This window comes from Caloenas nicobarica, chromosome 4, assembly GCF_036013445.1.
Source record: "Caloenas nicobarica isolate bCalNic1 chromosome 4, bCalNic1.hap1, whole genome shotgun sequence".
NCBI lineage: Eukaryota > Metazoa > Chordata > Aves > Columbiformes > Columbidae > Caloenas > Caloenas nicobarica.
Genome location: NC_088248.1, coordinates 25,806,769 through 25,950,947, shown reverse-complemented (window position 1 = coordinate 25,950,947; position 144,179 = coordinate 25,806,769). Strand labels below are relative to the sequence as shown.

General features: G+C 41.9%; 2 protein-coding genes across 6 annotated transcripts in view; both read left to right on the top strand.

Moving 5' to 3' along the window:
* Window positions 1-52,441: 52,441 nt before the first annotated feature.
* RASGEF1B (RasGEF domain family member 1B) lies at window positions 52,442-111,395 on the top strand. Of its 5 annotated transcripts, XM_065634270.1 has the most exons (15): window positions 79,880-79,962; window positions 84,116-84,243; window positions 93,283-93,465; window positions 94,058-94,180; window positions 95,165-95,302; window positions 100,213-100,425; window positions 100,526-100,600; window positions 101,723-101,818; window positions 102,400-102,502; window positions 103,258-103,337; window positions 104,608-104,703; window positions 106,694-106,789; window positions 108,008-108,131; window positions 108,794-108,866; window positions 109,933-111,395. In XM_065634270.1, exons 2-15 carry the CDS (start codon window positions 84,199-84,201, stop codon window positions 109,955-109,957), a joined length of 1,470 nt encoding a protein of 489 aa, XP_065490342.1. In that variant the 5' UTR covers window positions 79,880-79,962; window positions 84,116-84,198; the 3' UTR covers window positions 109,958-111,395. The 5 variants fall into 5 exon arrangements, with proteins under 5 accessions (XP_065490343.1, XP_065490340.1, XP_065490345.1 ...); XM_065634271.1 differs by lacking the exons at window positions 79,880-79,962; window positions 84,116-84,243 and adding an exon at window positions 52,442-52,575; XM_065634268.1 differs by lacking the exon at window positions 84,116-84,243 and having other exon boundaries at window positions 79,790-79,962; window positions 93,288-93,465.
* A 13,524-nt stretch (window positions 111,396-124,919) lies between these two features.
* PRKG2 (protein kinase cGMP-dependent 2) overlaps window positions 124,920-144,179 on the top strand; it is a 37,092-nt gene continuing 17,832 nt past the window's right edge. Inside the window, exons 1-4 of the mRNA XM_065633570.1 lie at window positions 124,920-125,009; window positions 132,635-133,156; window positions 141,333-141,499; window positions 143,194-143,307. Coding sequence (XP_065489642.1) covers window positions 132,648-133,156; window positions 141,333-141,499; window positions 143,194-143,307 — 790 coding nt within the window. The 5' untranslated portion in view covers window positions 124,920-125,009; window positions 132,635-132,647. The remainder of the gene's footprint in view (window positions 125,010-132,634; window positions 133,157-141,332; window positions 141,500-143,193; window positions 143,308-144,179) is intronic.

Below are 144,179 nucleotides of genomic sequence, written 5' to 3'. Positions count from 1 at the left end.
GGCCACTTGGAGCTTTCCACTTTGTAACTGCTGTTAAAAGAGGATCTCATTGAAGAGGTGATTGAAATTGCTTTCCCATACCTCTTTACAGAAATGAGTTTTATATAAAGTATGTGCTACCTATTAAACTGTCTCACTATGAAGACACTAGAGAGGCATTTTCTCCCTGAATAAGAGGGTCCATTATATAAACCTAACTTATTACCTGAAATGTAGAAGGGTTTTCATTTTTTTAAGAAAAAAATTATTAAATCTTTGCCTCAAATGACAAAACAGGCTCTGCTTGATTACTTATTAGTTTACAGTAGGGTGTTGCACAGTATCAGTATTCCCACAAATCATCTGTTGAAAAACCGCTGCCAGGCTAAAGGGAAATTTGGCATGGTTTCTGTGTTCCTGACAAACATGGCTCTCCTCAAACTTGTGTATTCTTCCTGCCAAAGTAATTATCTCTAGGAGACAGTGAATTAGATTTGGATGTTGCTTATTTTTACTTCTTACATGTCCTGAACTGTGAGTGGCTTCTTCCTTGAACCACAGGTGTGTAGTCTGCTTCCAAGATAAGTACAAAGCATATAGCTGATTTCACTGTGTGGTGGCTGTTGTCTCACATAAAAGTACTTGTTTTTAAGTGTTCAGTGAAAATACAGGCACCTGATAGAAAGGTCTGACTCTGAAGAATCTGATTGCAAGTGCTGCTGTTTGCAGAGCATTGGAAGCACCTGTGGAGTGAGTTGCTGCTCTGTGTAAGGGGAAGGTATATAGCAGCCTGGATGAGAAGGGCTGGGAGAGGCAAGTAGGAGTGTGCAGATACCTTGCTTCCTCTGATTAACCTGTTCATGCTTCTTTCCCTTGTCCCCAGTGATGCTTTTGAACCACAGATGAGCAGGAATGGTACTTTTTTTTTTTTTTTTTTTTTTTGTAAGCAACTTCTATTGCTCTGTCCTCTGTTCCTGGTTGTCCTGTGTTTGTGGTTTGTTTTTTTTTTTCCCCAGTTGTAATTTATCTCTCTGATTTCCTCCACCCCACCTTCCCCAAAGTGGCGGAGTGCAGCGTCACTGACTGGATCAGCTAGGCGGCATTTCGGGTAGCAGAACTTGTGTACCTAAACACTTCATTAAAGTTGAACATCAAGATCTGTTCCCAGGTTCAGGCAAGATCCATGTATTAAGTGGCTTATTTTAGCCCCTGGGTGGAGAGCAATTTACATTATCTTGTTCCAGACACCTCATATTTGTCCACTTTTGTAAACAGGTGTAGAAACACAGAGTTGGAGTCTGAGTAGAGATAATGGGGCATCTAAAGGAGGAGTCTGGTCAGCCTCCTTGATAAAAGGGAGATTGTGACTGTGCTCAGAGCTACAGCCTCTCTCTGACCTTCAAGTGTATGGTCTTCTTACAGTTCAGCATAGAATTTGTTTTCTGAAACAACACCTATGAATGTTAGAAAGTGAGTTGTGTCTTCGGTCTTCTGAGCTTTCTGTTACAGTGCTGCATCCTAGTTTTATTGCTGAAGAAGGCTCTGACTCCTGGGACTGGCCGTTCCCCCAGATGTGTGCATCCCTGGATTCATACGTGTTTCAGTGGTTGATGTTGATTCTTACCAACAGTCTCTTGGACAACTTTTCGATGCCAGCAGTAGACAATGGAAAGGCTTAAGTATTTTTGCTATTATTTGATATTCCTTTGAAAGACCACTTATGGCAGGAGTCCTCTTCGCCCCATTCTTCTCTAAAACCCTGCTTTTACTACTGCTCATCAGAGCATTGAAAATAGGGCAGGAGTTGCTATCTTGAGTAATGTTTCTCACTGAAGAGTCAACTCAAGCAGCTTTTTTTATTCTTTTTTTTATGAAAGAGCTTAAAGCTGTGAGGTCTTATAGACAATAGCAGCCTCTTGAATGGTGTTGACAAAATACAACTATTAAGTACAGTTCTGAAAACTCCAGCTTCTCATGTGATTATTGCTTAAAAAATCCTGAAATAATAATCTTGCCTAGAAATCCTGCAGGTTCAAAAGTGAAAAGAGTGGGACTGGGATCCTGTACTTGTAAACACATTCAAATCTGAGCAGTTCTAAGGATCACATAAATTGTGTGGAGGAGGTAACTTGTTAGAATGAGTGAGCTCGGGTTTTAATTGTCAGATCTTTTTCAGTATGCACTATAAATCCACTTAGATCTCTCTAGTGTAAAAAGACAGGGTAAGAGGCTGGTGACATGCTTCGTCAGAAGACAGCACTGTTACTGAAGTTCATGGGCTAATGCTTCCCTAAAAAAAAAAAGATAGAAAGCATTTATAGTTGGCTTGACGTAGATGTCTGGTTGTGGGAGAGCTGCTGATGCTAGGGTGTGGGGGTTTCCTACTTTTTTTTCTTGAAGGAAGTGGAGCTAGTCTTTTGATGTCAGAGTATCATATAAACAAAGGGAAGGATGTGAAATGGTGCAAGAGATGGGAAAACCCTGGACAATTCTGCTATTTTCTGGGCAAGCCTATATCTGCTTGTTGGCTCCAATTCAGAAGGAAGGGATCTGGGAACTCTGTAATATGATCTAATGCTCAAGAGTAAAAGCTTGAGGCTTTGATTTTTGTCTCTCTTGTGGTTAAAATGGTTTAGGAGGCTTTGGCCCTGATTCAGCAAAGCACTTTATGCAGAGCACTATATGCTACCTTTTTGTTATTAGTCTCAGTGGAACTATTCATGTGAATTAGACTAAGTCAGAGCTTACTGACCTTTGTGGACCCCAGAGGCCTTGTGATAGGTGGGGAGCATGAAATCATCAATCCTAAAAAGGTTGTTGATGTAATAGTGGTATTGAAGTGGAAAACTGAAGCATAAGCACCACTGAAAGCCTGGAGAGAGGAGATGGTTTGGTCTTTCTTGTGTATCACCCTAGTCTAGCTTTAGAAGCTTCTGACAAGTGTATGTCTTGAGTTCTTAATGCTCTCTATGGAGGAGTGTGTGCTACGTTCCCTCTAAGGTGGTGAAAAGTCAATGCTCTAGTATTGAACATGTTTATAAACAAATGAAGCTATACTGTGTGAATGAAGATCAAGTTCTCAGCTGGAGATACTGTCCGGGTTGCTATTATGCATTTCTGGAAATAGTGTTGCCAACTTTACTACCAGGAGTTGCTGAATATTAGATAATTGAAAGCAGTTACGACCTAACAGTGTTTGGTTGCATTGGGTGGTCATGTGCTTGCAGACAGCACTATTTCAGTCCTTAGGAACTGAATGTGCTTCTCCCAATTGTCCTGGACAGTCTGCATTGAGGCTGGTGGGGTTTTCAGGAGCCTCACCAAGCTCAAGGTGAATAAGGTACTGTCTTATGTGCCAAAGGGCAGCAAAAGCAGCTCCCATTGTCCCCTTGAGGAAATGGGTAACTGAATTCATCAATTTGGTATTTGCTTGTCATCTTCTACCTGTGTTTCTTCTGATGGGGTATCTGGGAAAATCATAAAAAGACCTATTTAAAATGGCAAACGACAAAACTTTTTTTTTTTTAAATAATTTGTGGTACTGATAGTGTCAGAGCAACAAATGAAGAGCATCTTACCAGTTCATTAAATGAGTGCTTTTGTCAAGAGAAACAGTATATAGTTCTTAAAAGCAGTTACTTGCCAGCTTTCAGTTTAATAACAGGTATCTTCATTGAGCCTTTCCAGCCTGTCAAATGGGAACTTCCAACTGCTCTTGCTTGCCAGCTCCCTTACTGGGGTGCTCTGAGACAGCATTTTCTGTTGCAAGTTCCCTGTGGCGAGTGTCTGTCCCCATGGACAGCAGCATGTGTCTGAGGGCAGAAATGCTGCCTTTCTTCAGTCCTTTCACTTAAAATCCTGTGCCTTGGATTCCTGAATTTGAAGGTCTCTGTGGTCCCAGCTCTATTTAAGCAGTTTATTTAAGGCATAGGGCATCTAGTTCTGGATTTGGATTGGGAAAAATGTGCTGTTCTGTTTTTTTCCAGGTGTATAAGGAAACTAAGGAAAGCAAAAGGGTTGCAGCTCTATCCTTTTCTATTCCAGCATCTTTTTCCTTGTCTTTGTAGCTGATGAGCAACAATTACTGCTCTATTTCTCAACCAAGCATATCTGTCTCCAAATGCAAATGTGTTACAAGCTGTTTAAAAGCACTGGCAGGGTAATTGAAAACTCCATTATGTAGAAGAGCAAAGCAAGTGTTAGACTTGACATGCCCAAATAAGTGTTTTAGACCAAAGTTAGTCAAATAAACCCAGTTAACACTTAGTCTTATTTATTGTGTGTTCAAGAATAGGGTAAAAATTACTTCATCGATTTATACTGAAAAGTAAATATGTGATATGAAAGTGACTTCATAAAAAGGGAATAAACATTTTGGAGGGGAAAGTAGCAGCATAAGATACTACAACAGTTACTTGTTTTGTTGGTGTTCTGCTGATGTCTGGCTTGGACTGGCAGCTTTACAGCAGCCTGATTCATTGCCAAAGGATGTTATACTGCTGTAAAAGTGAGGTACAGCAGTGGTGAGTTAAGACAGCTGTGTTTCTTTAATGGCCATGGCAAGGACATTTTATTGCATTTGAGTTGACAAATGGCCTGGTTTGAAGCAATCTAAGCTTGCATCCCTGCTTTCTTTCTGAGATCCTAATTTATTACTTGCTTTGACACACACTCATTGTAGATGTAATTTGATTTCTATAAATAAATTGTAAATTGGAGGTCCTGATTTTGCAGGGTACTGTTGTCTCTGCTTGGAGACCCCATAGGATGAAGCATCTGCCCACCTGAACTGCTTTTTAGGGTCTTGGCTGTGTGGCATGGCCCTAAAGTTAGGTTTGAAAAATGCATCTGTGACTGCAGCATGTCATCAGACCTGTACCTCCCTCACAGTAACATTGAGGCCTAGAGCACAGTAACAATTACCAGATCTGTCTGGATCTTCCGTATGTCCTGGGGTTGCTGATATGTTCCTAAGCCTGAACTAGTTCATATATTCCTCTGTGCAAGGAAGGAAGGGAGACAGGAAGATGTTGGCCCATGCTTTTTGAGTGCCAGAGGTGCAGTGTCAAGCGTGTGACTAATCCTGATATGGGAAAAGGAAAGAAATAGGTAGTACTCAACTTCCAAGCTCAGACTGAACTTGCAGTTCTGAGTACTGGACTGCAAGTCTGCTTTTTGACTGAGAAACTATGTGAACGTGACCTGGAAACTGAAGAGATCAATAAGGAACTCCAGGATACCTGTATCCCGTTTTTTATCTTGATAGAAATGCACTGTGCCTTCTGAGTGCCAAGGGCAAGATAAGTCAGACCAAATAGGCTTTTAAAAGGTGGAGGCATGGCACACCAGAAGAGCGTGAAAAGTGGAAACATCTTCCTCTTTGCCTCCACGGATTAATGCTATTCCTTGTATCTAAATACAGTGCCACATGCAGCACTTAGCTCTGTTTTTATAAGTCAGCATAACTGCTGTGTGTTTTATAAATGGTTTGAAAAGGTGTGCCGTTTGACAGGATATTCGTATATCCCAAGTGAAGGACCAGTGTTATCCCTGGTTTTGTGTTTGTTTTTTTTGTTTGGGGTGTTGTTGGGTTGGGTTGGGTTGGGGGTGGGGGGAGTGTTTGGTGTGGTGGTTTGTTAGTTTTTGGTTTTGTCTTGTTTTTTAGTATGGTAGCTTTCCTGGCTTGTGTACTGCCTTCTGCTTATGGAAGGCCTGAAAGGAACCTGCCCTGAAGGCATAGCTGGGCTTACAGCTTCCTGGGAGCTAGGAAGACCATACTGACTGATGTAGTAGTTTATGTAGTAATCCAAAGTACCTATTTTATGTACTGGATGCTAATGGAAATAGTTAATACAGCAAAACCAACAAAATCTTTGGTGTAAAATAGTAATAAGAGAAAGTAAACTTGACTCAGGCATATCTTCCCAGTGATATTTGTAATATATCAGGTCTTAAGTCTTGGAGCTAGCTTTGAGTTCAGACTACTTAGCATGGAGGAGAAGACTAGCTGTAATGAGACAGCAGTGTGGGTGTTGTTAATACTTTCAGGTTTGGGAAGTACATGGAAAGGACCCTATAGATATAGAAAATCCAGCAGAAATTCTTAGCCCTTTTTATTGAGATGACTGTCTGTTCTGAGTGCCTGTCAATCTCGTGTGGCAATGTTTGGAGAGGGGTGCTCCATAGGCATGAGGTGGAAAAGGACAGAAACTGCTCAGCCTAGCATTAATAATTCTCTAATAAAAGTGTTCAGGCCTACTTTTCTTCTCTCTTTGGATAGTGAAAGATTACACTTCCAGTCCTACTTCTCCTCCAGTAGAATTTCATCAAAAAGGAATCCATTGAGTGTTATTGAACACATGAAACCCCTGTCTAACTTGATAAAACTCTGTATGTGCACTCTAAGGTCCCAAATGCCTTACTGGGAAGGCTTTCAGATAGATTTGCCTCAATTGTCTGCTAAGTATCTGCATATTAACAGTCCTGGAGACCAAGTAAAGATCTGCACAGAGCCCTGGTGTCATCAGTACAACCTGCTTATTGTTTTTCCTATTGGCTGACTGAAGGGGCGTATTCTGAGAGTCCTGAGCACCTGCCATAGGACAGTTTTCTGCCCTTATGTTCGAGGCAAAATTACCTTATTTCAGTTTATCAGAAAACTTATGTAGGGCTAAAAGTATCACAGCCAAACTAGTAAAGGCAGCAGTACTTCTAGTGGGTTGTAATCACATCAAAACCAACAATATTCTTTAAACAACAGAATACCAAAACCCGAACTGGAAACAATGAAGAGAGGCTAAAGCAGCGAATTCTTAAGCATGACCAAGGGTCCACGCAGAAGAACTGTAACACAGGGTAATAGGAGATCGTTGTAGCCCTTTTTGATTATCTTTTTGGGGCGTATGAAACGAATAAGACAACTGGAGAGAGAGCTTAATTTGCTGGGGAGAGGAAAACAACTGACAAATTATGTAGATGGATGGGAAACCACGTAGAATGGTCTCCACAAATTGCTGGAACAGTTAAGATACTTGCTGTTGGACACTGAATTAAAATGAAGATGAGCAAGCAGAGAAAGATATATTCATGGGGCAGAGAAAAAAAACCCTGTAATGGTGAGAACGAAGTGTGAAATTTCTCAAGGGAAGTAGTGGAAGCCCCAGTGTTTTGAGTCATTTAAATCCACATTGGCCAAAACTCCAAAACATACTGTAAATAACAACCCTGTACATCAGAGGAGTGGATGTTTGGTCATTTTTCTGGCAGGCACTTTACTAGGAAGCACTGACTCTTAAGTTTTCTGGAACAGAAAGACAGCTTAGTTGGATCTTGGCTGGGGAGAAGGGAGGTTCCAATGGCTTTGTTTTTCTTAAATATATTAGCAGCTGAAGATCAGCTGTGTTAAAATTCAGCTCCAGGAATAAAAGAATCAGAGTATATATATTAACACATTTGAAAAATTATATAGGAATATTTTTTCCCCTTCAGGAGGAATTACATTATCAGAATCTGAGGATTTTACATGCTTCCTTCATGCCAACAGGAATTTTGCAGCTAGTGTCTTTGAGGCTTATTCAGATGGTTAAAAGGAAATAACTGACCTGCATCTACACTTTGAAAGCTCAGTTACATCCTCTTGAAATAAATTTTGTGAACTGAGTTCATTATCTTCTTAAATCTGCAGTGTAACTGTTCATGGATGGGAATTAACAGTGAACCTCCAAACCTTACCTTTTTGGGAAAATGTTTAAGAAAAACGTTGCTTAATTTATGCAATCTTAGTTAACTAATAGTTAAATTGTACTTTAAAATTTTATTATACTACATTTTGAGTTAATGAAAGGATTTGATTAAACCTGTTAAGGTTTCACTAATGTCCAGGCAGGGATGGTTCAAGATTGTCTTCTCATGCTAGCTAGAAAAATGTTCAAAATTTGTTTCCTAGATAATATCCAACTTATCTGTCACTCTCAGAATTCATAAACTGATGTGACAGTAATGGGTGTAAGGGATTCCTTGCATTAGTGCAATGAATATTAAAAAGCATAAGCAGTTAACTTGAGGCAGGATTTCAAGGCTGCAAAGCTTCCTTGGGGGCAAATTATCCTCTAAGTGCTTGGTCGTGCGAGATAGTAAAACTAGAATGAGCGTTGGTCTAATGCAGGGATATTTCTGAGGGACCTCAGGCTCACTGGGCTCAGAACAAACCAAACCACATCCATTTACAGTGAAGCTTATCATCACATCGAAGTAGCATCAATAATTACATAGCAGCCTGTGAAAAGAGCATCCTGGATCCCTCTGCCTTCAGACCTGCAAATGTGAGTGATTTTGCCGCTTGACAGGTAAGAAGTGGAGAGGGAAGAGGGAGAATCTTTATCTCCTGATGAAAATGAAAGCTTGTGTCATAAGCAGAAGGTGAGGCCTGAAATATGGCTGTGTCACTGGAAATCAGGGGCAATTTGCCTCTGAAGAGGAGCTTTTCCATTCCACATATAACTCCTGGACTAACTGCATCTCCTTGGACTGCTCAGGTGTTCTGGGTGGCAGAGGCAAAATTCTGACAGGGGTCATCAGTGTGTTGCCTTCGTTTCCAAGCACAGCACAAGGAATGTGACGTTTGTGTAAATGTGAACCCCTGGAAAAGCTTTTGTGATGTGCCTGCAAGGATTGTAACAGAAAAGCATCTGTTTTTTGTAGGCTGTTACTCGTCTGTAGTATGCGAATTGTGGAGTTGTGATAAATACAAGGAATTTGTTCATTAAAGTCCCTTTGTTGAAATGTTTTGTTATTTGTTGTACTTGATGAGCAGTTTGGAAAGTTGTTTTAAAACTAAGGGTGGTGGGTTGTTTGGCGGGAGAGGCGTGTCAAGGTTATTGCAAAGTCACAACCACGACCACCTAGCAACAGAAGACACATGCGCAGGAGGGACGGCTGGAGGATATAAAAACTGAAAGAACCCGCCATGTGTTGCACGCCACTGCCCAGCGCTGTCTTTGCTTATTGCAGCCTGCTTCTATTTGGCAATAAAACCTTAATTGTTTAAGTTAATTGGAGTCGAAATTTATTACAATTTGGTGCCGTGACTCGGATAAAGGAATTTCTAGTGGCAACTCCTCTGAGGGGGGCGCCCCGCTTTTCCTTCTAAGCGGCCCTTGCAGGAGCCTTCCACTGAATCCTTTACCGACGAACACTTCAAATTTGCAATAAGCAAAGTAAAGACCGGTAATTTCATTAACGAGCGGTAGTCTCATTAATGAAGGACGTCCTGTAAACTTTGTGCACGAAGACCCGAGTGAAGACGCAGGAAGCGTGAGTATAGGCCGGTTATCCACTCGGTTGGGGCTGGGATTCCTGAGATACAGAGACTGAGACGTCCAATTGCGGACGAAGCGAGTGCGGACCCTCCAGTAGTGCAGTTCTCGTAGCCCGCGAGGGAGCGAGTCACGAACGAGAGGAGCGTTTGTGTGTGTGTGTGAGGGTATCTCAGAAGATGGAAGAGAAGAAGAGCAGGCCTTCTGTTTCCATGGTGGGGGGAGCCACAGGGAAAGCTGCCCTCAATTCCCCCAGATAGTCTGTTAGGATTAATGATTAAGCATTGGGAAGATTACCCTTCTAGGCAGGGTAAGAACAAAACAAAAGTGATATATTATTGTATGGAAGTTTGGGGTGGTAAGGAGATTCGCAGAGATCATCTTTATTGGCCAGTTTTTGGGTCATTTGAAGACTGGGTTTGTCAGGCCCTGAACATTTATGTTAATTCAAAAGAACCATTCAGTCAGGAAGAAAGCGAATATGCACTACTATGGATGAGATCAGAAACTAGGACTAACTTATATCCGTTAAAAGGGGGGTGAAGTGTATGACCGCCAAAAAGAGAAAAAGAAAGAAAGGCGGCAAGTGGAGATTCCAATAACACCTCCACCTTATGTGCCACCATCACCACCCCCCGTACCAGTTCCCGATATACCCCCTTCAGCACCGATCCCAGAAAGTTCAGGAGATAATCAACCCCCAGGACCAATCACCCGTAGTAAAGTAAAACAATCACAAAGCCAGCTTTACCCGCTGCGAGAAATCGCAATGGGAGGACCACAGGCTGGAATGGGATACGTGGCAGTTCCCCTTAATTCCGGAGATGTCAGAGACTTTAAAAAAGAAATGGGAAGCTTGTTAGAAGACCCATTAGGGGTAGCAGAGCGAGTTGACCAATTCTTGGGGCCCAATATCTATACGTGGGATGAACTGCAGTCAATAATAGGAATACTATTTACTGTAGAAGACAGGGGGATGATTCGAAGGGCCGGTATGCAAATTTGGGACGCACAGCACCAGCAAGGTCCTGCAGCCGATATCAAATGGCCGCTGCAAAGACCTGATTGGAACAATCAAGATCCAATACATAGGGGTCATATGGAGGATTTGCGAACTATAGTGATCCAAGGTATTAGAGAGTCTGTTCCAAGAGGTCAAAATATTGGTAAAGTGTTTAGTGAATACCAAAAGAAAGAAGAAACACCCACGGAATGGTTAGAGAGGCTCAGGAAAAGCTTACAATTGTATTCAGGAGTAGATCCTAGTACCCCCGTGGGGGAAGCGTTATTAAAAACACAATTTGTAGCTAAGTCTTGGACAGATATTAGAAAAAAGCTAGAAAGATTGGAAGATTGGCAAAATCGGGGTTTAGATGAGCTACTGAGAGAAGCTCAGAAAGCGTACGTTAGAAGGGAAGATGAGAGCGAAGAACCGCACGAATGATGGTTGTGGCAGTTAGAGAGGGTACAGCTCAGCAGGGGTGGAAACCTGCAAGATGGGGAGCACCCCTGAGGAAAGAGTTTAATCCAAAACCAGGAAATCCTAGTGATAGGGTTATAGTAAAACGAGGTGAACCAGTAGAATGTTTCTATTGTGGGAAGAAGGGACATATAAAGCGAGATTGCAGGAAAAAGAAAGTAGATGAGAGAATGTTCAAAGCAGAATAGGGGTGTCAGAGGGTCTTCTTGCTGGGGACCCAAAAAGGAACAGAGCCCTTGATAAAATTAAAAGTGGGACCCCAGCAACAAGAAATTGAATTGTAATTGGGGCAAAAGGGGAGCCATTTCGGGTCCCTGTTATAAAAGACGTAATCATTGAAATAGACATTAAGATGGGAGTGGGAGATTTGCTTTTAGTTCCTGAGGCCAAAAATAATATTTTGGGGACATTTAATAATTAAATTAGGCATTAATTTAGAAGTAATAGGAGGAAAAATTCGAATAAAACTATGCCCTCTCAGAATAGAGGATGAGGATAAAATCAATCCTGAAGTGTGGCACCCTTTAAGGTAGAAATCTCTAGTCCAGATGTACCTATTCGCGTAAAGCAATATCCAACATCTGAGGAAGGCTGAAGGGGACTAAAACCAGAAATAGAAAGATTATTTTAAAAAAAGGGTTACTTGAATCATGTATGTCTTCCTTTAATACCCCCATTTTACCTGTAAGGAAAAGATGGGAAATGGAGGTTAGTACACGATCTAAGAGAGACAAATAAGAAGACAGTTAGCCGATTCCCTGTGGTGGCAAACCCACATATTCTTCTAAATCGATTAGGTCCGAATGATCAGTGGTATAGTGGTTAGCATAGCTGCCTTAGAAGAACTAAAAACAAAAGATGTCCTAGCCACGGATATGCAAGCCTGCACGTATGCAATAACACAGAAAAGGAAAGATTAATAAAATTGGGAGCAAAGCAACGGGGTGAGCAATGGAAACTAAAAGATGGAAGAGAAATAATGCCAAAAGTAACTGCAGCCAATACAATGAACAAGCTGCACAGTATTACACATAGGGGAACACAGGCACTAGCTGATCAATTTGCATACAAAGTATGCTTGTATAGGGACATATAATATAGCTAAAACTATTGTTGAAGGATGTCTAATATGTCAGAAAGTGAATAAACAGCAGTTAAAAACACGGATTCCTGACGATAGAGAGCTAGCACACCGTCCTTTTTGTCAAAAATGCAAATTGATTTTACAAAGCTACCAAAAATCAGATGATATCGTCATTTGTTAGTATTAATAGAGACAGATTTTGGGCCATTTGATTTAGAAATGCCTCACGATCACCCAAAAATAAGTGATCCTAAGATGCAAAATTATTTAGTACAGTTATTAAAACAGAGAAAATATCTCTGGGAGAAAGGACTAGTAACACAACACTCGCCCTTAGATATGAAAATACATGATCTAGAGCCAGGAGATAAAGTGCTTATAAAAACATAGAAGGAAACATCACTAACCCCTCGATGGGAGGGACCTTACGTTTTCTTACTTGCTACAGAACCGCCGAAGGGGATGGACACACGCCAGCCGAGTTAAAGGCCTGGTCAAGACTGGTGCATGGACCGCGGAACCTACAGAAGATCCCTTAAAAATTAAATTACAAAGGCAGTAGATGGACTTATCAAATTGTATCGTGCAAGTATAAAATAACAATAATCAGCCTGTTATCTGTGCATATCCCCCTTTTGCGAAGACTTTAGGGTCAAATGCGTAAATACGAATTGTAATTGTTATCCTTTGTATGTTTCAAATGTATATTGTGCCATAAAGATTGACGGTTGCATTGTGCAGGAGGTATTTCCCCTAGAGGAAAATGTAATTGACGTTATGATAAGGAACAAAAGATCACAGACCAAATACTAAAACTTGAAATACACATGCTGCAGAACCACTATAAGGGGAGTACCGTATCACTCTCCGACAATCAAAAACCATAACTGGGAAGCATATAAACAGAGGTGTAAAAAAAAGTAAAAACACTCAGGGTCTCTTGAAGACTATTCTTGCTGTCGAGAAGATGGTTTACCCCGTGGCTCGAAGCAACCGAGTCGACGGCCGAGGCAGAAGAATAAAAAGCAGTAGAGACAAAAACCTGAGGGGGATTACACCAAAGTGCTGGCCGAGCTACCACAATGTTAAGCAGCAAGCCCAAAAATTGACAGACATAGGAATAAGGGAAAGCCAAAAACAATGCAACCCAATCTGGTACACTTCTTTAACGTTACTATTGTTGTTAGGTTATGGAGAAACTGCACATAGACCATATAGATGGAGCTTAATAAGGTTTGAAGATCAGCAAATTATAGCCCAAGAAACTGTAGTGGGGAACCCCAGCTTTAAGGCAACACTGTGCCAACTGGTACCCATAAACCCATGTTTAGACTACATAGATTTTTACTTTTGCCCTAGTTCAAACCCAGGAAAAGGGTACTGTAACCATCCTAGCTCATATTACTGTGCTTATTGGGGATGCGAAACGATAGCGTCAGGGTGGTCCCCAGGGGGAGGAAAAGATAAGTTTCTGTCTGTAGAAAGGGGACCCTATAAATGTGTTCCTCCTAAAAAGGATTGGAGCGGCGGGTATAGTCCTGCGACGCTTGGAAATTGCCAATATATATATATTAATGTATCTAATCCTACAGATCCCGCCTGGTTATTAGGAAAAATGTGGGCAATAAGATACTGGGAACCTGGGAAAGATAGGGAAGGTCTTATTTTTATAAAGAAAGAAATAGCAGAACAAACTCCTCAGGCAATAGGCCCCAATGTAGTGATTACAGGGGATTTGAAAGCAAGAGAAACATCTGAGACCCTCAATACAACCGAAAGTCAAATAATTGCCAATAACTCTAATATAGACGCATTTACTCAGGTAGAGGAAGTTAATTCCAACTCTTTATGGACTTTATTAGATATGAGTCACCGGGTAATTAATAAAACATCCCCGAATCTAACAACAGAATGTTGGTTATGCTTTAATGCCAAACCACCATATTTTGAAGCTATCGGAATTGTTAACAGACCACAATTTGCCAATGGGTTAAACCCTGAAGCCTGTAAATGGGAAAACAACACTCAAGGGATATCGCTGCAACAAGTACCAGGGCAGGGAAGATGTGTAGGTCGAATACCCCCTGAAAAACAGCATTTGTGTGTAAATAATGAGACTTTTAGATCTAAGAAACTTAGAGGATGGGTGATACCAGTTGACAATGCTAAATGGATATGTTTAAAAACAGGACTTACCTCCTGTGTGTCTATGAATTATCTAGAGACTGTAAAAGAATTTTGTATACAAGTAGTAATAATTCCCAAAATCACGTACCATCCAAAGGAATATGGATATCAATTAGAGACTATCCTTTCACATCGACTAATAAAAAGAGAACCCATAACTGCCTTGACTTTAGGAGCCATAATAGCTCTCAGCACAGCAGGTGCAGGAGTCGGAATTGCTTCTTTGGTAAGACAAAATCAAGAATTTACTGCATTAAGACTAGCTGTTGATGAGGACCGTTTAAAGATAAAACAATCCATTACCGCCTTAGAGAAATCGGTCAGATCATTGTCAGAAGTGGTATTGCAAAATCGACGGGGATTAGACTTATTATTCCTTAAAGAAGGGGGCCTTTGTGCAGCTTTAAAAGAAGAGTGTCGTGTATATGCAGATCATACGGGCTTAGTAAGAAACACCATGAGTAAATTGCGGGAAAATATAGAAAAATGAAAGAAAGAGATATGAGTCTTATCAAAATTGGTATGAAGCCTGGTTCAAACAATCACCTTGGCTCACAACTCTTCTTTCTACCATAGCAGGACCATTAATTCTTTTAACATTAGTTTTAATGTTTGGACTGTGTATTTTTAATAAAGTTATAGCCGTTGTTAAGAGCAGGTTAGAGGCGGCACATTTATTACTGATTAAAGCAAAATGTGAACAATTGACGGGTCAAGATAATACTGAGTTACTTGTTCTGAGTAGCCAAGAATTACAATGCTTTAATGAACAAATTAAGTAAGAAAAAGAAAAAGGGGGGAGTTGTGATAAATACAAGGAATTTGTTCATTAAAGTCCCTATGTTGAAATGTTTTGTTATTTGTTGTACTTGATGAGCAGTTTGGAAAGTTGTTTTAAAACTAAGGGTGGTGGGTCGTTTGGCGGGAGAGGCGTGTCAAGGTTATTGCAAAGTCACAACGAGGACCACCTAGCAACAGAAGACACATGCGCAGGAGGGATGGCTGGAGGATATAAAAACTGAAAGAACCCGCCACGTGTTGCGCACCACTGCCACTATTAAGGGGGGCGGCCCAGCGCTGTCTTTCTTATTGCAGCCTGCTTCTATTTGGCAATAAAACCTTAATTGTTTAAGTTGATTGGAGTCGAAATTTATTACACTGTGATGTATTAAATGGACTTCTAAAGCAGTCTGTCCATAGGACAAGTATTTAAAAGATTTAAAAATACATTATTAAAAGCTTTTTTACAGTATAAATAATTTGTTAAAAGATTTTGAAATTCTGAGTGTATATGATGATCTTTTTTCACACACAAAAAAGTTTGTGTGGAGTTCTTGGTTTGAAAAAAGTATGAGGATGCACCCCTGAACTACTGTTACCTGTGCTGGTGTGCATTATATTATCAGCTTTATTGCATATAGGATTTGTCACATTACATTTGTCTTGCATAACAGAAAGAAACCTATTCTAAGGGACAGATTGGTATACCAGAGATCTGTGAGTCAGGAGAATTGTAAGCCTTGAAAGTAAAGACCCTTAAAAATGAAGACCTTAATCTTGTGAACTGAACAATAAATACATGTTGTAGCAGATATGGAAATGCTACTTGATTTTGAATTGGCTGAAGTGATATAAAAGACTACTGTCAAAAGCTGAGGCTGGGTTTCATTTTGTTTTTCAAACTTGGGAGCCAGTTCTCTAGCAATTTCTATATACCTCAGTCAGTGTAGCAAAAGCACAGATGCCTTGACAGGTCTAGACTTGTGAATTCATATCCAGCACAGTAATTTGCTCATTAAAAACTCATCACCTGACTCCTCGCCATGCCCTTACAGTTTATATATGCATCCTGTTTGGATCACATTTAGAGGAAGCATTGACATCTGGCTGAAGAGTTATATATAGCGCTGTACAGCAGGGTACATATTTTCAGTTCTGAGTAACTTTTATCAGGGATGACCAAAGCCACCACAAACAAAATGTACGTGGGTCTCTATAGAAGGAAGAAGAGGCTAAATTGTCCTTTTTATGGACTCTACCAGCAGACAGGCAAGAAAAAGTATCTAAAAATGTAGCATGAAAAAGCAATCATAGCAGAAATCATGGGTGATACTGGAGCATGAGAGACACTTAAATTAACTACTATTGGTGTGTATGGAATAGAAAGAATTTTTTTTTCCCTGTGTACAGCAGGTAGTCCTGCCTTTGTGGCTAATGAGCAGGATGTACACTTGGGTTAGGAAGGCACAAAGTGGGTATAATGCTACCTGAAGTTTTTAGATAGACTTTCCATGTTTCTTTTGTAAATGTCTAGTTGTGGTCACTGCTAGACTGCTCTCTTGAAAGTGCTTATTATCCAGTAGATATCTTGTTTGGCTTGAGGCTGTGAGTGCTAGGTGTGATATTTTAGTTTCTTTTGGCTTTGTGTGGTGTTGACAAAGGAGACTGCAAATTTCAGCTGAGTGTTTTTGTGGTGACCACCAGGTACAGGAGGGACCATTGCAGCCTGAAACTGGAGGACTCCAGGAGGATATAGAGACTATAATGAAGGCATACCTGTCACACTCCTCCAAGTAGCAGAGCTGCTGTTTCCCTCATAGCACCATGCAGAACTGGAAACACGAAAGGGAGGAAGTGTGAATGTCTGCAAACAAAAAATGCTACTTGTTCTGGCTGAGCTGTTGCAAAACCATAGTTAGGGCTCCTACAGAACTTACATCTTCGCACGGGATAAAACAGTTGTTTATTTTATGAAGTTTTTCAATAAGTACTTGAGAGAGCGCGTAGTATGGAAGGCCCAACCAAGGTAATCTGATAGTGAAAAAGATATCACATCTTGCTATCTTCTTAAACATGGTTTGTTTCCTGGGTGGACTATGTGACATATGTGATGCCATTGTCTTCAGGTTAAAATGGATGCTAATTGCTAATGAGGCGTCCTAGCTGCACAGCTTTCAGTGGGAGCCATCAGCTAATTAGGGCTGGAGTGTGCATCCTCCCCATGGATGTACCAGAGCTGAAGGGAATACACTCAGAGCTGCACTAGGTAGTCAGTCCCTCCCCTGTGGCAGAGAGGATCCAATGCGACTGACTTGAGCATGTTATCCTTAGAATAATATTTCTGGTGATTTCTAAAAGCCATTGTAGCATGCTTTGATGTGATTGCTTTCTCCATTCCTCGAGAATGGCTGCTCTTAACAACTGTAGTGCTACAGCAACATGAGTAGTACCACTGAGACACATTCATAGGTAAATACCTTCTGAGCCAGTGTGAATCCTTGGCCCACTGACTTTCGACACAAAATAGAGAAGGTTCCAATATAATTGCTTAGTGGTAGATAACTGCATCTCTGCTGAAAGCCTCAGCTTTAAATGGCTGTCAGAGAATGCACTTAAATTTCAGAGGTCTCGTGAGATTTCGTAAGCTGTCTCTGCTGCTTTAAAGTAATTTTTCTTTATGCTTGTCTCTTAGGCTTTAACAGGCCTTAACAGCTACCACAGCTCATCCCAGCATGTAGTAAGATCCCAGGATCTAGTATATGAGAAATAAGGATAACCTTGTCAAACTAAGATATTGTTGTAAAGTTGTGGATAGGGGAAGTTTATTCTTTGGAACAGTATTCAGGCAAATACCTTCTTGTGAATATTATTTCTGAAAACACCACCACAGCAGACTTTAATAAAGATCCTACTTGCGCTGAGTTTTTCCCTAGTTTTAGCCATTAAGGTATCCTCCAAAGCTAAATTTCTGTCTTTCTAGCCAACAAGGAATACAAAAAGCTGCTACAGTCTCGAGGGAGTTTCTGCCACTCTTTCTGTGTAGTTTTGGGGTCTGTGTATACTGCACTCATAGAATAAAACTGAAGAACTCAAATGGTCTCCTTTTCTTGCTGGTTTATGCTGGAGGCTTGCTAACTACCATTTTTAAATTACATATTTTAGAGAATAATTATTGGGTGAGTAATAAGGAAAAAATAAAACTGTAGGATTCTGACTGCTCACCTTGAGAAAATAATGGGAGGGTCCTGCTCTGAAAACACCGACACTAATTTGTTTCTAGATTACACTCATGAAGTTTTGAGAGTTACCTATGGGAATTACCTGAGATCCCTGGCTTAGTTTTGACAAGGTCAGTGCCATACACAAAAGTCAGGATTTAAGCTTTCCTTAAACATAAGATAAGCAAAGAACACTACTAAAGTTACTTGAAAGTAAGCCACTAAAAAAATTTTTTAAATATTTTTCCTTGATTAATCTCGCATGTTCCCGGGTGAAAGTATATTGCCTACTTTTTTTTTTTTTTTTAACCAGAGAAGACAGTTCTAAGTAGTTATTGGTTTCATGCTTATAAGCAGTGCCTTTTGCATGTCTGGTTTGTCTTTCCACATGTCACAGATTTCCTGCTTATCTTGTGTTCTGCTGTTGCACTGAGAAGGAAATCTGAATTCTTAGTATTTTTCCTTTGACGTGAGCTATCAAGATTAGGACTACAAGTCAAACCAAAAAAAACTTCTCTTCATCTGCTAATGTATTGATTAACAGAATGAGTCAACAGCAAGGAGGCAGGATTTGCAAATTACACACAATTATATGTTAGCAAAAACTAGAAGAGAGTTTGAAGTGCATTGGCAGGACCTCACAGAGCTGCAAAGATTTGAAGAGTTGTAGCAGATGAGATTGAATCGGGTAGTGCATGTTGGAAGTAAGAATTATGGCACTGATGTGGTCAACTTGATTGTGAGCAGCTAGGAAGAAGAGCAGTGTTTTAAATTTGTCGGTTCCATGAAAACAGATGTTCACTGCATAGCAGGAGTTAGAGAATTACATATTTATACAGTTAATGAGATGGTCCCTAATTCCAATGCGTTAGGTACTACAGAAATGAGTAAAGGAGTTGTGCATTTAATGTTTCTGGTGACAGAGAGATCCTGCTAGGGATCCAGGTGTGCTTTATCAGGTGAGGCAGATTATTCCTCTGACACATGTGATGAGTACAGGGTCATCTGATTGGGGGCATCATCAGTATGACACTGCTGGCAAACTCTTGCTTCTTCATCAAAATAGTGCAGTGTGCTCCCTTCAGTGGTTATGACAGCATCCCAAATTGTTGCAATAACAACTTGGGTTTTTGAATAAAGTGATGAAGACAAGTTTAGTGTCAAAATTTTCCTTGAAGTGTAGAGCAGCAACATGCAGAGAAGCTGAGCTCTGGACATGGCTGAGATGAAGGAAAGAGAGAAGGGAATCCTAAACTTTGCAACTGGCCTGGTTTGTGTATATTTTTTTAAAAAAGCTCCTCATCCTAACAGTGACAGTATAATGCTGTCCATGTGTTAGGCACTTCGGTAACTTAGACTGACTTTTGCAATACTTGGTTTCTCTTTTGGTATACAGTACTGTCTGTATAGATTGAGATTGTGGCTAGGGCTGATTTCTGGAGGATCAGCGTATGTAATTTCTGTGGCAGAGGACATTGATATCCATCTGTTGGCAAACCAGTAGACAAGTGTTAGGTAGGCAATACATGCCTGTTACACTACCCAACTTCATGTCTTGCTTCACTGATTGGCTATTTCCAGCTAACTCTTAAGTAGCAAATCAGTTCTCATGCTCCTGCTGCTTTGGATTCATAATAACAACTCTTCTAAAATTTCTGCATCTTGTCTTGGAAATTTTCTGTGTGGAGTGAAATTTTTATTGAACTTGTCAAGAGGAGGTAGCCTTGGAATGTAGGTCAGAGCTTCAAATTAACTGAGTTTTTAGTGTGTGTTTTAGCATTAGCTACTGTTTTGTAAACAGTGAAATTGCTCCTTGCTCCCAAAGATTAACTAATCATACTCTTCCACATGCGTGGCTCGGCAGCATGTGTTTAATGGCATAAAATCCTAGTTTTTACACCCAGCCTATTAAGAAAGGGGGATAAGGGAGAGGGAAGAGGATTGATGGAGTTCCGAGGGGTTGTTTGTGTTAAAAGTTTAGCAGACTGGAGCGGGGGAGACAGGGAGAGAGGCAGCTGGCTTAGGACAGAGAGGGAAGATGTGTAAGAGTGACATATAAGGAATGTGAAATGTAAAAGAGTTAGGAATGTGGCAAATACTTGATGTGAGTTTATATTCTTATCTAGAGAGTACTGTGGTGATCCTCTTCATGAGAGAGACAAACAAAGGTGAATGCTTGGGGCATTCCCACCTGCAGTGAGGGCTGGGGGGAAGTAGAACATGTCCCAGCTCCCTGTCCAGTCAGGTTCTTTACCCTGGACCTCCTTGTCTCCACCACCACCTTCCTCAGCCCTGCTCTCACAGTAGCCGAGCTCCAGGTGCTCTCTCTTTTCCCTCTCAGCACACTTGCCTTCACTAGCCATGTGCACACCTGTCTGATCTGGCCTGCTCTGTGTCACCAGTGTATGTCCTCATCCAGTCCCTTCTCTTGTGGCATTCTCCTGCTGCTTTGTTTGATCCTAAAGTGCATCTCCCAGTCAATATGTGGTCCTTTGGCTCCAGCCTTGACTTGAGCATGAATCTGCTCTTTCCACTCTTCCTCCAGCTCTTTTTTCTTTTTTTTCACGTATCTTTTCCTTTCTAAGCATATTTTCACTTTATTGACTCTGCCCCCTTTAGTCTTTGAAGGTAGCTTCTGAAAAATCAGTCTGTATCTAGACCATATCAGAGCTAGTGACCAATAAAATGCAAGATGATGCACATTAATGATGCTAATCTAGCTGAGATATGAGATACATTACAGGAAAAAGAAGAATCCCTTCAATACAACTTTCAGGTTGCTGTTAGTAAGCGGCATGTTTCCTAGCTTCAGCTGTGTCCTGGGCTGCCATTCATCTCCTGGTTTTATGAACTGGCAGATTCCCAAAGAGACAGACAGTCTTGATGACTAAAACAGATTTTCTGATCTCCCACACTTAAGTGGTGGGTGTTCACTGATTTATCTTTCTGTTCTGATATATCTTCCCCACCCGGAAGGCAGGTTGTTAAAAGAACAGTCCCAGCTTGCTCGGAAATCATCTTTTCTGCTGTATTACTGGTACTGTGCTTTTTTGATGGTGTCTGCTGTGCTTCTCTTGAACAGCTGCAGATTGCTGCAGCACAGCTCTGCTTGGCCTGCAGCTACCCCAGAGTTCAGGCAGCTTCTGTGAGGGTGCAGAGGTAAGGGGCTGTTGAGTGGCAATTTGATTTTTTTTTTTCCTTTTTTTTTTTTCCTTTCCCCTCTCTCTCCACCAACTCTTTTCAAACAAGGACTTTTAAGACCAAGTCCAAGCAAGGGTGCCATGCTCTCTGGCAAATGGTTAGTAGAGCTTTGATGTAGACATGGTTGTGTGCTTCTGAGGAGCTGGCTGTTCTGTGCATGAAGTATAAAGCTCTGAATTCAGAGGTATACCTAATAATGGAAACTGGCAAATGGTTAGTACAGAAGCCCAGGGTTCAGGTCCACTTATTTAACACAAAATGCTGCCCACTTTCACTTCAGCTATTCTTTACCACGTACCATAGTTTTATGCCTCTAGCTGTTATGGTAATTTATATTTATTCCTGTTATGTTCATTTCAGCTGATGCATCAATTTAATGCCAGGATTAACTGTTAGGTTTCAAAGCAAAATATTCAGTATTTATGTTCAGATTTGTACTGGTGTAGTAGAGGTTTTTACTATCACTCTTTGCATCCTGAAGTTATGAGCTCCCTCCTGGCATGTAGCTGCATCAGCAGGAGCTGCAGGAGCTATAGTCTGATTGCCACCTTGGATATTATCTTTATAGCAGTTTGAGTGCCTAGGCAGAGGGAGTGAATATAGCTTAAAGGTTAAATGTTCAACTCATAGCCTTTTTGTGGCATTACTTGGGCTACAATTCTTATTTTGTAATTTCTGGTTGACTTTGTAGATCCATGTAAACACAGCTGATTTACAAAGGTACGGTTTGAGTTCTGTGGCTGCTAATACTCCATGTCCTTCACTCTTTCATGCATGGAATTTGCATTCCCTAATTGGCCCTATTTTTCCCCCCAGATGTCCTGAGGCTATATTATTGCACATAGATATTTGTGTGATTATATTAAATGCACTGTAAAGCATTCCTGCTATTTAAGTCAAGGCAAACTACTTCCAACTTGGTTACATGCTAATTCTATGGCAGTGAGGTCTGTTGATTTCTCCTTCTTGCTGTATGTGGGCTGTGAAAAGAAAGGGAATGCTTCCTTTCACTAGCTAATTTCTGAATGGTTTTCAGTAGCAAAGCTATTGCATCCTACACACTTTCCATGTGAGCAAAATAAGAGTTGTCCTGATCGAGGGCATGCTAAAGCCAGCCCACCAGGGAATGCATGAACCATGAAAATTGCCTTTCAAGATGCTATCTGTCTATGTTTGCAGGAATGCCAGGAAAATGTGCACTGAAGTTTGGGTTTATTATGTTTGCACAACCCATTACTTAGCAACATGTAAATGTGGCCTTTCTCTTATTTCAAGTTACTATATGTTTGTGTGGTGACATGGGAAGCCTTGCCACAGCCCTTTTCTTCTATGAGTTGTTTGAGGTGTTTGCATGTGTCCAAAACAGTCTTTTGTTTTATGTGAATCTTCATTGATTGTAAGGAAACATAGGAAAGAATTGTATGGGCTGACAAAAACAGCTGTGAAGAGCAGAACGCATATTATGGGTATAGAGTATGGGCAAGTGCAAAAAAAGAATCAAAATTATCTTTATCCGTACAGGATAAGACCCAAGAGGGCTGTAGTCTGCCAATTTAGTGGTCAATATATAAACACCTAGAAAGTGGTGAAAATATGGTATCCTTATCTGAGACTGGCCCCGACTACTTTTGAGTCTTTGAAGTATTTTCAGTATCTGGCTTTTTCTCAGCTAGAGAACTCTTTCTCTTCCATGAAATTGCTCAGTCTCCGTTTGAACTCAAATCAGCTTTTAGCACCTATGGTATTCTTCTGTGTCATGCCCTCCTGTTGATTTTTTTGACCTGGCTCCTGGTAGTTTGATTAACAGTCTGCTAGTTCTTTGTTATGAGCAGTCACACTCTAACTAGCTATGATTTTGTACATCTGCTGTCTCACATAGCAGTAATCTTTCAGGTTCCTGCATGGAAAACCTGTAGAGGCGGTTGCTTAAGACTAAGGACAAACGTAGTGACTTGGAGCATACAATGCTGGAAGGGTCCAGTCAGCTGTGTGGATTGGTAGGAGCAGCCTTTAAAAACATCCTTTAAAGACATTTCTGGCTCTCTGGCTTACTTCAAACTACTCTTTTTATTCCATATGAGCATTTCTGGGTTTTGGGGTTTTTTTGGTTTTTTTGTTTGTTTGTGTTTTTTTTTTCCTAAAAATCTCATTTGAATACATAATCTTTTCCTATTCTGCACATCTGGCAATGATGTGAAGTTTCTTCTGAAAACATCTCTGTAAAGTTGTAGCTTTTTACTCCTCTGATAATGTCATTGTATATTCAGGTGTAGTACTCAGTGTTGGCTTGACAGAACTTGGCCTTTGTACTTTCTGATGGTTGTTAACTAAAAGCCCAATTCAAACTCACTGAAATTGAATGTGTTGCTTTTGGATCCGATCTGTGGTTCCTGACTTCATGCATAACCTCTTCACTGTACCCAAGAGATAACATCCAATCTCATCAATCTTAGTGTGGATCTTAGTCACAGAAACCTTCCACTTAACAGAGGGAGGAGGAAGGTGGAACAGCACTGAGTTTGTGTGAACCACTTGAAGAAATAACCTCTTGGAGGATTCAGTTCTTTTAACCCCTCGTTGTGATCAACATAATGAAATTCATAGTTATGTGGTGAAAGCAAAGTACTTTAGTTGCTCAAATATCAAGTTGTGTGCTACGGTACTACAGTCATATTGTGTCTCTTATTTTAGTCTCAGTAATACCAGACAAATCAATTTGGCTTTTTATTTCATGGCGAATAGTTTTGTAATGTAAGAGTTCCTACTAAAAATCTGAATAGTCGCTCAGCTGTGGAACTCCCTTTCTGAAATGACAATTTTTAACTGAACAGGCCACTTGGGAAGATCACCAGAGGTCAAAGCATCACAAGCACTTTGTTTTCAGAGGTGTGGTGCATCTGACAGCTGCTGTTGACATCAAAGGAAGCTTCCTGGTGCTCAGATCTCTCTAATAGGTTGTGTAAACATCACCCCTCTTGGGAAAATAACTTCTTAATGTTGCTTCAAATGCATAATATCTCTCAGTTCCCAGAAACAGCTGCACCTCTCAAGAGGCTGTATTTGCTTTCTTAATTTCTATGCAATTATTGCTAGTTTTTAACACCTGCATATGCCTTGAATTTCATTTGAACATCTCAAGACCTCTGAACTAAGACAGTAAGGAAGACAAAGTTGGAGGTTTTTTGGTTTCTCCTATGGGGTCAGTGAATTAATGATGTTTTTGAATGGACTTCAGTGGAATTCTGTCCTTTTATTGAGTTGAAGATTGATGGGGATATTTAATTCAAGAAGTTTCCTGGAAACTGAAGGCTCTGAAATACAGAATAATAGGCTGTTATCCAAACTCATAAATATGCACATGTTGGGTTTTTTTGAGTCATAGGCTTATGTTTGTTGGGTTCAACCAAGAATTATCAGGATGTTGTTGGGGTTGTGTGGGAAGGGGAGAAAATGGTTTATCTGGCCAGGAAAAAAAGAGGGATGGATAGACTTAAGACAACTGAAAAACGTGTAGGAATTGCTGTCAAGTAAATGTTCTTTGGAATGCTCAGTAGCAGGGTGAGAGGCACCTGTTTGGGGATGGTGTGGTTTCCTCTGTTCTGAGTTTTCCCACAGACATGTAGGCCTGAGGCAGCAGTAGGCAAGGTTCAGATTCCCCCAAACCTTTTAACTGTGCAGAATGCAGATAAGGAAGTTCATACTTTGCCTTCATGTCTGCAGCTTGAAATGGCTCCTATTGAGACAAAAAAAAAAAAAAAAGAAGACTGTTTCTGGGACCCACCATCAGTTTCATGGAGAAATCATGGCTCCTCAGGAGCTTGTCAGAATTGAGCCCTGTGTGTTTCTCAAATGGCTTTTCACATTTACTCTGCTTTATTGGTCAAAAGCCCCGTTTTTCACATCTGCATGATACCCCGGGCACTTAGGGAAAGGTCCTTTCTCTTTTAGCCTAATTTTGCAGTGGTTAGAAAGGAAGTGAACAAAAATCTCATCCTCTCTTCCTCTGTTGGTCTGTTTATCCCTTCCCTACTGCGTTCCTGACTCGCTCAAGTAGATTGTAGGCACAGGAGCAGTCATGCTATTTTTTTTTAATTGAGGGGTGGAAAGGAATCATAAATACACACCTTGTGACATACTCGATGTTAATGTCACATTGGAGAAGTGTAGTGGGAAAAAAAATGCACAAGGAATACCATGAAGCCACGTGAATATATTTATAGCTTTTAGATTCTCTGAGCTAAACTTTTTTCTCAAACTCTTCCATATGAGCTCCATTTATTGGCTCTTTAGAAAGTCTCCTGCTGGCTCTCCAATTGATGAAAGTACTTATAATGTTTCTACATGATCTTTTTTTCTAAACATGTTAAAAGACCACAGACAGACATTAAGCAGAAAAGTGTGAATGAAGGAAGGTCTGCTAATTTTTCATTTACTTCATCTGAGTACCTGCCTTAATTCCCAATTCTAGCCCCATCTTCCTCTGGAGAATGCACATGCTTGTATTTTCTGCCAAGTTTTTGGAGCTCTATGAATATGATTAATCCTCTCCATATTAGGTTTTAACTTTTGTGCTTCCCAGAAATTTCAGCAATTGAATTCACAAACAGAAGTTTCTAATCTGATTTTAGGTTACTGTCTTCCAAACAATGCCAAAGGTTTTCTTTACCTGTGTATTTTGAGTGATTATTTGTTCAATTTGGTCTGAACAGAGCCCTTCAAGCAAGTTATCACACTTTGATTGTTTCAAACCAAGGTGAAAGTCCGAAATTTTCCAAGTCAGATGGCCTTTGGCCTGTCAAGCATGTATTTCTGACACCTAACTATTTTCAAGTCTGCAGTAGTTTTTACCGGGTAAGAACCTGCTGCTGATCTTTGTTACTGCTTTGAACTGCAACTTCAAGTGTAAGACTTAGGAAAGACATCTTTGCATTGGGGGATTTTATCTGTCTTGTTTCTTCTTATATGCCCTTGTCTGACAGAGTTTTGCATAGTATTAAAGATGGTTATCCTCAGAAGGTCACTTGGAAATGGTTTCCGTTAAACTATGTTGGCACATCCCATGGACACAGCAGCTATGACATAGGCCAAGCTGAGGCAATGCGAGCATTCTTTCCAACATTGAGATGCCTTAATGAAACCAGTTAAACCATCTCACACTCTTCATGGTTGGTTTTGGTTTGGTGTGTAGAACATTCTTTTTAACCTCTAATGAGGAAAACAATAGGTTTTTAATCAGCAGTGTTATAGAAGTTTATGAATGTAACTTAAAATGTAAAATGGAACTGTATTTCTGTGTACAATAAATACAGTGAATATTGAAATTCTTTTATTAGACTCAAGAGCAAGTCTAATTTCAGTAGAAGAGTTCAGCAGACAATTTAATTTTGTAACTTTTCACTTAACACTGATGCAAAAGTTTCCCTGGTGACTGTACCATGTTCGTGTCCTCACCACACCCTGATGAGTTCTGCACATCAGGGCTCAGCGGGGCTCAGTTTCCTGGCTGGTCCCAGGCAGGAAGGTGGCCCTGCAGCTGCGGAGGGCACTGGAGACCCAACACAGCCTGAGTTCCATCTGCTCCTTTGCCTCTGTTTCTGTCTCTCTCCGCTTAATAGGCTAGACTGCTTCTCCATGCTTAATAACCTACTAACTCACCCCGATAGTTAATTTATGCTGTAATTGATATGCTACTGCTTAAATGAGAGTGAGTGGGAGGGCTGGGTCATCTGGAAGGAGTCTTGGATTTCCTCTGTCATAGTTGGCTGCTGCTGGAGCTTTTTTGTTTTTCTCTGAGGTTCTTAAATAAACTAAATGATAGTTCACAGATTTCTGGGCTGTGGGACACATGTCACTGTGTGGTGTACAGTCAAGGCTGAGTGGTTGAAAGGTGGTGGTTGAGTTGGTTTGTTGGAACCTCCCTTGTAATAAGATAAAAGGCAAGAGGAGTTGATCTGTTTTCTCAAGTGCACTGCCTGGTCATGTTTTCCTGTTCACAGGGGCCCTCGGGAGAGAGGTCAAGTCCTGTGTATGTCTGCAGTCTAAAAGAGGGATGGCTTTGAAGGGGATTTGCGTAACAACGGGATCTGAGAGAATATTCTGTCTTTGATAGGACTGAGGTTGTAATTGAGGTGGAAGAGCATGTGCATTTTAAGTGCCAAAAGGGCAAAACACACAGTTTGTCATCAGTAGGTGACGTGCAATCTTAGCCAGACAGCGTAATGTTTTGATTATGTAAGAGGAGAAAAAAGTCTGTGTTACTTGATTTTTAGCTTGTTTCCTCCATTTTTTCAGATGATATGGGATCTCTCTCTGGTCATCCAAATCACACTGCATTGAGCGGAAAGCCTCCTGTTGACTATGGTGGACCAGCAATCTGAAGGTGAACTCTCCCTTTGTTAGCCCAGGTCATAGCTGAAGCTGGTTCAGTACAGTTTAACATGGCAATTAAGCTATAGCATTCACAAATGCTCCTAAGGATAGGGATGGGAGCCTGACTATTTGCAAAAGCTGTTGCATAAAGCTATTTCTGTTATCTTTGATCTATGGAATTGCTTTCATAGGGTAAAAATGCATAGAAAGATGACATAGTGTGTGAGAATCTAAGGAGAATCTCCATCCCCTGATGGATGCAGAGGGAAACATAGTGACAGAGGATGAGGGAAAGGCTGAGGTCTTCTTCACCTCAGTCAGAACAGTTGTGCTCCAGGTACCTAGCCTCCTAAGCCAGAAGACAGAGATGGGGAGCAGTATGAAGCCCCAATAGTCCAAGGGGAAATGGTTAGTGACCTGCTACACCACTTGGACACTCACAGGTCTATGGGGCCACATGGGATATACCCAAGGGTGCTGAGGGAGCTGGCGGAGGTCATCACTGAGCCACTTTCCACTATCTGCCAGCAATCTTGGCTAACTGGGGAGGTCCCAGCTGACTGGAAGTTGGCTAACGTGACGCCCATCTACAAGAAGGGCCGGAAGGACGATCGGGGGAACTACAGACCCATCAGTCTAACCTCTGTGCTGGGCAAGGTCATGGAGCAGATGATCTTGAGTAACATCACACAGCACTTACAAGAGAACCATATGATCAGGCCCAGTCAACATGGGTTTATGAAAGGCAGGTCCTGTTTGGCCAATCTGATCTCCTATGACAAGGTGACCCAACTAGCAGATGAGGGAAAGGCTGTGGATGTTGTGTACTTAGACTTCAGTAAGGCCTTTGACACCGTAACCCACAGCATTCTCCTGGAGAAGCTGGCAGCTCACAGCCTGGATGGGTGTACTCTGCGATGTATAAAGAAGTGACTGGAGGGCTGGGCCCAAAGAGTTGTGGGGAACAGAGCCAAATCCAGTTGGCAGCTGGTCACAAGTGATGTTCCCTAGGATTCAGTATTGGGGCCAGTTCTGTTTAATCTCTTTATCAATGATCTGCATGAGGGGATTGAGTGCACCATTAGTAAATTTGCAGATTATACTAAATTGGGTGGGAGTGTTGATCTGCTGGAGGGTAGGATGGCTGTACAGAGGGATCTGGACCGGCTGGATCGTTGGGCTGAGGCCAATTGTATGAGGTTTAACAAGGCCAAGTGTCGGGTCCTGCACTTGGGTCATAACCACCCCAGGCAGCACTACAGGCTCGGGGAAGAGTGGCTGGAAAGCTGCCTGGCTGAGAGGGATCTGGGGGCGTTGATGACAGCTGGTTGAATATGAGCCAGCAGTGTGCCCAGGTGGCCAAAAAGGCCAACAGCATCCTGGCTTGTATCAGGAATAGTGTGGCCAGCAGGACTAGGGAAGTGATTGTGCCACTGTACTCGGTGCTGGTGAGGCTGCACCTTGAATACTGTGTTCAGTTTTGGGCCCCTCATCATAAGAAGGACATTGAAATACTAGAGAGAGTGCAGAGGAGGGTGACAAAGCTGGTGAGGGGTCTGGAGCACAAGTCTGATGAGGAGCGGTTGAGGGAACTGGGGCTGTTTAGCCTGGAGAAAAGGAGGCTGAGGGGAGACCTTCTTGCTGTCTGCAACCACCTGAAAGGAGGTTGTAGCATGTAAGGTGGTGTTCTCTTCTCCCAAGTAGCAAGTGATAGGACAAGAGGAAATGGCCTCAAGTTGCACCAGGGGAGGTTTAGATTGGATATTAGGAAAAAATTCTTCACGGAAAGGGTTGTCAGGCATTGGAACAGGCTGCGCAGGGAAGTGGTGGAGTCACCATCCCTGGAGGTGTTTAAAATGTGTTTAGACGAGGTTCTTAGAGACATGGTTTAGTGATAGAGTTTAGGTCATGGTTGAACTCGATGATCCTGAGGGTCTCTTCCAACCAAAATGATTATATGATTTTATGATTCTGTGATTCTATTTCATCTACGCACTTTACTCTTCAGCCTAGAAAAAGCAGCAGCTGCACAGAACATTATTTCCTTCTTGAATCTCATCCTGAGGTCAAGTCATGAAAGACTTAGTACTGTCAATCTACGGTGTATCACCTACTATGGTCTTCAACGATACGCCATAGCAGATCAGCTGAGAGATACCAAGTTATTTGCATTCCACACACGGAACAGGCCCTGCAAGAGATAATATGAGCTTGATGGGGTCAACACTGCAGCAGCTGACTCGGGCACAGAGACTAATGCTGACCTTTGCCAGCTGAAGAACTTGTTTTATTTTCCAGATGATGAAGTCCACTTGAATAGATCATTTCCCTTAGAAAAGGTCACTTATGACACAACTCCTTTTTCTAACAGGAGGCATGTTTTGTTAGAAGTTAAAAATGAACAAACAAAAAACCCACCCCAAACCTTTACTTTTTAGCATTGTTAGGCTTATCCTTATGAAAAGCATTGCTAGCATGAAAGATAGAAAGTTTCTCTGCTAATGAGGATTCAAAAATAGAGTTTAGCTCAGAGCTAAATCCTGAAAGCTGACAAGCATCTGAGTCTTGTGCTAAATTGAACAGAAGGTGCTCAGCAGGTCTTAGTTTCTGGCCTTTACTGAACAGCAGGAGACAGGCCTAACGGACATAAGGTAGGCTGTGCATGCTCTAACGGACCTTGTTCTGTGTCTTATGGGTTTGTAAAGCTCTCACGTTGGTCACTGGCAGCACTATTCAGAGATCATTCATTTAAATGATGTAGTGAAACAGTGTAGATGTTGAAAGGTAATGATTTAGCAATAGTGAAAAGGAACTTTCCTGCATCCACTGCCCTAGAAAAGTATTGATTGACGCTTTCTTCATAATTAAAGAGTAAGCTACATTGTGTGGTACGTATTCAATCCCTGCTTTTACCCAAACTTCATACCTGCAAGTCAGTTATGATGCTGTACTAGGACTACAAAGCAGTATGTTCACTACTCTGTGTATGATCCCTTGCTCCAAAACAAACAAGAAACCCCACCACAATCTCTTGGGACAGATGCTCACAGATGAGGAGAACTTGTCAGCTTCCTCTGAAGTTGAAGTGGTAGTTGTGTGTTGCACTGTCTGAGCATTTGGCCTAATAAAACTGCATTTGTAGTGGAATCTAATACCTCCTGGTATTGAGTCTCTTTTAAGAGTTTACAGGCTGATCTGGCCAACAGCCTCAGGAGCTATTCTTTAACTGGTTAAGGCCTTTTTCACCTCAATTCTGCTGACATTAAACCCCAGTTCCTGGAAGAACAATTGCAGACAGCTTCAGAAATGCTAGTTGCAACTCTGAATACATGCTTTTGTATCAGAAGGACAATCTATACTGAGAGGAAATAGACTTTCTCAATTCACATGGATCTGCATTTGCTTTTCATTTTTTTGTTATTTCCTATACTAATTAAAATTAGTGCCTAGTTAATCTACAGCTGTTGACTCATAGCTTTGACCCTGCAGTTCTAGTACTAGTTCACTACTTTAGGGAAAGAATATTGTCTAGATTAGTGCAGATGAAGTTACCTCTCTATATCAAATCTTATCTGTAGGCATAAAATTGTGGATACCATATGCAGTATTATTATTTCCTCTGCCTGTGGTTGCTTTTCCTGTGGTTACGCCCATGCTCTGTGCTGTATTGGCTTTGGAAAGTCCACAAGTTGTTACAGAAAATGTGTGAACTGTGTTACGAGATTAACTGTGGAAATTACAGATTTTGATGGCAAGGCTCTCCAGGCAAGAATGAGAGTTTTACAAAGATGGTCTGGAAATGCTTATTCGTACAGAATTGGTCTTGGCAGTGGCCTCACACTGGTGGCATTGATTAATTCCCTTGGACTTGGATGTTAGGTCACAGCTCTCTGTTTCTAAAAGCACCACCTCTGTTCACAGTGGATGTGTTAGCTTGGTGACAGCCCTGAATGGCATAGGTTGTCTTCCAGCTTGTCAAATGAACGGACAGGTGTCTTAGAGTTGCTGTTATCTGACATATGTGATTGCACCTGATTTACATGTGGTTGGTTATGGCATAGTGGTGGGTGTGGTGGTGGCTTATAAAGGCTTAAATTAAAATCAAATTTCAGTTGCACAGACACAAGAGACAGTAGTAGTTGGCAGGTTCTGGTGCTTGCCTCCACTGGGGTATCCACTTCTGTGTGCTTGAATGACCTCTAAGACGACTGTGAAATGGTTGGTACGGTAAACATGTTCACTATGGATCATTGGAAATGGTGACCTTTTGGGAGATGGTTGCTAGCTACAGCACTCCATATTTTTGAAGGTCTTTGGTCTGATGACTCAAATTAAATCAGTTTCTCTAATGTTTTCTGAATGCTTCCATTGTTAAGGATGATTTCTTTCAGAATGTCTGGTTGGTCTCTTTATTAAGGAAAAGCCTTTCAAAAACTTGCTGGATTTGAGCACAACTGTGTGTGAACTTGAACATGTTTTATGTAACAGCAATACTGGTGGTGTCTCCTTTCAGTTTCTTTTTCTAGGGAAATGAGATTTGTTGCTTTTTTGGTGCCTATTATATATTTGTGATTCTTCTCTCCACTCTGTCAACAACAGGTAACTTAAAAAAAAATTAGAACAGAGGAATGAAGGAAATTCAGCTTGTGCATGAGTAAAGCAGCAGATAAGAGAATCCACAAGGAAAGGTATGAGATCTCCCTTTATTAGACATCAGAGGATGCCCATGGGAATGCGGCCTCTCAAAATGAATTCACAGAGGATTACTTCTCTGCTTAAGGAGTTTGTTGTTTTGTTTTGTTGGGTTTTGTGTGTGTTTTTTGTTTTTCTTGTGTGTGTTTGGTTGGTTGGTTGGTTTTTAACATTATTACATGTCAGGACAGCTGCTCTCAAGGGACAGTTTATTTCTGAAAAGCCATGGCTGAGAAGACAATTCAATTCTGAGTTCCTGGTTTTGTTTCGTTTTCTACATTAGTAGAAACAACACCCAGGATAGGTGGGTTTACCTTCCGATTATGCCCCAAACTCGTACTGGGCCTAAGGCCTGTCACTGAATGCCTCTGGGACTTGTGATATTATTTCTCATCAAAGATAGAGGTAGAGTTCTGCTGTTTATATCTCCTGCTTTGTTAGAAGTTAGTTTTCTCTTAGATTTTTTAGCCCACCTTAGCCCACAAGACTGAGTAAAGCATCTGCGTTGTGATGTACCAGGTTAATAACTAATATATCTTAACTACAGCAGAGTCAGGTTAATTAAAATGCCTATTTTCCAGTACACGCAGGCTATCAGCAAGTTCTGGGATTCAAGATGTCTTTGAAGTCCTCTGGGCTGTCATTTGTTTGGATTTATTTGTTAAACAGTGTATGTGACACAGACTTAAGTACAGAGGGGTGGACATAGTGAGTGTACATGAACATGAAGACAGCTGAGCAGTAATGGGCAGTGCAAGGAAAAAAAAAAAAGGCAATGCATTGCTAGGATGCTGTGAAGTTTGGAGAGAGGATGGACAGAAAGCTCACACAGGTGATGGTTATTGTCATTTAACCATAGTCAGTTTTCTGAGAGGAGTCATGCTAGTAATAAGATATGACTGGCAGAGCTGTTTGTCCTGGATAGACAGATGCGATAATAGTGGAGTCTTAGGAGGGGATTATTTTCAAAGATCAGCTTAATTGTGTTTGGTCTTCCTTGATAAGTACAAGTACTGTTTTCTTGTGGAAATCAGGGGAAATATGGGTTGTTTGGGAAATGTAGCTCTGTGGTTTCTGCACAGCTGCAATTGCCTGCTATGCTAGGGAAGAGTTACTAAAGAGGCTGAAGCTCCTTAAACCTAATTTTATACTATCAAGTTCATACCTGATAGTACATTGGAAACCTTGGGACTTTGGTCTGGCACAGCTATAAATGGAGTTACTCCAAATCAGAGATCAGACCGAGTGGTCTCTATTGCCTTATCCCATTTCAAGAGATACATTGAGAGATCCAAAATGGTGATAGCGTGCAAATTAAGAAGTTTTTTTTCTCTTTTTGCTTTAAGTTTGAAGAATGAGCTAAATTTAGCTAGCTGTTTTGAATTACAGAGAATACTTGGCTTGATAAACTCAAGAACTAGTCAGGTGATGGATCTGCCACAGAGACATGAAAGCAGAACGCTGGCTGCAATGCAACGAACATGTTTGCCCATTGCCTGCCCAAATACAATAGTGCCTGCACCATAGAACAGGCTTGAAATAAAATTGCTCCTTCACAGTGATGAAAACCCTCAGTCTGGTTTAATGAAATCAGGAAAATAAAAAGGAAAGAGGAAACTGAAGCAAAGACAGCAAGAGGAGGAAGTGGAGAGACCAAAGGGGAGGTTTGTGTTGCAGTATATGTATTTAACAGCTGCAGAACTCAGTAGGTTTCCTTGAGAAATTTTGTGGGTGAGCTGGATTTAATTTACTTCTAAGAGTCCCAAATGCTACTGATCACAGGGGTATTATTAATTTCTTTTGAACTCTACTGTTGTAAAGGAGTTGGGGTTTTTTATTTGGTTGGTTGTTGTTTGGGAGCTTTTTGTTTGCTTAGTTTGTGAGTTGTTTGTGAGGTTTGTTTTGTTTTGTGTGTTGGGTGTTTTTCACTTTGGTTTTGGTTTTGCGATTGGGTTTTTTGTGTTTTGTTATTTCCCTCCATTTGTTTTTCCTGCAAGAGCTATGGAAAAACAAAGGAATTGCTAAATCCAGCACAAGAAACTCTCAAGTAGCTATAAAACAACAAAAAAACCTATACAGGGAGGTCAAGAAGTGTATTTATAGGGGCCTACTGTGCTAATTGAAGGGTTTTAACAGACCAGAATAAGAAGTGATTGTGTTAAAGATGATAGTTTTAAAGCAAGAAGGTGGTGTGTTCTGCAGAGAAAGAGCTGTTCTGGGATTGCCGTGTGTGAGTGTCTTTACAGCTTGCATGGGGTGGGAGAGGTTGTATGAGCATCCATATAGTACAAGTGTTCCTGTCTAAAACAGCTAATCACTTCATGTGACTGTGGAAAGAATGTCATGTCTGGTGACAGCAGAGTGATTCAGTGCTGTGCCCATCTTGGTTTCCTTGCCTATGGCTTCCCCCTTCTCCTCTCCCTGCCCCTTGCCCAACTTGTAGAATTGCAAACTCTACCAGAGAGGCCAAGACAGGAGCGCTACTTCATGGCCCACCAGCACAGACACTGGCACAGAGCCAGGGAGTGCCCGTTGCCCCCTCTGCCCCTTTTGCCTTTCCTTTTAGTATTTCTCATCCTGTAGTGCCATCATAGGCATAAGGAGTTCTCATTGTGCTGGGCACATTTCTTTCTGAGTCTGTGCCCCTACAGAAGATTTACAACAGCTGCTCAGTCACCCTGCCAGCCTTGCCTTTTTGTTCCAGCCCCTGGTGGTATCTGGCTCTTTTTCTCTCTCGGGCTGGTAGGGAAATGCAGTTCCTCTTAACTGTGCTTTGCTCCTTACTGCCTATTGTGGCATCAGCTCCGAGGCCGTGTTCTCCTCTCCACCAGCTGTTGAGCCCCTGCTGTTTGTCTGTTTGCAAGCAGGATCAGTCCCCACACCCCACTAGCATGCTTACGGAGTACCAGAGGTCTCTGGTTCAGCGTCCCTGTGGCAGCACAGAGAAACTGCCTGGGTTCTCTGCTCTCCCTGATTGACTTGGTGTGGTTTTTTTCAGCAACTCTGACATGCAGAAAAAGATTCTGCTCCTGTAGCGTAGACAGCTCTTCCCTGTGAAAGACAACAGAAGATGGTGCTAACCTAGAGAATGTGGAGGTGTGCTTAGTTGTGGTTGCAGAAAAGCTGATTTGTGGTATAGACTGGCTTGGTTTCATAGGTTTGGGTAGTAATGCAGCATGTTGCTACACTAAGTAAAGAACTGAGCCACCAATTTGAGATGCATTAAATTCACACAAAAATGAAGTTTTTCACCAAGTATTTTGGGCCTGGCGATTGAGGGGGAAAAAACAAAACAAACATAAATCCAAATAAAAATGATGGAGTTGGATCCAGGGTCAGGCTAGTGTTGGTAGTTTGCATTTGACCTGTTTTTCAAAATATGTAAACATCGTGAGATTTCAGAGGGTATGTCTTTGCAAATATATAGGTAATTCAGAGAAGTTATGTTTGGGTTCCCTCAAGAGGCTTTTGAAATGAATGGAGGACCTAAACCTGCGGCATGATCGGTTACAGCTTTGAGACCCTGCATCAGCTTGTTTAGGCTTGATTCTTGTTTGAGTTGTTATTTATGGGGCAGTAGAATCATCCCAAGGAAAGGCAACATCCCTGACTGCAGGACCTTACAGTTTCAATGTGTAAGTAGCAATTCTGAGGAAATGTTGTGGTCTCGACCATGGTTCAGGGTTGGGAGTTAAAACCCAGCTGAGTTTTGTTTAGTCATTGATTTTTGTTTCACTTAATTTGCTCAGCTTGGATGTCAGCAAACAAGTCTGGCTCTAAAGGAAGAGCCCTTTTGACTCATGAATATTCTGACTGCTACCGACTTCAAAGCCTAACATTAATTTCTGCTCTGACTAGCCAAGTTATAGTCTTAACCATATAAAAGCATATTCTGCTTGGTGACCAGCTTCTGGCAAATGTGTTCTCTTCCTTTTAGAGAACTTGCTGTATTCCTTAAAACAGGGGTGTCAAACTTATTTTCATCGGGGGCCACATCAGCCTCACTACTTCTCAGCTACTCCTATATTTATACAGTCCTAAAATGACATTCGGCCCTTTGAAGGTAACTGTGAGGCTGATGTGGCCCCCGGTGAAAATGAGTTTGACACCCCTGCCTTAAAACAAGCTGGCACATGGCTTTTCATTACCCATCATAGCTTACAGACTTTGTTTTGTTCTTCCATAAACAAAATCATTTAAAACTAACAAGTGCACATCAATGTCCTTGTAGTATGAGTACAGTGCACCCCAGATGCACGAGAGCAACTGTAGGGGGTAAGACTCAAGGTGCACCATTCCTCTTCTGTGCTTTCTGGCAGTGGTCAGTGGCTTACGGGAGGCAACACACATCTGGCTCAATGCACCCTCTTAGTACTGAGACTGTGTGGAACAGTGCAGTGGTAGAAGTCAGTGATGGATTGGGTTTTGGTCTGTGTTTGTTTGTTTTGTTGGTGTGTTGTTGTTGTTTCTTTTTTTTTTTTTCTCCGCACTGCTGCCCTCGGGTTCTCTGGCCATCCCTTTGAACATCCCCTGCATGTTTACCTGCATTTAGATGCCCTTTGCTTTAAATGCTATGTTTATTCTGTAAGATGATCACCCCATTCTTAACCTTCAGCGTGGTGGTTTTAGTTTCTGCAGAGAATGCTCTCTCTAAGGGTCGTCTTCTACGCTCTAATTTGAAGGGACAATTACTTCCTTCAGTGGGAGCCTCGCTACGGATTTAAAATTGTATCTTCCCCCCGTGTAGTTGGGAATGTAATCTGGTCTCAAGTAGTGATGTGGGTCTGAAGTTAGTGTCTTGTCGTCTACTTCATCTTTCCCTTCATGATACGATATGTTTCAGAGCGTATTTCAAGCAACAAGGGACTTGCAGTATGGAAATATTAAATGCCTCTGTTGATAAAAGTATGTATGAATTCCAGCTAAACATGCAATTAAAATAATTAGAGCTGAGTGCTAAAAGCTGGAGTACAGTGGCAAAAAAAGGACTGACTTCACATTGATGCTAAAGTTTGCATGGTTTTCCAGGTAGTCTAATGAGAGCTAACTCTGCTCAATAGATTGAGGGGGAAAAAGCAAAACATTTTTAGTTACTTGCCTATTTAAGACATGCAAATTGGAAACAATTGGTTTCATGGCAGTGCTTCATGGTTTTTCAATCCACACCACAGTGGCTTTGTGGCATCCTTCCAGAAACAGCTTAAGTCATATATATTTTCTTTATATTTCTAATAGGGCAGTATAATTGTTCCTGTTGTGGTGTTTCCTCATGTGAATATTTTCAGTCTCTTGTCTTTCACAGACCATTTGCAGGCTTGTTATGTCTATTAGGTACAATAATTGCTTCTTGTTGCTGCTTGCTAAAATGCTTTGGGCAAGACTGATGCTTTCCTATTTTAAGGAGCAGATTTGAATTTTCGTTTGTGTGCCCAGTGTGACCCTCTCTGACTCTTGTTACCCAGTCAATACAGGAAATGTGCTGGTTGGTTGGTGGTTTCGTTTGGTTGATTGTTGTTTGTTTGGTTGTTTTTCCTGAATGTAAAGATGTTTGAATAAGTAAATAAGCATTCTTAAATGGGTGCTTTATTTAGTCTTAATTTACCCAAGGACTTAAGTGTGTTTAGTTTAAAACAAACGTGCTGCAATGCATCATCATCATATAAAAATATGTTGTTTAATGAAAATAACAGGAGGATTTTTTTTTTTTTAATCCTTCTCCTCCCAAACCCATGCCCAGGGTTATGCTTTCCAATATTCACCCTAGTTGCAATGAACAGGGCTGTGGAGAATATACACAAGCCTTCCAAGGCAAAAGTACCTGATGCAGTTGATATTCTGTTTCTTCTGTGATGGAATGGACAAAGAAAGAGATACCTTTTCTCTTTAAAGGTGTATTATACACACTTGTTTCATAGGTTTATTTTAGGCCCTCAGTCAAGGAAGGTTTAGCTGCTTTTAGGAAACAAGTTGAAAGAAATAAGCTAGCACAATCACTTCCCCAATCCGAAGTGCAGTATTTTGGGATGTTATTGTCATTTAGTGATGGGCTCAGGTGGTTTGTACGGAAGATGGAGCTTTTCAGCATCAGGTTGGTACTGTGGTGTTCCAAGGTCCTAGAGGGCTGAAGCTGTAAGCCCATTTTAATCTTACTGATAGCTATCTAACTTTGTATCTACTATTTAGATTGAAAGCAGCATGCTTTGCTGGGGCTGTTTGTAGATCAATTGATTTGCTGGATCAGAGCTCTAAGGGACTAATTTCTGTATCAGTGGAAAGTGCAGAACTAGTAACAGTTCTGCTATCTTCATTTGAACAAAAACAAGCTGTCCTGGTTTTGTTAAAAACAAGACCAGTTTCTCTTTTAGTGAATTTTCCTTTCAGCTGAGTTCTTCTTAGTAACTGCGCTTTTCTGAAGTTGGATACATGTTTTGCTAGACATAGCAATGGTATGCAAGATCACTGATAAGAATGCATGTCCTTTAAGTAAGGAGGAGCGAACTGAACAGGTGACTAAAACTGACCAACTAAGTGTTCCATCCCATCCACGTCATACTTCATATAAAAATGGGAGATCATGAGGGTCTTGTTCTTCTTCAGCTATGGCCAGCATCTAGGGAGGACCCTGTCTGCTGTCCCTGCGATCTGAGCCTAGTGACAGACCATGCATCCTTGACTCCAGTTCCAGTTCGCTTCAGAGTCCAACCCAGGGCTCCTGGGTGCCTGCCCTGCAGCTGCTGGAGCAGTGCTGAGCTTTGCCAGGAAACTCAAGATTGGTTTTGTAGATTTTGTGTTATTTTCTCTGTTTTATTAGTAGCATTAGTAAAACATTTTTAACTTTTTCCAACTTGCAAGTCCTCTCTCTCTCTTTGCCCCCCTATTGCCTTTCCTTAGTGGGGAGGGGGCGGGGGAAAGGGGAATGGGTTAACAAAGCATCTGCCACGGTCTTTTGTCGCCCTGCTATCAAACGGTGACAGATTGATTGGTGCCCAGCGTGGGGCTCAAAAGTGTTAAAACCTGGCGCTAAAAAGGAGTAATATTTGGAAATTTTTGGTTTTCTTACTGCTGTGACGTACTTTCAATTTTCTTGGCACAGTGCCAGCTCATAGGGTTGTGATTCTCATGGGTCTGTGTGCTTCAGACATAATCTAGTAGTATTAAAGCAGATTGAATTACATTGGTTTAAAGATGCTGTGGCATAAGTTATATGAGTTACTCTCTACAGTGTGTTCTGCTGTACCTTATTTATGCTGGGCATATTTCACTAATAGGTTTGCGCATTGTATTATATCTGGAAACTGGACGATGGTGATGATTTTACTGTGTGGTTTGGCACTGGTTTATTTCATTATACTGCAGCCGATAATGAATTTATACTTGTTACTGTTGTACTTGGAGAAACCTCTGGTAGAGGTTAAAGAGAAATACAGCTACGTGTTTGCTAATTGGATGAGCGAATCTATAGAAGGGCTGACTAACGATACCTTTGTTTTTTCATTGAGACAGATTACAGATGTTTTTGAGAGCTTTGAATATCCTTGGAGCTTTGATAGAACTTCGGTATTATCAGGCTTACTGAATGTGTGTCAGTTCATGCTAGTGATAAGAGAGATGAGGTTAAATAGGAGGATTGCATCTTTTTTGAGTCCTGAGACTTGCGTTGCGTCTGCTGAAACCTTGGCAAAAGGCATGGCTGCTCGCTCCAAACAGAGCAAGGCAGCCAAAGCTACAGCCCCCGGAGCTGCTGCTGCCCCCCTGAACACAGACACTGTGGCTTCTCAAGTGACTGCCAAGGCAGTTCCAGCTCCCATGCAGAGTGAAGCTACCAAGGTCGCTGCCTCACTGGCCACAGATACTATTGCTTCTCCAGTCTCAGAGGCTGACAAGACAGCTACTGTGCTCCCCCACACTGGGCACTGCTGCTGCTGTAACCACAACAGCCGCTGTAATTATGCCAATGCTAGTGACAGTCATCTAGACTCTGGAAATAAATCAAGAGATGGTGAGCCCATATCAGCATCAGTTGCTGGTTGTAAGAGAGTCACAAGAAAGACTACTCGTGCTGCAGATGATGGCCAAGGGGCATCATCAACACAAGGGGCAGTGTCATCAACACAAGGAGGAGAGGAAATGACCATTCAATCCTTTTCTCCAAGTGAACTGAGAGATAAGCGAAAAGACTTTAGTTGCGAAGGCGAGAATGTTGTAACCTGGCTGCTCTGATGCTGGGATAACGGAGCTGATAATCTGGAACTAGAAGGCGGGGAAGCCAAGCAGCTGGGATCTCTGAGAAGGGATGCCACCCTTGATAGGGCAGTTTCGAGAGAGAACAACTCCACCGCCCTCTGGAGTCGACTCCTGACAGCTATCAAGGCAACGTTTCCCTTCAAGGAAGATCACAGAATCACAGAATGTTAGGGATTGGAAGGGACCTCGAAAGATCATCTAGTCCAATCCCCCTGCCGGAGCAGGAACACCTAGATGAGGTTACACAGGAAGGCGTCCAGGTGGGTTTTGAATGTCTCCAGAGAAGGAGATTCCACAACCTCCCTGGGCAGCCTCTTCCAGTATTCTGTTACCCTCGCTGAGAAGAAGTTTCTTCTCATGTTTAAGTGGAACCTCTTGTGTTCCAGTTTGAACCCATTACCCCTTGTCCTATCATTGGTTGTCACCGAGAAGAGCCTGGCTCCATCCTCGTGACACCCACCCTTTACATATTTATAAACATTAATGAGGTCACCCCTCAGTCTCCTCTTCTCCAAGCTAAAGAGACCCAGCTCCCTCAGCCTTTCCTCATAAGGGAGATGCTCCACTCCCTTAATCATCTTTGTGGCTCTGCGCTGGACTCTCTCCAGCAGTTCCCTGTCCTTCTTGAACTGAGAGGCCCAGAACTGGACACAATATTCCAGATGAGGTCTCACCAGGGCAGAGTAGAGGGGAAGGAGAACCTCTCTCGAGCTACTAACCACCCCCCTTCTAATACACCCCAGGATGCCATTGGCCTTCCTGGCCACAAGGGCACAGTGCTGGCTCATGGTCATCCTGCTGTCCACCAGGAGCCCCAGGTCCCTTTCCCCTACACTGCTCTCTAATAGGTCATTCCCCAACCTATACTGGTACCTGGAGTTGTTCCTACCCAGATGCAAGAGTCTACACTTGTCCTTGTTATATTTCATTAAATTTTTCCCTGCCCAACTCTCCAGCCTGTCAAGGTCTCGTTGGATGGCAGCACAGCCTTCTGGTGTGTCAGGCACTCCTCCCAGTTTGGTGTCATCAGCAAACTTGCTGATAGTACACTCAATTCCCTCATCCAGGACATTGATGAATATATTGAACAATACTGGCCCCAGACCCGACCTTTGAGGTACTCCTCTAGATACAGGCCTCAAACCAGACTCCACCCCATTGACCACGACTCTCTGGCTTCTTTCCTTCAGCCAGTTCCCAGTCCACCTTACTACCCGATCATCCAGTCCACACTTCCTCAGTTTAGCTGTGAGGATGCTGTGGGAGACTGTGTCAAATGCTTTACTGAAGTCAAGGTAGACCACATCCACTGCTCTGCCATCCTCTATCCACCTCATAATGTCATCATAAAAGGCTATGAGGTTGGTCAAGCATGACTTCCCCTTGGTGAAGCCATGCTGACTGCCCCTAATGACCCTCTTATCCTTGATATGCCTTGAGATCGCACCAAGGATAAAGTGTTCCATCACTTTCCCAGGGATGGAGGTGAGGCTGACCGGTCTATAGTTACCCGAGTCCTCCTTCTTGCCCTTTTTGAAGACTGGAGTGACATTTGCTTTCCTCCAATCCTCAGGCACCTCTCCTGTTTCCCAAGACTTTGCAAAGACGATGGAGAGTGAAGATGGAGTGAAATGGAATACTATGGAGAGAGGTATCCAGTTCCTAAGAGAATTAGCTGTGCAGGAGACCATCTATTTTGGGCCAAACAGCCAAGAGGGGACAGACCCAGACAGAATCAATTGTACATGACCTTTGTGGCGCAGGTTTGTACAAAGTGCACCAACCTGCATATGCTAAGTTATTGGCAGCAATGATCTGGACAGCTGGAGGTAGACAAAGCATTTCTGATGTGATTAAGCAGCTTCAGGACTTTGAGGACAGCCTTGCTGGCTCTCTATGGGCTTGTGTCTCGACTGTGGAGAAACTGTGTGAAAAATCTGACTACCAGTTTGAAAAGCTGTTACAAGAAATCAAAGCACTCAGAGAAGATAGGTTCCATTCATGACCTGTAGAAACCTATGTTTCAGCTATTAGGAAAAGGCATTTCCAATCCCAAGAAGAGAGGACAGAAGCAGTCCACAAAAGAGGCACACTGTGGTTCTTCCTACATGACCAGGGAGAAAACATGAGGAGGTGGGATGGAAGACCTACCTCAGAACTTCAGGAATGAGTACGTGAGTTAAAAGGAAAAACTCCTGGGAAAATGGCTGCTCTAATTTCTGGGCCCCTCAGTTCAAGAAGGACAGGGAACTGCTTGAGAGAGTCCAGCACAGGGCAACAAAGATGATTAAGGGAGTGGAGCATCTCCCTTATGAGGAAAGGCTGAGGGAGCTGGGTCTCTTTAGCTTGAAGAAGAGGAGACTGAGGGGTGACCTCATCAGTGTTTATAAATATGTAAAGGGTGGGTGTCACGAGGATGGAGCCAGGCTCTTCTCGATGACAACCAACAGTAAGACATGGGGTAATGGGTTCAAGCTGGAACACAAGAGGCCCCACTTAAACATGAGAAGAAACTTCTTCTCAGTGAGGGTGACGGAACACTGGAACAGGCTGCCCAGGGAGGTTGTGGAGTCGTCTTCTCTGGAGACATTCAAAACCCGCCTGGACGCCTTCCTGTGTAACCTCACCTGGGTGTTCCTGCTCTGGCAGGGGGATTGGACTAGATGATTTTTCGAGGTCCCTTCCAATCCCTAACATTCTGTGATTCTGTGTGATTCTGTGTAATTTCCAGAAGGGGCAGAAGAGATTCTGATCCTCTTGAAGGAACCTCTAACTCATACCCAGAGACTGTGCAAAACACAAATTAGAGGGCCCCTGCCTCCAGCCAGGCAGAGGAAAGGGACAACAGGGTTAACTGGACTGTGCAGATACGATGACCTGGTACAACATGCCCCCAGGAGGACAAAGCTTTGGTAGACACCAGTGGTCATCGCACGATAATCCCCTCAAACTATAAAGGAGTACAATCCATCAGTATTTTTTGAGTGACTGGAGGATCCCAGGAACTGACTGTAGCAGAGGCTGAAATGAGCCTAACTGGAAAAAACTGGCAAAAGCATCCCATTGTGGCTGGCCCAGATGTTCCGTGCATCCTTGGCATAGACTACCTCAGGAGAGGGTATTTTAAGAACCCAAAAGGGTATCGGTGGGCATTTGATATAGCAAATGTGGACACTGAGAATATTGAACAGCTGTCTGCTTTGCCTGGTCTCTCAGATGACCCTTCTGTTATAGGACTGCTGATGGCTGACAATCAGCAGGTGCCAATTACTACCACGACAGTGCATCACCGGCAATGTCGCATCAATCAAGACTCTTTGATTCTTATCCAGAAGTTGATTCATCAACTGGAAAGCCAAGGTGTGATCAGTAAGACTTGCTCACCTTTTAACAGCCCAATTTGGCCAGTGCATAAGTCTAGTGACAAGTGGAGACTAACAGTAGGGTTAACAAAGCATCTGCCATGGTTTACTGTCACCCTGCAATCAAACGGTGACACAAGCCAATGAAAAGGTCCCTGTTTATTTGATTTTTTTTCAGTGTCTTAATTCTAAAATACCAGTTGCGCTTATCCATTGTAAAACACTTCAAAATGGCCAGAGCACTTTCTCAGCCTGAGGCAACTCTGTGGTGGCAAATGCTGCTTGTGGTGACTCTTCAGCCTTCTGTGGCCTCTGCTATGGGGGACATACAGCAGCTGCAGAGCAAGTTTGAGGAAGGGGACTTGGCAGCCCACGGTTGACCCGAATGGAGAATCCATCTGGTTTAAGGGTATTTTTAAGCTGTCATGATCATTCACTTTGAGTATGTATTCTGACCAAGGATTTAAAAACTGATTCTGAAAATCCTGAAATCCCTGGAAAGACTCAAATCGAAAACAGCTTACAGTTTTTCTGCATCCCTCTCGAGGTTTTTGTGTTTTTCTCCAGACCTGTTGACTTGTATGATCAACACATGAAGAGATATTTGTTAATCATAGTTGGGGTTTTATTTATATTTTCACTGGAGTTATCAAAACTGAAAAAAAAAAGGCATTTGTTTTCTTCATGGATGATGTTTGTTGAAGCCGCAGGAATTGCTGCTTACAATACACCTCGTATAAGTTAAAGCTAATGGGGGCTTCTTGGCTGCTTTGAAGAGCTTTCTTGCTTTTTTGACTCACTGTCAGATGCCATAGCATGAGCCAGGATTTCAGAGGAGGAGTGTTTGCGGGTGCATGCATGTGTCCATGGGAGAGAGAAATCTCAGGCCCTTGTCCTCTCCTGTCAGGGTTGTTGACATTTTACATGCGTAATGGCAAAGCTGCCTTGGTGGCAGTTTTTGTACTCTGTGCAGTGTGTCTGCACTTTGCAGTATTTACTTAGAGCAGTGTCAAAAAGCAGATCATCTGAAGCTGATGGAAGTCATAAACAGAACCCTTGCAAGGGCACAAAATGTGCTGGCAGCCTCTTCTGCAAGAATTTAATTCTACCCATCTGTGGTTTTGTTTACCAGAGGATTCTAAATATATCTCTCATCTCCTGATGATGATTAGGATAAGCCTATTCCTGCATTATCGGGTTAGAAGTCAATGGACTCTTGAAACCTGTTTTTCTTAAAGTACTCTGGGTGCAGTGTTACTGCCTGACTTCATTTACTCATTTAAAAATGTTGGAAGTATCACTGAAATCATATGAAGAAGAGTTGTTTTATATCTAGTGCCCTCTGCTATAGTAATTCCCTTCTGTGGCAGGATATACATCTGGCTGCTGGGAAAGAACATGAGATGCAGTTTTTATGCATCAGAGTTATCCTGAAACCTCTGTGTTTTTTCTGCCATAGGTTCAGCAGCGTTAAGACAAGAGGACTCTCAGAGAAATTTTTTTTTTTAATGTCTTCCTGTTAGATTACATTAAAATTGATTTTTGGAAATTTGGAGGCAGGGTCAACAAAACCCACGTTTCTACCCACCAGGAAGAGATAAAGCAAATACTTCCCAGGCCCTTGATTTTCACTGTCAGAATTGTATTCCTGCTTTTGAATGCAAGTGCCTGGAGTAAATTTAAGACAGAATTTGGAAACAAAAAGGCAAGCCTGTTTGAGAGACTCCAATTTTAATTTACAACTGAAATAAGTAATTGAAGTTTTCCTCAATAAAAGGGATCAGTTTCTGAAATACAGCTTTGTGGAACTGGATAGGAAACCATTTTTCCCCTTCTTGATCTAAATGGCATGATTATCAGAGATTAACTTCTCAAAGCAGTGTTAGAGATTTGAATGCGCTCTTCTATTAACGAGCCACTTCACAGAAATTACTCTTGATGTACACTGGTGTAACTTGGCGGGAAGTCAGACTTGGTTCCTTTTACCTATGCTCTGTGGCTACAATGGAGCAATCTATATCTTAGCTAGTGTCTGGACTGCCCCTGTGTTAGGTGCAGAAGAACGTTTAAGGTGCCACCTGTGTGACCTGTTTTAGGAGTCTGTTTTCAAAGGCAGTGACTCACACCTGAGGAGTGCATGTCTGCCCATGGATGACCAGGGGAGTCTCAAAGATGAGCTCCAGAGTTCATATTGAGAGTGTTTATATTTATGTGAGGGGAATCTGACTTCGTTTCAGCAGTGAGATACAGTCTTAGGAATCTCCAGTTCTGCCTCTTGGACTGAGTTGTTCTTGTCTCATTTCAGAAGCTCTTTCTTTTGTTTTTTTTTCTTCAGTTTTGAAACCCTGGCTTACAAAGTATAATCCTCAGCACGCACGACTATCGGTGAGGAAGTTGTGTGTTTAAAAGCCTTCTATGTCGTTTGTGGCTCAGCCCTCTGGGATTGCTCTGTAGACCTCAAACCCAACTCCTGAGAATGGAAGTTGATGTGAAACACAGATTTCGGAGTAGAGCCCTCTCTTAATTTTTAAAAACCCATTTTATGCTCTCGTCAATTTTAACAAAGTTTACATGCCATGTACAAGGCATACAACTCAGGAAACCCTTTAATTCCCATAAGAAATAAACATTTGTAGTGACTAGTTAAGAAGCAGTTTTCTCGAAGAGTTTTTACTTTAGGATGCTGACAATACATTGGTCAAGTTATATAGTGTTATATAGTGCCTTTTTTGTGAATTCAGCATGCCATTTTGGGGCCAAATGTAAGCTTAAGCTGGCGGTTTAGAGGCTTGAGACAACTGCGTGTGTTGTCAGAAATGAACACTGCGTGCAGGTCAGTTCAAAAGGAACTGAAGTCTAATAGAGGTGGTCCTGGCAATTAGTTGTTCAGAGTGCTTTCTGTGATTGACATGCCTGATTATCTTCTTGGTTTGCCTGGGATGATGGTTTTTCTCTATGCTAGGTATGTCTATTTGTACAGCGTTTCACAGTCTCTGTGCTCATGTGCAAACAGCTTGCTGAGGCTTCTCTCTTGAAAGGTCCTTTCTTCAGTACTCTGGTTTTAAACCTCAGAGACCTTCATGACACCAAAAGGTCAGACCTTGAACAAAATGGCCAAGATAGTTAGAAATGTCATGCTCTTTTCACTAGTTCAGGTGTTGAGTGCTCACCTTGAAAAGCCACAAAGAGGGTTCAATTTAAGGAGGTTACCGTGCAATGCTTTCTGACCATTTTCTGGAAGATACCACATAATGAGTATCAAAAGCTAAAGAACAAGAGAATATTAGTCGCTTGAGAAAATCTTTGCCAGGATTGCTGTGAATGAGTAGGACAGATGCAATTCCATACTCTGGGTCCCTTTAATGAACCAGATCGTTCCAAGTAGAAAAGGGAGTAGGAGGAGTATATTGCATGTAGTAGTGGAATTTGAGAAATTATTTTGTACTACTTCCATGTGATTTTAATAATCTGGTTTTTGTCATTTACTACTTCTCTGCTCTGCCATTTGGAGTGGAAGAAAAGAGGTATTGTGTCATCTTAGTACAAAAAGACTCGGCATTAAACCCTAGAAGAAGCTATATTTTGCTAGTGGGCATTTCAAAGGTTCAAGTACAGAAAGAGACAAAAAGAAACAGAAAGAAACAAACTAGTGCTGTTGAAACAGATAATTTTTGGCTTACATAAATTTATTTTGGTGTATAATGGATCAAATAAAAGGAGACCCATCTGAAAAAGCAGCAACTAGAATAGTATTGAATGAAATGAGTTTTCAAAAGAGAAGCCTTCTAAAGGAAGATTCTGTGCTAACTGATAAGGTGGACTCCTAAGAGAGAAAACAATTGACATTTACTTTATTTGCCTGCAACAGAGGCTGAGAGAGCAGAGCTGATGCTGTGTGAGTGTGTACGTGCTGACATGCTGCACGACAGTGCACTGCCACGTGGGCAAGTATGTGCCCAGTGTAGGAAGTGGGTGTATGTGTGTGCCCACACAGTGCATGCACACACGGAGTTGTACAGCAAATTTAAGTGGCGATGTTTTCAAATTGCAGAACAAATGTTTCGGGCATGGGAAAAAAAAAAAGAAATTACTTCAGCCAAATAGAAGTGTATTCAGTTTTCAAATGCCCTGGTTTGACTTTGTTTTTTAAATGGCCTTTCTTCATGTATTGTGCTTCAAAACATTTTATTGAAATGATAGGTAAAGTGCTGTATAGATGGTTTTCTCTTGTGTTTACAAAGGCACAGATGTGGTCATCTGTTATTATTTATTTATTTGTTACTGAGTTGTGCTGAAGGTTTTGAACCAAAATACAATTAAAGCTGCAGAAGATGCTGAGGCGACTGTTGTGGAGTAGCCAGAAGCCATTTATGTCCTTGTCACGTTTTTTTGTTTTAGTTTGGTTTTCTTCAGTTTTGAATTGTATCAACTCTTTTTTTTTTTTATGGTGTTATGTAAACTGAACATGTCACTTTATCTCTTTTTCATTCTGCATGCAGTGCGAGTTATTTCTAGGACTATTCTTAAACATAATTACCCAAGTGCTGGCTAATCCTTGCAGTAGTTTTGTAGAGCGAGAGAGATGTCACTTTGTCCAAATCATGCTGCCAGGCATAAGGTGAATATTCTTCCTTTCCCAGTTTTCTGCAGCAGAAATCAGGTAACTGCCTGTCTCAACAAGGTGGTTGCAGAGCAACTTCCTTGCTGGCGTGAGGTGTAGCAGCCCTTGCTGTGAACTTCTGGCACTGCGCCTGCATTTGCTGCTGTTGAACTTGTACCTTGGCACACTCCTATTCTGGATGAGGTGGTCTGAATTCATCACATATTTAGTCTCTATTTTCCAGATAAACCTTTTAACATACTTATAAGGTATTGTGTTTCATGAGATTGTGTTTGAGTATCGCTTTAGGTTGAAAAAGCTCTTATTTGGAAAGCTGTTGTTTCCTTTTAGAGGAATCTGAAGACGCTTTTTCGGGAGCATTTTGTTCTTCTGAATGGGTTTTTCACTCTCCATACACTGCTTTTCTTAATTACATATGGAAGATAAATATTAACTGAAAGGCAGCATGTGTATTTAGCTCTAGTCAGTATAGCTCTCTGCTAATTTAACTTAGTCAAGTGCATCTATTTACAAAACAGATTAGTTTGGGCCAGTTTGGGTAGCAGCTTCACACGTTTCATATGAAAAAAAAATTAAGCAAGCTGTAAACAACCAACTTTGAAGTTTTTATCTGTGTAGAATAACCCGATGTGGTGGTTCAGAGGAGACATTGGCCTATCCTTTTCTTACTACAGACACGTGTTTTGCTTTCTTCTCTCTTTCTGTCTCCCTAAGTTTTGGCAAGAAAACTTGCTCCTCCTGACATGGAAGAAAGCTCTTAAAATGTGAATAGAAAAATCTAGCGAGAAACCACCGGAGAGAAAATAGAAAGTGGGCACTGGGCACACACACGGCTGGGCATGTGGCTGTTAATCCTATGGCAAGAGAAAGGAAATGATGTTTAATGGCAGCTTCTTCCTCTCCTTCAGAACATCAGTTAAGTTCCCTTCCTAATAGGGATGCATATCCTGTTGGAAAGAGATAACTCAAAGATTTGAGTCATTGGTGTTAAATGAAAATAAATGGTCAAGCTGAAAACCCATTTTCCCTTTTAGTTTGTCTTGCTGCCTGGAGGGCTGGTAAGAGTGAGCTTGTGTAACACAAGTTATGAAGGCCACAGTCCCATTAGCTCAGCACCATTTGTGTGTGGTTGTGTCTGTGACATTTGGGAGCGGCTGCAGGGCAGAGTAACAGATTTGAAAGATGCTGTGACAGCATCTTGTGCTAAGGTGGAGTGAGCGGGAGACCAGATTCTCCCATCAAGTATAATGGAGAGGAAATAGTTCGTTCTTCATCCTATGGGATCTTTCCTAAAGCTTGTGATGCCTTAACTAAAAGATAAAATGCTATTGTTTATTAATCTAGCTGTTCCCATCAGATATAACACAGAAATCTGTGTTAATGCCCCTTAGTAGATAGACAGCAATCTTTCTAAGACAGACAGTAGGATGCCTACTTTTGAAACTGTAAGCAGATCTACTTTCCCCATAACTTCTCCAGGAGTATAATTATTTCTAATTTCCCCATCCCTGCTGCAGCTTCCATTAGCTTTTTGAGAAAGGCTTTAGGCACAAAGATACAAATAAATCTTATATTGGCATAAGTTTCTTTTCCTAAAATCCAAGTGAAAAAGCTCTGTGGTTTAATGGGTTTTGTGCTGTCAGGCAGTGCTGCTTTATCTTTGGTTTTATATATGGTTACGCTTGTACTGTTAAATCTGTACAAAGGGTGTGTATTGTCTGTCATTTAGGATATGAAATAACTTAGTTTTACAAAATAGCATACCCCAAGCATCCCTCTGGGTGGTGGACAGCTTTAGTAGAGGTGATGGTTTTATGGAAGGTTGTGCTGCCAGGTGTGGGAAGAGAGTGAATTAAGACTTTGAAGTGAATCCTTACTCAAGTTGCAGGCCAACAGTGGGAGAAAGGGAGACTTTAAATGCCATGCTGTGTTTCAGCTGTTGGTCCTAAAACAAAAATCTGGGCAAAAACCTTTACCTATAGATATCAGTTCTTACAGATGCTAGTGGGGTCACTTTCACCTTACTTATTTTAGTGAACAGCCTGAAAAATTGTGATGAGCAGGGGGGAGTTTATTCTCTGCTACACAGCGTAATGTAACCATCTGCGTCATCATGATGAGAGTGAATTGCTTGCCACAAAAGCGTATTGCTGGGAGGCAGGTCCCTCAACTGGATGGCTCTGCAGCCTGAAAAATGGAACAAACTGTGGGATTCTGTAAGTGGGGTTAGAGAGTGTAAAGGAGCTTGCATGATAACATTTGTCACAGCTTACTGTGATAGGGAAAGATGAGGTAAAAGAGGACGCCATTTATGGAATACAAATGAACTTCAGCTGTTCATGTCAGGAATGCTGAATGGTGGGCTTAGAGAGGACTCTAAGTGGAAACCAACAAGGAAGATAGATTTTGTTCATCTTGACAGGCTGTATTTTATCCGTCAGGTTTGTAATGATGCTGTTGCTGCTCTTATGTAGAGAGCTGACCTGAAAAGCCAGGGACACCTAACAACCTGCTCTCTACAGGCTAGAGATTTTCAGAAAGCAAAAGGTCTTGAATCAAACCTGCAAACGGGATGTTTAATTCTGGCTGACAATCTATTTGCTTGATTTACAATAGAATAGTTTATGAGAAATTAGCCATGGCTGAAATTGAAGGAATGTATCTGTCTCGTTTGTATGTGATCATTAGAGAAAATAACACAGCTTTTGATTCCAAGAGCACAAGAGAACTCTGTCGTAAGAATTTAATAGCATAGATCCTCAAAGGAGATGACAGTCATCTGTAATATAGGGGGACACCAGCATAATGATAAACTGGACAAGAGCGGTGGGTGTTTGATCCTACCTAAGTGAGAAAGGCACAAAGTGTGGCAGGCTCTTCTCTCCATGCTGCTCAGTCAAGAGCAGCCTAACTCCCAGAGACAGATGAAGTGAAATATCACCGCAGTGTTAAAGCTGCCATGTCATTTGACCTTGAGTGTCAACTGTGACACAAAACAAATGTGACTGAAGTGGCCCGGGAGCAGCAGTCGTCTGTCACTGATGCAGAGGTACTAGCCCACTTGAGAGCTGCAGCCAGAAAGAACCGCTAATTTAAAGAGTATTATGGGGAAGTTCTCACAGGCTAGAAGTGAAGCTGCAAGCTTTGACCAAGCATGTGTAAAAAAAGGAAGGTGATCAGACAGAAGCTCATGTGTGCCTCATATGATTGGCAAGATGAACTGGTGAACAGAAAGGTCCTTCAGCAGAAAAAAAAAAAAAAAGCACATGGAGTCCTATTTTTCCTTTGTTTCTCCATAAAAAAGCTGTATGCATGAAGCAGAAGGTCACTCAGACAACTAAACAGAGTGCAAATAAATTTGCCTCCATCCATATGAAAATGGAGAAATAATGGGGGGAAATCGTGAAGCAGAACTATGTCACCCTAGAGGCTGAAACACAAGGGCACTGTTGCCCATTACCACAAAATCAGTCAAAATGAGCTGCAAAGTCTCCTGAGTGCTTTAAAAATGATTCAATGTCAGGATGGGCTTTTAACTTCACAGATTTTGGTAACACCATTTATTGTAAATTGACTTCTAGCATATGGCATTCTGTGTGAAAGGTCTCTGCAAATTTTGACTTAGAGATGTGAAGCATGAGTCTCTAGGAGCAGGGGTTCTTTTTGGCAAGTTTATTTATAAAACCCCTGGTGGCTGCTGAGTGAAAGATACCGCATGGCAGCAAGTGACTCTGAAGGGGGGAGTACTGGTGTAGCTGGTGCCTGGTTTCTGTTTTTCCACAACATTGAACTGTTCCAGCCTCGGGTCAATAAACCTGAGTGTACTGACTGTATCAGTCAGTTTTATTATTAGCCGAGGGTTACTCTTGGGCACTGGATATTTACAGAGCCAAGTAAATACATAGCAAAAGGAGACATCAGGCATAACTCCTAATGGGTGTGCATTTGAAATGTGCTTTTTCACCGAACCCTGTTGTAACACTGCACTCAGCACCTGGAAACGACTGAGAAGATGCACGAAGTGGAGCAGTCATGTTTGAGGAGGTAACAAGATTTTGAGTGTCGGTTTGCTCTGTTACAGACGTAGGTCCGAGGGGACTTCTGGGTCTCAGCCTGGATCTCTGTAAGAACTTGTAAGAGTGTTGAGACGCGCTTGGCATCTAAATTTTAAGATGATCTCTTATGTAGATAGGGCCATCACATGATGTCAAGGAAACATTTGAAATGCTGCAAACAGGCAGGGATAGCCCAACTTGTACTGGAATTCCGGCCAAAGAGATGTTTAGCTCCAGAGGCACTCTCCACACAGCAGATTGTATACTGTCAAAAATTCCTTTGGGCCTTGGGATTTCAGCATGTCCTGAAGACTTGGTTACGCGCCAGAGATCTCTGCTGCTTATTACTGGCCTCTGTGGAAACATTTCTTCTTAGCCCGACTCCAGCAGCACTAGCTCCCTGCCAGTCTTGTGCAGTTGGCATGATGCCATGTCCTGTTATTCCTTGGCTGTTTTAAAGTGCACCATTTCAGGAGCTTTCAGCCAGCCCTACTCACAGATGTAGTTCGAGGTGTTACCTTTGTGTAATGTTTTGATGCTACTATTGGCTTTGCAATGAATCTTAATTCAAACTAGATTAAATACAAATATAAGTATTTATTTCAAGTGTAGAAAATACAAATCCCACTGGGAGGAAAAAAAAAAAAGATGAGTTCTATCTGCTTATAAAAGGATAACACCTAAAAAAATGTCCCTTCTGTATTTGGTTATTGTGTTGTAGGTGCTTTCTGGCCCTACCTCCCTGGAAGCTGATGACCTAGCTGTAGTCTAACTAGATTTCTCAGAGAAGGCTGTTTACTGGTGCAGCATATTTGCTTTCTAGTCCTTCTATCTTTCGGAAGTTTTCCAGAGGCTCCATTTACATTCCATCCTTTTTCTGCAGAACTTGTTCTTTTCTCGCTGCTGATGGCTATGACACCTCCTGGGAAATCTAAATATTTCACTGGAAAATCATCTATCACTTTCTGGATGTATTAAGAAGTTTCTGAGTCAACAAGGGGTCAAACTTTCTTCTGTTTCACCCCATACGCCTACTCTCCTGGAGAATACAGTGTGTCATATGCTTCTGTCAATATTTATATCAGCTATAAGACTAAATGCAAACAGCCAGAAGTAAGAATGAATTAATGGCGCTCATTTCTGAGACTTCGATGTGGTCAAACATGCTAATGATCAAATTTCCACTTGACTGATAGCTTGGGCAAAGGGAGCCCCTCACAGTCTGTCTTGGGAGGCTGTATTTTTAAATCCAGAAGTCTGTGCTTCCTTCAAGTGTGTCACTTTGTTGTGTCACGGGTGTAAGATTTGTAGCACTGTGTATAACATGAGCATCCATGTTGTTTTGCTTGTGTTGCAGATTGTGTGTACAAGCAGTGGGAACCAGGTAACTGTTTTCTGTCTTATAATCAGGAATATTGGTTGTGATAAGACTGGCATGGTGAGTCCCTGTATTCAATGTTCAACTTAAATTTGCCAATTGCAAAGCATTCACTTGCAAAGCAAACACTTGTAGCGTTTACTTTTTCAAATTTAAAAACCCAAACAAAACACACAAGCAAAAAATCTAGAAACTCAAACCAATGCTTGTTCACGATGATCTCTCAGCAGAGCTGTAGTGTTTGAGGTAGACCTGAGTTTTCATGTATAAACGTGGAAAAAGAAGCACAGAAAACAGTGCACAGTACTATAATTTCTGCTTAGGAACACTTAAAGGGAAGTGGGAGCACTGTGTAAAACACTAGTTTTCATTTCTCAGGGGCTTTGTGTGTGTTGTATTTCTGTTTCTGCATCATGTGAACTCCCAGTAGCTGGGTTTTGCTTTGTGTTTGAATGAAACCAAACCTTTCAAAACAAAGCTCAGATTAAACTGCTCATTTTCATCCTTTATGTGGTTTGATCATATGAGGTTAACATATTTCCCATGGTTTCTAGCCAAAAGCATTAAGGTTCTTCTGAAACTCAGTAAACATTCATGGGAAATAGGGCTCAGATTTTGAGGTGATTTCACTGAAACAGGACTGAATTTCAGGGTTATAACTGAACCACAGCGTGTAGTGGAAAACACCTGTTTGGTTAAGTTCCTTGTCTACCTCCTGGATATTTAACTTGACGATTTAACTAGCATTTCTGTGCTTGGAAGTGGTAGTAAAACATCATTATGGTACCATCTGCTATCACCCCTTGAGCAAAGAAAAGCAAAGGGCAATCCAAAACCTTGTTCCACAAGAACATGAAGCAGTTGCTGGGTTTTTTTCTTTCCCTTTGTTCTCTGGTGCTATGCTGTTTTCTGACCATGGGGAAAGTTTCTGCAACAGAAAATGCACTTTGGTTGGTTGTTTTGAATATTTGGTGTTCAATACAAATCAGCTTTGAGTCTTGGATGCTGCTGTTGGGCTGAAATGAATGGGATAGGCCATCTTTTCTGTGAGTATACTTGAGGTAGCTTGGTGATCTTCACTGTGGTGCAGACATCTGACCAGGCAAAAGGAGCCATTGCCCTGGAATGGCTGTGTCAGGATCAGTCCTGCCAGGTGCTGGACATTCTGGCCTCCATCCATCAAAGTAGTCCAGGAACACACAAAATATCCAAGAGACTTCATTACAGACAGAAACTGTACTCTTTAGGTTAGAAGGATAACCTTGGCTGGAGTGAAGCTTGAATGCTGAATGACTTGGAGGATAAAGTGTTGACTCATCTTATTTATGTGCATAGAGAAAAGGCAGAATCAACTGCAAGTTGAATCAGGATGGAATAAAGATTTTTTTTTAATGCATTTTTTTCGATAATCTGCTGGTGATCTCAGCAATGAACAGAGGGGTGCCAGAGACTGAAAAGGAGGAAGGGAGGACTTTCTGGGTGAGTCAATATTGTCAGCTTGCATTTTAACATACTTAGTATAAATATCTGAATTGAGTAAGTGTTTTTAGCTCAGTGTTCTCTCTTGGCTGAAACCAAATGGAACTAATTGCTTTAGCATGACAACGGGTTTGGGGAGACTGACCTGCCTATACTGATCCTCTCAGGATCTTGTTATACCTTTAATTCAGGGATGCTGGCTGAGGTTGTGTTACATTACTCTTCGCATCAAACCCCTAAGACCAAAATATGCCTGAAGTTTACTGTCAGCTGGATGCTTCTGCTAAGGTATTACTTTTTTGGGAAAAAAAAAAAAAAGTTTCTGGGGTGATACATATAGTTGAAAGTTTCTGCTGAGTGCAAATCAACAGAATAACTTGTCATCTACCTATTAATATCTGCATCCTCCAGAATTACAGCTCTTTAATCTTGGCACAGTACATGCAGTATAGTTGCCTGTAGAGACTTTTTGGCTGTATGTTACTTCCTCAAAATAAGTTGATGATACAAAAAATCTTCTCAAATCACTGTTGCTTCCCAGTGGGAATGGACTTAGCAGTTCCTTGTGCCACAGCTTATGGTTTTGAGGGGAAAATCCTGCTCCTGCTGTAGTTGCATGCCATGCATGTAGTGCGAATTTAACAAAGTGCTTTGGCAAGACTGGTACACTCAGAGGAAATCAAATCCGTGCTTTGAACAAATTTTATTTATGCCATCCTCTCTACCAGTGCAGTCTGGGCTTCTAAAACTCATCTTCTGCCAGTATAACTGTGCCTAAATAAAGGCTTCTTTTTGGCTTAGTGGGGATGTCACCACCACACAGCCTTGGTGATTTGACTGTACTGGCAGAGCTATTTAGAATAGCCAGCTATACCAGGATGCTGGCCAGACATTAGGGAGATGTAAATGGCAGTTAGCAGCTTACTGAACATCAGAGTACATGCTCAGAACAACTCGTCCTCGCATTCCTGCCATCACTTTAAGGATGCGATTTCATGGCCGCCTTAAATTGGTCTAGATGTATATGCTGCTGCCAAAAGGCTCATAGTTCTGGACCTCTCAGTGGCTCTGCCACCTTAAGTGGCTTCAGGCTAGGTGTTTGTCTTCAGTTGTGGCGAACAGCACAACTGCTGGTGAGACAGAAGAGTGAAATGGATTGGAAGGCTCACCCAGAAGTTTTCTTGTCAGTTCTTTCCATGCCCAAGCAGTGTTCCTGCCACCACTTCCCAGACAAGCTGTACTGGTACAGCCGCAGGCCAGGGATGAGCCGGGAATGTTGTGAGCTGGTATTTGCATTCAGAAAAATGGCTGTGGCAACAAGGCTTTTGGCTCTTTTCATGAGTTTCAAGATGGGTTAGTTTCCTCTGTACCTGCTCCAAGTGCACAAATACAAGGCTGCTTGTTCTATTATTTACAGTATTTCTGTGCTGATTGCCGCTGACCTCAGCTGAATGAGTGCAGATTTGCTGTCGTCTGTGTGAGTGATGATGATCAAACAGCCATGGTAAATGTGATACCAACTGTCAAGATTTAATCATCATATGAGGTAAAACATATCCCACTAATGATACAACCTAAACACAGGATGCCGTTTTGCATGCATCACTGTCAAATGCTTTAATAGTTTTAGTCAGAAGGTATTTCAGTGATTACAAACTGCTTGTGATTAAAATTAGTACAATTACACTAAAGGAATGGGATTTGTGTAGTTGCCCAAAGACACTTTTGGAAAAATAGAACTAAATTTTCTCTATAAAGGATTAAACAACCCTAAGACAAAGTTCATTTGAAGGCTTGTGTCAGTATCAATCCCAGTGAGCCATGTGTTTTCTCTTCAGTCTGTTTGCTTCTTTACATGTTGTTAAAGAAAATCTTTCCCTTTTAAATACAGACTTCCAAACATAAAAATAGCATGCCTGCCAAGAAGAAAGATCATTTTTATTTGTGAAAATAACCAAAGAAGGATATGGAGCAGAAATATGCATTTTTTTTCCCACTCTAGTATTAAGAATGTGTTTATATGTTGTTTTTTCTGGACAAAAGTGGAAAAACTTCAGTACTTTTCCCCAACACCTAGGGACAGTTACTGAAAATTGGCAAGTTAATAGGATCTGGACTGATTCAGACTAAGGCCGCAGAGTTTAAGGGACACTGATTCTGTGCTAACTCCTGCCTAACTGACACTCTCCTGCCCAAATTCTGGTGCTGTTATTAGGGGAGAAGAGCTGCTGCTGCAGGAATGAGGACTGGGCAATCTGAGACCATATAAGGTAGAGTTGTTTTCAGAGAACAGCTCTCCAGAGCTTAGTTCTCCCCTTGTACCTTTAACTGTAGAAGGTAATTTGTTTATAGGGCTCGCAAGCTGTAACGTGGGAGGCTTAGCAAAGTAGCCTGTACGTTTTCATTCAGTCCATCTGAAGGCAAGAATTTCTTTGTCAAGTAGTTGAGGGGACAAGAAGAAAACCAGATTCTGGTCCTCTGGGTTTCTGCTTAAAAAGACAAGATATACAGCTCCTGGCCTCAATTCTTTGCCTTGATATTGAGGCAATGCACGCTCTATTGACTTCAATTCATATTTCCTGGTAACTCGTATTTTTCTTGAAATCTCAGCTTCTGAAATAATAAACTTACATGAGAATCTTAGTTTACATTTTTGCTTTGTTTTTCTGAAGCAGCAAAGGCATTAAAAGTCTCCAAACTATTGGCTAGCAAGCCTCGAAAACACTAAGATGACTAGATGTATTTAAAAATGGATTAGTGAGGAAATGAAGTAGAATTTATTTTTTTTAATTGGGCTCCAGCTTCTGTTTCTTAGAAATATTGCTTATTCTTTTTGACTAGTTAAAGGTAGAAATGTTCTAGTTCTAGCTTTCTTGTACCAAGGAACATTTTCGCTGTTTTTAGCTCTCTTTCTCTAAGGCATTTGGCATTGTTGCTTCACTGACAGCTTGTCATAAGTTTCAGCCTGTGATGCTTTTGTATTTCTCAGAATCTGCTTTTCTTTTCAGTTCCTCTTCCTTCAAGCTTTCTCTTAACTCTTCAGGGATTCCCCAGAACAGAGTCTTCCTTGCTTGCAGAAATAATTAGGAAATAATCCGAAAGACTTCCCTCTCCAAAACTTTTTGACAAGTGCAGGATTGTTAGTTCTTTGATAGAAGGGGATTCTGAAGGTGAAGCATGTGTGTGTGTGGCTGGGGGACGATGGGAGGGGAGGTGACTGGAAAGTTGAGATGCAGGGCAGGGGTGTATGCAGTTGTGTTTCGATTTATGAATAATCTTGCAGAATACTTTGAAATTTGGTAGTTCTTAGGCACAAGATTGTAATTGCTGCCTTCCTATTGACTTCCACAAAGCTATGTGAATTTGTATTAGCTGAAGACGACTCAATGGGCAGAGAGCAAATTTCAGTTTATTTAGCTAGGAGATCGACTGCTGAAAGGAGCTCTTGTACTTGCCTCTGTCTCATTAGCTACTTGAGTTTTGGTATTTGCACCCACTGCAATCTCACATGGCTTTCGGGTCCATGACAGGTTGCATCCCACCTAACTGAGGTTGCAATGTTTCAAGAATGTGTTCAGATAAATCAGATTATAGCCCCTGTATCAAGTCTTTTTTTCCCTCTGACAAGCCTGTACTGGAAGTCTTTGTTACAGGCATTACTGCAGCTCTCCAGTGTTCTACGTAGCTGTGCTTCCTTTGTGAAAAAGCCTCATTGTCCCTGAGAAACTCTGTCTTATTTGCCAGATGCCTCATAGCAAAGGGTGTATTATTCTCCTTGTATGAAATGTATCTGTTTTTCAGGCTCTGAAGATATATTCAGAGCATACCTATGCAAATGGATTCCCTTCAGAAACTTAATCCTGAGCTCTCTGAAGCAAGTGTAAATAAACAAGGAGGGCCTCTCAGATTCAATATTTGAGCAGCAAGACCTGCTCATGGTTAGTATTCGTGTATTCAGTTTAGTGTTTGATACTCCAAGGAGTTTCCAAACCTGTTTTTCCACAAGCGCTGCATACATCTAGGCTTGCCGGTTATCTCAAAGTTTTGGTCTCCAAAATCTCCCAAGCATGGAGGCTGATGTAAAGCTCCTTATCTTTTGTCCACAGGCATTATTGTGGAATGACAAGTGGAGAACACTGCAGGCTGTCTTACTTGGTGGTACGTTTTCCTCACACATGCATGGGTATGTCTACTGCAAGGACATTGCTCTGAGCAATGTGAAGATTGCTTGATAGTCTTTCTTTATTTGTTGCAATACAGTTCTAGATGTCATTAAATTCAAAACATATTAGAAATTTCTGGTAAACATTTAGCTTCTCTTTGAAATGCAAAAGTATGTATCATAGCCCTGTTCCATGAAAGCTAGCAACAGTGTCTTCGGAGGCTTGGGAGGAAATTCATGTGGAAACAGTGATACATTTGGAATACTCTCCTTCATTTTGGCTGCTGCAGAAGTGCCTGCCAAATTCTATGCTTGAAGAGGTTAATTAATAAAATCTAATCAAAGAAAATTAGTAATGGCTATTCTGATAGTTATGTGAAGAGTTATAAATAAGGTGCTGCTCTGAAAGGTGAAGGCTATCATGTTAAACCAGCTCCTTGACTTCTCTTTGCATTTAAAAGTGTCAGAAGTGTGAACAACTGACAAAACATTTCCAGTGATTTGATTCTAAAATGTCCAGCTCTGAGATTGCCCTGCCATCAGCATCAGGTCCAGTGGTTGTGAAGTAAGGTAACTTACACAACATAGAAAACCTAACCCAAAATCTGAGCGCCAGACTTGATTGGAAGTGAAAGAGAACATTACCCCTATCCATGCAACAGCCTTTCTCTGGGACTTCCTCAAAATGGAATTCTTGAGTCTCTCAGCTATCACCAGACTATCTGATTGATTGATCAACTCTATGTTTATGCAAAAAGATCAAAATGGAAAAAAATGTCTTTCAACTGATACCATTCTGAATTTGTTTTATCTTTACTAATTTTCAGTGGCAGAACTGAAAGCAGAGTTTGAGTGGTAGTTAATTTATTTTGTCTCTACATCTATTTGCAGTGAAATTAAGAGTAACCTTTTGTCTCCTCCGGTGTTCAAGTTGTTTTCACTCAGAGTTCAGCAGCTAAGAGGGGCAAACATTGGAAGAAGGGATGGATGCTACGGAATTACTTGAAAACCTGATATTTCCAAGGCACTCTCGCTGAATGATCTTGTGGAACTGAATTATTAGCAGATGTAGGATTTGTCCTTATTGCAGTGCTGCATTGAGCATGGCCTCTGGCTCCACTCTTGCCATGCATCAAGCTTTACTTGATCCAGAGGATCCTAACAGACCTACCGATAGAAAAAGTTTGAAGGCTGGTCACTGCTGTCCCCTGGGATACCTGTGCAGTGGGAATACGGCCACTCTGTGCAGCTCAGTGGTGTTTGTGCAAAATAAGAATGCTGCCACCAGGGTCAACTCTCGAAAATGTACTATCTGTGGATAACTTCAGCTAATGCTGTGTTGTTAAAATACCTTTAAGGACAAATAGATGATTTTGAGAAGTGTGTTTATAGTGGTGTTTGTGAGTAGCCCCTCACATGCAAACTTTTGAAGCATTTTGTTAACTGATGGTTTTTTGCCTCTGAGATGTCTTAGGTGAATCCTGAAAACCTCTCATGTCACACACAACCTTTTTGCCACAGCATCTCAGTGATGTGTTCAAATGCACTCAACTCATTACAAGCCAGATGAGCTTCCCAACACCTTGTGCTGTATTTGAATTAGCATGGTTAGGAAGGTACGCGTTGTGTTCAGGACTTTTGAGGATAGGTAGATAGCCTTACTGTAGTGACGTGTTCATTGACTCTTAGCATCAAGATGGGCTGGTGGTGTGTGCTCTTGAAGATCCCATTTCATAAGTTGCATTGATCTCCTGTTGCCTGCTGGATTTTTTAACGGTTCCAGCCACTTCAGCTAAATCTCAGCAGAGGAGACTGCATGACATCTCCTTAACATGTGAGCACAAGCCCACAGTTTGCCAGCAGTTCTGTTCTTGTGACTTACAGTTCATTTACCCTCCTGAGTGAGATGTTTTCATCTCACTTTGGTGATATGAACTACAGAGATAAAATTCTTTCAGTACTGTTTTTTGTCTCATCATTCAATATATATTGGACAATGTAAAATAAAGAATGGTTTCCTGATGAGGAAACTCATCCAGGACTTTTGCCTCTGAAATTAGTGGAGTGAACTCACTCCAATTAACTTGCTGATTGCCAGACTGACACAAGTCTGCTTGAGAAAGAAAATATGGACAGCAAGGGACTGTATAGGTAGAGAAGCTCTCTGATGATAGAAGACAAAAATATCACTGTGGTAAGGATGCAGAATGTAATTTTTTGAGTGATATAGCTTAGTTTATTTTGGAGTTTAGACCACTCAATTTTGATTAAATTTGATTTTCTGATAAACTTAGTATTATTTACTTTCTGTTTAGTGGTTTCTGCTTGGAGGCAAGTAAAACAAACTCCTTATCTCTGGGAAAAGGGGCACCTGCCTTTGGAATAATAACTAGATGAAAAAGAATGCCTGCCCAGCAGATGTGCAAAGATGGGGAACCTGGGAACCAGTAAATACGGTAGGAATGAGAAGTAAAGAGTAGTCCTTCTAGGCTGGGTATTTTTTATTTGATCACTGAATTTACATGCCTGTAAGCCAGATGGATCTGACAGGATCAGATAGTCTGTAGGTCTGCGTTTAATTTTCCGGTTTGTGCTTTCCCAGTTTGCATGGTGGGGATCCACAATCCAGCTGCCATCAACTTACATATCATGACAAGATTTCTGAAGCCTTCTCAGACATGTACATGTGCTTTTGCTAAATCCAGTTAGCTGTTGTGGTTGAACTCTGGAAAATAAGGCGAGGAGTAAAGAGTGTGACAAGAAGTTGTCCTTCAATTCCAAACAGCATTGGAGAGTTTTGGACATATGCAAAGCAGTTAACTCCCGAATTTACTCTTAAAATTTCTGGAAACCTTATTACATCCTAGGAGTCCTAGGGGTAGATGGAGCCTATGTCGACTTCAGAATGGGAGCTCTAGTCTGCACTGCGGTAGTTACTGTCATGACAGTAGTTGCAATACAAAACAAAGTGAACTTGGGAACTGGTACAGATGGGTTTTGTTACAGAGTCTGACTTGACATAACTTAAAGAGTGAGGCCTGCAAACTCTGCTGAATTTTCTTGGAAGCCCATATGTTACTTGAAGGGGCATTAGAAAGAAGCACCTGGTCTGACCTGGAGAGTTTGCTAAAGCACCTTAAGCCTACATATGACAATCTGTATCCAGCCCATATGTTGGCAGATGTAGATCTAGGCTTGCAGGGGGAAATGAGGTTGTTGCATGGGAAGGGGGACGTGCCCTGTAAAATTTTGAAAGTTGCCTTCATGCTGTCTAGCAAGTTTTTCCATTGCTTTCTATGGTGTAAGTGTATTTGCTAACCAATGTGTTATTTCATCAGTTCCTCTTTCTGCTAGGAATAGCAGTGGCAGCTGGCACAGGACTTCTCAGGGTTATTGGGAGGCAATTGCTGATTGAAGACTGGAGAGAAACTGAGATGGTACCTTGAGAGACAGCACAGTTCACCTTGGTGCTGACATACGCACACTGTCATTGGCGGAGCAGCTTGCCATATCCTACCCCTGAGCAGGACTGGAAGGTGTTGAGGCTGAGCAAAACAGAACCTGTCAGAGCCCACAGTTCTGGGCATGGCTACTATAGACGCAGGCTCATCTCCCTCTGGCATTAGCTAAAGGACAGTAGTCATGCCCAAGATTGAGTACGAAGTCTATAAAGCGTTAATGACGGGACTTAGAGCCATTAAACCCCGCCATTAAACCCCACCACATCTTGCATCCTGGGAGCCAGCTGATGCTGCAGCATCACAGTGTGCCATTCAGTCTGGATCTGGGTTACAGGAATAAAACTTCCCCTGTATGCCCAGAACACAGACAGAGTTTGGGAACTATTAAACCAAAGGAAGTGTATGATGGAGAAGGAGGCAGGCTTTCAAAGGAAGTGTGCGGTCGGGTGGTAAAACTCGAGCAAAGCAAGTATGTGATATCCAGAAGGGATCGGGACACTAATTGGATTCACATGTCACAACAAAGAGTAAGAGAAAGAAATCTGCTCAAATATGGGCAGAGTGAGCTGCAGCATTAGGGAGTCCCAGTGTGACTTTCACACAGATCCTCGTCCCTCAGAAGCAGGAATTCAGCTCCATCTCTCTAGGAGCTCCCTCTAACTGCTCAGAAGCCTTCATGTAATCCCTTAGCCAGAAACCTTCCCCAGTGCGTTCTGCAGACTACAGGCCACCAAGTGTAAACCCCTCACAGTCAGGATTCAGTGCTTTCTTGTTGTTGCCTTTTCTTGTTTTTATTTCTCATTACTTCTGCATGGCTACACATGGTCTCAGGAAATAGCTAGAGACAGTGATCCCATTAAAAGCAAAGCAATCACCTCTTCTGTTCTGTGGTACAATTTTAGCCAGGAATTCCTGAGTTCCCTTCCTGCACGTTGGAGGCAGTTGCACGTGGAGGACCTGGCATTCTGTTGCAGTGTGCCCTATAGTTATATAAGGCAATGTAACTTGTTGTGGTAGCTTCAGAACTCTCATCCCCGATTTTTTGCACTTAAGGAATGGTTCGTCTGTCTGCTTTGCAAAGGCAGTAATGAAAATGAAAAATATATCCCAAAGAATATTGCATTTTGTGAGCCCCTGCACCTCTCTTTGCTTAGTTGCATATGCCACAGAAAACCAATTGGTTCCATTTAGAGCTACTGAGAAGAACTACATGGGAAAAGATTGCAGTTTTTGAAGTTGCTTCTATTATTCTTGCACAATTTGAATAGTCTCATTTTTTCATGTGCTGCATGAATTTTAAAATCAGAAATGTCTATGTAACTTGAAGTTTCACTGTCCTTACTACCATTTTCACACACACACAAAAATTGCTGCAAATGAAAATGTTTATAAGTACAGTCAATTAAAGAAAGCTTTGAAAAATCCCAGCCAGCAGATTAGGGTTTGTTTTTTTTTTTAAATGCTTTTGAATTAGCTGTCATATTTCAATGAAAATAACTCCATAGGAAGTCCGCCACATATAGCTCTGTATATTTTTTGCAGAATAACAAGATTTTCTTGTTTCTGAAATAGTAGCTGGATGACCACCCAAGTCCTAAAAATCAGTACCACTGACATCAGGAAAATAATAACCAAAAATATTATGCTGAATCTCTCACCAGTATAGCTACTTAACAAATGGTAAAATATCAATTAAAACGATGTTTTATTTTCTTGTGTTCTTTTCTAAATCCCAGCATGGTAAGTTCTTTACATGAGTGCATTATGTCAGTTGAAAGCACTTCTAGAGATGGGAAATCCCTGTTTATTGTTCAGTAGCTCAGAATTAACAGTAACAGTCATTGTTGCAGCAATGCCACAAACTGGAAGGGGAGAAAGCAATCTTGTAATTTATAGCAAGCCTTCTCTGAAAGTGTCTGTCTACTTGAATTTTAATGCTGGCGTAAACAGGAATAAATTGTTCTCCACAGGTTACAAATCTCTCCTATTAAAAAGGCACATGAGATCTGCAGAGTGAAAAGGGTGGTTTGGGAGGGCAAAACAAAATCATCCTAGTCTTCCAGGCCTGCTGTACTCTGGCAACACTTACAGGCAGAAACCAGTTCTCAGCCAGGACACCCCTCCTGATCTAAGCAACTTTTTTGACCTGCCAGCTACTGAATTGAAAATTAAGAGCCCTCCTGTTGTATTGCCTCACTTTTCTTTCTGCTTCAGCTGCCCTTTCCAATAAAATGCCAGGAAAGTGATTTCCACCCCCACCCCCCCCCCCAGAAATGCACCATTAGCTGTTGTACAGATGTGCAATAGTAACATGTGGTGGTGACGGATGGAGGGACAGGGAGGTGCGTGAAGAGAATCATGCTATCCAAGGCAGTGTGGTAAACTCACATACTGGATGCAAGCCGGATTTGGAAATCTGCACGAGGCAGAAGGAAAGCCAGGAATTTTGCCTGCCTTCTGTGAGTAATAAGTTACCTGATATCAGGTGGTGGTGTAGAAACTCATGGTCCGTGTCTTGAGCTAAGCTATTGTGTTCAGCAGTTTTTGTGGTCTGTGACCCTCTGTTGTCTCTGGAAGGGAAGGTGATCTTGTCATTAGCAAGTCAGTCTCAGTGTTAGAAGACCAGAGCTTAAAAATGCTTGAATGATTCACAGGTGTTTTCTTAATACAGATACCTAGTTCTGAGAGCTCCAGCTAAGAGAGCATCCTAACTGAGCACTGATCTCTTGAGCAGTGTGTTTCTGAGGAAGCAACTGGGCACCCTCTGTGACTGCTGCTGCCAGGACCTAAAGGAGAAGGGTGTGGAAGCCATAGGCTTAATTCCACTTATGGAATATTAGTTTCTCACTGTGTTAATAGTGACTTGTAACCTCTAAAGAATGTTTGGAGAGCTGGACTGGTTAATATGCTGGACTAAACTTGAATTAAACTTTATCACCTATTTATCTTTCTTTGAGTAGGGCAATTTGGGAAATTATGTCCCCCTGTTTCACCTGGGTATTTTTATCTCCCCTTTAAAGCAGATCAATTTGACAACTTCAGAGGAGTATAAAATAAATGTTTGTAAGGCCTTGACCAGAAATTAACTATTTTCATACCACCATATGACATGATTTTTATATTCCCCAGTAAAGACAGTGCTTGCTGTTGAGTAAAAACTTTTAATCATTTTTTAAGACAACAGTACTAGTAGCAGTGCCCCACTGAGGATTTTGTTCCTTTGGATGACTGAAACAAAACCCCTAAAAGCTTTCTGGGTTGTTTCTGCTGGGTCTGATCATAATGTGTAAAGTCCATTGCTGCCTGGTCCTATTGTGAGTACAGCAGATTGGAATGATGCACCTGAGCCACAGGTGATGGAAAAGCCACCTCTGTAACAGGTGGTGATGGAGCTGTCTTGTTCAATTTAAATCAGACACAGCTCTTTTGATGAGATATAGAGTATGGTTTTGGTTTTTCTGCTTTCCACAGAAGAACACACAAGAAGTCTGATGGTAACTAGCACCAGCTGCTGGACTCATGAATTTTTAAGAAGGGCTTTCTGGCAGCCACACTAATATCTTTAGCCTGCATATTGGTGCTCTGCAGTTATTTTTGTATTGTCAACACTGCAGATGGGCGATTTGTTGCAGCACTGACTGCAATTTAAAGTTATGGGCTCCTACAAAGGCTCTTCTACTTGTCAGTGTTTTCGCATTTGCAGGATCTTTTCTGCTCAGGATAATGCTTGTGCATAGAATAATTATGGAAGGGAAAGGAGCCCCAGGACTCAGTTATAATATCAGTTTTAACACCAGTTGAGTTTCTTTACATCTTAGTAGTGGTTCTAGCTTTCAGGTTCGTGGAATTTTTCACACCTGTGGCTTCTGTGAAATGGCTTCTAAAAATGAGTGTCACCAAGAGGTCACTCTTAAATGACTGAAATCTCAGTCCAAATGGGCCCGTATGATGCTCTTCAGCAGTACAGAAGGACAAATTGAGTTCTCCTTTATGTGCATCACTTGCATGCCTTCAAGACTCGCAATGGGAAAGCTGTAAGTTTTGTAGCTCAGAGGTTGCGTGCAGGTAGATGAAAGCAGAATCTATTCTGCAGAATGCTTAGGAGGTCTGTCCGTAAACACTCCTGGAAAGAAATCCCACAGGGCTCAAGCCAGTGGGTTCATCTTACGGTCATGCTATATTCTTCTCCATGATGTTTCTTGAAATACGAATTCTGTGCTTTTCACCTCCAACTCCATGGCATTATAGAATACCAGAATCTAGAGCGAGTTCCTCCTCTAATCAAGTTAAATAATTAAAGCTATTGGGGTGACCATTAACTGATGGTATAACCATCTCCCCACTTTGCTAGCATTGTTTTTATTTCCAGAGGCTGTGTCCTACCAGTAATCTGCAGCTCACTCTGATGCTGTGAAGGTTGGTGGTTGCAGTTGTAAAGGAGGCTCGTAAATGGTCTCCTAACTGTTGGAAACTGCCTTGGGAAGTGTTTTTAATTTCTGGTTCTATTTTTTGAAAGCACACCAAACTCTCAGTGTGCATTATGATGTTCTTGCTTTGGAGCTGTGCATAGCTGTCAGCTACATAGAAATACACTGGGTTTGCCCTGAAGAGCTTACCCTGTAAGAAATTGAAAAAGGGAAATGGGGGCATAGAAGGGAAATGATGTATGTACAGCCACAGAAAGCATCAGTGACAGAGTCCGGAAAAGAATTTTGCTCCTTGCTTTCTAGTTCAATAGACCTATCAATACCCATTGGCAACATTATCTCCAAGGTTTCATGAAACATCTTTTCCTTTGTCCATGTTTCCCGACAGACACACACCATTCGGTTGTGTTTCTCTGCAGTTCTGATTTACATCCTCTGCAGGGTAGAGGAGGCCCGTGATGTTTTTAAAACTGGAGTGTGCTAATCTGTCATATACTCTAGGAAAACTGTGTGTAATCACCTACCTGCCTTTGCTTTTGAAGCTGCTCAGTAGAGGCTTGGGTCTTTTCAATGTGAGCAACCCAGACATTTTTAGCAGACTTCCATGCACATGGATTTCACACAATTCCTTGCTGGCGTTCTTCCTGTTTGATTACAGCACACCTGTACAGAGCTTAAACTGTAATAAAATGGTTTAGTGAAAACTCTGCATAATTATTTCCTCATAGGTACTGCAATCCTCCTTAATTTTCTTCTGCAGCCTGGAGTTTTGTTGTTGCTTTTGTGGTTGGACTTAATTTTTAGCCAGTCCACCCTTGTATTTCCAAATGCTCTCCCTCTTTCCCTTTCCCAAAGCATAATATTTGAGGGCATTTCTTAAGAAGTGGGAACCTTCTTAGAGCTTTGTGCTGCCTTAAAATACTTTTAAGGATAACCTCTACTCTTTGTAAGCGAGTAACGCAAAAAAAAGGCTGTATGTCCTTGCCTGTATGCAGACAGAGGAGACCTTGGAAATGGGAGCCAGTGTTGACTGTTGAGCAAAAGCAAAACTCCTTTTGGCTTTGATCACATCAAACACTTGTGTTTGCCAAGACAGGCAGAAACTTCTGCATGACTATATAGAATGCCACCTGCTCGTTTGGCATTGTGAATTGCATCTAAGCCTACTGTTAAATTAATCCTCTCCTCAAGGAATGGTTATTAATTTTGCAGGACAGAGGACTCTCTTACATAGATTATTCTCAGTAATCTGTACTTATTTCTTAATTCCTTATCTCTTAATCTGAATTTAGGGAAATTCTCCCCTTTGCAAAAAGGAAGGTACAGGCCAGGCTCTTGATGAATGCAGTAATTCATGTTCATTCTTCAGCAATAGAGAGAGCTATGCTGATATATACTTGACCGTTTGACTAATGGGTGAAAATCAATGTTGTATTGAAATTCTCTAGCTGGAAGCAAATGGAAATTATTTCATGAAAATATTTTATTTACTTTGAAATGTGAAATAGAAATCACTTGAAAAAAATAATCACAAAATCTTTTCCCCATATGGTCCACAAAAAACCAGAGTAGATGTGTTCTGCTAGCTGCACTTCCCTGTTCCTAAAACAAGGCCTACATAGGTGGTGAGAGGTACAAAGCTACTGTGGATAACACCTACAGCCCCCCCCACTGCCTCTTCTTTTCCCCAAACAATTGACAGATGAGCTGAAATAACTTGATGTAAAAATAAGGTTATTTTTACATGCCTTTTTGAACCTTAAAAATACATTTGAGTCATCTATACATGCTTCTTCCTATAGCCATGAAATTTGGGTAAAACCAAATGAAGGAAACCTTAGATTTTTTTTTTTTTTTTGCTTTATAAAATTTCTTTCAATGCAGGGAAACAAATATTTTCATGCTGTAACATTTCTGATAAAATCTTTGGAGCTGGCAAATTGAACTGAATTGCTGAAAAATGACAAGATAATTCTGGCTTTTGTTGAAATGTGAAGGGTTAGTACAGTGTTACCCCAATAACCCAGAAGCCTGGAAATTTTGACACTGCTGATTTCCAGAGACCTGGTTTCAGATCGTGTGATAATAACTTCTGCATTTAGCTACTGTGGTGTTTCTAAATTCTGACGCTGTACGTACAGAAAGAGGAAGGAAATTTCTTTTAAAATTAGATTTAAAGCCTCTCTTTTTAAAAAAAAATGGTCTTTTGATAAATTCCTCCTGATTGCCTGGAAGTGATGAGAAACATCTTGTCTGAGATTATGCTCTGATAAACTAGTACAGCTGTGCTAAGTGGACGACAACAATAAAGTAATAATACTTAAACACTATTGTAAATCTGAGGAAGAAATTGCACTCTTTAGTGTAAATGTCCTTTCTTTCAGCCTGCCTCCTATATACCTGTGCTCTTTATGTGCTTTGTCTGAAGGACTGTGTAAATGCTTAACGAGACTCTCTCGGGTCAGCTCCTGTTAATGCTGAGTGTGTGCACAACAGTTTGCAGAATCTGAATCTCGGTTTCTGGCAGGGTGCTTTTCCTTTCTATTATACTGTAAGAGGGGGAAAAAGCAAACTGCTGTTGAAGGCCAGTGCACTGACACAGCAGACGAAAGTTGTAGCCTATCATGGGTGTAACAACGTGCGCGCTAAACCCATATTTAGACAAGAATTGAAGCTTGCACTATTTATTCTATTTCAAGAATGGCTGTTTTGAAGCCATTTCTGTTGCATGAAGTATCATTTAAACAGTTTTCAAATGTGTGTTACTTGCTTAATAGAATGAAATACTGAAGAGTCAAATGGTGCCCATATAAGCTACTGAGCCTGCCTTGTTTATTTTGAGACACGTGTGTGTTGATTTTCTGCCCATCAAAAGTATTGACACAATGGCAAGTCTTTGCAGTTCCACAGAGTAACAGCAGAAAAGCCATTAATAGTAACAGTTTCTACCCTCTACCCCACCATTTTTTTCAGGAAGGAAGAGTCTTAGCAGGTTTTTGCAGGTCGAGGTACTTATCCAAAGAGACAGATATATAGCCAGGGCTTCTACCTGTAGCTGGGGAAGGTTTTGTTTTGCTTAGTTGTGTTTTCTGCCTTGTGTATCCTGCCTGGTGGCCAAGTACCTCCTGCAGTCTATGAGCTCAGGAACTGCTGTTCCAAGCTGCCTGGAGAGATGCTCAGTTGGAGGCTGAGCACCAGGTATTTTTCTTGCTTTGTGTAGTAGTTGCTCTGTTGTGTGTGTGTGTGTGTGCAGGGGAGAGGGCCCCAGGAAGGTTTTATTCTGCGGTTTTTATTCTCCACCACAAGCTGGAAGGGGACAGCTGGGGACACAGCAGGCAACCTTTCAATTAAGTGAAGAGAGTAGGAAATTTTCCAGTGACATGTTCTTCCCCCCCTCTTGACCAGATACATTTGTAAAACCCAAAACTCTTAGGGAAAAGGGTATTTTTTGCAAAAACAATCTGATAACCTTCTTCCAGGGAGAAGAATTGAAGATCTGAAATTTTTCAGATATTCTACTTATTTCTGAATGTAAGAACTGTAGTTTTCTTTTTAAGCCAACCTTTGTTTTCACATGTTGGTTAATTTATTAAGGTTTTAAATAATATAAAATTTTGAATTTGAAATTTTGGCTTTTAAAAACTATGTAAAATTTGCAGTCTGAAATGTTTGGGATTGTTGGTTCATGAACATGCATTTTTTTAGGTGTGATTTCAAATCTGTGTTCTGGTTGAGCAGGGATTTTTGAAATCTTACAAATACTTGCAGAGTGGGAAAGCTATTCCCCATGCAGCTGCTGGATGCTGTGGTGACAGCTTGGAAAATGTAGATCCATTCCCTTTAATTTGACAGTGGTCATCCACCAAATTCCTTTCTCATAGGCTGTCAAACTATAACACCTTCATTTTTTTTCCTCACTGACCTGCAACTGAACTAACACCTCAAAAGTACTATAGACATTATTTTCTTAGTTTTGAGGACATCTTTTCATTTTTCTTGTATTTTCTGTTGAACTATTCTGTAAGCCTATTTTGCAGCACATAATGGTGGAAAATAAAACAGCTCGCTTCACAAAATAGCAAGCAGAGAGAAATGTGTGTTCATATTTTATCCATACTTGAAAACAAAAGTTGCGGTTTGTAAAGTCTTTGAATCTTCTGTGCACTGGTTGTGGGCCGAGATGACTGAACTCTAGCCAAAGACTTTGAGAGGGCACTGTCAAGTTTATTAAACATCTGGGAGGCAGACCAGGTTTCCTGCAAGTCATCTGGTACAGAAGCTTCTTACTATAACCAGTGCTTTGAGGTTTGTCTAAGAACCATCACTGCTGCAGGTTAAAAGGATTAATTTCCTCCATGACATAGCCTGACATGGTTGGTAAGGTTGGAAGTGACAGAAGAGAATGTCTTTCAAGCTAATAGATCACTGCACCAGAGTCCCAGACTGGCTACATGCTGGGCGCACACACAAGAGAAATAAACCAAGTGCTTGTATCAAGTTCAAGCAAACATGGTAGGATCACTTTCTCATTTTGATAATCCATTAAAATGGACACTATGTTGTCCTCATGGTACTTGCAGCACAAGACCAAAGGCAGTTCAAAGCTCTCCAATTCCAGTTCAGCAGTTTAGGGAGGGTTTATGAACATTACAAAATTCAGAGGAAGGATTTGGTTTGGCTTTGGGAAGGTTTGGTGTATTTGTTGTAATTTGAGGCTGTTGTTTTCCCCCTCAAAGATTTCCTTTGTTTCTGTTTGCTTTTTCCTGTTATTTTCCAAACCAGTGAGTCTGTTTCTCATAGCTCAGATCCCAGTTGCATTGCGGTACATGGAAAGACATTCAAAGCTTCACTGGCCCGGGATCAGGCCTCGTTGTCTGGAATAGCAAAAGGTGGGAGTTGATGCGCATAGGTGATCTGTCGCTGCAGTCACTTCTCCAGCAGCCTTTCCCAGCCCCAGGGATGGCAAAGTTTAGTGCACAAGGGGGTTTTTTTTCTGCCTGTGTGAGTGTAGTGAGTCCACAGAACATTATTATTCAAACCCTTAAACCTGTGCCAGACTGTTAATGTCTTAATGCTTATTCAAGTGTCAGGGAGTGCTCGCAGATGTCAGAGTAAATAGGAGGCTGTCAATAAGGAAATTACTTACCATTCAGAGAGTGACTGCTGCAGTCTGTCAGGTAGCACTTGAGAGGATGTCAGGCTGAAAGAAGAAAAGGGTGGGGAGGAGGAGAAGTTGTAAAGGTTTTCCTGTCTTGGGCAAGGGAGAAGCCTCCAGCAATAGACAACGTAAATCGATAACTAAACAGAAATAAAGATTCCAACATCTGGCTTTGGAATAATGCTACTAAAGGAGAGGTTTGGGGCTCTAAAAGCCTAAGGCATGTAACGTTTGCAGTTATCCACCAGGAGCAGAAGCCAGTTTACAGTCATCAGTACCCCTGTTTCTCCTGTATTCATACATCACATGTATACCATCAGACAGGGTCCTAAATGACAGCTTTTACCCATAGTTTAAAAAATAGTAATTTTTTAAGGTATGTTATTTCCTCCGAGTGGTCTGGTCTGTGGTTAGGTGTCTGTCCCAATCCCCAGGGTTCTGGCCTCCCAAACCCCCGAGGACGTGTGGATCAGGATTTGCTTCTGTTCTTGGTGTTAGATGTTCATGTGCTACATCATCTGCCTTTGAAAATGCCTCAGTTTCTTTGTCTTTAAGACAAGGTGGAATATTTTTCAAATTTGCGGGCAGGTATAAAGGTTTATTAGTTAAGATACTTCGGGGAAGTTTTATGTAAATAAACAGGAAATTTAATTATTTCACTCTGGATAGTTTATTCCTTTGGGGACAGTTAAATAGAGGCCATTAATAATGCAAGTGATTGCAATGAATCAACAGCTTCTTCTGGAGAGAAAATTTGGATTAAACCATATTGAGTTGGGATCAACTTCAGCCACTTTATGTATCTTCCAGATTGTAAGGGACATCAGGAACTACTGAAACATCATGCACATGTGTTTTGATGGTTTTGAACTTGTAATGCACCCCAATAGTACTGGCAAAATTGTGTTCCCTCGAAAGGAGACAGAGAGGAGCTGTTTTCTCCTTGTACAAATACATTTTTAAAGTAGGCCAAATCCTGACACTTTTTATTGTGGCTAGTGGTTCCCATACTGCATTAACATTGAAGGATTCAGTGAGACTCCTGGGTATGAAGTGGCATATAAACTGTCCTAAATAAAAGAGTTGCTGCTTGTCCTTGAGAGCTTGAAGATGCTTTTCTAACCTAATTTCAGGCTTATCTGACTCGGTAGCTTACAGATACCTCACACTGGCCAGACTTGTGGAAAGGTCGAGATAATCCACAGTTAGATGCAAAGAAAGAGTGAAGCTGGTTGTCCTCCTCAGATTGACATTGTTACAAGCCAGTGGTATTTCATGTTCACTGCCTCACACAGAAGCTTCCCAGGAATGAAAGCAGGACTGTGTGGTGCCTTAGAACAGGAGCAATGCTTCAGATAGGCTATGTCATTTAGGAGAGAAAAGAACACTCTTCAAGGATGTCTGGTCTTTCCATTCTGTTCCCCAGCCAGGTAAGTACTTAGCCTTGCCATTCTCAAAGGTGAATGGCTTTAAAGATTTGATCTCCATTTTTACATGTTGATTGTCACCTACTTAAGGGACAGAAGTACCATGTCAAGCTCAGGTGTGTTGAATGACTGAATGGCTTGGTCCTTCCCTCAGAGCACTCTCTCCGAAGCACTGGTTTGTGGACGGGGAGTTGCATGTTCCTCTGGCTGGCTTGCCAGATGATACAGAATTTGATACTTTTCTACTTTGCTTTGCTCATCTGGGCAGTGCTTACCTCCTTTGCAAATGGCATTGAGCTCCATTGGAGACAGCTCCATTTGAAAGATGCCTCCTGCAGATTTATTTTTTTCTGTAAGATTCCTCCCTAACTACATTATCCCAATACTCAATTTCCTTATCCCATCTTGTTTCTCCCTAGTGTGTAGTATTTAATCCTTCCACATTTTTGCCATTTTTCCCTTCCTTTTCATGCTGTCTTGGTGTTAACATGGAGGGTACTGAGAATATAGAAGACTCTCTCCATCTTCTCAGCTCTGCTGAAGGAGGGTCACTTCAGTGCAAGTCCAGCTCAGCTCCTGAAGCCTGGAATTGATGATGTCAGTTGTGAGAAGGTTTGTAAGAATTATGCTGATAAATTCTCACACGTGGTTGTAGGGCAGAGAGCTTTCAGAAATTAAGAGCTTGTCTGAATTTGGGCAGTTCTTGCATAGAAATGTTAAAGGTAAATTACAGGGAGCAGCATATTCTTTCAGTTTTCAAGTTCCTGTCCAAGGCTTTGTCACAGAATGTTTTCCTTCAGTAGGTAACAGTAACAAAAAAGCTGTAGTCAATATAGGAACATGAGCAAAACAGTAGATTTTTTTTTGTCTGCTACCTTTTCATAAGAGCATAAATAATTTTATCTGAAATTTGCCCTAGCCTGAAGTAGGCACCTGTCATCAACCCTTCCAGCTCCGATTGCTTAAATTCTGACAAAGTTGTAAAGAGCTAAAATCAAAGTCTTGTTAGAAAAAAAATTGTTACAGGAAGTACTATCTGCTTACTAGTCAAGTGCCCTGAGTGCTTGCACATCTCTTGATCTTCACACACAACCGTCCCACTGTCACACCACTCCATGTGAACAATTAAGACCGTTTGTGCATCCTTTTTGGTCAAATCACTGAAGTGTATATGCTTAATTTCAAACCTGAAGCCAAGACAAGGTTTAAATGCTCTGCTAGACTGATGCCTCTAATCTAAATGTTACAGTGTGAATTGAATTTCAAGCAATTTTTTGAAAACCCAATGTGATTAAGAGTTTTTGTATCTGGTTCTGCAAACACTTCTACCCGTGCAGGTGTCTCAATGATTTCAGCAGTTTTGTGCACAGGTTTAAACGTGTGCTAATATTGCCAGACTAGTGCTTACTTTTGAATTTCAGGCAATTGACTTCAAACTCTAAATCTTTCCCTTTTATCCATTTGTATCAAGAGTATTCTCTGTATATTGGATTGTGCTGAGTACTTTTTGAAATGCCAAATATGTTGTGCACTTTTCATGTAATATGACTCCTCCACAGTGAGTTAAATGCTACTTTTCATTTACTTTGACTTTCCTCTTATTTAAAACCGCAGGTTAGTTTTGGCAAGTGTTAATAGCTCTTAAATGATTTGTAATCTGTTTTTAATATGATCCTAGTTCAAGTTCAAAATGAATAAACATAGGGCTTAAATGAAACCTGATGTCTTTCTGTGAGGAAATGCTACAAACTGCAGGGTAAGGGTTGATGTATTTGCACAGCAGCAAATATTAAAATGAAAAAAGAATGGGTCTTAGATGTTTTCTCTTAATTATTCTTCTTTGATCATTTGGAGTTACAGGAGGTGGAGAGCAGCTAGTTTAGCTGATTATTTTGTATTGCTCTGACAGAGAACTATCCAGTTACGTGCTGAAACAAGAGAGAATGTTCTCTCTTTATGCTTAAAATTTAATATCATTTAACTGTTTTACAGACTGTGCTTGCATGATCTAACCAGTAAAAAATTACTGGGTGAACTGAGGAAAGTGGCTTCTGGTTTATCACTTGGAAATAATGAGTATTTGGCTGTGGAACATCGCATAAGCAATACTGAATGGGATCAGGATAAACCCAAAATGCAGATGTATAGTAATTAATGAAAATGAAGCTTCAGCTCTCTACATATACTCACCTGAAATGTAAATTACTAGGTTATTCCTCATGAATGGCTTAGGATCTGTAATTACTTTCCGACGTAGGAAGATCTATATTAAAACAAAGACGACCAGCAGTAGTAAAAGTGTGAAATGGGCTTATATTGAGTGAAAAGTCCTGAGGTCCTACATGCTAGATGTGTATTCTTAGTGCTAGAATTGCCCACAGCATAGTGAGGCAAACAGGGAGTATGAATGGTTAGGGAACTGGAAGGACAAAAGCTGAGGGGTTTGCTATTAGAAGTAGAAGGAGAGGAGAAGGCTAGTGATATTACCGGCCCTGCCAAGCTAGAGTCTAAAGCTTACTCTGGTTTTGCAGCGACATCAGAACTAAGTTGTTTTCTTGTGTAGAGTTGCAGGTGATTTTCTTTTGAACTGAAATTAAGAATTTTTTTACTGTATCTATAGACTTTTCTTTAGTGTCACCCAATTTCTTCACGGGTAAGACAAAAACAGTTGAAAATTTGAAACAGGGAGGCAGAGAGTACATTGCTTTATCAGCAGATAGATTTTTTTTCAACCACACAATGAAAGTTGGTCCAGAACAGAAGTTGCACAGAGTTAACAACACTTAGTACTCCTAGGCTTGGTGATTTTTTTTTTAAAGCGTCATTTCCTGAAGTCATCTGATGCCATTAAATATGCTTTTTTTCCCCCACCATTCTTTTTAACTTATAATTCTTATGTCTTGGAGAAACATTGGATAGTATGAATATGTTGATTTGAAGCTTATTGGCACAGATAGTAGTCACCAAAAAACTAAACAGAAATCTGTTTTATAAACAGATTTTCATTCCATGTAAGTATTGAAGTTTTGGGAGTTAAACTTCTGCTTCTTCAGCAGCTGGTATTGGCATTGCTGGTTTAACCTGCCTTTCCTGGAGTGAGTCTGAAAGCCCAGGAGCCTGGTTACAATTAGCTTGAACTGTAATTTATTTGCATCTATGGGCCCAGAGATTTACAGTATCTACTAGATACAAAAATCTCTCCTAAAATCTAGTTTGTTTTGAAGTAACAAATTCAGTTTTCATGTTCAGGTGAAAAATATGTTTTTATAGTAATAATGATGGTGGAGATGAGATGGAGCTTTGGATTAAATTTTCCACAACTCCAATACCCAGGCAAGGCAGAGGCCTGGTTTGCAGCCACATTCTATAGTCTGTATTTCTATCACAATGGAGAGTCACATGTTAAAGCCCAGCCTAGATGCTGGGTTTCATGCCAGCAGTTCCAGCTGTGGGACCCAGGCCTGGATTTTAGGAGAACATCACCTGCACAGAACTTATTTAGTGAGCATTGGTCTAATTGGTTTAATTGGCCCCCATCTAGTTTTTAGTTTTTATTTGTGCTTAATCCCCTTAATCTGTGTTGCCATTGTGAGCACTACCATATCAAAAACAGGAAGAAAAAATAAAGCATGTGAGCAATGCGGACTGGGCATGTTCTGCATTTGAAATGACTCATAACTGTACTTCTTACCTCCTTACAATTTTTCATGTCTCAGTTCTCGCCAAGTTATTCACAGCTGCTTGCACTACTGCAAATGAGGCCTGAGCAATGCCAAGCAAAGCAGACAAATTACCTTGCTTGCTTAACCATGGCACTTGACTGCAGCCCACTGAGCTGTAGCATTTGCCGGTCTTGCAGCAGCACAGCGCTGCTGAATCACGCATTTGCTGCACCACCCATCGCTCCCCTGGGCTTGTCCCCTCTGCCAGGGAGCCCACAGGCTGCCTTCACTCTAGTCAACTTGCACCAAAACCAACCAGGATAATCAATGTGTCAGTACCTGCAGTTACTTCAGTAAAATATTTCTGCTTTAATCAAAAATACAGAAGAGGAGGGAAAAACACATTTGTCCTCGAATCTGAGAGGGGCATCCCTTTACCTGGATGAAGTCTAAATATTTTTCTATTAGTTTTCCTGTAGGTGTGGCAACAAGAGGTGTCTGATGAAGAGAATTGTGGGGGTAAACAGGAATCAAGAAAGTTAATTGCATTGGGAAACCTGTCACAGAGCATAGTCTGGGGAAGATACGTAGCACCGTCCTCTGACTTAGTCACCAAAGTGGGAAAAGGACTGGGATACGTGTATAAGTGCTGTGACCTCTGACTTGGGATCGTGTCATCTTCCTTTAGAAATAACATTGCAATGTCATTTGGTTATACTTCATGTTATATGTGACACTATGCAAAGGGACAGAGCAGGCTTTTGTGTGAATCCAGAAGTGGAAGACTTACAATAAATTTCTAGAATCCACAGTGAGATCACATGCACCTTTAAATCTCAGTTCCAGGAAGGGAGTTACTTGTCCTAGGGTCCCTTTACTATTCATTACCTTGCCAGCTCAATTATTTTAAAAATAATATTTAAAGTATTTTTTTCTAGAGACTAAATTTAAAGAAATGGAAATGAAGGTAGGCAGGATTCCGTGACTGCCTCCACAATCATCCTGCCTCAAGGAACCCAGGTTTATGTGCTCTTTTTATGCTTGTGTGCAGAAATAGTAGACAGAGGCACCTGTCCTGTGAATGTTTAACAGCTGGGGACAGTTTTTCTTCAATTAGTGTAAGACCTGATGCATGTAGCTAGCTTCACGTGTAAAGTATGGGTTCTGACCTGGCTGCTGCCACTTAGAAGATCATGGGTGTTCTGATGGGTGGCTCCTGCTCTGTGCACAGTCACAAAAAAGAAAATTAAGCATAGATTGGGAACTGCTCTAAGGGGATGGAGAACAGGAAAAGCTGGTGTACTGCTCCCTAAATCTGAGGTTCAGCTGCACCTCAAGCTGTACATGTGCAGCTCTCTTTCTGTCATCTCAGAAGGTTTCAAAGTACTGCCAAAAGGTCTGTGGAAGGCAACAGAATCATCAGAGATTTAGACACTGTGCCTAGAGGGACTCTGTAGACCAGGGCTTTTCAGCCTGGAAAAGTGGTGATTGAGAATGCTGTGCAAGAAAGGGAGAGCATGTAGAACCAAAGTGTTTGCTCTGGCATTCTGTGCAAGAGCAAGGGGACATCAGATGAAAGCTAGTAAGCTGTGTTCAAGTGAAATGGAGGATGGTCGCTCTCTGAGGAGTCATTGTGGATCCATGCAAGTCCTTTTCAAACGATGTGGATGGCCTGCAAGGGGAACTGGATGGGTACTGGGAATAGAGATCTGCTGAGGGTCACTGAACAGACAAACAGCACCAGGCTCAGGAAATCCCCTGTAGTGAAAATACCAGCTGGGAGACTGCTTGGAGGAGGCATTGTGTATACAGGGCCTGTTCTTGCCTGCCCCAAGCACTTGCTGATGCCTGCTGCCAGGGGCGCGGTGCTGGGCAACGGCCGCTCTGGGGTCCCCTCAGCCGGGTCCGGCGACACAGGCTTCGGTTCCAGCGCCCGCGACATCTGCCCGCTGGTGCTACCCGAAATGGGTTTAGCCAGACCCCCCCAGCAGCCCCCCCGTAAGCTCTGCAGCCCCCGCCCTTCCCGCTGCTCGGGGGCGGGATGGGGGCGGGATGGGGGCGGGCCCGGGGAGCGGCGCCGCCCGCTGCCTGCGTGCCGCTCGGGGAGTGCTGGCCGGGGAACGGCGGTGCGGGCCGGCCGAGCTGTGCCGTGCCGGGGACAATGTGTGCTTGTGGGCAGTAAAGCAGCGGCTGGGACCGGGACCGCCTGCAACCGCTTCCAGGTACGGTCCGGGGGGTTCTGCAGGGTGGAGTGTGCGTCTGTCCGTCCATCCATCCGTCTTCTTGCTAGTCCCGGCAAAAGAGTCTCTTTCCTCCTGGTGTTTATCTCCTTACGAGCTACTCAGTTCCGCACAGCCAGAGCTGCTCGTTTTGGGGGGATCAGGATACTGAGGAAGGGAGAGAGACTTCAACTCAGCAGAAAAAACACTTGATCGTGCGGTGGTTGGGTCCTTCTCTTGTCTCTTTCCCTGTATTAAGATGCAACAGGGTCCTAAAACTGCATAGCATGATCTTTCTGTGGCTACAATCCTCAGAGAAGCTTTCTCTGTTTTTTCCGTATAGCATATCGTTTTAACTAATGGCTGTTTTTTTGGATGGGAGGAATGAAAAAGCACTAATTACTTGGATTGTGGTTGTAGGGCTGCATAAAAAGGGGTGTGAGTGGTGTCATCCAAGTGTCTTTATGGGCTTCTCTTTTGCTGGGCATCTGCTGCCTGTGACAGTGATAAAACTTGGGGCCCCTGTGCCGAGTGAAGTGGGAGCAGTTCAGGGGCAGAAGGAGAGTAACCGCAGTTAAATGACCCAAGTTCAAAGTGTTGCTCATTGGATACATCTACTGTGTTGTGTTTATGTCAGGCTGCGAACTAAGGCAGCCTTAGCAACAATCAATGCCTCCCTGTCTTCCTGTGTGTAAAGCTAAATATAGCAGTGAGGGATGAGGAAAACTCTTTCGGTGGAGTTTCCCTGAATAGAGCAGAGGAGGCACGATTCCTCTCAAAGAGGAAGAATGTACCCCAGACAGACGGGTATCTATCAGTCTAAACTAGAAGTATTGAGGGGGTTTCTTTCAGTCAGATTATAGTCACGGCGGGCTGAGATAATGTGACATCTGTGGGAAGTGGGGACCTGGGCAGGCAGGACTGGGTCTCTAGTCTGTCTCTTGATTTTGAAAGCAGCTAACAGCATTTGAGGGATGGGTCCCTCAGGCTTATCCTATGGCTCTCCAAGTCTTGGAGAGAAGCTGGTAATCAGCAGAAAATCAATGCTAAGTATGCTCAAGACAAGTAGCTAATGGGTGAGCCATGCTGGAGAGACCTAATAGGTAAGCCCCAGCTCTAATTTTGGATTAGCAATGCCGATATCACTCTTGAATGGGAGGACTGAAACAAGCCACTGTAGGTTTTGTTAATTCTTTGTAAAAGAGATATGGAAGTATTACTTTATCAGAGGTTAAGATCGCAGTGGTGGCACACACTGAGTAAAATACTTGGTTTTTTATGGTACAATGAATCCCCTTTGGTTCACATTCTTCGTAGTTTCTTTCTGCTGAGGTTTTTGGGGACATAACAGGGTGTTGTTAGCTGTGCTTCAGTTGTATGAGTTGCCTAAACAGTCGTTGGGGAGTGCAGTGAGTCACCATACCCGTTCATGGTCTGCAGAGTGAGCTGCTGTCACACCTGTCGGAAGTGACAGGCACAGTTTCAACACTGGAGCCCCATCAGTGGAGGAACGTGAACTGAAAAAGCTGAAAACACAGACGTTTATTTTTGTAACTTGGATTAGTTAAGAAGTGAGATTTTCCTTTGGGTGAATACATCATTGTCAGTGTTGGTGTTATGACACCTACTATAGCTGACAAAATTGTGTGAGTGTGATCTTTCTTGGCTGCCTTGGACAACATGACTACTTGGGCATTGGTGTTAACCTCGGAAAAGTGCTACAAAGCTAAATGATTAAAACTTTACAGAACTAGTATTCTGAAGTGCCTTTGAAGCGATCATCTGTAAAAAGGTTAAGTGATATTTGGTGCCAAAGATGCTGAACACTCCTGACAAACAGGGATGCGTTATGGCTGCAAGCTTTTCTTGATATTAAGCTCTAGGTGTCCTCTGGAAAAAGAGAAAGTGTAAAAAGCATTGGATGTTTCACACTTCAAAGATTTCCTATCTAAATCAGAGGGTTTAGAAACTTTTCGTCCTACACAAGGTTGCAATCAGCTGTTACTAATTTTAGCTGAAGCGTCATTACATTTAGAAAACATGGTGAGTGCTCAGTCAAATGACTTGGAAAAGGTGAGTTTGTGGTGCTCACTTCACTCTTGCACATCCTTGGCGTGGATGTGTAATTCTTTGCAACTGTGTCCCTGCTCAGTTTGTAGAGCTCCTTCCATTAACTGTGATACTTCTCATGCATTTGGAGAGATTAGTGTCAAAGCTCCAGTGTTGAGCAGGGTAGCGGTCATAGAAGATTTAATTTAAAGCATAGTCTTAGAAGAAAGCCCTCGACTTCTAGAGATAGAGATGGTGCGAACTATTTATTTCCTTGTATCTTCATGCAGCGTTTCTAAACTACAAGCTAATTTTGCCTTTGCATCAACGTGTCTTCCTTTTCTTCAGTCATTTGAGTACTCTTCTGCTGTTGGGCAGTACAGGAAGAAGCTGTCGGCTGGAATAGAATGTCTGTGTTTCTATGAAGGGGGCAGAATTTGTGACTGCTTCTACTTAAGTCTTTTTCTCAAATATTAGTAGGTATACAGGTGTACTCTGCAAGCACTGACAAGTGCCCTTTGCTTGGCATGGGTTTGTGGGACGGAGCCACATCATGTAATAAATGCTTTGCTAGATAATGAGCTTGCAAACAAAAGTTCCAGAGTGCGTTTTGCAGCCACAGCAGGGACAATACATAATTTACAAACAGGAGGCGAAGACTACCTCTAGCTGAAAGCTATTGCTAATTTCTCAACTGTTATAGCTGCTATGAGAAGTAGTATTAAAAAAAAAAAACTAATTAACTACAGTGAGGAATGTGAACAGATGGTATTTAGCATGCCTGTATTTTTAATTAGAAAACGAGCAGGCTCATGGAAACAATACAGCTCAGTCTTCCTAGGCGGCTCTGGAGTAGCAAAGTGTGACTCAGACCCATGTATTCTGACTATTTTAGTTTTAATTTGTTCTCCCCAAAGTAAAATGTTCCCCAGGTCACCTGCCCCTCCCGTGGGGTCAGGTAACTCTGCCAGCATTTTGTCACATCTGGAAATAGGGCCAGAAATACCAGGTCACACGCCATTAGAGAGAAGCAGCTGTGAGTCTGTATCGGCCAGCACAAAGAGACGTCCAGATACATCAGCAGTAAGAGGTTAAATATGCTTGAGTCAGACTGGGGAGTGGGATACTTTGGGAGATAATAGCTCTCATTGATACAAGGCCAGGTGCTTTCTGCATGAAAGCAGCATGCTGACCTGACAGTACCTGTCCATCAGGGCTGCGACTTGATCTTCCCTTAAACATCCTGCAGAGATTCAGACAGTATTAGCCCATGTTTATGATGATCCTTTCACAACCCAAGCTGGTGTGAGTTTGCTCAATACGATACCCGCTGTGTGTTAATAGGTGTAATTGTTCCAAGGCAAGGAGGCTTTGACCAACAATTGCAGAGACCTTCAGTCAAGCACAGGAACTGCTGCCGGGTCTTAAAGGCTGACACAAACCAGCTAATGCAGCATGTGAGTGAAGGAGATTTCTGCTGTGGCCCTGCCTAGACTAGGGAAAAAACTCTTTTTTAGTCAGTTTGGCTAGACTGTTCTTCTCCTTGATTTCCCAATGAGCCAGTCAGACTGATGGGAGCCAACCATTTTACAAGTCCCTCATACCTCAGACCCAGCTCTGGTCTGGAAAACACTGACTGATATTCAGCCCAGGTATAAATGGATGACAGGCAAGTACCACTAATCCAGATACAGAGCTGTATTTGTGTGCTTAACTGCCAAAATGGGACTATCCTTTTCATCTTCACCCTAAGCATTGGAAGGTGTATTGTTTTGTTGTGTTTTTAACTGAAGTGTTTCTGCTACAAAAACTCTGGATATACTGCTTTCAACCTGCTGTACATATGTGCCCGTAATTCTCTGTACTGCTCATGGAAACATAAGGTCTTGGTAAATGGAAAAACAGAGATTATGTGAACTGTTTGCCTTAAACCAGCATTTTTCCTTCGTCATCTAAATGGAAAAAAGACGCTTGATGATGAGGTTTTAGGTAGAACCAGTTAAATGAAATTAAGTACTGTTATTTAGCACTATTACAGCTTGCTGTCGAAAATTATACCTCGGCTGTCTGTTATGATTGTAAAAGGAAATGTTGCTTTCTTCTGCAGCGTATTGTAGTTTTCACCAAAAGACCAAGCATGAATGTCTGCAAAGAGCAACAGCTTTTGGATTTGGAAGGTGTCTGGCTTTGATGAGGTTGAAGAAGGAACCATGTCAAGAGAGCTTCATGCTTAAGGCTAGTACTGTGCTTCTGGCATTAATATAGCATGGTCCACCTTCTGTACCCCTTTTGAAAAAATATCTTGGAACTTAATGAAAGGAAATAACCCCACACTAGTCCCTCTTTGTACTTTCGAGGAGAGGAATGCAGTAATGAGAAAATGAGTGACTTGACTAAAGCCACATAAGTAGCTTGTAGCAGAGTCAGAAGAAGCTCCCAGCCACCAGGTCTAAGCACCGAAATGATGCTTTTTCTGTTGGCTGTGGATGCATGTGCGAAAAGTTCTTGATGAAGCTGGTTATCACTGTGAACTAGCTCGGACCCATGGTTAGATACTGATGGTGCAGATAGAAAATGTTTGTCTTTTAGCCCCAGTCACCTGAGGTGGGTTAGGTTTACAGAAGCTGACATTCCTGGTACAAAAAAATGGATCACATTCCCCAAGGTTAGTAGGAGTCTAATACCGTGTTGAAATCAGTAATACTTTTCCGATGATAGTGTAGGGGAAACTACACCCATCTCTATTGACGACATCAATTTTCTGTTTTTTTTCAGTTTGAAGCATGCAGGAGGCACAAAGCGTGCTACGTAATGATAGAGTGTCAAGGCTCTGATTCACTACTGGGGATGGCATAGCATGTGTGACATCGCAGGTCCCCGCTGTCCACCCCACCCCACGCCCCGTTCCTGGATAGCTTAGCCACTGTGAGTCAGCTGCTGAATCACTTGCTTTACAGTGTGATGTTTGGAAGTAAATCATCACTACTGTTCGCTTGCCTTAAAACTCCCGCCTGCAAACTGCAGCAATTAATTAGCTGATTGACGAGCAGCAGCTCAGCTTTCTGCTCAGCGACACAGGAGGCTGGGATGGGAACCTGCTTGGGTCTGTAGAGCTTTGCACCTTGGTGGTGGATGGGAGCCCTGACGGAGCCAGTCTGCGGGTGGCTGGATAGAGAGGTAGGATTTCAGTCTTTTATGACCATTATATTTCAGAGCTTTCTGTTCCCAATAGAAAAAATGGCAAAACTCTTCTGTACTTCACCGGTTGCCATTAGGGGGATGCTGTGTGCTTCTAAAAGCCCCACCCTGCTTCAGTAAGTGGAAAAAGCAGAAGGCTTTAGTAGCATGCATGTTTTCTTTGCATTTAATATACTTGTACTCTTACTTCAAAGCTCTGAATTTTGCCATGAGCAGTTCCAGCTGATTTCTTAACCCTTCATGCTGGCTAGCTGGTCTGCTGTTTGTCTTTCCTGATGGTATTTGATTTCGAATGAAATTTATCACTTAGGACTGAGGAGATCATTACTCAGCTTGTGCATTGGTTTGGTGTTAAACAAAGTGCTTGGAGGACAGTCCATTTAAGAATTTTTCTAAAGGAAATAGATCTGGGGGATGGAGAAGTTAACCCTTAATATGATCCCAGTATTGGTTGTTAAACTCTTTGCTCTCAGTCCAGGTGTCTGCTCTTAAATTTCGGCAGGAAAGGGTAGCTTCATGCATTCTCTGTTGCTTAAGACAGTTGTTATTTTGTTGCATGCTTTGGCTGGTCCAAGGCCCTGGTGCATCTGTGCTGGTTTGACTAAAGATGGGTTAATTTTCTTCATGCAGTTAGAAACCTTTCTTTTTCATAGCTAGCACGCTCATTATTTGGACTTATTTTGAGAACAAGCAGATGAAACCCAAGCACAGAGCTAATGTTTTTAATTGCTCTGGTCTGAGAGCCAACGGCATTCTGAGCGCTCTGCCCACGCGTGTGAGGTACCAAGGAAGGGGGGTATGGATGGGGCAGAGTTTGACGGACATCCAGACTGATCAATGAGAGTATTCCATCCCATTAGCGTCATGCTCGAGATATAAGGAGGGTTGGCTCTTCCGCTATCTCGCTCGCTCTCTGGGGTGCAGCTGGGGGTGGTTTTGGTGCGGGACGTTTAGTCCGGCTTTTTGCCATTTTGCAGAGGACTCTGAGCCTTTCTGCCTTTTTTCCTGCCTTTTCTCTCTCTGGGATCGACTGTGGGACCGGGTGCCGTTTCCTGGGACTGGCTGCTCAGTGTGTTTGTGAGGAATTGCCTTGAGTATCTTTTATTTCTATTTTATATATATATTTACTAGTAGTGTATTAGTATTTTGTTATTTTATTAAACTGTGTTTATCTCAATCCAGGTTTCTCCCTTCCCTTTTGATTCTCTCCCCTATTGGGGGGTTGGGGGAGGGAGGGAGTGAGCCGCTATCATGGTTGTATTGCTAGCTCGGGTTAAACCACGACAGCATCCTTTTCAATTTCATTCATTCTGTAAATCACTTGAGCTTTACAGCAGTCACTACGGAGCGTGCAATGGGCTGAACTTTTTTGGAATCTCTGTTGGCTTGTGACATATAATTACTGCTGTGCTAATCCATCATTTCACTGATAATAAATACTTGCCCTATATGGCTCATGTTTTAAACTCCAATGTGGGATTACTAATGAGATCTACAAGGTAAAAAACACTTATGGGAGAACAGTCTTATTTTGGGCAAAAAAATTAATTAAAATATTCAAGGGACATTATAGAGATGAAGAAATTGTCCATAAGTTAAAAAATAACTTGCAAATGAACTTTAAAAGATCAATCAGTCAGTGAGGGAGCACACTTCATATGGTGTCCCTTTTAATAATTGTGGCCTTCTCAGTTTTAGCCTACAGATACAATGATCACAATGCAGCTGAGATTTCTAAGATGCAAGCTTGTTAAGAAAGCTGATATGTTGTACATATGGTCGTCTTTTCATGTTTTGTGTTTCAAGGCTGCTGGTTTTGTGTGTCCAGAAATACAATTTGCTTCATGTGTTTTGGTTGGGAAGAATATATGTCCTGTCCTCTCCCTTGGCCTGGGTCATTTTCTTGCTGTTTTTACCACTCTGTAGTCAACCTGCCTGTGCTTGTCTGGCTCTGCAGCGCTGCCGTGGCACGGCCACCCTCAGCATCACTAGACTCACGTTGCTCTTCCCACTACGGGAAGAGGTAGCAGGGGGGTTGGCTCTTGGGGCTTAAGCAGGTGACACAGATTTACAGCACATCAGCATCAAAAGGAACTTGTTTGTTTTCTTTCCTTTTTTCCATCCTTGCAGATTTGGAGAAATTCAAGGCATTGTTAAGCCCCCTGCACTTTTCCTAACGCTCCCAAGCATATGTGCAAATGCATTCATTTCCATCACGCTTTTGCAGTTCAGTATCCAAGGGCTTTAGTTTCGAGTGATTCAGGATCTGCTTAATTAATGTGCCAAAGTTCTCATATGTGAGTGATCAGTCAGCAGTGCTGCATCTGACCTTCCCACATCATCAGCTGGATCTATTAATAGATCCAAGAAAGAGTTCCTTTGCACAATCAGGAGGAAAAAGCCTTTCTTTAAAATTCAGTTCCTGGTCTGCTCTTTGCTTACTGCTGGGGTTTTTCTTTTTCCTTTGAAGCCCATTGTTGCTTGGGTTATTTTTTGAGAACTTCACAGAATTGTTTATCCTCTGCTGTTTCAGTGAAAATTAAGTGTCTCAAGGCTCAGTCAGGTTTGTTACGCCTGTCTTTGATTGCCCTACTAGAGACTGCGATTCCTTGTCTCTGCTGTGTGCAAGATGTATTTCTGCTGTTATGTCACTGTCCAGCAATATCACCTATGGATAGTTTTAGTCCTCCTGTTACTCTCTGGTGGATTCCTTCTGAGTTGCTCTTAACCTTGTTCTTTATTTCAGCCAGGGAAAAGCCCTTGTCACTCCTCTTTCCATCTCCTATGTGAGTATGAAATACCATTCTGTACACTGTCTCTTACAAGATACAGTTGTAACTATTTTTAGGAAGGAACTGTAAGTTAAAGTTGGTGGTGAGTTCACACTGCCAGAATTATACGACAGATTGAAGACGTATCATGGAAGAACGGAAGCAAGGCAACTTAATCTGGGACTGTTCTGTGATCTTAGTTTCTGCAAGTAAAGCATATGAAACAGCCATCTAGGAGTTTTTCATATTTCTTACATTCTCAATAGCTTGAGCTGTAGAATTGCACTTTACCTTTCAGTGCAGAAAACCAAATGCTTCGTAAGCAAAGCAAACACACCCAGCTGTACGGAACGCAATGGTTGGCCTTTGTGTCTGGTATGCTTTTGTTCTGGGTAGCCTGGATCATTGTCTAAAATGCTCCATACTTTTCAGAAACACTTAAGATAAAGCTGGATGTTGCTGGGTTACTTCCTTTCTGTATGTTAAAGCCGAGGCTCATTCTGACTTGCTCAGACTTTCCCGGCTTGGTGCAAGCTGTTACGATTCATAATCCTTTCCTCAGCAGTTTTTTGTTTTGCCATACCTCGATTTTTTTTTTAATGGCTTCCTTAAGAACAATGGGGGATGGTAATCACCTGCTAAAAGTGATGTGAGTTTTCTGACTGTAGGGTAGTACAGCTCTGAGGGGATCTAATTGCACAGTTGAGGTTTGCATCTTATATGAGGAGGTGCGCCTCATAAGAAGTTCAGTCACCATTGAGGGAGCTCCCTTGTTGTAATGTGGGAAATGCAAGTACATAACAGAGGAGCTGAAAATGTTTTGTAGTGGCTTTAAAGACAACTTCCATGGCTACTACTGAACCCTTCAGTGGGTGCTTCTATAAAGGACATGAGCTGTCCATATTGTTGGTTTTGTTTTATACACCTGACCTGCAGACTGAGCTCTTTAATGTAAATGAAAACAAACCAGCACAACCTTTCACTGTTGTGAGTAAAAACAATTTTTTTTTTTTCTGTTGCTGAACATAGCTGTTTGGAAAAGCACTTTGCAGCCTGGAAGCTATTTCTGATTCCTTTAGTTTTGCCAAACTGGAGCTCCTGCAGGAGTGGCAGGTGGCATTTTGGGCACATCATCTTTGTCTCTGTCTTTCTATTTACACAACTGTTACTGGGAAAGTTGAGACTTCTTTCTTGTCAGAGGCTACTCAAAGTCAGAATTTGGACCCTAATGCCTAAGATCTTACATTTTCCATAGTGATGCTAAATGCAGAAAAAAAAAGTTTTATTCCTCTTTCCACAATGCAGAGAGTTACCGACTTCTCTCTGTCATAGGAGAACATCACTGGTGGAGCCAGGAATTATTTCATTGCTCTTTCCTTCAAGTTGAATCTCTAACCAAAAAAAACCCCTCTCTTTTCCTTCTTAAAGAAAAGAGGAAAATGTTTTCTATGTTAACGATAGCCAAATGTTTCCAAAGTCCAGTTAAAAAGTTCCAGTTTTACCTCTCAGGATGTTACTCACTAGAATCATCTTTCCTGTCTTTTTCCCTAATTTGTGCTTGTCAGATGTTGTAGTGCTGTGGTTTATCAATATTTTTATGTCCCAAGATGCCTCTGCTCCATATGCCAAGGCTTTGTGGACCAGATTCTGCCATGTGACCAGATTTCAATTCCACTCAAGTTATTCCGAAGGCAGGCTTTGGTGTTATGTATTTAGCCCCTGAGCTAATTAGAACTAAGCATGCTGCTTTGTGTCTCCACCTCCGTATAAAATGCAACAGAAGAGTCAAGGTAATAAAGGAGCCCCACTGGAAAAACACGTGTTGTATGAATCATCCTGTTGGCCATGCTATATTTACCTCTGTTGCACTTTGATATCATCCCTTTTCATCACATGGAGAACATGTCCTGTGTCTTGTTCACTTACAAACAAAATCCTCCGTGTCCGAATGTGGCACATAGAGAACATCTCTTACCTACTACAACTTGATGTTTCATTGAAGCAGAACAGAACCGTCTTTATCAAGTAGTTTCCAGAAATAGACAGCAAATGAGTGAGCCAATTCGGGGCCAGGCTTTTTTGAATTTTCTTTTCTTGTTCTGAATCAGTTTTAATATCCTGATGACTTTTTTCCTTCCTCTTGAGGAGGCACTAGGAGGCTCTGTGCATCTCAAATTTAGTTTTGTCTGATGAAAGATCCACGTGATCCTGGAAGTAATTGTTGTTCTAAGAGTTAGGGGACTGCAATCTTCAAAAAGGTCTCATTCCCTTTGGGAGTTAGTTATTCGAATTTAAGCACTGTCTGCTGACCTTCTAAAAAACCTTGTATTTTTAATGGGCAGTAGTATATAGCGTGGATGTATAAGGTAAGTTGGAGAAAAACCCTTGTGTGATTCATACCTGTTTCTGTTTCTGTCATGCTAGAAGTTAGTGGTATGGTAGGAGCAGAGGTTTTTCCCCGAACGCTGTATCGCCGATGAAATGGGATACTGCCTGACTGCTTTAGGTAGTGAGGGTTGTATGAAATCACAAGTAATTGCTGGCTAGGCTGGCTAAAACCTCTGCAGATTCCAGTCTCACCCTAAATTGTGTTGTTTTGGTTAATAAGAGATCTGGACTGAGACCAACTGCTTTCTGTGGATTTTTGTATTGCCAACATTGATGTCAGGTTTTGCAGACACAAACTAACCTTTCTCGCTTTCCCTGCAGAGTATTGCCTTGGAGCCACAGGGCTACAAATATTTGGTGTTTACAAACTGTCCACTACCACTTGCATTTCAGCTGAATAAACTTTGCTACAGTAGCTGAAAAGATTTCTGAATTCTGGTGCAAACAAGACATCTTTCAGTGCCAGTGGACTGCAGAATATTTTGGATTTGTTCGACTCTGTGGTTTGTGATTAAAATATGGTGAGCTTTACACAGTATGAAAATCTAGGAAATACTGCAGAAGGTTCTCATCAGCTCCTTGGTAATATTTTATTTCTTAAGCTTTGCTAGCCTCGCAAAGAGTGTGAAAGACCAAGAGTCTTTATGCATCAAAATGTTTTGTCATTGCAGAGTGAGACCAGGGTTGGGCTGCTCCTCACCTGCCTGGTGATTTGAACCCTCTTGAATGGGAACCTTGTTTTGTTCAGGCCTGCACTTGGTGCTCTTATGCTGCAGCACGCATATTTACTTTATGCTTCTGCCAATTCATTGGGCTGGATGGAATTGAATTGCTGGCTGAACAGCTGCACAGAGTGACTAATGTTACTTTTCAGGCATGGAGACTCCTCACTCTTTCCCATTTTGATGCAGATATCTTTTGGCATGTCACATAGGCGGGATTAGCGCAGGTCATGTAGGCCAGGAGGCTTTCTTCACCATCCCTCTCTGTCTTTGCAACCAAGTTTGGCTTTCTCTTACCGTTTACTTACTGAATCCCTTGGTCTTGTGCTGATTTGAATGCCTCCATTGTCCAGACACACTGCCGGCAGCAGCGAGCCTGTGTCTCTCTGTGCGGTGCCTCGGGTCCCCAGGAATCTAGTTAATAACTTAATAGCTTCTCATCTCTGCTGAGCTCACTCTGAAAAGTGCTTTCTTGTGAGCAGTGGTGCACACAGATGGCAGCGTGCTACTTATCTCCAGGCTGTCACATCGCTGGTTGCTCTCAAAATGGGGTGCCTTCACAGGCTGGTGTTCACTGAGGTCTGTGGCTTTAAAAGAGCCTTTCCCCAAATAGGATTTGATACAATGGAATGAAAAGCAACAGCATCTGCACTTACAATGATGGCTCAGAGACATTAGTGCTTTTCCCAGGCGCACACAACACTCTGTCAACACACAAGCATGGCAGCCTGTGGATATTCTCTATTTGATCTCCCTTACCTCTCAGTTGTGGGGAGATTTGGAAGCAGCACACCATACCTTTTTGCATTTGATCTGTCTGCTCCCTAGTTGCAGATGGCCCATTAGCTCTCACTGCCCAGTAACTGCTGTGGTAGAGTCAAAACCAGCATGTATTTGTAGTTAAAACTGGGCACAAAGGTAGCTTGCAATCAAAGTTATAAACCCCAGGTTCCTTAAACTGACAAGGCCTGCTACTCCCAGAAGGCAAGGAAGTGGGGAGGTGAGGGAAGGAGGATAAAACTCAAGTCTCAAGTAACAGAGAGATTTTATCTTTTGGCGTTTTCACATACTGCGTCACCAAAAGAGCTCTTGGGTGGTCATAGCCTCTTTGCCGCCCACCCACTACTCTGGATGATTGAACAGCCTGCAGCACTGACTGATCTGTTCCTCAATAAGACACTTTTATTCCACAGGCACTGAGATGCGGACTGAGGAGTAAAGGCTTTATTTTTCCTTAAAGATTGAGAAAATCTGAAGCTGGAAAACACGGGGTTGGGATTTTTCTCATTGTCACAGAATTTGGAGAGAGGGTTTAACAGCTCTCCAACTCTGCTCGCATCATTGGTGAACTTGGACAACATTAGTAAGCAACAATACTCAGGAGTGTTTTTTCCAAATTTCTGTGGAGCTGCTCAGAGAGCGTAGGTGGAGACAGATGCACTCAAGTGTCAGGCTTTAGCCTGCATCACACCTGTCACAGTGTTATTGGAAAAACCTAGTGCTCGTTTGCCAGGGTGGAGTTGGGAAATGGGAGGTTTTGATTGCAGTTACATGGATGTCGTGTCGCGCAAGGAGACTGTCCTCACACGTAACCTCTTCAGGGCTTCGCCTTCTCTCCCTCTGCACTGGCTGGGGCTGTGTCAGCTTTACAGAAAGTTTGAGTTCCCCAAACCTGTCAGGATTCTCATACACTTCTCCTAACTCTTAACCTGGACCTCTTACCTGTCATTTAGTGAAGAAACAGCAAGATACAAAAGAAGCACCTGGCAATTGTGACGGACAGGCAGTGATGAGAGCCCATGTTGGACCTTTTCAAAGAAATCTCCATGGGCTGGAAGATAATACAGTCTTTGCTGCGGTGTGCAAGCCATCCAAGTTGATTTATTCCAAGTTCCTAGAATATAGATACTTAACTACTGGTAATGTGAGGAGTGGAGAGGATATTTTGAATATCCATCTCACAATGAGCTCAAATCATGATATATGGAAAATTTAAGCAAAATAAGGAGCCTCTTCTTTTAACTTCAGAATGAGCTATTCATTTTTATTCTGTAAAATTAACCTATGTGCTTTCCTCCACTTTCACCCAGAAGACAAGCAATTCTAAGAGAAATTAACAGTATTTGGGGTTTCTTAAAGCCTTTTACATTGCACCTTCTATAATTATGCCATCTCTCTTTTGTGTGTCTCCTCAGGAAAGGATGCCCCAGACACCTCCCTTTGCAGCTATGTTTGACAGCAGTGGCTACAACAGGAACCTATATCAGACAAAAGAGGATGACTGTGGAGGGCTCTATTACCATGACAATAACCTCCTGTCGGGGTCTCTGGAAGCTCTGATCCAGCACTTGGTACCCAACGTAGATTACTATCCTGATGTAAGTTTATACACCCAGCTAGCTATATGTCTAGGCCTGATGCATCTCCTAAAGGGAAACTTCTACATCTGCAGCAAAAGCAGAGCTTGTCACATCAAATTGCTAAGGAAAGGGATTCAAGTGCCTGATCAGCAACGATACAAACATGTGCTTCACGTGAGTGCAGCTTGCAGTTACTCACCTGAACTTAGAAGTCTAATTCTTTATTATTCCTGTTATGAGGCGCACAACCCCAATGACTCATTTATAAAGTAAATACCTAGTGTGGCTTGCTGTTTGATGGATTAAATGCACCATTGTCTGCTCTTATAATAATGCTATGTACAATAGGAGACCTAAACCAGCCCTGCCTTGTTTTGGTTAAATCTTGCATAACTTGGCTTAAGCATGTATTTATAAAGCTGGTTCTGGAGCAATGACAAGTGTTAAATTCAATGCTTACTGCTGCACTAATAGCTCTTGGCACAGCCACATGCACAATTCCCTGCTGCAGATAGTAAAGTATTAGGAAATGATTTGTCAGGAATGCGTTTTGAGAAAATATAAAACTGGTGGTGATTTATTCCTTTTTTTGTCTTCCTGTTGTTTGCAGAGGACATACATCTTCACTTTCCTTCTCAGTTCACGTCTGTTCATGCATCCGTATGAGGTCATGGCCAAAGTCTGCCATCTCTGTACTGAGCAGCAGAGACTAAGTGAGCCTGGCCTGGACAAGGTAAGATCCCTCACTCTCAGGGACTCCTGTTAGTTCCAGTCAAGTGTCTCTACCCTGCCCACATCAAAATGTCCCTACTCAAGAGAGTCCTCGATAGGATTAAACAGATTGAAAACCTGATATAAACAACTAGAATTAGACCCTTTATTCACTGGCATTCACGGGAAATTTCCACACTGCTCAGCCTGTCCTCCATGAAGACAGGTGCAGCTCCTGCACTCTTTTACCAATACATAAGCCAGAAACAAAAGTCCTTGCTATTAAGGATGTATCCTGCACTGGCCCTGCACCAGTTGCTTTTGTTTCAGGGTTCCGGATATCTTGCTATATAATGCCAGAATGTTGGAAAGATGTAATGATGAATTAAACTCATGAATGGGAATTAGACTGACCTGTCTTACTTGCTTAAGCTACAGTCTTGCTTCAGTCTTTGTGGAGTGGCTTAGATTGCTGGCCCCTTTGCATGGGAATGAGTGTTTGTGTGTCATGTCTGGAGTTGAAAGGGAGCAGGATGTGGATGTTTGGATAGAACCTCTGCCTCATAACACAAATTCAATTAAGAGACTTGAATAATTCCAGTTTTTTCCCTATAAGGTAAAGTGTGTGCTTAAGTCTTAGCAGAACTGGAGCTTATTGCTTTCAATGTTGATAGTTAGCTGTAAGTTATGGAAACACTAACAAATGTCTTGCACCGACACGCTGCTGATAATGAGAGGAAAGCATAGATATTATTCTAACACTTTCCATCTACCCGGGGCTTAATGTACAGGTCAGTTAAGACAATGAGAGTCTTTTCATTGGCTTCATTGGGTACTGGCTCTGGCCTGTAATCCAACGCTTGATTAAATTAAGCTTAAAAATTTAACTGACCTTCATACCCTTCTGCTCCACAGTATACTACAGAGGGGACTTCTTTTTTTATGGGGTTAGGTATGCGCTGTATTTCTGTTACATATAATGTTCTTCCTTACCATTTTCAAATAGAACCGGATACGAAAAATCGCACCCAAAATTCTACAGTTGTTGACTGAATGGACAGAGACATTTCCTTATGATTTCCGAGATGAAAGAATGATGAGGAACTTAAAGGACCTGGCACAAAGAATAGCCAGTGGCGATGAAGTAAGTTGTCTGCACACAATTATTATTGGATAAAAAGGAATTACTTCAATGTTTTGATATTTCAGGTTTGTTGCTCTTAGTAACATGGTATGGCTCTGGGTGGCTAAGCTAACTTATTATGAAGGCGCTTGTAGGGAAGAAGTTGCGTCTGGTCTCCAGGCCTAGGAAGAAACCACACAGCACAAGCAGATCTTTTTCATAGCACGGGCAGGGTTCACTCCGTCCTTAAACCCATAATATAATTGCATCTTGTGCCAACAGACACAACATGGTGGCTGTTAATATTTTTCGTTTTGGTGATTCTGCTTGGAAGAAGCTAGATAAGGCACTGGGAAGACTTGCATATCTGAGAAACCCCAACCGATGTTGGTGATTTCTTCAGTTTGTGTAAGGTGTGTTGGAATTGGGCGTCTGACCTTTAGCTCAATGGAAGTGTTATAACAGGTTTAGGAAAAAGTTTCTAAAGGAAAACTGGACCGTGAAGAATTGTCTTGACCTTAAAGCATTGGATAAGGATGCAGAGGAAGTATCTTGTATTCCTTCCTCTGGATATGCACCACATGAGGAAATCACTTGGCCTTTTTTTAAATCTCAGTTCTCAGATGGAAGTTTCACAGAGGTCTTAGGAAATATTTTGATGCCTAACTGATGCCTGTTTTGTAAGTACAGAAATAAACTCAGCCAAAAGCCAAGACTTATATTCACTTGGTGGAAAGGTAATTAACAAGGTTTTGTTAAGCAGATCATGTGAGCTTGCATAATATAATACTAAGATTACAAAAGACACTGGAGTGGCGTTTGGAAGAACTACAAATGCAAAGAGCAATTGCTAAATGGCATCACGTTTCTAGTGTTCCCCAGGGCCTGGTGTTCCATATATAAGCTTTTGAATAGTGATACGGATGAAGCAGCAAACAGCATGTTAACAGGCTTCGGTAGGTAAGCTTTACTGAAAGGAGTTGCAAGTGCTGCCAAAGGCCTGGAAAGACCTTGAGAGACTGTAAATAAGGGTGGAAGAAAACAAACCTAAACTGATTTTGGAAGCTGAAATACATTTTGATGTTATGAAAGTGGGGAGGGACAAAAGAAGATGGGATAATGGAGTGATATGCAGTATGGATGCAGGATGCCAAATTTGATGGGAAGGCTTAGAATTGTTGCAAGATAGCCACAGGGGGCTTTGGACTATGGTGAGACAATAATAGGTTCGCCTTCACTGTAGGGGTGCCATGAAGCACGTTTCCCTGTACAGTGCTCCTGCACTGTTGCTTTGTTTCTGGGTATTCTTAATAGGAAGTTAGGGAACAGAAGTTCAGTTCAAGGAAAAGTAGTAAGATTAAGGACTCGCACCCACTTGAAAAATATCCGCTGGCACAAAAAGAGCAAGCGAGCCGTTTAGCCTGGGGAAAGTTGAGTAGGTGGATGCAAGAGTGAAGTGGCAAGAGGGAAGGATTGTCTACAGTGAAGTTTCTGGCAGTACAGACAATTTAAATCGTGAAATCATCTATTGAGAGGAAAGGCAGATGTACAAACTGCTAGAAAATGAGCAACAGGGAATGATGTTGTTCTGGCAGTGAGCTATAGGTCTTTTCTAGCTCTAGCTTTGAGCTTTTGTTGACTTTGAGGTTTCCTTTAAAAAGAAAATGGGAAAGCAAGTGCTGCAGTAAATTGACTTGCGTTATTGTGAACTGCTTGGAACAGTGAATGGCAACTTCCTTGACCTTGGTTTTCTGCAGATTGCTTGGTTTTGTGTGAGTCATTACCTTAAAGGATAACAAAAGAAGCAGTGTTTCCTGTTCCTGTTCACTACAGCTCCTCTCCTTGTAGCTTCTTATTCCATTTCCCAAATTATTGTGCTCCAGTACTGTAAAGAGCTACCAGTAAGAGTCCAACTAAAACCATTCACCATGTTAACATATCACTCCATCAAAAAAGCATCTTTGGAAAAACCTTGATGGTTTCCTCACACCCCCCTGCGTCTCCCTGAGTTCGATTCCATTCCTCTCACATTTTACCTCTTTGTGTCCTGAGGGGTCGTCATGCTCATGAGATATTTCTGGATTGTTCTGGTTCCTTTTACCACTTAACTACCATAATTTCAAAGTATAGCCTTTGAAACCATGCCAGAGAGCCATTTTCTTGCATTTCTTGATTAATTCTATATAAACATTTATCAGTGCTTTTTTCTGTGAAACACTTGATTAGCGTATGCAGTCACACCAAAACTACATCCTATGTCCTTATGTCTTTTCATGTGCAGCCCAACATTGCACAGACCTCTTTTTTTTTTTTTTTTTTCTTTCCACAATTGTATCATATAGTAAGATTGACTGTGGAAACTCATTTAACATATGATATTCCATATCTAGCAGGAGGTAATGGTACTTCCAGTCACTACCTGTACAGGACAGACACAAAGTGGGGGGACCTTTAGGTGAAGTGTCCCATCACTTTTTCTGGTGTTGTCCAGTCCTCAGAGATTTTAAAATGTAAATAAATATCAGCATTGTTCCCTTTATTCATGGCTGTCTGCAAGTCTAACTAGATGTAGCATAAATATCAAGCAGCATATTTTTTAAAAGGCCCTTGAAATTAGGAAAAAAAAAAAGAATAGCAGAGCTTAGGAATATGTAAAGATGATATATCGATCTTGATTTAGCAGCTCATGTTGCTGCATACATACAGGAGCTAAGAGAAAAGTCATAAGGCTTTCTAACAAACTGAAATGTAAACTTGTTTAAATATCATCTACAAGGAAAGGGATGTGTGTAATTTTTGAGGTTCGAGTAAGAGTTGGTAACAGGATCAGGGAACAGGGTGCTTCAGCCTAAAAGTCCAAGGTGCCTTGTTTCTATGTGATCATGCTGGTTTATATAAAACTAGATAGACCCATATGTGCATTATGAGAAAATATCAGTGTGAATATAGACTCAAAAATTAGACTATAGGACAAGTAAGTGGGAAAAGGTAAAGCTAATTTAGAGGAAGACCAATATGTTAGGCTGACTGGTAGCCATATTACAATCAATATCTAATTGAGAAAAGACATATTATGTGGGTTTGTTGGTGTCTTAATAAATATATATGTGATATCAAAAAAATGCATGCAATGGTCCAGCAGCAAATACCTATTATGGGTGCACAGTATGTACTTGTCCTTGCACGGAATGCTTTGAGGTCACTGCCTCTGCCAGAGAGGAGACTGTGGCTCAGAAGAGCAGAGAGATGTTGTTTTTGTGGACTTGGGTACACCTGTGAGGTGTGAGAGGAAACTGGTGTTTCCTACTGCCTTTATCCCATGAGGGTTTTACCTCATCACTGGATAGAGGGATATTTTTTGTGTTAAATTCCCATTAGATCAGATGTGGGCTAATTACCCTGATTTCTTGTTCTGATTTGGACGGTATCTGTGCCACTTTGACTTTTCTCCTGGGTTTTCCAGCTACAGAAGCAGATTGACCAGAATTAGGTGGTTCAGCTTCGTGTCTTCACCCGTTTTCTCCCTGATGTTGTTGTCAATTCTGGGTTAACGTGAACCACAAATTCAGGCAAGGTTTCTTTTTTTGCTTTGGAGATTAACCCACTGATTATTACGTGATTTCCATCAATAGCCAGAATTCAGCCTGAGTATTTTAGATACTTTTTATTCTTAGTTGATTACCAGCTAGGCAAGAAAATGCTTCATAAAGTTCTCTTACATGAAATTTCAAAGAATTTGGAAAGGAATGGGTCAGTGAAGCAAGTCTGTGTGTTTGTCACCTAACACCTGTTTATGGAAGCACAGTACTTGAAGTGTCTTCCTGAGGAAAATGCAGTTTCTTTTCTTTAAAAGCTTGGGGTCCCCCTGTTGTCTCACCACCCACCCTGGTGAAAAATTATGCTGTATTTGACTAGAAAAAAAAAATACATCTAAGCAGGAAGCAATTGTTTGCCAAGTAACAAGACAAATTCAGCCATGGTTGAACACGACTGACTTCACCTGACCCTAGATAGTGCTGTTGTATTTTAGTAAATTTGGAAATTCGTGTTAATGGCAGTTTTGGAGGAACTGATGAATTCCTTAGAATACAGGAAACGTTCCTGCCTAGGACTATCACACTGTACTGTGCTGCCAGTAGGTTTTGATGCTCCTGTTTTCAGCCACTTATGTTTTGCTTTAATGGCTTTAGAGTGTTGGTGTCTGGAATTCAAGAAAGTAACTGCCTTAGGGGCTGTTACACAGATCTTTGTCAAGTCTTGCTCCTACTTAAATTTGTAACTCCTGTTAATTTAAAACTGCCATACAGAAAGGCCTGCGAGGTGAAAGAAAAGAGAGATGGCTTTTATTATCTTCTCCTTTTTCTCAGATTTACTGCAAGTTTTAACTCTGACTTCAGTGAAACTGATCTTGATTTACTCCAGAGATGCAGGCACTTTTTTAATCAGGGAATGACCATACGTTGTTTTTTGTGTGGTCTCAAGCAGAAATTGGAGCATTTTCATTTCTTGTATTTTGGCCAGTGGTAGGTGGTACTTTTCATGAAGTAGATTGTGCATGTCTTTTCTGCTGCTACTGGGCTAACCACGTCACTACTGAATCCGTGAGACAATCAGTGTTCAAATGCTCGTCTGGATTCCTTTTGGTCTGATGAAATGCTAACATTAGAAACTCACATAGTAGAGCATATTTTAAGTTGGCAACAAATTCAGATATGTTGTCTTATTAAACTGGTTTTGTCTCTGCCCACGAGTTTCTCCCTTTTCAGTTCTCTGTCCCACTATGGTCGGGGGGAGTGAGCTGAGCTGCTATCATGGTCTTAGTGGCTAGCTGGGGTTAAACCGTGACAAGGTATCAGCATCAGTCTGTTTTGATGTCACGCAGTCTTCTCACATTTTGAAAATGTCTCCCGATTTTTTTCATGTCATGACAGATGTATTGGAAGAACGTACAACAGCTCCTTCAGAACCTGATTCGAAAGCTCGCCACCGTTAGCCAGTATGAGGAAGTACTTGCAAAAATTAATGCCACGTCCACAGATCGCCTCATGGTTCTCAAGACCAAGCCCCAGTCCATTCAGAGGGACATAATTGCAGTCTGCAATGATCCCTACACGTTGGCTCAGCAGCTGACGCACATAGAGCTTGTGAGTTCTCATTACACTTCAAATATGATTTCATCCTCCCCTCCTTTTGAAATGCAGCTTAACATAGGATATGACTTGGCTGTTTGTGTGCTTTATTTAGGAGAGACTCAATTATATTGGACCAGAGGAGTTTGTCCAGGCGTTTGTGCAAAAGGATCCTTTGGATAATGACAAGGTAATTGGAGCAGATCTGGAGCAGCTCTGAAATGTGATATTTAACATCCTGGAGCTCAGGAGCCCCATGAGCTAGAAGTGAATTCCAGCAACAAATAAGGACCAGCAGAAATGAGCTTCAGAGTGAAAGTGCTTTAGTATTCCGCTTAACTCCTGGAGGTCCAGAAGTCAGCCAACAAATTGACTTAAATTAACACGTTTGCTGTTTTTTCTGATTTAAGCTAAGGGAGAACCTCATCCTGTGGATATTTTCTCTAGGCCACCTATGTGGTCTACAGCTGGAAGAAGCTGGTTTTAACTTTGGCTTTTGCATTACTCATTTTCAACATCTATTCGTCGTTTTAGTAAACTGAACTCTTTGCAGCAAACTGGCAAGTGGGGCAACTTGCAGGCAGAGCACACATCACAGCAAGTGGGTAGCAAGCTCCAGATCCATGTGAGGTGAAGGGCAAAGATGTAGTGTTTTCAGCCGTGCGAGAGCTTGTCATCTCCTTGAGTGCTGATTTCAAGATGACTTACGTTCTGTAAATCAAGTGTGCCGAAGTCAGGCAGTTAAAACTTGAATTACTGTCCTCCCTAAAACTAACAAACAGAATAGCGCGACTCAAGTTTACACTTTGATGTTCAGTTATACAGTTTCTGAAAAGTATTTTGTAGATATAATTAAAACTTGTGTCTGCCCCTTTTTAGGCAGCCCTGAGATGCAGTGTGGGAATCGTTCCAAGGCACTACAGAACAAATAGCAATGGTTAGGAAAGCGAGAATCCAATCACAATGGTAGACCTGATCTCCGAAAGTTAGGATCCAGTATGTTAGTTTAGCATAAACAACCAAATGTAATGTGTCCTAAGTATTCAAAGCATCCCAGTAGGACTTTACAGCAGGCAATGGGTTCTGCACGCCTGCTTGAGTACTTTACTGAGCCAACAGCTGGGGAGGAAGTTCTGTATGCTCAAATACTGTCACTGCTGCTTTCGCTCTAAGCTTTTTGTCACTTTGCGTAATTGAGTTATTCCTGTGTACTTTACAGTGTTTAGGGATGGCAAGGCAGAAAGCCAAAAGGCATCTCTCAGGAAAAAGGTGAAGATTACACTAAAAGTTGCAATTTTTCTTCTGTCTGCAGAGCTGCTACGGAGATCGAAAGAAGACCCGGCATCTGGAAGCCTATGTGGAATGGTTTAACAGGCTCAGTTACTTGGTTGCAACAGAAATCTGTATGGTGAGTGAGGACTTTTTCTGCTGAAAGGTTTTGTTTAGTCTAGTTGTCTAAAACTGTGAAGCCTTTTCAGGTTTGGTTCCCCTTTGACTTTGCATTCTCCCAGCTCTGCACTTTTTCATGTGTGAATGAAGCCAGCGCAGGGCTGAAGAGGAAATAAGTTTTCAGCATCATACTCATGCCTCAGCCTCATTCATGTGATGCAGTGGGGATGTTGTGCTGTTGTCCTCCTTGGCACAGGAGCACATCTGGCCCACCCTTCCCTCCTGCAGCCCCTTTTCAACAGAGGTGTCTTTTCTCTCCTCTGTGCTGACCCCTTCTCTGCTCTTCTTTGTACCCTTCTTCTGGGCAGAGCTGCTGTACCTGTCACCGTTGCTCTCTACCTGCGAAGTGTCTGGGTTGTCTCTGCTGTCGTGAGGGCTTTCGAACACAATAGTGTGGCTTCATTTACATGTAAAGCACACCCTGAAGTTGTGGGACATGTGGAAAAGACTTTTGACAGGGGTGTTGTTTCTTTCGGGGATAGGTCAGATTGCTCTGTTTCCTGCTGAGCCTAAGTAACATTCCAATGGCATCTCTTGCAGCCTGTGAAGAAGAAGAACCGAGCAAAAGTGATAGAATATTTCATTGATGTGGCTCGGGAATGTTTTAACATTGGCAACTTTAACTCCTTAATGGCTATTATTTGTAAGTATGTGTCCCAAGATGTTTTGTCCCCTTTTGAATCCAGATAAAGGACGCGTGGTACTTTATACAAAAGTCTGCTGCTTGGTGCACTCAGCACTGTGATGTTCAGAGGGGAAGTGGTGGAGAATTGCTCAACATTATTGTGGTGTTATGTATGTAAGAAGTGATTTATTGCCATAGTGTAAATTACAGAATAAGTTTTCATTGCAACTGCTCAAAGATCTAAATCCCAGCTTTTTGAAACCAACTTCAGTGCTAAATTGAAATAGAAACTCTTCATGTCATATGGAGGATTGATGTCTTCCATTGTTTCTGTTGCATCCTAAGTATTATAGTAGTTTAAAAATTCCACGCCTTTTTATATCTGATAGGAAAATATTGGGAATATTTTTAAAGTTTGAAATATGAAAACTTCATAGATGTGTGTGTAGTATGCAATGAAATATTTAAGAGACAGTGTTCAGAACACTCATTTGTGCTTTTCTACTGTATATTCATGTTTTATCAAAACCACATTAAATAATGTCTTAGCGTTTTTTTACAGCTTTCATTCTGTAAGAAATGTTGATTTTTGTTTCCAGAAGTTTTTTTAACATTGGAATTTCAATAAAATGAGAAGTCCAACTTCTGAGTAGCTCTGTTGAAATTATTTGTTATTGTTAATAGCTCCTTTGCTTTAGAAATACTTACTAGCCTTAGCTACTTGAAATATTTTTTATTTTAATGCTAAAATGATTTCTTTCTCTTATATCAAGCTGGAATGAACATGAATTCTGTGTCTCGATTAAAGAAAACTTGGGCAAAAGTGAAAACAGCGAAATTTGATATTCTTGAGGTAAGTTTGGCCAATATTTGGACACAGGGCTGTTAACAGCATTTTACTTTTAACCTCTCTAAAATGCGAGTTTGGCTTCATTATGACATGTTTAATTTAGTATGTTTATGCTCATCGTGAAATTCTAGAAGCCGTCATATCTTTCAGCTGACTTTTGCTCTTTCAGTTTGGAAGAAGGACATAGCAGCTGTTAGTTTTTTGGGGGGTTGTTTGGTTGGTTGGTTTTGTTTTTGTTTTTTAAATTCCAAACCCCATCTCCTAAGAATTACCAAAAAAAAAAGTAGATAAACTTGTGAGAGGGACTTACCTAATGCAGTTCTGCTTTTGAAAATCCAGTTGAGCTGTAAGGTGGCTGCCTTGACCTTTCAGAGAAATTTGTCTTGAACTAATTGATTGCCATTTACCTTCAGGTAGCAGAGGCCTTTGTAGAAGATCCTGTAGGTGCAGTAGTGTATGAATTTGTGATTTTCCCAAGAGATTATTTACCATCAAATAAATTACCCTGCTATAAATGGCAGTCAGTTAATTCAGCTTCTTTATTAGTAAGATAAAGAAAATTTCATGTTTTGGGCCTGACACAAGCATGAAATATTTATTAGCATCATTGGGAGATTTGACTTGTGTTACGACAACAGATTAAAACTGGATGGCTCTCGCCACCTCACACTCCCTTGAGCTGGAGACAGCTTTCCTTGTGCCAAGGGTGGCTGCACAGCTCAGGGAGCTGCTCTTAACATTACAGCCCTATTTCTTTTGACCTTATTACGCAGGCTGGACTTGGCTGGTTAAGGATGAGCTTTGTGAGCCATGCAGTCAATCCTAGTCGTTGAGGTGCTGCAGTCAGTCTTGGAGCACTGAGGTGGGGACACTAACAGATGTAGGTGTCTCATCTTTGCCATTGCAGCCGAACCAGCTCTGAGAAACCTGCATACGTAGGAAGAGCAGAATATTAGTGCCAAGACCCACTGTTGTCTTATTTTCATTATTTTGGCTTTCGAATTAAAGCTGAGCTACCTTCTTTGTGAAGAGAAACCTGCCTTTGCTTTCCTGCCATTGACTTGTGTTGAATCCCTTCTTGTGTTGAGTGAAATTTCTATCTGATCGAAAGAACAGATAAAGAGATGCTGCAGTCCTCTAAAAGGCTGTGTTTGTGGTGCTAATCAGCAGACCTCTTGCTTTTTAAAATAGTTGCTCAAGTGGAAAACAATTGCGTGTGGTGATGACACTTGCTCTCCAAAGCTCATTATTTACATTTTTTCATACCTTGTAGCATCAGATGGATCCTTCTAGCAATTTTTATAATTACCGAACTGCTCTGCGTGGTGCTGCTCAAAGGTCCTTGACAGCTCATAGCAGCAGAGAGAAGGTATGTTTACAAATGACTTGGCAGTGGGCACAAATGAAATGTACTTCTTAAGTTGCGTAGGAAGCTTTCATGTTGGGATTCTGTTACTCAGCAGCTTTGCCCTTGGTGGCCTTTTAAAAGGAATAAAAAGGCTCAAAACTGAATCCCTCTATACTCAGAATGTCTAAGTATGACATGTAAGCTACCAAGAAAGTAATGGAATATTTGAGGAAGCCAGGTGGCTCAATGAAAATGACCGTTCATCTTAGGCTGCCAGTTTGGTACTGACTGAAAGCAGCAAACATTAAGTGATTGCTTTGATTATTTATATAAAACAAGTACATTGCCTCATCTCATTTCTTATTTGACATAGAACTTTATCTCACAAACCAGTAATACACATGGAAAGGTCTAAGAACTGAAAAGAGGTTGCTGGTAATTTGTTCTGACAGCTGCTACTTGTGCTTCATTTTAAGTGGTTTATGGTTTTCGGTGGAAACGCTTTAAAGTCTACGCAGAAAAGGTATTCTAAAACTCAAACCTAGACAGAGCTTCTATCTAGATTCTGTGGAGCCCCCTTCCTGTATACAGTCTTTACATGAGCTTTAAATATACTCTGGAGGTTTTTAGTGGAAATGGTGAGATGAATCAGGTGTTTGGGTAACACAGTGGGTTAAAATCCCCCTACCAGATTCAAGAGTGGCTGCGAACTATTCACTAATAGAGACGGCATCTTTCTTTATTCTTTGAAATAAATTAGCTTTTGAGAAATAAAATTAATTCGGTCACACATTGATGCATAATCTCAGTTGTAGTTCTCGTGGAAAGGAGCCAAATAGCTTCCTAGCTGCTACCCACTTCACAGTTGCTCGTCAATTGCTTATAATATTAGGACTTCGTGCTGTGTTTAATAAACCTCATCTCGATGTTCATAGAATAATTTAAACTCCCAGGCAGGATGAAGCATGCGCAGTCTGCTGGTCTATATTGTTGTTATGCATGTGTAAATAAAAGCAGGGATTTTTTTCTGCGCCCTAAAGGTCTGTCCACAGATGGTTCAAAGCACCAGAAGTTCAAATGGAAGATGCTTGCTTCTTTTCAGAGAAAAGTGAGGTTTGAGACTTCAAAGAGAGAACTTGCAGATATTGAAATGATGCAGCAAAGTCTCCCATGGAAATAGTGATAAGTGATGCTTGTTTTATCCCCGGTTGCAACAAGGATCTGCAGCTGTGAAAATTCTTGTAGGGTGCAAATTAAAATACGGCCATTCTAAGAATATAAGAATTTTCCATCATTCTCCAAAGAAAAACACTTTGATTTGTTTAGCTGGCAGGAAATGCTTCATTTTGATACAGTTAGTGCCAAGGTTCAATTTCTTGCATGAGCTCAGGGAGTTGTAGTTCAAAAGCCATTTGTGCTGCTAGCCTCAAATTTTCCATGCTGTGCTTTAACACACATCTCCCCTCATTTACCAAGCACGGCCCTGTCAAGAGGTAGAGTTGCACTAAGAGATATGCTGCAGGAATTCCATGTAAGAAGTAGGCACCTCTGAGCTCTTATATTCTGAAATCTGCAAGGGAAAATGAGAAAGCGAAAACAAGAGGGACATGACATAAATGAAATTAGTTTGGCATGTTGTTATTCTAAACACACCTCGTAGCCACAATTGACAAGCAGTAGAGTGCCAACAGGTATTTTAATTGGGACCTTGAGGGAGCTACATGCCAAGAAGAGTTCAAGGAATTGGAAACAGCTTGACACAAAGCTGGAAACAAAGCCATAGGGAATACCTTCCCACCCAAGGGAGGACTTTCCTTACAGAGAAACATCATATATTTTAAAATACAGTGAATACAAAATCTTTATGTAAGGAGAGAGAGATATCATAGAGATTTTAGTCCTTTGGTATATTCCTTACCTTTTGTACCACCTTTCTTCATTTTATTTTTATCTGTAGAGCATTATATTTCGATTCAGGACCAGACTGAGAATAATGTTGTTCTTTCCTTAGATTGTGATACCTTTCTTCAGCCTCCTGATCAAAGATATTTACTTCCTCAATGAGGGTTGTGCCAGTCGTCTTCCAAATGGTCATGTCAATTTTGAAGTAAGTAGAGCACTGAGTGTGATACTGAGACAGAAAACTGAAGGCAGATCATGGTTCAGCTTCTGCTGGATTCTGGGAGACCAAAATCAGACTGGAATTTGAGTGTATCTGTTACTTCTCACAGGAGCTGGGAAGCAGTCAGAAAAATGCGGTTTTGCTGAAGATGGAATTTTAATAGAAATCCTTTCAATATTCACAATTTTTTATTGGGGGAAAAAGTCAGAACTTTTTCCCAGTGCTCAAATTCCTCTAGACATTTCAACTCATAAGTTTATTATATTTAACTACAAGACCATTGAAATTAGTATTTTAGACCTTGTCTTTGAATTCTGAAGGTAAAAGTTGGGTTCATCCTTTGACAAGGTATATATGCAGTATTTTCGTGCCTGGAAGTTACATGTTGTCTCTGAAGAAACGTGATACAGCAGCAATGAAGGAGTTTTGAGGCCCTTGTCTTTTGGTAGTTCTGCCTCCAATTTCACACTTGTTATCTGACAGTGTGGATTACTGAATGATTGGTTTTCTGATGCTTTCAGTTTTCAAGAAGCTGGGGTCACTTGTGCAAAAATACAGTAAATTTCACTTGTAGTCATCGGCTTGAATTAGCCTGGTTCTAAAGCTAGACTATGTGATGATCTGGAATATCGTTTTACTCACGGAATACATGTGCACTTGAGGCATGTTAAACTTTAATTAAAGGAGTTTATCAATGAATGACATCAACACATTACATGGGGAATGTTTATTTTTGGCATAAATTTCCAGCAAGAACACTGAGCATTTCCCATAAGCTAAGTAAAATGGAACATCTGGATTTCGAACTGTTAGTGGTAAGCATCTAGAGATTTTTTTTTGTGTGAAAATTACTAAATATTTCACTGTGAAACAAAGAAGCATGAGCATCATCAAAATGAAAAGTTGGGCATAAGGAGCGTTATGAACTCCTTGAAAAGAAACTGAGTGTGGATCATGATCTATTATCTATATTCTTAGATAACATCAATTTTACCAGAGTGGAGGAGTAGGAAGTTATCCCAGTTTGAAACAGAAATGCGTAAGTTAGAAGCTGATTTGTTGAGTCAGGTCACATTCAATTCTAGCTTAAAAACCAGGGAGAATCCAAGCCTTGGACTTGAAACTGAGATATCTCCCTCTCTCTTTTTTAAAAAAATTGAGAATAGATAGTACTATTATAGCACCTCTTTTCTATTGTGACAGAAATTTTGGGAATTGGCAAAACAAGTCAGTGAATTTATGACGTGGAAGCAAGTGGAGTGTCCGTTTGAAAGGGATCGGAAGATTTTGCAGTATTTGCTCACTGTCCCGGTCTTCAGTGATGATGGTAAGGAGTTCTGGGCTTCCTCTGGGTCAGGTGTGTCACTGGCTATGGCTTAGTCTCTCCATGTTAAGTCATTGCTTCCTCACAGTAAAGAAAGGCTTTGTCCTGAGACATCTCTGTCTGGCAACTGAAAAATGCTTCTCCCTTACAAATGAGAGAGAAAACAGGATTTCTCTTCTGATGCACACATGTTCTGTGAGAATTGATGTAATCCTTTTCTCTGAAATGGAATTAAAAAAAAAAAAAAATTGGATATGTGGTCCCTGTAAATATCATCTGAAGTGTATTCAGATGGACTTTCAGGATGCTTTACACTATAGGGTGTTGACTGAGAAAGAAAATGGGGACTTCCCTGGTTGCTCACAAAGCACTATGTCCCTGGGCCCAGTTTTTTCTTTTGAGTGTTTTCTTCGGCTCTTGTGCTTTTGAGTTTTCACTAGTTTTATTTTTGCCCCTCAGGGCAGTCTTTGTTCCCATGCACTGTTTGTTAGTATTGTCTGGATGTAATTATAAGCAATGCTGTACTTCCTAATGGGATTCTGGAGCCCTAATCTGAGGGACAGATAATACAAGTCTGCTTCATTTAACTTCAGTCCACTTTCCAGGGAGAGCAAATTGTAAAATGCCAGGAGGCCTTAACACATTGTATTTGCTTCTGATTGCAGCACTTTACTTGGCTTCCTATGAGAGCGAAAGTCCCGAGAATCACATTGAAAAGGACAGATGGAAGACGCTGAGGTTTGTGTCAGAGGTTAGCCGCATCAGTAAATAAAGAGAATGGGATGCAAAGCAAGCATCAAATAGTTAAAACCAAATGGCATGCTACATGTTACAACAGATGGGGCACAGCATTGGTGTAAATCCCCACCTCCAGTCTGGGACTCTTGGAAAAATGAGAACAGTCAGTCTTTATCTTAAACCCTCTCAAGCCGTCTCTCCCTTAGGGCATGGAATTAGAATAAGTAATTTTGTATCTTAATTTCTTGTGTTATTCAGTGTAGGAAAAAATACTTGTTAAACTTCAAAGAAATCTGTACTTCCTCACATTTCTGGAGCTCTTGCATCCCTTTCAGACAGGGATGAGGTTTGCACAAAGATCATTCTGAGGCAGATGTATTAATGAAAACAGTCCAGGCTGGGTAAAACGAATTTAAGCAAAATCCTATTTTTGAATTTTCTGCTGCTGCTGGCTGAACATAGCCTTGTCAGCTCTTTCATTTTACTAATTGTGGAAGAATACATGAACCATTATGGCAGTGAAAACTAATCAGGTGCAAAGATACACAGAATTAAATAGGTATATGAAAAGTCTGCGTTTTCACCCCTAAGCCACACCTCTGTTTTAGTCTTAAAACTACCAGTATCCCAAGGAACTGACCATTAGTCAAGCATTCTTGTCACTGTTTCAGGCAGCTGGTACATTAACACTTAGAGGTGTACCCATGGATAGAACATCCCAACTCTTCTGATCCACTCTGCAGCACCACAGAGAGACAACCCTACACCACAACCCCAAGGATTCTCCTCAGGCTGTGGTGTTTTTTCCTGGAATATCACGAGGGGATGTAACAATTCCAGCTGATTAGTGCTAGTTAATTTGCGGAGGGAGAGCAGAGTTGATCACATCAGCGCACAGACACTACACATTAGGGCAGCAAGACAAAGACTCTGGGCTTCAAAATCTGTGATAATACGAACCTCAGTTTCACCAGATCCTTATCTGAGGCACCCTGAACCTGTCTGAGAAGATTTACATCATTCTAGTGATTGTCTTTACTTATTTACATTTCCCTCTCCCTTTCAGGTCAACGCTTCTGGGCAGAGTCTAGCACACGAGACAGTGGCTGTTTCTGCTGTTGTTATGTTATGTGGATTACCAAGGGGCATGGCTTGTTTTTCTGTACATCGGACGATGGCATTCAAAGTGATGAAAACTGTGCAGACAGTTGAGATACTGTGTCAGCAAAGATGAAACACGTTAACTCAAGAACAAACAGGCAGCTTCTCACATCTGACAGATGAGATTAAATCACAGCCCATTTGGCTGTGATTTAGGCTTAAATATCGATTGATGACAGTGCTGACAGAATCCTTTGAAGAGCTGAGATGCCGCCTATGAATCATTTCACACCTGGATGGAATATTTTTTCCCTTCCTTATGCTGCAGCTTGCTGCTACAAGGACTCTGCAGAGTTGGCAGTAGATTACAGAGGGGAAAAAGATCACCACTCCTTTGAGTGAAACCTAAGTCTGCATTGAAGAACTTGGGCTCCTAATAAGCTGAATATAGCCAGGAACTTTGATTGAAACTGCTAAGAAGGGAACGGACTGGACACAACAAATGGGTTGCTGGGGAGAGTTTCTCCCTGCCACTGTAATGGTGGCTATGTTTTTTGGGGTTTTTTATTATGTTTTTGAGTTGGCTGCTGGCAGGCAAACTCATTATTATTCTAAGTTATTTAAAAAATATAAAGTAATAAAGATCAAGGCTGTGGTAGAAAACACACCTGCTAGAAAAATATAGTAGCTATGTAGCTTGGACTATTTTATAACTTTTAGGGAGGTTTTATTATTTCTGTTTACAGCTAGCCACTACATGCTACAGACATTTTTACTCTACTGTTTTGTTACTATAATTTTCCATACTTGACCTTCTTCTTATATTAGGTTGAACTGACTTTTCTAGAATAGTCTTTTGAGAACCTGGCCTACAAACTAATTTGAAATCTGAAAGTATGTTTTTATTAAGTCATTTCTGTAATTGCTTTTTTTTGAAAGGGTAACAGTGGAGAACACAATCCACTTTGACTGAAATAGTAAGATGCCAAACAGGAAAAAAGATGAGGCTTCTTCTCAACTACTGCTGTGAACAAAACAATCTCCCTATATGTTTGCTTTATGGTTTATCTTTATGACTGTGAAGTAGTTCACTGTGTTACACAACTAATAAGTTTGTGGTAGCTCTGAATACTTAGTCACTCTATCTATTGTAGGAAGAACTTGATGGACAAAAAAACCCCACAAAAAACCCAAACAAACAAAAAACCACCAAAAACCACAAAAAAGAAGAAACTGTAGCTGTAGATCACCCTGGATGCAAAATCACTAAGCAAAAGCACATACTTGGCAAAAAAAAGTATTTGCAATTAGCCTGCCACTGTTATTTAAAAAAGAAAAGAAATAAGAATAAAGATATCTATTTGTTGCACTGCGTCTCTTGAGTTTTCAGGTAAGATGGGGTTTATGTTCTGTCCATCCCTTTTCAGGCAAGTATTTAATTTTTGAAGTCTGTAAGAACATACTGAAGTAGCTTTCATCAACAGGGATACTGCCCTTAACTACAGTCTGTTTCCTCGTTAGAAGGTGCTGAAAGTCAGTGAGTTGCATATTCTGTGAGCATCAGTACCTCGAACCCTGATGGTGGAGAAGAATTCCTGTCCTCCTCTGCCATTCACTAAGTTATGGTGAAGCAGAAAGAAGAGGGTAACTCCCTGAAAGGAGGAAACTGTTTCTGCAGCTCACAGACTTACCTCCCAGCTTTCATCAAGTGAGGTCTTTCCCATCTTCCCCCCTACAACTTTCTCCCATTGTTGAGGCTTATAGGCAGGCCATAGTTTATACAAAAAGCTGGGGAAAACGGTGCATTCCCCCACATCTTCTGCAAGTAGGATGATATGTTAACAAGGTACACAAATGAGCTTCCATGATGCAATATTTGCTATCCTCGTTACCCTGCTGGTTTACATTTTCAGTTCTAGGGAAAGCCCGAGGGTGGAACAAACGGTTAGCTTACCTGTAAAAATAACTTCTGTCCTTCTCTCCTCCACTGTAACACAGTTTGACTACTGGCCTGGTTTAGAAATGGATTTGTTATTTATGTAGTTGGAACAAAGCCTTTGTATTAGTAAATAAAAGAAGAAATAGCCTCCCTTCCACAGCCTCCATCCAGAGTGCAGGCTCTGTATGCTGTGGGCCAGCTTTTGACGAGAAGAGGCAGCACGTACCAGAGCGATCGCTGTGGAGGAGGTGGCTGCTGCCTTGGCACGGAAGCTGGGCAGCAGGTGCAGGAGCCTGTGGCTGGTGCTTGAGAGGGGAATGCAAATTTCTTAGCCCCCGGCAAGCCAGAGGCTGCTCTTGTAGGTGTTAATGAACTTGGAATTTGATCTTACAGCAATACAAGTCTCATTGCGTACTGTACCCTCTGCTCCATCATTCAGTGCAGCCACTGAACTGAGCTTTAATTTTTAACATCCTGAGCTACTGTTAGACTGTTGAACTATTGGCTTGGAAACAGCTATTCACATCTGTCTGTAGCAAATGAGAGAGAAAATGCCTGGCTCCTACAGCTAACCAGCTCCTAAAGCACAATCCACCAATTCTGAAATGAAAAGTTAGAAGAACTCACTAACTCTGCAAGTTGGGCGTTCATCCAGGACTGAAAATCCCATGTCAGTGATGACAGATGCTCAGTACTTAATGGGGAAAGAAGCAACATCAAAGTCTCCTGTATAAATGGCTCAAACATTATTTATTTCTTTGTGGTGCACGTACTTCTTGCGGTGCAGAGACAAAAACCGTGAGTCTTATGGACCTTTACAAACCAACTTATTTAAAAGAGTCTAGATAACTGGCTAAGCCCACAAAAACAATACCTGTTCTTATCATCCAAATATTTCTCTTTTCTCCTACTTGGATACAGCTTTGTGGCATCATCATGAAAAGAATAGTTAGTTGCATGCAAGAATGTGCAAAAGCGTATTTACAACTGTCATCTCTAAAAGAGCAAGCAAGAACCTATACCTCCATGTGGTTGGTTGGTTTGGTTTTGTCCAGCCTTCTTAGACAGAGTGTTCTGAACAGAGCTGAACTTGGTACTTTATCTAGCACTAAAAATGTTTTTGGATAATAGGTAAAATGTCATTCTTTTTCCAAGATTTCTGTTCTTCTTGGGAATTTTCCCTGTCGCTTTGGGTGGTTTTCCTTGTACTAGTTGTGTGCAGCAGGACCCTTTGTGAGCTTCTTGCAGTATTTCTGCTGGAATAGAAGAACCATCCTTTGAAAGTGCACCAGTATCTGCTTTTTCTCTGAGCTCCTCTGCCTCCTCTTGGTCATGCTGAGCAGATTTTCCCCACATAAAGGGAGAGAATAATACAGAATCACACAGAATCACAGAATGTTAGGGATTGGAAGGAACCTCGAAACATCATCTAGTCCAATCCCCCTGCCAGAGCAGGAACACCTAGATGAGGTTACACAGGAAGGTGTCCAGGTGGGTTTTGAATATCTCCAGAGAAGAAGACTCCACAACCTCCCTGGGCAGCCTGTTCCAGTGTTCCTTCACCCTCACTGAGAAGAAGTTTCTTCTCAAATTTAAGTGGGGCCTCTTGTGTTCCAGCTTGAACCCATTACCCCATGTCTTACTGTTGGTTGTCACCGAGAAGAGCCTGGCTCCATCCTCGTGACACCCACCCTTTATATATTTATAAACATTGATGAGGTCACCCCTCAGTCTCCTTTTCTCCAAGCTAAAGAGACCCAGCTCCCTCAGCCTTTCCTCATAAGGGAGATGCTCCACTCCTTTAATCATCTTTGTGGCCCTGCGCTGGACTCTCTCCAGCAGTTCCCTGTCCTTCTTGAACTGAGGGGCCCAGAACTGGACACAATATTCCAGATGAGGTCTCACCAGGGCAGAGTAGAGGGGTGGGAGAACCTCTCTCGACCTACTAACCACCCCCCTTCTAATACACCCCAGGATGCCATTGGCCTTCTTGGCCGCAAGGGCACAGTGCTGGCTCATGGTCATCCTGCTGTCCACCAGGACCCCCAGGTCCCTTTCCCCTACACTGCTCTCTAATAGGTCATTCCCCAACCTATACTGGAACCTGGGGTTGTTCCTGCCCAGATGTAAGACTCTACATTTTCCCTTGTTATATTTCATTAAATTTTTCCCCACCCAACTCTCCAGCCTGTCCAGGTCTCGCTGGATGGCAGCACAGCCTTCTGGTGTGTCAGCCACTCCTCCCAGCTTGGTGTCATCAGCAAACTTGCTGATAGTACACTCAATTCCCTCATCCAGGTCATCGATGAATATATTGAATAATACTGGTCCTAGTACTGACCCTTGAGGCACTCCACTAGATACAGGCCTCCAACCAGACTCCACCCCATTGACCACGACTCTCTGGCTTCTTTCCTTCAGCCAGTTTGCGGTCCACCTTACTACCTGATCGTCCAGTCCACACTTCCTTGGTTTTGCCGTGAGGATGCCGTGGGAGACTGTGTCAAATGCTTTACTGAAGTCAAGGTAGACCACATCCACTGCTCTGCCATCCTCTATCCACCTGGTTATGTCTTCATAAAAGGCTATGAGGTTGGTCAAGCATGACTTCCCCTTGGTGAAGCCATGTTGACTGCCCCTGATGACCCTCTTACCCTTGATATGTCTTAAGATGGCACCAAGGATTAGGTGTTCCATCGCTTTCCCAGGGATGGAGGTGAGGCTGACCGGTCTATAGTTGCTCGGGTCCTCCTTCTTGCCCTGTTTGAAGACTGGAGTGACATTTGCTTTCCTCCAATCCTCAGGCACCTCTCCTGTTTCCCAAGATTTGGCAAAGATGATGGAGAGTGGTCTAGCAATGACTTCAGCCAGTTCCCTCAGTACCTGCGGGTGCATCCCATCTGGACCCATGGATTTATGGATATCCAGATTGCTTAATTGCTCCCTAACCCAATCCTCATCAACTAAGGCAAACTCCTCCATTGCCCTGCCTTCCTCTGGGGCCTCAGGGGTACGGGGCTCCTCAGGACAGCCTCCAGCAGAGTAGACAGAGACAAAGAAGGCATTCAGTAACTCTGCCTTCTCTGTATCTTCTGTCACCAGGGCACCCACCCCATTCATCAGTGGGCCTACATTGCCTCTGGTGTTAGTTTTATCTGCCATGTATTTGAAGAAGCTCTTTTTGTTGTCTTTGACCCCTCTTGCCAGGTTTAACTCTAAGGAGGCCTTAGCTTTCCTAGTTGCTTCCCTACATCCTTTGACAACAGCCTTATATTCTTCCGAAGTGGCCAGCCCCTCTTTCCGTGATTTGTAAACTACCTAGAGATACCTAAAGATTCATTCCCTCACAGTTACATTTGTCCTGCTGCTGTCAGTCAGATCCATGTAGCCTGCTTCTACCAAGCAACCATACCCTAACCTCTGCTTTATGGTCATGGGGTCCTGCATCATAAGCTGGTTTTCAGCTTGAGAACACAGCTGGTAAGGATTTTCAAGGAACTGGTCTTCAAAAGGTTATTGTTGTTAGGTGTCTGCTAAGCTGACACCAGGCTCAAAATTGATAAAGTTCAGTGAGTTTAGAAGCAAGAGTGTAGTGCCAGAAAGTGTATCATTTGATACCAACAGATACTTTGCCACTATTTCACTGTGCTGCATTAAGCTCTTCTAGAATATGTTGGTTTTTTTAATTTGTCCTTTATTGGAAAATTTTAGCTATAGTATGATCCAAAAGGTTCTCTCATTATAAGCTGAGTAAATACACTGTCCTCCTTCACAGAGATTACTTTTCAGGTAGAAAAATGTACAAGGTAATGTGAATTAAGCAGCTGGTTTTCATCAGTATTTTTTTAGCCAAAGCAATCTGAGTGCCAGTGACACTGTGGACAGGATTTTTTTGCTTTCTGTTAGTGCTTTTCTCCCCTGCCCTGTGAGGTCCGGATGTTGGAAGGGGAAGTGGTTCTTAGTTAGACTTGTAGCTGCAGTGGAAAGCAGCATCTGGAGCCAGTCAGTTCCAGACAGCAATAAACAAAACAATGCATCTCTCTTGGTGTTACAGCCAGATCCTCTGTAAGCCCCAAAGTTTGGTCTAGTGGCCAAAAGATTAAATAGCTTTCCCTAGAAAGAACCAGTAAACCATAAACCAGTCCAGGGATCACTAAATAAACACAAGTGGGAAAGGAGAAAAGTCCTTTGGCCTTTCAACTGCTTTTTAAAAATTGTCTGGTGACTCAATAGCGTTTACATTTGGAATGCCTCGCTGCTTTTTAAATGTCTTTCTCCTGGGAGAAAAGTGTGTATAGAAAACCACCACAAACAGCTGCGGTTGAAAGTTCAAGGCAGGTGACTCAGAGCAAAGTGAATGATGTGGGCAAGAAGTTCCAAGCAGCTCCTCTTGTTGTCAAGCAAACACATCAACCCCATTTGTATGAATAATCCATATCCATTGCTAATGCTGCCTCTAACACAGAAGAGTGCCTTGAAGGTACTGTGGAAAGCATTTACAGCAACCACCTTGATACTTTGTTTTCTATTTAACCATAAAGGTACTAACACAGTTGGACACCCAACATTCCTGAGCAGAGCCTTTTTTTTTTTTTTCCTCTTTATGTGTGCAACTGTGATAGAGGGTTTACTATTTCTCAAGTAACAGAGAAACACTAACACTTTCTTGGCTGTGTCTTTCAGAACTGGGCCATCTTCCACATTTCTAATCCTGTGAACCTCCTTAAAATTGAAAGTAGGAAAACAAGACAAAACGCATGTGAAAAACTATGCTTCTTGCTGGTTTCAACACATACTGGAGGACTGTTTTTACTAAAGGATGGTAGAAAGTCAGAAATAATTAGGGCTGGGAGCAGTTCAGTTCTTTCAGGAGTTACACTCTCCTTCCCTGGACAGTGCAGACAGTTGCAGTTCTGCTTTTCTTTAAAAGAAGTTAGAGGAGGGTCTATGGAGTAACAGAAAAGAGGATCTGGTAGGAAATACGTTAGCATCCCTTTCCTGAGACACATCACCTAATTGGGGCCAGCAGTGTGGAAGTGCAAGCATGCAAAGCTGAGGTTACAATACGTTGTTTGACATAGCGCGTGTTGAACTTCAGGCTTGCTGGCAAAGGAGCTCCACTTGTACTTAGAAATACCATGGCGACTCTTAGAGAGTCAGAGATAAGGCTGTATCTGCTAAACCAGGCAATAGTGATCTTTTGCTTAAAAGGAAATAATATGAAATTCCAAAAAGAGCGACTTGGTAATATGACAGTAGAAGTTCATATTAAATCAGAGCAATTTGTAAAGAATATACTTAATAGTGTGGTTAGATGATACTTTAGAAAATTAGCACACGAAACATGAGAAACAACAAGTAAAGGATGTGTTTATTGGGGTTTATTTTCCCTACAATGTGATGTTTCTTTCTATGGCTGCTGCTGAATTACTTTTTTTGGTACTAATTTCTGGATGGCAGTTCAGAATCAGGTCTAGAAGAAACAGCAGGTACTGTGCCTTGATCCCTCTGTAAGCGCCGTCAATTTGACAATCAACAGAGCTGGTGTTCAGAGGCTGTTTTCCCCCCATTAAAAAAGTGCTTAAGGCGTTGCAGGTACACAGGCAACATCACAGAGAACAGATCTCATCTGAAGTCCCAACTTAAATTCTGAGGGCTGAGCATTAGAGAGATCTGATCTGTAAATCCTCTGTTTGAACAGGTTTACAGTGAAAACTTGAAATTGTGACACACGTTGAGCTGTTTTCACCAAAGACTGTTAAGAAAATGTATTCTGGAGCAGTATTCACAGGGTACGTCATTATTAGATTATATTTTGAAGAAAACGAAAGGTAAATGTATGAGAAGAGTGTAAAACTGTTAATTTTTAACATCAGAGAGGTCAGTGCCACTGCAGGTGTGACTGGCTGCTCCGCGGGGGCCCCGCGGGTGCCCCTGTCCCATCGCGGACCAAGGACGCTCCTGTTTTCGGCTTTTGCCCTGCAAACCGCGTGTGGGAAACCAACTGTAGCCAGGCAAAGGTTGCCCTCTTGTGATAGAAATGAAACAAATCCGCAGATCCGGGGGGGGGGGGTATGACGAGATAAGAAGGAAGGTCCGCAGGAAGGAATGTGTTTATGTCGTGCCCATAGCCAGAGGCTGCTTTATTTACTTATATTCCAAGTTCTGCTGACATGTTTTAACTTGGCCCAATTTGCAGCTGGTTTCACTGACTGGGCAGGGAGCTGGCACATGGCAGGAGGAGTTTCTGGATGTCTTCCACGGGACAGGGTGACAGCTGAAACAACACGGCCACCATCTAACGGTTGTCGCAAGGCAAGTCGCCTCAGCCCGGGAGGCTGAGCGTCAGCGGGAACACCGAGCCAAGCGTTGCCCTGGCGGGGAGGAAGGTTAACAGAAGGAAAATCGAATGCCATAGCATCAAAATACACATAGTCATTGCCCTGTAGCAAGATTTGGTTTCCTGGGATGCCTGCGTGAGGCGTTTTGTGAGGAGAACGCAGCTTTTTCTGCCTGGTGCAGAGCGAAGCCCCGGCAGGCCGCAGCCAGCCGCTGGGGGGCGCTCTCGCGCGCGGGCGGCCGTTGGAGCGGGCGTGTGGCCGTTGGCCGCCGCTCCCTCAGGAGCGATGGCGGCGGGAGCCAGCGCCCTCAGCCTTTGGGGACGCTACGGAGCCTCGTTGTGACCCAGCCTGGCCTGTCACGGCCGCCTCTCCGAGCGGCATCAGTGCAGCCCTGGACCCACAGGTGAGCGCCGGCCACAGGTGATGGGGCCAGGAGCGGAATATGGCTGTCTGCACCCCTTGTGTGGAGGTCGCCCCTCACTACAGGTAAATAGGAGCAGTGGATGGAAGGACAGCGCTTTGTTCCTGTGGAGGATGATGGGGAGGGCTTAGGAGAGCAGGCTGATTTTGAGGTGGGGAAGCCGGAGCAGGCAGCAGGAGTCGTATTTCGTTAAGGTCCTGCAGAAGACTTCAGGCTACTTGAAAACCTTCTGGCCAGATGCGTTTTGTGTGGAGAGATGGCAGAGCTGTAACCCAAAAGATCTTGAGTGTAAAAAGCTCTCTACCCACCTCATGTGGCACTGCATGTGACTATGGCAAATGGCTCAGTTAACATTTTCTGGTATGTAATTCCTAAAAGTGTGTAGGAATTGAGACATTTGTGCAGGGTTACGAATCACAGAATCACAGAATGTTAGGGATTGGAAGGGACCTCAAAAGATCATCTAGTCCAATCCCCCTGCTGGAGGAGGAACATCCAGATGAGGTTACACAGAAAGGCGTCCAGGCGGGTTTTGAATGTCTCCAGAGAAGGAGAATCCACAACCTCCCTGGGCAGCCTGTTCCAGTGCTCTGTCACCCTCGCTGAGAAGAAGTTTCTTCTCATATTTAAGTGGAACCTCTTGTGTTCCAGTTTGTATCCATTGCCCCTTGTCTTATCATTGGCTGTCACCGAGAAGAGCCTGGCTCCATCCTCGTGACACTCACCCTTTACATATTTATAAACATTAATGAGGTCACCCCTCAGTCTCCTCCAAGCTAAAGAGACCCAGCTCCCTCAGCCTTTCCTCGTAAGGGAGATGCTCCACTCCCTTAATCGTGTTCGTTGCTCTGCGCTGGACTCTCTCCAGCAGTTCCCTGTCCTTGAACTGAGGGGCCCAGAACTGGACACAATATTCCAGATGAGGTCTCACCAGGGCAGTGTAGAGGGGAAGGAGAACCTCTCTCGACCTACTAACCACCCCGCTTCTAATACACCCCAGGATGCCATTGGCCTTCCTGGCCACAAGGGCACAGTGCTGGCTCATGGTCATCCTGCTGTCCACCAGGAGCCCCAGGTCCCTTTCCCCTACACTGCTCTCTAATAGGTCATTCCCCAACTTATACTGGAACCTGGGGTTGTTCCTGCCCAGATGCAAGACTCTACACTTGGAATTTACACTTATGAAGTCCCTTTTGCATTAGAATTAGTGTATATCTTATCTGTTCTAAGTCTCTTGTGTCTGCAAGCCTGTGCTTATCCCATGGTTGCATATATGTAACAAACGCTTTAGCTCTTAATGTGTTCCACCTTCCCTGTGAGTTTCTTCACAGGTCATATGACTGTTTCTGCTTGCCCATCCCCATGAAAATCTAGCCTGTTGTCTTCTGCGTGATAGTGAAGCAGACCAAATATGGGGTGACTAAGCCTTCCTAATTAGATGAGGGCAATAGGAAAGAAAAGCACTGGGCCAGTGAGAGGGAGGACCTTTACCCCCAGGGTCAGCAGTGAACAACAGTTTCACTGAGACAGAGAAGGTGCAGGAAATCTCAGAATGGTCTCAGAAAAGAGAGGTGAGATTCACTGCTAGCCATCCACTGTCTAGACCAGTCTGGGTCAGGACTGAGTAGCCAGGCCATGTGGCTTTGGCCATGCTGTGTTGGACCCTTCTGCATACTGTCTGTGGCTAATCTGCATAAGAAAATAAATGGCCGGGGAGCCTAGCATACAACCTTGGCCTGATGTGTAAACGGTTGTAGTGTATTGCTCAAGCCCAGCCTCTGGTGAGAGCTTTTGCATGCTCTTATTTCTCAGTCTTAAAGGAGGAACTTTGTAGGGGGAGCCAGCACACATGGGATTTCCAGAATTGTTCACATATGGGGAGAGTCGAATCAGACTTCTCACCTTCTCTGCATCTTTCCTGTAGCTCCTGTGGTGCCTGGGGGACTGAGAGGTGGTGCTGCAATGCTCTAGGTCACTCCATGTGCAGTCCTCAGTGCTTCAGCTCAGGCCCAAACTGCAAAGCGAGACACAATGTGATCTAATAGGTGGCAGCTTGATGTATCAGAGCTAGTGTGTGCCCAGTCTACAGTTCAGAGTTGTTCCTTTATGTGCATCACCAGCCCTGCTTATCATAAATAACCTCTTTCTTTTCCCTGTCAGACTAAGCTAAGATTTAAAGCTGCATTTACATCTTCATTATGCTTCATAGCCATCCGTGAAAGAAGTCAATTTAGCTATGAATGGTTGTTTCAGTGACTCTGAAAACTCAGTAGTATGTTGTATGATATTGTCTCCTGTGCTAATGGATTGAATTTTGCCAGGACTGACACTGTTTGATTTATATAAAATAAACTGCTTCCTGAGATGTTTAGTTCTAATAGGAGCCTGGGAACGTTTAACTTGCTTGCAAGTCAGTATGAATGATAATAGAAGACTTAATGATGAAGACTAATTTCACAGGCTTTCCTCTGTCTGTAATACAGTGAGGCTTTCTGTGGGAGGAAGAAGTTCACGTGACTTGAAAGGTAGATCTTCTCCAGGAAACTGTCTGAGGCTGCAGTGTGAATCCAGTGAGAATTAAAAATTACTGGGGCATATTTCCTAGACAGCCTCATTTCTCTGAGCTTTTCCCTTGGAAATAGGTACCTTGTAATTGGAATAAATCTAAAAACAAGCAGTGGTTCTGTTAGGACACTACAGCCTGTTTTACATGAACTGAAAAGTCAGCTTCTTCTGAGTAAAGGAAATGAGATTTCAGCACAACAGAAAGAAGCTATCTCGTTTACTGCTGCACTGAAAAGTGCTCAGATATTCTGGAGCTGGGCACAAAGTAAAATGCAAAGTGAAAAACAAAAACATTAAGAGCATGAACAGAGCTTTGTCTCTGTAATTTTACATCCTACTGTGTCAAATTTGAACTCATTGAAATGTTTCTCTTGGCATTGACCAAATGGGAAATATGATACAACATAAATTTTCTCTCCTAATTCCTTTTTCCTTCTAACTGCAGAAGGAGAGGTAGGCTTCAAAAAGTTCAAACAGAACTCTTAAGTTTGTGTGAGGAAAAAACAATAAGTCTGCAAGTGTCCACGTGTTTGCTTTTTGGAAACGAATACTGAAATACTTGGGGAATTAACCCAAAAGGTTGTCAGAGGTAGTGGCAGAGGTGTCATTACCATGTGAAAGTTCAGTAAAGTCAGATTGTGGCTGTAAGAAAATTCAGTTTCTGTAGAAATTATCTGTGCCGTAAATGTATTTGGTGAAAAGGGGAGAGGCAGCAACAGTACTTGGGAGTGTTTTGTGAAAAATGTACTTTTCTCTGGTTTTCTAGTTTGATTCTAAAGTACAACACAAATTATCTATCATCTTCATGCTTCACCCAGATGATCAAAACTGTCATTGTGCAGAAAGGCCTGCTTATTTCAGCCTGCAGCATTAATTAATAAAATACAATTCTGTTCCAGGAAAGGGGATTCTGAGGAGGCCTATGTGGGAGGGGCTATGTTCAGAATTCACCACTTGATTTTCATGGTGTCTTAAACCCAAGCCAAACCACTTTACAGATGTTTATAAATAAGCATCAGGTACTGAGGTGTCCCTAAAGTCCTCTAAATTAAAAATCATTGTAATAGATGCATTTAAAACAACAGATTTACAACGAGCTTCTGGTGCAACAAAGATGTTGTGCACAGCTGTGAGACATCTGCAGCCGATCTTCTCCTTCCTCAAGTATAGAGAAAGTGATCTTTGCTTTTACCTCTGCCCAGCAAAGCCTACACAGAAATACGCCTGAGTTGTTTCCCTGCTTGCCAAGGCAGGGGCAAAGCCTCCAATGGACTTGGACAGTGGGGGACCAGAGGCTGATGTGGAATTATATTTGGAGAAGATTGATTGTTCTAGCAAGTGGCTGTGCGCAGCTGATACCAGAGCCTCATCCCTGGCCAGTAACTGTGATCTGCGTAATGTTATTCTTTCCTGGGTTGGGTTTTTGTTCACTGTGGCTGGTAATCTTGCTAGCACTAACTGAAATAACTTTGCATTTAATGTTCAGTCTCAGAAGGTGATCTGCTGTGACGCTGGAACAGCAAGTTTACTGAAAAAGGAAAATTACATCTAGAAAAATGTTGGAGCTGAAACACAAAAAATTGTACAAAAAATGTTAGGTGTTAATCCAGCCCCAAGTTCGTGTGATATTCAGTCATTTTAGCATTGACGCTATATATCATGAACGTGGGAAGAGGGACAAAATCAAGAAATTGTGGGTTTACAACTAGTCAGACCATTTCAGAGCACAGATCTGGGCCAAGTGCAGGATGTAGAGACATTTGCCAAATGCATCTCTGAGATACTTAGTGCCCTGTGCTGCTTTTCAAACAGGATGAAGCTGAGAGCACCTCTGAATTATCCTGCATTTGCTAAAGAGAGCATGGCTATAAAACAAAGCAAAACCAAGAAAAGCAGAAAGTTCATGCAGTTCTGGTAAAATCTACTTCTGTATTTTTTTAGGCTACGATTTGTTTTCCTGTGGGTTCATATGAGCTACATAATTTGCCATTGGTTCTGAGCCAGTTCTGCCATTGTAAATTTACTGTTTGCCCCTTGCTTGTGGATTTTGCTGCATGGTTGTACCATGAATGCTGTGTGATGTGAGGATGGTGGAGTCTGCAAGTCAGGAAAGCTGATTTGTCCCTCAGGTGTGGAGAGCATCTCACCTCACATCTGCACCATGCTGGTACTGTTGTGCTAAAAAGATAAGGAGAGTTTTGTCTTCTACAGCTTTCCAGATATCCCCTTCTGTCTGTTATAGGGAGCAAAATAAGTGAATAACTCTCAGGAGTGAGAGCGTGTATTCCAGCTTGTGTCCCTCAAGAATTCCCAAAATAGTCTGGTTTGATTACAAAGGTTGGAACTGAAACTAATGATTTCTTTAGCAGGGAAGATGACGGTTTTGCTGAGATGGTTTCCTATGCACTCATGCAGGGCATTTTCTAAGGTGCTTTCCTTGGGCTCCTCAGGCTCCTTCTTTAAGTAAGATATTGGACAACATCCTGATTGGTTGTCATAATGCAGAGGCAGTTGTTCTCTGATAAGGCAGCCATCCTTGTCGCCTATGGATGTGACTTGGTAGTTTCCTTCCTTTAACCACAGTTAATGCCAATAGCTTCATTTCTGAAAGACTGAATTTGCTTGCAGAAGTCTTTGAAAACAGCAGTCAAATCCAGGAAAACAAAGCATGAGAGGTCACTAGAGGAAACTCAGAGGGATGAGAACTGAACAGTCATAGTCCTGTCTGTGGAAATAGTAAATTTCTGAGGAATTCCCTTGGTATTCCTGCTTCACTGTCTGCTCTGTGCTAGTCTGGTCATGCTCGTTCTGATTTAAAAAAAAAAAAACAAAACCAAAACCAACACATATGCTTTTAAAGATTTAAAAATACTGTAATGGGGTTATCTAGAACTGCTAGAAGCGCATGTTACAGAGGTGTCCTGACCAAGACAATGGTTAAGTTTGTTTGAACTTTGTAACCCAGTGATTCCTTTACAGAAGAACCTGCAAGTATTGTGTCAGAATGCTCAGGGCAGCTCTTGCTATGGGTCCGTAGCTCTAAAATATCTCTTAAGGAGGTCAGTCATATAAGTGCCACAGAAAAAGCTTGCTTGAGAGTAACCCTCCTGCAGAAGCAGTGAGTAATTGACATCTTAATTGGTGACTTAATGGGTTTTGCTCAGAGCCCTCATGAACTGCTCTCTGTTGCTGCAGTCTTCCTGAGTGTTTTTCTAGGATTAGCAGTATTATAATAAATTGTCTTTGGGTTTTCATTCTGACTATGTTATCCCCCACCTGCCTCATTTTCAGTGGGCAAAGTATATACTCATATGTTGCCTGTAGAGCAGAGCAACCTCCTTGATCCTTCTCCGTGTTGGGTCGTTTGCTAGATGTGCTTCAGTTTCCCTGGAGTGATGGGATTTCCTGAGCAACAGATTGTTGCAGAGCCTAGAGGTGCCAGCAGCCACCAAGGGTGCAATGGATGTGGTAACATTGCAGGAAGGACACTTGGAAATTTCCAGTTAAAGTGTGGTTTTTTCTGTTTGTGCTGTCTCCGCTTATGTGACCTCTTGTCAGACACAGATAGCTGTGTATCCCCATGGGTCAAACAAGACACTTTTAGCTTGTATTCCTCTCACTTTTTACTGTTTTACTGGGTTTTTTCTTTCTTTCTTTTAGGGTAACAGAAGGCTGTCACACCATAGAGAATGAAAAAATGCGTACAGTTGTAAGCAAGAGTCAGTTTTGCTAGATCAAAGTAACTGGGCTGGGCAGCAGTGAAGAAAGCTGACATGGTGAGTACACAATCATACAAAGAACCCATAAAAGGAGCTATACATGTATTAAAGACAGAAAAATGTGTGCCTGCACAACACACTCAAGATTTGTGATCTTATAGTCTGAGGAAAGTGCAGCCTTCCTAAATGCTGCTGGCCTTTTCTGCAGATGTAGTACAGTTACATTCCTTATAAGCCAGGACTGGTGGCTTCTCTGTACCTCTGTCTCACTCACAGACATCTCAAATGCTCCTTTGTCATGTGCAAGCTTTACCTCCAATTCTTGCTCCCCTTTGGTCCCTATAATTCACTTTTATCTTTCCATGCTGTCTTATTAGGCTTGAGACTTTTTAATTTTCTTTAAGGTGCCAATCTGCAGTTCCCTGGCCACATAAACCACGCAAGGGCATCTAGCTATGTGTGTGAGATTGTATGCTGAGTTCAGAGCATCATGTGATCAATTGCCTTGCTGGATCAAGTGAGGGCAAAGCTACTCACAGAGCTCAGCTGCTTCCCACTAGTTTTCATTTTAGCATTTAGTTTCCTTTACGAATCTCAGAAATGCTCCTCTCACAACATGAAAATAAAAGTAGTGTTCTTGAGGCACTATGTGTTGCTTGTTGCTACTTATAAATGCTTCAGAACAGGCTGGACACGCTGTACACAGTGTATTGTCTCTTTGCTCTGTACTGAGCCATTCAATTACATATAGTTTGTCTCCTTTTATTTTCATAGAGATGTTAACACAAAAGAGACTGTGCGCCACTAAAGGGAGCATGGAAAAGCTGAATGAAGAATTTTAACACTAAAAAGTGTACCATAGAATATTTTCTGAGATAGCAAAGTGATAGTCATTTTGTATTTACAGAAGAGAAAAAAGAAGTAGTGGTTCCCAGGGTCTTTGTAAGGTGTTACTGTGAAAGTAGTGTGGAGCAGGCAGTCTCTATGGTACTGTGTGGTGTGGTTCCTGACTCTGGTCCTACTCAGAGCCTCAGCAAGCCAGTTTTTATGCTTAAAATGAGGTACAGCCTGAGGTATCTCACTGATGCAGACCCTAGGAAACCTCATAAGAAGGGTGCTTGTTACAGAAGTTGTGCTGCCTTATTCATGAGGATGGAGTCTTTTGTTGGCACAACTCTCAAGTTGTCAGCTCTCAGTGCTTTCCTGGGGCATCAATTAGTCTGATCTGTCCTGTGACACCCGTGGTCACAGGATTCAGAAATCAATTAGCTAGTTGTCTCTACATTCCCCTCAGGGTGACTTTGTGGTATGATGTCAATCTGATTTTGCTTAGAGGGTTCAGTAGAATCAAGATACGTTCTCTGCCACAGCAAATGGTGATGAACAGTAATGTCCCATGTTCCAAAACTAATAGCTGAATAGTTGCCTTGAACATGTTCTTGTAGCATATTAATTAGATCGCTGTTGTTAAGGTCACACAGTGCATTTAGATGGGCTACAGTTATACTGTTATAAAGATATATCTTCCAGGTTGCTATAAGAGAAGTGTTACAGGCAGTTGTGACTGGGTCCATGTTGAAGAGTGTATGGTGTAGTAGTTTGATTAAAATTTAGAATACGTCTATAACTGAAAAACATTAGCAAGATATAATTTCCTGGACTTAGATTGTAAGTACTGGGTCAAATCTTGACCTTGAAGTCATCAAGACAATATTTGCTCTGTAATATTAATCTTCTCTTTAGGTTATAATTTCACTTCTAGTGTTAAATACAATACAATTTTGAAATACTGTAAAAGTAGTATTAAAAATTTTTCAATACTGAAATTTCAATTTTGAAAGTTAGCCAGGGATAGAAATTAGTAATTTTTGCCTCTCAGAGGACATTGAGAACGTAGAAAATGCCATACCTGTATAGCACCACAGGAGAATTTTTGTTTCAGTGTCCCTTTTGATTCATGATAGATGTTTCAAAGGAACCTAAAACTTGCCCGGTGAGCTAAATGGCACAGGGCAGTAGCACCATGGGTGATGCCAGCCTTCTGGATCCCAGCTGGATGATCAGCTTGCCTACGCAACTTTTTTCACTTTGCCTTAACGCTGCACAGGCAGTTGAGGTCCACGGCCCTTTTGTTGGTTTTGTTACTTTTTAACTTAGCCATTTGTCTCAAATGCATGAATTGACAGCGTCTCACAGGAGAACTTGACTTGATGTAAAAACGAGACCCGGGTCAAAACTAGAAAAGTTATACATGCAAAGAGCAGCAACAAAAGCAGAATGTTTCAGAATGTTATAGTTGAACATGTAGGTCTCACAACCACATATGTGCTGTGCAGTCACTAGGCATTCCTACCTCCTGGCCCAATAGAGCCCCGAGACCATTTCTTTTACAGTCCTGCCCTCAGTAGGTTTTGCCTCGGGTAGATTTCGCCATGGCGTTGGAACCATGCGACACTGTGAAATCAATGTGCCTGGGCCCAGCGCCCCAGGTGCAGTGCGTGCAGAAGCGTGTTCAGGATTGCCCTGAGGTTGTTGCTGCAGCTGATATGTGACATAAGTCTCTTACTTAAGAGCTTAATTTTTGCCACTCGCTTCTAAAAATCTTAGTGCAGGGATGTTTCTTTGTGCATTTGAGATGAAAACAGAGTGCTGAGTACCACATTGCTCTTTGGTTGATTTTTCCACAAAAATCTCAGTTTAAATCTTTTAGTCATGCTTTGTTATCCAGGTTTTCCTTACCAAAATCTTAGTTGGTAATGTCCTTAGTGTGTGAACTGTTCTCATCTTTTAAGTTCCAGGCTGCTGTTGAAGTTGGTAGTAGTATCTCCAGTGGATTTTTAAAAATGGGGTGGTTTTCAAACAATGTGACTTACATGCCATGAACAGAACAAAAAAAATCTGTAGCAAGTTAAATGAAAATTTACCCTTTGACTTCAGTGGAATGGGTCTTGTCCTTAAATCTGCTTTGACAATATCTCGGTTGTAACCCTTATTATCCAGGAGTTTAAATGAGAGGATATATCCACTCTAGCTGTGTACTTTCTGATTATCAGGCTGCTGGTGAGAAAATAATTTCTGCAGGCTCCTGGTAGGCAAAGTGGGGAAACCCATTACCTTTTTCACTTTACCAACAAAGAGCAAGAACCTCTACAGCCCTGGTGTACCATAAACAGAGAGCAATCTCCAGAATCCCGCCTGTATTTCTGATGGACCTTTGCAAGAGGAAAAGAGGGTGCTGACAAACTGCCTCACGCCTCAGGGAATCTGACTGAACTGCTGCTTCCCAGAGCAGCTCACTTCTGGAATGTAAAGCAGTTGCTGGCATGTATTCTCATTACATGCTGCTCTGATCACTATAACATTTGCGTTTTGAGGTATTGAGTAGGCAGTGAAATGTATGTGGCCAATCTTTATTTATAATTTTGTCTTTTGTCATTGTGAAGTCCATTGTAAGTAAAGGAGTGCGTAGCCCTTCTCAGGCTGGTCCTTGTGGAGTTTAAGTGAGCTGCTTCATCCCAGCTGCAGGCAGTGATTGTGGAAGCCACGCTGAACACTGAGGTCTTTTGAAGCCAGAAGAAGATTTATAGGCAGGCAAACTGACATTGGTGTGTGTGATGGAATTGCTTGGAGTATTTTGTAGATATGCATTTGTAGAGATTTTTCACTGGTGGGGCTGCCAGGAACTGCACATAGGAGAGATACCAGCAAAGACTTTAGAAAATGCCTTTGGTATTTCTCCTCCAGTGCTGGCACTTTTGATCAGCAATTTTAAGTTTGTGAGTAGGACAAGAAAGAATTTGGAGTGAATCTAAGACAGTCTCAAAAGGAGAGCATAAGTGTAGAGGAGAAAATTGGACAGTCAGAGTCCTAGAGGCTACGGGTTAGGATTAGACCACGTCTACTTGACAGCATCAGTAGGAGAGGTATGCGTGCAGCTCTTTGGCTGTTGTAAAATCCTTTCATTTGCGATTTGGCATCTTGTTTGAGTCAAACAATCCTTTATTTGAAGACAGCTGATTTGAATCACTGTAAAGATATGTGCCAGGCTGTTCTCACAACCCTTGTGAAACCTGTAGTCTACCGAGAGTCAATGTTGAACACAGAGGCAATGCTCCATGCGGGGGCGAGCCATGGTGCCCCAGCCAGAGTGATGCCAGACCCTGGGACATGAGAAGGTGCCTTGTAGGAGGGCTGTGCCGTGGTGCTTGGGGGATCAGTTTCAGAGAACAAGGGCTACAGGATCTCTGCTGCAGCTCAGCTGTGTCCCCGATAGTCAGAATCTCTCCAAAGAACAGGGGAAAGCAAGCAGATCAAACACTTGTCAGGCATAGCCCGAGCTGGGCCCTGCATTTACCTGTCTGCCAAGTGAGGGGGGCTGTGGAGCCTAGCTTGTCCCTGTGGCTCTTGAGCCGTGCCCCCCTAGGACAGGGCATCCGCCTGCCTGCCGAGACCGGGCACCGCACCGGAGGCTCCCCGCGCACTGGAAGCCTCTCGCAGGCCGGGGGACAGCCCGGCGCCTCCGTAGCGCCCGCACCGCCGAGGGAGGAACGGGCGGGCACGGCCGCGGCCGCTCCCACGCCCGCCCCCGCCGCACCTCCCGGCTGCCCGTGACGGGCAGCGGCGTCTCCCCCCCGCCCCGGCTCCGCAGCGAGCGCGGGAGCATCGTTCTGTCCCTGCCGCCGCCCGGCCCCGTCCTGCCTCGGGGCCCCGGGCCCAGCGCAGCGCGCAGGTGAGGGCAGCCCCGCGGGACCGGGACGGGGGCCGGGGAGAAGGCAGCGGGCGGCGCTGGCGGGTACGTGGGGGGGGACCTGGGGAGGCCGGGACTGCATCGCGGCGGCCGAGGAGCCTGGAGGAGCTGCGGCCTCCCCGGAGTGACCCCAGGCTCCGGCGGGGCGGGGGTCTCGGTGGTGGTGCTGCCCCGGCGACACGGGCACCCCCGGCCCTTGAGGGGGATCCGGTTTCCGAGGAGCGCAGCCCGGGCACCCGGCGCCGACTTGCGCTCAATTCCCTGAGAAGGCGGCGCCGTGTGGGCGGGGGGCGGCATCCCCTTCTCTCCTGGGTGGCTTTTGAGTCTGCCCGGTTCGTGGCCGTACTTCTGCCGCTGCTGGAGCCCTCGAAAGAGCACGTGAGGTGCCCTGTAGTAAACATAAAGCAAGCATCTAAGCATCTATTTTTGCTTTTTGCCTCATTACTTAGGCGTAAAGATTGGTCAAACCTGGGAGGCATAAGGTTTTTAATTTTCTGCTAGAATTAACTACTGTAATGCTGTCAATCTTTTATTATTGATTCCTGCTATATACTTGGCCATGAGTTTCCCATACAAGTAGCCAATAAGGGATACCATGTGGAAACAGGGATCTCTTGGATCCCACTTCTTGTTCCATTGCACCCTAATCTGTTTCTGGATATAACCTAAATAGCATTTTTTTCTGTGCCCTGGGGCAATCACTCCATCCTTATGTAGGGGTCATTTTTAAAGTCTGTGATATCCTTTTTTTGAAATGCAGTGACTGCCACTGCATTCAGTAGCAGAGGCTGCCACCGTGTTGCACGCGATGACATATATACTGTAATCTCCATTTTTAATCTATGTATTGTAACATTTAATTGAGGCTGGTTGTTTTGTTAATTTTAAATATGGTTGCACACTGAGCTAAGATCTTTGTCTGCACCATATGCAGTGACACACAGGTCCTTCTTCAGACTTATTTTATTTCATTTGGTACCTCAATGTGCAGTTTGTTTAAATTATCCCGTGCAGTACAGATTTACCTTTATTTCTGACATATTACGCTATTATTGAGCTGAAGCACCAGCTGTCAAAACGCATCCAGGAAATTGGGGCAAAAGAAGAATATTATGCAAAGTCACAATAAGCAAGACAGAGTTGAGAAGAAAGACTGTTTCAAGGTAAACTAGATTTGCCATGTAAGCTGCCTTGTCAAGTCATACAATTCTAAACCATTGAAGGATGCAAACCAGAAAAGAATTGTGCGTTAGTTAAAAGTATAGTTTACTAACCAGTAAAAGCAAATTGCTGCAGCTTCCTAATTTATTTCTTGTTATCTGATCAGTGTACCTTGTCAGGGGCTTGTTCTTCCCCAGCTCAGATGAAATGGTGAAAGGGATTAGCTTAAGCTACATCACTTGAGATTCAACCTGAAAAAGTGATACTTTGTTCATGTGGCAGACCAACAGCTGCTTTGGGTCTCCTGCTGACTGATCCCTCTAGCAGCGTGATTGCCCAGTTAGTGCACTGGTACTTTGAACACTAGATTCCCCAAAGCAACACAGTACAATAAAATATGCCAAAGATAATGTCCAGGGAAGAAGGTGGGTCACTTTGCAAATCTGCTGAAGGCTTCTAGTTGCACCATGTGCTTGGAGCGTAGGTCTTCAGACAGGCGTCCAAGCTCTTTTTTTCCTGGTCATTTTTCATGAGTAGACAATGGAAACGAGTGATTCCCTATACAAGCTAATTGTTCCTTGACAGCAGTGCTGCTATTACACTAACAAATGTGAGCCAGTTTTCAATGAATAAGAGAGCGGCAGAAACAATCAATGCCAGCTGTCTGCTCTTGGTAGGAGTAAATTAGGTCTTACTCTGGACTGCCCAGAATTTGTCATCAGCAAAAGACAGCAAAGTTGGTTAGGCGTTTGGAGTAATGTCTATATGAGGAAGAACTGAGTGAGGTAGGACCTGTCATTCTGGGAAAGAATTAATGCAGAGAGGTGGGACAGAAATTTACAAAACAGTATAAAAGACATTAATAGAGGTAAGTCTTTTTGAAGCTGGCTTTTCCTAACTTTAATATCCCTCGTTTTGTACTGGAAGAGACAAATAAAAGGAGGTAGTGCTTCATGCAAGAAGCAGACCTATGAAACTCCTTGCTAGGATCTGCAGATACAACGTTTATGGGGGCTAGAAGGAAAATGGGACAATTACTAGGATTAGAGATACATTGAGGACTAAATAAAGCATATCAGGCTCAGGAAATCTGAAATTTCGAACAGTATTTCAGTCAAGCAATCTACATGCTCATCCTGTTGATACCCTTTCCTGGGCATCTCCTTTATAGTCGCGGTTGGAGACAGTTTGCAAGCTAGCCAGACCCTTCTTCTGATCAGTATGACTGTTCTTATATGGTCATAACACTAGAAGTTATGTTTTGTTTTTGTTTTAAATTATTATTGACACATACACTTACTAGATCTCGTATCACTTAAGCCAGGCAGATATGCAGACACTGGTTAAATTAGTCTGTGTACTCAATTATTCCTCAATCGGGAAGTGACCTGACCTTTTTTTCTTTTTTTTTCTTTTTTTTTTTTTTCTTCTAACCATTTTCTTGCTTCTGCAGTAGAGCACAAGTTTTTCTTCTTGCTGCTGTTTGTTTTGTCTTCGTTTTCATTGGACTAATAGTTTACACATCTCCAACTCACAAAAAAGAAGTGGCAGCCGTCTGATCTTTTTCTTTGTATCGAGCAACCCACCTACCTCTTTGCCCTTTGTTCTTCTGACTTTTAGGGCTAGAAAGGATCAAAGCAATTGACTATCTTTACTATAGTCATAGGTTTCAAATTCAGCTGCCAGTTAAACACTAAATTCACTACTTAGCATTAATTTTTTTTTTCTTCTTGTTGGAGAATGAAATAAAACCATAAATGTATTTTTCACCTAGATCTCTGGACAAAATGGGGAATGGATCAGTGAAACCTAAGCATCTGAGGCGGCCAAACCAACACGTAGGAAACCTCTCTATTGGCTGTGCTGGCAACCATAAGTTTTTGAAGGACTCAGATCTGGGCATGAATGTGACTGGGCAAGCTGATGTTCTTTGCAGCAGGCTGCTCGAACTGGAAAAGGAGCTGAAGAGAAAAGATCAAGAGTTGCAAGAGAGTCGAAGTTGTGTCGCTGAGCTTCAGGAGGAGCTGGCTATGCAGACTAGGGTCATAACAGAACTCACCAAGGAACTTCAGAGCAAGTGTATACAATTGAACAAGCTGCAGGATGTTGTTAGCACTCAAGGAGAGCACTCTTTTCAGCCTTCTCCATTTAAAGTGACTTCAAGGTTTCAGGTCTCTGCTGATAGGAGGAGAGGAGCCAAGGAAGGTGTATCTGCAGAGCCGACAACACAGCTTTATGATTTGAACAGGCAAACTACATTTTCCTTTGAAAAAGCAAGAGTCCGGAAGGATTCCAGGTGAGCTCATTGCGGGGGGATTATATGCTTGTGTTACAAGGATATTACTTCTATCACAATGATATTCTCTCCTTGTGATAAATCAAGATTAAAGCATCCATCTTTTTTATACAGACTTTATCACGGTGGCAGTTAGATGCTGGTTGAGTTTGTGTGTAACTTTAACGAAGAATCATTTATGTCCCACAGACTTAAGATGAAGAGTAGTGGGTAGCCTCCGTATTTTAGTTGAGGAAACTCTTAAAGTCTGTTTGGGATTTATCTTTACTGACAGCTAAGCAGAACCTAAGCATCATCCCAGGTCTGGGTTTCCCTAGTGCTTGCAGCTTAGGCTATGCTCTGGAGCACTGATGGGCAGAAGGCTGGATGCCTTCATGTGGGTTCAGATTCTTGTTTCTATAGCATGGATGGCTTGGGAAGGGAAGGAGCAAGTGACCCCACCTCAGCCCTCCCAAATGCAATGCGAATACGGATTCTGAGCTGTATAGAGTTTGTCAGCGCAGTTTCAACTCAGTCTGGTGTGAAATATAATGAAATGTTTGTATGGTGTGATTATCTTTTTATCAGATTCCTCCTGCCCTTCAGCTTCTGATAGTTATGGTATAGGAACCTAATTTTACTTGTTTCTCTTAGAATCCAGTTACACTTTTAGCCTCTGCAAGAGCCAGAAACATCCATGGTTGCAGCTGACCTTGTGGACAGAGGTATCAGACTGATATCCTTAAACATACCTTAAATGCTCTTTTACCTTGCAGTGTAGACATAACCTGAGTATCTGTTTTAACATGGTGGTAGCCAGAATCTATCTGGACTTAGCAGCCACTTAGCCAGCAGCTTAAGTGCCTCAGATTTGTGGGAAGCTTTATTATTGTGTTAAGAATTCATGGCGCATCTGAATCTGTGCTGTAGGAGACCTAGGAGTTTTTCAGACTCGATTTCCCATCCATCGTGGCCAGCATTGCACATTAGAGGCTGTCTTGTGAAACAGGAAGGCTGCTTGAGTCACCATAAGGAGCTGAAATCTTCAGCTAACAGTGTTGTTTCAGGGTGATGGAACTGTATTAAGGTTTTATCACAAGTACCTGGGCAGTTTAAAGAACCATTTATTTTAAGAGTGTTCTATCAGTGATTACTTGTCTTCTCCTTTGCATGATCCTTGTACTGCAGTCCACCAGGTGGTTTTCTAGGGTGCTCTCAGGCAGAATTACAACAGTACTGAGGAGTAAAGCAAAGAGAAGAGCCAGTTGATTAGCTAAGTGCAGCACTGATTTTGCTGCTAAGAACAAAACCAAATATTGCAGCTTATCCAATTAAATGTAGTGCTGATCATGAGATAGAAACAGAGGTAGACATTTTCCTTCTCAATTCAGTGGCCAAGCACTTCTAAAAACATTTTCATTTTCATTGTATGCCATCTCTATTTTCTTGTCTTTCTAAAACAGTGTAACAAAACAGGATAAAGGAGCAGTTCTGTTCTTTTTCCCTCCTTTCATCTCTTACAATCTGTTTTAGAGATTGTCAGTGTTACTGATAAGGCTCCCACAGATTCATAACAATTTAGAATACAGCATTCCTGCATTTATTCTGTTGTTTACTTTTCTGGAAACAACTGACTGTTTAAGATTGCATTGCATTGGCAGTAGGACCACACCATCCTCTGGTCTCCTCCCCACCATTTCCAGCTTTTACTGTGATTCTCTTTGTACCTTTGTTCTGTTCAGTACTTGAACGTTCTTGCATTTTCATTTAAATTCTCATCTTCATGATGGCCATTAAAGTTGTATTTGTTTGCTAATTGTTACCTTGAGAGTAATCTGAGAGTGAAGTGGAACTAATAATTTATTTGAATATCTGGTGCTAGAAGCACACCAACTTGGCCAGAGCAATTGACATTACAGAGTTTGCTGTGTGTTCTATATAAAAAAAAAAGTTGCTCCTCAAACTTCAGTGCAAAACTAAGTAAAACCAATTTCAGATATGCAACCAAATCTTCAAGTTTTAATACTAAAATATTAGTTTAACATAAATATTAACTGTAATATAAATTTAACACAAATGTTTAACTGACTAAAGAGCTCATGTAAACATCTTTCATGAGAGTTGAGATTTTGACTGAAGAAAACCGTATCTTGTAGCAGCCCTGCAGAAAAGGACTTGAGGCTACTGGTAGATGTTAAATTAGACATGAGGCAGCAATGTGCGCTCGCAGCCCAGAAAGCCAACCATATCCTGGGCCACATAAGAAGCGCGGCCAGCAGGCTGACAGAGGTGATCCTCCCCTTCTGCTCCACTCTCAAGATCCCACCTGGAGTTCTGCATCCAGCCCTGGCACTCACAGCATGAGACAGGCATGGACCTGTTAGAGTGGGTCCAAAGGAGTGCCACAAAAATGGTCAGAGGGATGGAACACCTCTCTAGTAAAGAAAAGCCGAGAGTTGCGGTTGTTCAGCCTAGAGAAGCCTCCAGGGAGCCCTTATTGCGGCCTTCCAATATATAAAGAGGGCTTATAAGGAGGACGGAGAAAGACCAAGGCCTGTAGTGACAGGACCAGGGGCAACAGTTTTAAACTGAAAGAGGTTAAGTTTATATTGGATGTAAGGAAGAAGCTTTTTTACTATGAGGGTGGTGAGGCATTGGAATTGTTTATCCAGAGAAGCTGTGGGTGCCCCATCCCTGGAAGTGTTGAAGGTCATGTTGGACAGTGCTTTCAGCAACTGGATCTAGTGAGGGATGTCCCTGGCAGGGACATGGCAGGGCATTGGAGCTGGATAATCTTTAAGGTCCCTTCTAGCCCAAATCATTCCATTCCCCCATTCTTTCCTCTGTCACCTTACAGCTGATCTCTTGAACGTTTAAGTCATCAGAGGGGCTAAAATTAAGAAAAAAATATTTCTAGGGTATACTAAGTATCCAATAGATCATTCCAGAGAAAAAAAATTGTTTTATTAGAATATGAAACTTATATTCTCTTTTATATTTTACCCAGTGGTTTTAAACTCAATTTTCCACAATTAACCATTTTCCAGCTTTAGCTCTTGGTAGAAAATAAAGTGTCGGTTTTCTTTTGTTTTACATATAGGTCCAAGAGCATGGTCCATTAGGCAGGAAGACAAATAGTGGAATATGATCTTGTATTATTGGCTTTGCAGCAGGTAGTTTTTGTTGTGTTGTTTTGGTTTGTGTTTGTTTGTTTTGGGGGGGGGTTGTTTGTTGTTTTTGTGGGGGATTTGTTTGTTTTGGTTTTAGTGATGCTTTGTATTAATGTTACTTTTAGCCTAAGTAGTCATATAGAAGGCAGGTCAGACTGATTTTGGGTTTATATACAGTTTAGACCATCTCCGAGTGTTCATGTCTTTGAACCTTTGGCTAAGGTGCTGAAACTCAAATCTGTTTTACTAATGGGTACTTGTATTCTGCTTTGCAGTGATTAAAGTGACTTCGTTCATTTATCTTAGGCTTTGAAAGACTAGACATCTTGGACTACAGTACAGCAAGTATGGGTGACAATACAAATGCAAGTTTTAATGTAACCTCAATTCCTTTGGCATAATCCATTTAAAAAAAAATCTTGAACATTATACCCAAAGTATTTGCCATTTGCGAGTTAACTTTTTTTTCTCCCACAGCCACCTTAGCATTACATGCTGCTCTGTAACAGCTTAGCCCTGGATAGAACGCTTTTTAAAATTAGCCTTATAGAAAATTTATTTTATATACCAACATACATTATATTCACAGAGGAAAGAATTTATACGTTCTCCAGTAAATCAAATAATAGTGAAAGATCTTGGCGAGACTTCTGGGGTGGGCGCAGATCTATCTTTTGATGCCATAGTGGCCAAAGTATGATTTGATCTTCCAAATACTTTGGAAGCAAACAGATGGGGGAAAAAAGACCCACCACAAAACTGTTTTAGATGTAGCACTACTATGCCTCTCATTTAGATAAGCTTGCAATACAGATGCACTTGTTTAAACCACCATCACCTTGCTATTGAGACAACCAAATGCTGGAAGCTGCGAACATTTGGTTTCCTTACCTGGGCTGTAAATGCTGTAGTAGGTCCAGTCCAGACAGTTGGCATCTGTGTGAGGACAAAGTATAACCTTCACTGTCTACAGAGTTCTGTCCGCTGTAATTAAAATACAGTCATCCTTTAGCCTAACGATGTCTGTAGCAGTGTTTAGAGTTGCTGATAGAAGTAGCTGCTTCCCCTTTACAGAGAGACTTAATGCAGCCCCGCTTCTGGAGGAGGCGATGGCACAGTGTTCCTACACAGTTGTGAAATGAGCTGTTTCAGAAGGAAGGGAAGGTCTTCTGGCATTGAGTTCAGAATGTTACCAGTCCCTTTTAGAAGCAGTTGTAAAACAAATGGCATGATTTTTTCTTATAATTTAGCAGGCGTTTAAGTGCCGTACTTTTTTTTGGAGTATCTCAGCATGAATGATTTTAATTAAAGTTTTAGAAACTTTCAGTGGTTCTTGATCTATCCTGTATGAATGGATATTTTCTCTCGTGTATATTTCATCTCTTGAACTAGTTGGATATATCCATCTCAGTTCCCAAAACCATGAGTTTTTCCTTAATGGGAGTTTGAGCATTGAAACTTTAACTAGAGCCTGAAGATTTTAGAGTTTGAATATGGTATATGAAAGCAGATTCCTCAAACAAGTTTTCCAAATGGAAAATATTTTTCTCTCTTGTCCCTTGCACAGTGTTAAGAATCTAGGTGTCTTAGTATCTATAGGGCTTGGTTCTCCATTTTTTTGGTGTCCTTCCGGACCATGCTTTCACTATCAACAGTATTTAAGGTGCCTGTAGCAAGTCCCTTCCCATTATGGGCTCAGGATCATGATCCATTTCTGTTATCAGGTTGAGGAAGAGCTATCTGACACTTGACATGGATGTCTCTTACCAGTCAATGCCAGCAGATATCAAAAAAATCTCTAATTAGAAGGAAAAAGGAATATTTAGAGAAAGCATTGCTCTGCAAAGGGTATGTTGTACCCTTGTCCTGTGAGATGACATCTGTCTTACAATGGGAATAAATTCCCAATCCTCTTCACAAAAAGCCCTTCTTAGAGTGTCAAGTGCTATTTCTAGGAGTTGACTTGGAATGTATTGAAAGGGATGGGGGGAACATTTCCACAAGAGCTAACAGCAGGGAGGGGAAAAAAGCCTGGCAAAGGATGCTATGGCAAAGCTGGACCCAGGTGATGAAGGAAAGTCCTACTAGTGGTGGGACCAAGAAATACCTTGCCACCAGAACAGTTGTGTGGAGCTGTGCAGCCCCTTTTTAGCCTTTCAGTAGCATTCATCAGGACAGTGACCAGCACAAATATGGGATTAAATGTCTTCTGACCTTTCAGGACATCTAGTTATTTCCTGGCCTCAGTTCTCAAAAGTGGGGCAGGTATAGGAGAAGTTGAGGAACACAATGGAGAGAAAAATGTTCAGTAGACAGCATGCTGAACGACATGAGCAAATGATTCAAGAGCCAGAGCTGTCGTTATGGTAATTACGTGTCCTTAGCTCTAAAAACAGTGTAGTCTTCTCCTTTGTAGTTCTGGAAGCTTTAGTGCTCATTCTTAAGTATCAGTGCATGAGCCATTACAGTATTTTATTGCAGTATTGTGTGCATGGTGCAAGCCAGGGTGAATTAAATAAGCAAGGTTGTTTTTAGCAGAAAATGAAGTTACAGCTTATATTCTAATAAACCTGTTGCTTTCAACTGAGGTTAAGTTATGATCTCTATTTCTAAATGCAATCTTCACTATAGATACTTGTTTTTACTTTTCCGGACTCTTCTCATTATGTTTACTTAGTTTCAGCCATTATATGGCTAGTAATGTTGTAAGTCTACTTGCCTTAACTGTGTATTCATTCCTGGATTTTCCTCAGGAGATTTTCCCACATAACCTCGTTTTGATTATAACCTTGCATTGCTTTTTAAATACAAGCAAGAGTGGGCCTTAAATGCCTCAGAAAACTCTTAGGGTGTTTATTTTGTTATGTAGCTTTCTTATACATGCACATTAAGAACATGGAGACTTAAAGGCATAATTTATCTTTCGCTTCAGCAGTAAAGGAAGACTACTCAGTAGGTCCATAAAAGCTCTGTCAGTGCATCAGTTGTATAATTGCAATAATTTCTGGCATGGATTCAAGGCGCTGCTTTTTCATAAGCCCTTGACCCAGAGCATATGCAAGTCAATCAGAACTCATAGATTGCCAAGTATGGATGTACAACCAGGTTTGTCGTGGTCAGTTAGTCATTATCAATGGATTCATCCATTGTTGATTTTTCCATGTTTTCTCCATTTCAAAATCCAGCCACTACACTCTTCCACCAGCAACGCAAATGGACTGTTCTTGTCTGTACAGTTTACCCATTTATATGTATTTACCACTTCAGGAAATGACATCTCAGGGAGCAGCAGGAGCAGGGTTGCTCCACAAGAGCAGAGTAAACCAGGGGTGACTACAGGACAGACTGCCATCACTAACCAGGGCTCTGTTCCACAAGGTCTGGACAGGGTTGGCAGAGCAGGGTGGTGACAACAGGGTCTACCAAGAGTCCCACAGAAGAAGAGATCAATCAGATGCAAGCTCCAACCAAGAGACATAAACAAAGTACTTACAATATTGGGCCAATATCCATCCAGAAGACAAAACCCAAATCACTTTTTTCTCTAACATAACTCAGGCAAGAATTAAATGCCCAGACCTGAACTTCAATTGACTATGCGGACCGATGGGCAGAGGATATACGGGCTGTGGTCCCAGGCCAGGCCTGTTACTGCCCTTAGGGCCCTGACATACTGGTCCTTGATACTTTTGTTGCCTTTTGTCTGACTTTTACAGATGCTCTGAAGCTTTTCCAGAGACTTTTTAACAAAAAAACTCTGGATGGCTATAGTTTACTGTAGCATCACCAAAGTACTGAAATACCAGAAGTTTATTTCCCTGAATGCCGAATATTAGCAAGTGAAGAGGTCAGCATCAACGGCTGCATACCTACATCCACAAGCCCTTATGTTATATTTTTACTTCCGATTATACCCTAAAAATTCCTAAAAGCAGTGGAGAAAAGGGCCTGCTTTGGGGAGACTTATCTTGCGTCTGGTCATTCTTAAGGAGACGGTATGTTTAGTGTCCCAAATGAGGAGACTACTACAGGATTTTTTTTACTTAGGTAGGAGCATTTTTCCTGTTGTTTGTCAACTGTGCAAAGGAAGCGGGCACAGCAGTGGTAGGAAGAGTTTTGCAGGGAGGTGAATGAAGGGCAAAGAACAGCACGGGAAGGATCGGCACTAACCCCCCGCCTCCACACATACTTCTTCTGGATCCTGCCCTTAGTTTGTGAGTTTGGGGACAATGTTCAACATGTACTCTGCAAGCTGACCTTGCGATTGTGTTCTGATCATAAATTTGCTTAGTAGCTATGAACGAGGAATGCCACAGTGCCAGTATTATTTTGCAGGTGCAATGGAAATTAGTTCTCCGTAGTCAGTTTTTTAATAGCTGTCATTTGCAACTTGCTTCGTTTTTCCCACCACCACCAATGTCTTCTAACATTCTCCTAAGAACCAGCAGCACCTGTTAATCATGTTTTTTGGGTACTTTTCTTTCCTTGCATCTTTCCTCACCACGAAGGAGAAACTCTTGATGAGGTCTTAGTACCATCAGTGTTGATTTTAACCTTATTACTGTCATTGGTATTAATGGTTTTGGTGGATATTAGAAAGAATGTGTTAGAATGTTAGAAAAGTAGACCTGATTTTATGACAGGTTGCCATTCCTGTATGGGCAGTGGTATGTGAAGACATACCTTTCACATTTCTCATCTTCAGATAAGCAAGGCTATATACCTTAGTCGTGCAATGGGGAAAGAATAAGGTGAGAAACTGGGTAGAGCTTTCTGGGGAGCACATCTTCTACTGGGAGCCATTCTACACCTAACCTGATGCTTTCTGCAGGCTGGGAGGAGAGACGCCATCGTGTGGCACAGCTAATGGGATGCATAGTCATTGCAAGGATTATAAGTTTTGTCAGTGGTACTGGTCATGTGAGTGTTAGAAATGAGAGGAAACATCTTGAGAGGAATGAATGTCTGGTGAATAATATACCCCAGCCATGCTGGATCTTTTGTGTTTCATTTTTGTTTGAAACCAGTGAGAAGAAGCTTATCACGGATGCTCTGAATAAAAATCAGTTCTTGAAGAGACTGGAACCTCACCAGATCCGAGATATGGTGGAATGTATGTATGAAAGGTCTTTCCAGCAAGGGAGCTATGTCATCAGACAGGGAGAGCCAGGCAATCACATTTTTGTGCTCAAAGGTGAGTACTGCTTAATCATGCAATGCACAAGTGCAAGAAACAGGAAAGTAATTCAGAAGTCTTTGCAGGAAACCACAATGATGATGTTTGTGCTCCGAAATAATTTATGTCGGTCCTGCTGAAAGCAATGCAAGTTTTACCCGTGAGTTTTGTGAAACAGAGGGAGAACAAGAAATGCACATTAGAAGCTTGATTTAATGCTATTTTGTGAAAGAACTTGAAGAACTTCTTTTGTTTCCGAAAGCCTAGATGCCAGCAATCCTTTCTGTTGTAGGTATAGCCATCCCTCTCTTCTCCAAAGGAAGAGCAGGTATAATTTAAAATACAGAAAACTGCTAAATGGTGAAGCCACTTCTGAAGTAAACTTACTTTTCAGCATTTTTATGAGAGCTTACACCAGTTTTCTGTGTGTAGGAAATTGAGAGATGAGGTCTAATTTTACAAAGCTTAGGGTTTTTTAAAAAAATGGCTGCTTGTTTTCCCTGGGGCGGGGGGGAAAAAAAGCTTTAGGATAAGAAAACTTTCCTAAAACAACGTCAACAGGTCAGAAGTAACCTCACTGCAGTAATCTGTGCTGACTGCTACTGTGCTTAAACTCAAATCTCAAATTACAGATCAGCCATAGTGGAGCCCAAGTTTAACACCTGAAAGTTTCTCCTGCAGGGAAGACTCTCTTTCATCATCTCACCATTAAAAAAAAAGGAATCACAATTTCTGATTAATTTGCATAATTCGTCAGTTCTGGCCTACTAGAAGGTTCAGTGGCACATATGAATTGGAGTTCTTGCTGTAAGGAGAATGTTCACTTGAGGCAGGAATATTTAAGCCAGGAGCATACGGGTGTATACTGGAAAGTACCTCTTCTATCTTCTGGCTTCACATGGTTGGGTTAGTTCAAAAAAATTGATGGTAGCTATGTTAGGATGACACAGATGGTACAGAGGAAAGACGAGGCAGGATTTGTAATGGGGTTGTGATATTCTTGCTAGACAAAATGATAACATTTTGAAAAACAGATGAAATATGAACAAGTTGTGAACCCAGAAATTTTTCTGGCACAGTAGACTCCTTTTTTGAGAAGTCAATGAGTGTCTTGAAGAGAAGGAGGCTGAACTTTCAGAAGGTGTTAAAGGGAAAATTTTTTGAGCCATAACCTATGAAGAAATTCAGACTTTATTTGGCTTTTGCTAGGTTTGTAGTAAGGCTCAAGGACAATTGCTTCAAGGAGGATTTAGCATGCTTTTTGTTTTTCTGCCCTCTCCCTTGCATGCTGCATGTATATACATGTGTACGGACAAACCTCATGAGTTATTTCTTCTGCATTTACTATTTCAAGATGTGTTTGTATACACCTCACTAGGCTACCTGAACTAGTACTGACTGTTTTGTTGTAGCAAAGGTTTATCCCATCAGGATTTAGACTGAACATTTTCTGTGGCCTTCTTCGTGTTGAAAAGTTTCTTTCAGCTTTCCTTCCCTTCTACAGCAGATTCGTAGATTAGCAAAATATTTAAAAAAAAAAAAAAAAAGATCTCTACTGGTTTGTACCTGTGTTTCAAAGCACTGTTTGTATCCTTGCTCCCATTCCTGTGTTCCCGGGAGCGGCAAAGCCAGAAATGTATTGATTTGTTTTCCCTTCACACTGTGCAGTTGAGCCCAGTTTTAATGCTTGTTATCGTGCTGATTTTTGACAGAGGGCAATCTTGAAGTTTTTCAGCAGAGTAAACTACTTTCCTCGATACCTGTGTGGACAGCATTTGGTGAACTAGCCATTTTATACAACTGCACGCGGACAGCCTCTGTGAAAGGTACCTAAGATTTATTATAAAAACATTGCTCAAAATGAAAACTATATACTTTTGTGAGGTCCCCGTTATATCTAGATTTTCTTTGAAGTTTCGTTTAATAGATGTCTGCATGTCTGGATTATCTAGAGTAAGCTCACATTTCCTTCTTTGAGTTCTTTTTGCTTGAGTAGTCTAATAATGCTATGCCGTTAATATAATTCCATCTCTAGCACCATCTTTGATAAGTGATCAGGCGTCTCCAAAGTATGCTGGTTAGCAAGATCTGTATCAAACTAACTGCTAAGGAAGGATTATGTTTTCGTGTCAAATTATTTAGTAGCAGCAGTGGTGTCTGGCTCTTATGCTCTTGTGTCAAATGTAACCCTGAGGCTGAAAAGATATTAGAACCATGGGGTTTTTAATAGAGCAGATAAAGCCGAATTCGGGAGGAAATAAAGTATGTAGGAATTAGTTGCTTTTGTACTTCTTTTAGTTCTGTATCATTAAGTTACTGAATCTTGCCAAGATACATTTGCACCTGGCATTTGCAACTGGCACTTAGGAGAAGATTTGAGTTGGATTACAAATGTGGTAGTGGGAGAGATGAAACTTTTCGGTGAGACACTTGTAGGTGAGGTAGATACTGGCTCCTGCTTTTTGTTAAGGGCTGACTAGGGTGGAGTTGTTAAGTGTTGGTGTGATAAAAATATCCCTCTTCCTGTGTAAGACTGGGTCTTCACCCATTAAGTATCCCTTGATTCCTTTTGTAGCCTGCCATAATTATTCTGTGGCAGAGCAGTAACTGTCAAAATATGGTTAAATTAACATTTTTTCCACTCTCCACTATTCCATAAAAATTTTTTTTGTTTGTAGGCTAATTTCTGTTCTTGTCT

What these genes read in the sequence shown, in the direction of transcription:
- RASGEF1B (XM_065634268.1), top strand. Translation starts at nt 79,793, where the DNA reads ATGGGGGCGGGCCCGGGGAGCGGCGCCGCCCGCTGCCTGCGTGCCGCT. An exon ending in GTGAGCCTGGCCTGGACAAG is followed by an intron (nt 94,181 to 95,164) that starts GTAAGATCCCTC and finishes ATTTTCAAATAG; the next exon opens with AACCGGATACGAAAAATCGC. An exon ending in CTCATAGCAGCAGAGAGAAG is followed by an intron (nt 104,704 to 106,693) that starts GTATGTTTACAA and finishes TTCTTTCCTTAG; the next exon opens with ATTGTGATACCTTTCTTCAG.